Genomic DNA, 144,179 nt, shown 5'->3' with positions numbered 1-144,179 from the left:
ATAGGATAGGATAGGATAGGATAGGATAGGATAGGATAGGATAGGATAGGATAGGATAGGATAGGATAGGATAGGACTGGACTGGAATGGAATGGAAAAGGATAGGATAGGATAGGATAGGATAGGATAGGATAGGATAGGATAGGATAGGATAGGATAGGACAGGACAGGACAGGACTGGAATGGAATAGAATAGAATAGAACAGAATAGGAATAGGAATAGGAATAGGAATAGGAATAGGAATAGGAATAGGAATAGGAATAGGAATAGGATAGAGTAGGATGGGATGGGATGGGATGGGTTGGGATGCGATGGGATGGGTTGGGATGCGATGGGATGGGTTGGGATGGGATGGGATGGGATGGGATGGGATGGGATAGGATAGGATAGGATAGGATAGGATAGGATAGGATAGGATAGGATAGGATAGGACAGGACAGGACAGGACAGGACAGGACTGGACTGGACTGGATTAGAATGGAATGGAATGGAAAGGAAAGGAAAGGAATGGAATAGAACAGAATAGAAATAGAATAGGAATAGAATAGGAATTGGAATTGGAATTGGAATAGGAATAGAATAGAATAGAGTGTGATGGGGTGTGATGGGATGGGATGGGATGAGATAGGATAGGATAGGATAGGATAGGATAGGATAGGATAGGATAGGATAGGATAGGATAGGACAGGACAGGACAGGAATGGAATGGACTGGAATGGAAAAGGATAGGATAGGATAGGATAGGATAGGATAGGATAGGATAGGATAGGATAGGATAGGATAGGATAGGACAGGACAGGACAGGACAGGACTGGAAAGGATAGGATAGGATAGGATAGGATAGGATAGGATAGGATAGGATAGGACAGGACTGGACTGGACTGGAATGGAAAAGGATAGGATAGGATAGGATAGGATAGGATAGGATAGGATAGGATAGGATAGGATAGGATAGGATAGGATAGGACAGGACAGGACAGGACAGGAATGGAATGGACTGGAATGGAAAAGGATAGGATAGGATAGGATAGGATAGGATAGGATAGGATAGGACAGGACAGGACAGGACTGGAAAGGATAGGATAGGACAGGACAGGACTGGAAAGGATAGGATAGGATAGGATAGGATAGGACAGGACTGGACTGGAATGGAAAAGGATAGGATAGGATAGGATAGGATAGGATAGGATAGGATAGGATAGGATAGGACAGGACAGGACAGGACAGGACTGGAATGGAATGGAAAGGAAAGGAATGGAATAGAACTAGAATAGGAATAGAATAGGAATTGGAATTGGAATAGGATGGGACAGGATGGGATGGGATGGGATGGGATGGGATGGGATGGGATAGGACAGGACAGGACAGGACTGGACTGGACTTGAAAGGAATGGAATGGGATAGGATAGGATAGGATAGGATAGGATAGGATAGGATGGGAATAGGAATGGGATAGAATAGAATAGAAATGGGAATGGGAATGAAATGGGAATGGGGTGGAATAGAATAGAATAGAATTAGAATAGAATTAGGATGGGATGGGAAGGAAAGGAAAGGAAAGGAACAGAACAGAACAGAACAGAATAGAATAGACGGAAAATAAAAAATAGAATAGAATATTCTATTCTATTCTCTACTCTCTCTTCTCTTCTCCTATTCTAGTGTAGTCTATTTCTCTTCTATTCTCTACTCTCTCTTCTCCTATTCTAGTTGTCTATTTCTATTTCTATTCAATTTGATTCTATTCTCTACTCTCTTTTCTTCTCTTCTCCTATTCTATTCTATTTCTAATTCTCTTCTATTCTCTACTCTCTCTTTTCTTCTATTCTATTCTATTCTATTTCTATTCTATTCTCTATTCTCTATTCTCTTTTCTCTTCTCTTTTCCCATTCTAGTCTAGTCTAATCTATTTCTAGTCTAGTCTAGTCTATTTCTAATTCTATTCTATTCTCTCTCTTCTCCTATTCTAGTCTAGTCTATTTCTATTTCCTATTCTAGTCTAGTCTATTTCTATTCTATTCTTTACTCTCTCTTCTCTTCTACTCTAGTCTAGTCTATTTTTATTTCTAGTCAAGTCTAGTCTATTTATATTTATATTTATTTATATTCTAGTCTAGTCTAGTCTAGACTATTTCTATTTCTAAACTACATCTCTTTCCAAATAATCGCAATTATTTTTGAACTGCCCATTTCCAGTTCTCCCTTCCGGGACCTTTTCTGACCCACCTCTGGCCAGGCTCAAGAATCAAGCATCTTTTTGGGGAACAAAACATCTTTAGCCGCTCTTTGATGGCAACCGCAGTGCGCTAAAGTAACCTGACGATGGCGCTCAAGGATGCCCCTGTGCGAAAACCGAGGCCGCTCGCTCTCCAGCTGAGGTTGAGCTTCCCGTACAGCCATAAGCACAAGTCCATGCGGCTCATAAACTATGCAAATTGCCAGGCAGGAGGCCAACAGATCAAGGCTTGCGGGAGAGAAGGCAGGGGAGGTCACCGTGGATCTTGCAGCCTAACCTCAGGTCAGGAATGTCTTTGCAGGCTGCAGCTATCCTGCAGTGGAGGCTGGGGGTGGGGGGTGGGGGGGGGTTAAAAGGCAGCTTCCACGAAGCAGCAGAAGAGAGTCCACGTGCCTTCTGCAATCGTCCCAAAGGGGCTATTTTTTAAAGGCAACTGGTTTTTTAGAATATAATATGGAATGGAATAGAAAATGGAATAGAATAAGAATATGGAATGGAGTAGAAAATAGAATAGAATAGAATATGGAATAGAATAGAATAGAATAGAATAGAATATGGAATAGAATAGAATAGAATAGAATATGGAATAGAATAGAATAGAATATGGAATGGAATGGAATGGAATGGAATGGAATAGAATGGAATATGGAATGGAATGGAATGGAATAGAATAGAATAGAATATGGAATGGAGTAGAAAATAGAATAGAATAGAATATGGAATAGAATAGAATAGAATAGAATATGGAATGGAATGGAATAGAAAATAGAATAGAATATGGAATGGAATGGAATGGAATAGAATAGAATAGAATAGAATAGAATAGAATAGAAGAATATGGAATGGAAAATGGAATGGAAAATGGAATGGAAAATGGAATGGAATGGAATAGAATAGAATAGAATAGAATAGAATAGAATAGAATTATGGAATGGAATAGAAAATAGAATAGAATATGGAATGGAATAGAATAGAATGGAATAGAATAGAATAGAATATGGAATGGAAAATGGAATGGAATGGAAAATGGAATGGAATGGAATAGAATAGAATAGAATTATGGAATGGAATGGAATAGAATAGAATAGAATATGGAATGGAATGGAATGGAATGGAATGGAATGGAATAGAATAGAATGGAATAGAATAGAATATGGAATGGAAAATGGAATGGAAAATGGAATGGAAAATGGAATGGAATGGAATGGAAAATGGAATGGAATGGAATAGAATAGAATAGAATTATGGAATGGAATGGAATAGAAAATAGAATAGAATAGAATAGAATAGAATTATGGAATGGAATAGAAAATAGAATAGAATAGAATATGGAATGGAATAGAATGGAATGGAATAGAATGGAATATGGAATGGAATAGAAAAAGAATAAAGTAGAGTAGAGTAGAGTAGAATAGAATAGAATAGAATAGAATAGAATAGAATAGAATAGAGGAGTGGAATGGAAGGGAATAACAGAGTTGGAAGGGACCTTGTAGGTGGTCTAGTCCACCTGCTCAGGCAGGAAACCTATACCATTTCAAACAAATGGTTATCCAATCTCTTCTTAAAACTTCCAGTGTTGGGGCATTCACAACTTTTGGAGGCAAATTGTTCCACTGGTTAATTGTTCTAACTGTCAGGAAATTTCTTCTTCTAGGTTGCTTCTCTCCTTGATTAGTTTCCACCCGTTGCTTCTTGTCCTGCCCTCAGGTGCCTCGGAGAATAGTTTGAGACCCTCTTCTTTATGGCAACCCCTGAGAAATCCGAACACTGCTATCATGTCACCCCGAGTCCTTCTTTTCATTAAAACAGGCCTATCCACTTCCTTTGCTTTTCCTTGGAGACGTTTCCCCTCCCCTCCAAGAAGCTTCTTCCGTTCTGACTGAAGAAAGTTCTTGGAGGAGAAGCAAAACATCTTCAAGGAAAAACAAAGCAAGTCCAGGTGCCCTTTGAAAAAAGGACCCTGATGTGGGTGGCTGAGAACCGCCATAGACACCCATCTGTGATGTTCTCAACTTTTTATAAGGTAACACCCAAATTGTTGGGAGGCCCAGGGCCATATTCAGCCTTTCTGCACCTCATGCTAGTAAGAGAGACTACAAGCATAACACAGGGGCCAGAGTTCAAATATCTAGGAATGATGCTCTCTAAAGATGGAAAAGTGGACAGAGACATTAACGCACCATGCTGTAAGGCAAGCTAGCTTGCTGGAGGGGGAGGAAGAGGAGGAGGCCAGCTGATTTTCGGATCTCTGCAGTGCATACGGGAGATGTGCGCACATGCGCGGGGGTTGCACGCATGCACATAGGCGGGGGGGTCATATGCGGACATGGGGGGGCAGCACACCCCTCGTGTCCTGTTTTTTGTTTCAGGAGGCTTCAGGGAGACTTGCTAGGCCCAAAATGGGGCACAGGGATCACATACATGCATGGGGGCATGGGGGGGGTCACACAAATGCGCAGGGGTGGGGGAGCACAGGGGGTCATGCATGCCTGCGTGGGGAGTTGTGGTGCACTGCATTATGGGTGTGGGCATGCGCACGATTTCGGCACGCGAGGAGGAAAAAGTTATCCCTCCCTGAATTAGATTGATAGATCGTGATAGAAACGACTTATTCATATTATTATGGAAAAGCAAAAAAGTTGTGATTGGATGTGAATGCTTTATTCTACTGACAAGAGTGGGAAGTCAATGCTTCTTTTTCTTTTCTTTCCCCTCCCCTCCTCATTGCCCTTTTATTTACTTTTGTATTTTGCATTTTATAGTGCTTTATAACTTAATAAAAATGTTTGTTTGGTTTTTTTTTAAAAAAAAAGTCCAGGACTACCTGCGGATTCTTCTTTATCTCATGGAGCTTTGCATATTTTTGTATCGAATCATTTGCAGTACAGCAGGGATGGTGAATCTTTTTTCCCACAGGTGCCAACAGCGTGCGCACAAGTTCCAACACCCATAAGCCAGTGCCTCCACTCCTTGCAGGTTCCCCTGTGCTCCCATGTTCCCCCCCCCCACGTGTGCATGCACGACCCCCATTTTGGTGCTATCAGGCCTCCCTGAAACTTGGGGATGGGTTGGCACTGAGTTTTATAAATATGATAGTGTGGAATAATCATATCCAAGGGCCAGTGGTGGGTTTCAAAAAATTTTGGAACCTCTTCTGTAGGTGTGGCCTGCTTTCCGGGTCCACTAGTGGAACCTCTTCTAACCGGTTCGGTAGATTTGACGAACCGGTTCTACCGAATAGGTGCGAACTGGTAGGAACCCACCTCTGGTGTGGAGGCTCAGGAGGGCAAAAACTGGGCCTACCAGAAGTTTGGGAAGAGAGCCTCAGTAGCCTGGGGAGGCCATTTACACCTTACCGGAGGCCCAAAGAAAGCCTACGGGGCTCGGGGAGGGCAAAAACGCCCCCCCCCAATGGTGTAGGAGGCTGACTAGGCCATGCCCACCGTGACCATGCCCACTCAGCAACCAGGTAGAGAACCTCTTGCTAAAATTTTTGAAGCCCACCCCTGGTTCTCGAAAGAGTGCAGAGAAGAGCAAGAAAAACGATGAAGGTGTGTGTGGGTCTGGAGGTTAAATCGTATGATGAAAGGCAAAGTATATTTTGCCTGACAAAAGGATGGTTTAAGGGAGACCTGATAGCAATCTTCAAGGGCTGCCGCAGGGAAAGAGGGCATTGATTTATTCTCTAGAGTACCGGAGGGCAGGATAACAACTCAGAGGGGGATCAAACCTGGAACTAAGGAGGAATTTCCTGACAGTGAGAAGGACAAATGAGTGGGACAGCTTGGCTCTAGGAGATGTGGGTCAGAGGTGGGTTCCTACCAGTTCGCACCTATTCGGTAGAACCGGTTCGTCAAATCTACCGGACCGGTTAGAAGAGGTTCCACCGGTGGACCCGGAAAGCAGGCCACACCTACAGAAGAGGTTCCAAAAATTTTTGAAACCCACCACTGGTCCTTGGATATGATTATTCTACACTAGCATGCTCATATTTATAAAACTCAGTGCCTCTGTGAAAGGTAAGGATGACTACTGCGTTTGTGGGGCAATCAGAACATTGCGTGTGTTGAAGTTGTTTTAACGCAAACCAAAGATGCCTTTTAAAAAACAAGTTTACATCATATTCTTATGCATGCCAGTGCTGTGTGGGAGGTAATTTAAGGTGGTTCTGACAAGTGTTGTCGGCATCTTCATATCCGGTCACATGGGCGGCAAGCCACTCCCATCCGGTCACATGGGTGGCAAGCCACTCCCACAAAGGAGGCCACACCCACAGAGTAGGTTCGAACAATTTTTGAAACCCACCACTGCTCCACACGTGCCTACACTTATGTGTGCATCCAAAACGGGCTGCATGGGGACTCCTGGGAGGGGCTGGATGGGCGGCGCCAGCCAGGAGTGGGATTTGGAGGGTCTCCAAACTTCAGAGAATCTTAGCTAGAGGTTCTCCCAAACCCCTGCAGACCCCCAGCAGTCCACCCCTATCTTGAACCTCAACACCTCTATCGATCACCAATCATCCACTTTGGCCAACACTTTGTCCTCTGGTTGTAAGCTGCCTTGAAATGAAAAGGAGGACTAAAAATGAAAAGAGGGACTGGGGGTGGGGGAGGGGTCATGGTAGCAGTGTTCCAATATCGAAGGGGCTGTCACAGAGAAGAGGAGGACAACCTGTTCTCCAAAGACCCTCAGGGCTGGAGAGAACATAATGAGTAGAAGAATAGAATATGGAATGGAATGGAATGGAATAGGAATAGGAATAGGAATAGGAATAGGAATAGGAATAGGAATAGGAATAGGAATAGGAATAGGAATAGGAATAGGAATGGAATGGAAAGGAATAGAATAGAATAGAATAGAATAGAATAGAATAGAATAGAATAGAATAGAATAGAATAGAATAGAATAGAATAGAATATGGAATGTAGAAGATTATCAAAGAGTGTGCAGTGATTTGCAGTTTCTCTCAACGAGAGGAGGGATTTCCTGACAATGAGAACCATTAATCCATTAAACAGCTTGCCTCCTGAAGTTGTGGGTCTGCTCCAACACTGGAAGCTTTTAAGAGATTGGGCAACCATTTGTCTGAAATGGTGCAGCGTCTCCTGCCTGAGCATGGGGCTGGACTAGAAGACCTCCAAAGCCCCTTCCAAATTTCTGCTATTCTGGAATTGGATGGTGAAGCTATCTTTGAAATAAATGCATACCTAGTTTAATGGGAAATGGTATTCAAATGTGTATGTATGTGGATTGTAATGCAGACACACACACACATATGTATATGTATATGGTATATATAAAATTAAGTATATAATATATATATATGTGTGTTTGTGTGTGTGTATGTACGGTGTGTTTTTGCGTCCGTGTATGTATGTATATATGTACACACACTCACACACACACACATACATGTATACATGTACACATGTATGTATATATACACACACATATATATATACATATATACATATATACATATATATGTATACACACACACATATATATACATATATACATATATACGTATATACATATATACATATATACATATATACATATATACATCATATATACATGTATATATATATACACACACATATATATACATATATACATATATACGTATACGTATACTTATACATATACATATACATATACATATACATACATACATAAATACATACATATATATATATATATACTTAAAGTCACAACCCATAACCCACAATATATATATATACACACACACACACATACATATACGTTTTCTGAGGTTTTCGCGGGTGTTAGTATGTAGGTCTCTACATATACATATATATATCCAAGTAAATAAATAAATAGTATTACCCTTCACCATTTCCAACAGTAAGATGAGCTCATCTGCTAAAAATTAATACATCATTTGGCAGCTCATTTTTCTCCTAAAAAGCTTACTATATATGTGTGTGTATGTGTGCAAAACATTTCAGTTTCATTTGGAGAATGTTTATGTTGGATTATTTTTATCTACGGAGCAGGCATGATGAGGAAGATGATGGCAAGGATTCTGACTTCTTGTTTGTTATTGTAACCAGAACAGCTTATTGCCTAAACTGAACCGATCCAGGCTGATCCTCAAATGTTATTAACGGGCAGATTACTGACAGCAGCAGCCGTGTGACAACTCAAAACGCAAGAGTGCTGTCATTGGACAGCAGTGAGACCAAAAAGTTAGTTAAGTTGTAGACTAGGCCTGGGGTGTCAAACTCGATTTAATTCAGGGCCGAATCAGGGTTGTGTTTGACCTTGAGGGGCCGGGAGGTGATTGGCTGGGGTGGGCATGGCCAGCTTGATGTCACTCGTGTTGGGGGCACTTGTGGTGGGCCCAGTGCTCTGCCAGCAAAAACGGGCTCCCGAGCTCCGTTTTGGGCTTTCACAGCCTCCTGCAACCTTCTGCCAGTGAAAACAGGGCCCCTTTTCGCTGGCAGAAGCACCACGGGCCAGTCCTTCGCTCTTTCCAGGGCAGCCTCGCAGGCCAGATCTAAGTACCCTGCAGGCTGGATTCGGTCCCGGGGCCTTGTTTTTGACACCCCTAGACTAGGCGTTTAAAACATCAAGTACCTGCGTATGAAAAGTCTTCAGCCCTTTTACTTCCAAAGAGAAGAATGCAAAAAAGGAGTTGGTTGTAATGGAAAGATCATTCTAAATCAGTGTTTTTCAAACTTTGGCGACTTATTCAGGGGTGGGTTCCTGCCAGTTCTAAGCTCTTCTATAGAAGAGGTTCCACAAATCTACAGTGCCATTTAGAACCGGTTCCAGCTCCCTCCCCCCCACCCGTCCGCACATCATCAAGATGAAGAGCGAGAGGAGGAATTCTGGGAGTTGAAGTCCACAAGTCTTAAAGCTGTCAAGTTTGAACACCCCTGAGGGGCTTTTTTCTAAAGGGTTAGGGGTGCGAGGGTCTTTTAAGAATTGCACACTTCAATGCCAGAGCTTCTGAGCCAACATTTTGGTTGCTAAGCAAGAGCGTTGTTAAGTGAGTTTCACCACATTTTACAAGTTGGCCATGCCCACCCAGTCACATGGCTGGCAAGCCATTGCCACAAAGCAGGCCACACCTAAAGAGGTTCTAAAAAACTTTGAAACCCACCACTGGACTCATTGCATGCCAAAACAACTAGATTCAAAGACAGTTTCCCCTACTCACGTACCATCACTCTGCTGAACACTTAATTCCCACAGCACTGTCTTAGGCCTAGCAAAAAAAAAAATAATTCCATGTAATCAGGCTGTATTGCTATTATCATCTTCCTTGTCTTCTCATTTCTCGTATTTTCATCTTTCTTACTTCCTATTGGTATCTAATAGGTTATCACTTGTTGATTGTATTTTATGATTATTGCAAGTATGGTTTGTGATCTATGAGCTATCACTTTGTTGTTGTATGTGTGTATACCAAGAGCTTATGGACTAGAGACAATTATTTGTGTGCCCAATCACACTTGGCTAATAAAGAATTCTGTTCTGTTCCGTTCCACTCCTCTCCCCGTTTCATTTAATTCCACTCCGCTCCATCCACTACACACTCCACTACACTATACTCCATTCTATTCTATTCTATTCTATTCCAGATGTGTGGACTTCAACTCTCAAAATTCCCCAGCCACATCGTATTTCCAATCTCTGAATAATTGGCTGCTTGCTTGATTGATTGATAGCTCACCTTTCTTCCAAAGTCTGCAGATACTATGCATAATATTTCTTTCTTGCATTGTACAGTATTCCTAACAACCACAATCTGCTTTTTTTGGAGGGCAGATTGGACACAAAGGGGTCTGCAGAAGAAAGGGGTGTTGGAAAGAAACCATCCATGTCACCCACACCCTGCCTCTGTTTACATGAAGGGTGGCACGCATAAAATGGTACTAGGGCTGTAATGGAATGTTAGGCTCAATTGTGGCCCCTATGTTGTGGACTTAACTGCACCTGAATTTCTTAAGTCACCCTGGCATTTACCTGGTCTTAATTCCCGAGCAGATAGAAGCAAACAGGCACCAACAGGGGCTGAGATAACTCTGTTTGACTTCTGCGTCAGAAAGGAAAACAAAACAAAATCTGTGGTGCGAAAATTGCCGAGAAACAACTCCCTCTTTCGCCATACCGATAATCTCAGCTCAACGCAACACGGATTGCAGACAGGTGTGGCTCTCAGGTGGAAACTTCCATGGGAATGTGTGCCTATTTTTTTTTTTTTATGAAAAAAGAAATGTTGGTCAAAAGGCATATCTCCTGAACCATGCCTTTCAATGAGTAGCGATCCAGTTTGGTGTAGGTTTTAAGGCGCCAAGCTAGAAAGCAGGAGACTGGGAGTTCCAGTGCATGAAACCTGGATGGGTGATTTTAAGTCAATCACCAAGAGACTTTACATTCTAACCCTCTCTTAGACATAAAAGCTAGCTGGGTGTCTTTAGGACAATCACCGTGATTTCTAGCCTGGTGCCTTAACCACTACACCAAGCTGCCCCTGTTAAGCAGTCGGGGTTTATTTCAAATGGCATCGAATGCCACTCTAAACATTTGTTAAGATCAACTGGTGAGGTCTTCTGGCCATCAGGGAATCTGGCTCATAGTTCAATAACTCATAGTAATAATAAATAAAACTAATAAAGAGTTTTCACAGTGATGTCATCCTAATTTTGTTCTTAGAATTGTGTTCAAATTTTAAACCGGAAAGATAAAAAATAATATTTTAAAACTAATATGAAGGAGGGAGGGAGAGGGAGGGAAGGAAGGAAGGAAGGAAGAAGGAAGAAGGAAGGAAGGAAGGAAGGAAGGAAGGAAGGAAGGAAGGAAGGAGGGAGGGAGGGAGAGAACCTTCAGTTATATATTAATCTTTTAAATCTTTTGAATTAATGTACCGTATTTTTCGGAGTATAAGATGCACCGGAGTATAAGATCCACCAAGATTTTGAAGAGGCAATTTTTTTTAAAAAAGTTTTTGTACTCTGCAGACCTCCCAAAACAGCCCGTTTTTCCCAAAAATGAGCCCATTTTTTTTTTCAAAAAGGGCATGAATAGCATTTAGGAGCTTGTAGAGTGCTCCTGGGGGGTGGGAGGGCAAAACTGAGCAAAAAACAGCCTGGTTTTCACTCATTTCTGCCTTCCCCAGCACCCAGGAGCACTCTGAAAACCTCCTATAGGCATTGCATGGCCATTTTGGTGAAGGGGCGGGGTTTCAGAAGGCACAAAATTCTGTATTCAGTGTATGACATACCCAGATTTTCAGCCTTTTTGAGGGAAAAAGGTGTTTCTTATACTCTGAAAAATATGGTAATATATTTGAATCCAATGTTTTTTAGCTTTTTTTCCACATTTATCAAGCATGATAAAAACCTCTTTTTTAAAAAAGAAAACAAGGCAACCTCTTATGGCTTTCAATTCCAGCATAAATTCAAAGTACCCTTATACATCTGAAACAATTTTGCCAGGAACAAATACCAACAAGACATCAGTTTATAAAAATACTCTTTAGGATTATAACATAATGTAAATTTCAGAGCTTTGATCCACATTGTTCCAACTGTATATTTTAACTTAAACAAATAGCCAAATTTTAGTTCTTCTTACAAATTTCAAAAAAGTTGATAAATTTTAGGAAACATGGCATTTGTAGAATACTTAGAACAGCCTAATGAAAAGCCAGCTTCATTTTTTTTTAGATGTGGAGAAAGCATTTGATAACTGAAATTGGTATTTTTCCTTTAAAGTCTTGGAAGGTATGAATTTGGGGGAGAACTTTACAAAATGGGTAGTCAACTTGAACCTCACCTGAAGTGCAAATTAATGTGTTCTGACACCCTCATCCTACACCAAAGCACGCCAAGACAAAGATACTGCAAGGATTTATTGACAAACAGACAGGACCTTGGCAGCAATCCAGCACAGACAAGACGTTGCCAGCAATCCAGCACAGACAAAACGTTGCCAGCAATCCAGCAAAGACTAACCTTGGCAGCAATCCAGCCTGCCAAGCTGGCCACAAAAATTCTCCAACTTTAGTGAATACGTTGACTTCTGCAAAAGGGCATGTGCACAATCATTCCTTTTATAGTCTTGAGAGGAACCTAATTACCACCAGCTGAGTGCAATTATCTCCTGTAACTGCACAACTGTTCCTTACACTTATTAGCTCTTCAGTGCTGGGCATCCAGGAACAACTCCCTTGGCTCCTCCCCACTGCTCCAATGCATGACGTTGGGATCACACTCCCTTGTCTCCGCCCCACCGGTCCAAGGCTCAGGCGCCTCCTGGTGGCCAACCAGCCACTCTGCGCCCTGCTCAGAGTTGGAACCCTGTCCAGGGTCCTCCACATCCTCAGAGCTGACTCATAGGGCCCCTCGCTGTCGGAGTCTGGTGGCAGCTCCAACGGCTCCTGCTGGGCCACAACAGAGATGTAACAGAACCTTTTGAAATACAAAAAGCAGCAAGGCAATGTTGCTCACTGGCTCCCCTTCTGTTTATTATGTTTCTTTGAATAGAGACATAAGAACAATATGTGTAAAAATATTATATATGTAATAAAGAGCCTTACCAGTTGAGAACTTTTGCTGATGATTTGGTGCTGGTTTGGAAAGACTCATTAAAGGAGATTGAACTATTAATGAGAAAACTAAAAGAATTCAATATATTAGCTGGTTTTAAAATTAACAGACAGAAGACAAAGATATTAGCAAAAAAAATATGAAGATAAAAAAAATCAATCAGAACTGATGAACAAAATTGGGTTTGAGTTGGTGAAAAAGGTTAAAAATTTGGGTGTTGGTTGGACAACTATGAATTATATGTTATTTCAAAATAATTGTGTTAAGACATGAAGTGAAGTTTAAAAAGATACATTAAGATGCAAGAGAATAATATATTATTGGGGAGAATATTTGTGATTAAGTGGAAGGTTTTGCCTAGAATGTTTATTTTTTGTTCCAGCTAATGTTTTGACAACAGATGGACCAATTAAATTTAGATATAGCTAAAGGTTGTATGGGTGGTGAAACACAAGTCCAACATTGTTTTTCTTCTTGTTGTTAGTTGCAAAGTCATATCCGACCCATAGCAACTCCATAGACAACATTCCTCCAGGCCTTCCTGTCCTCTACCATCCTCTGAAGTTCATTTAAGCTCATGCTACTGCTTCAGTGACTCCATCAAGCCACCTCCTTCTCTGTCATCCTTCTTCTTTTGTCCTCAATCGTTCCCAGCATGAGGCTCTTCTCCAGGGAGTCCTTCCTTCTCGTTAGGTGGCCAAAGCATTTGAGTTTCCTCTTCAGGATCTGGCCTTCTAAAGAGCAGTTATGGTTGATCTCCTCTAGGACTGACCGGTTTGATCGCCTTGCAGTCCAAGGGACTCAATGCAGGAGTCTTCTCCAGCACCATAATTGTCACTCCAGTCGAACATAATTGTTCTAATTATTATTTCTCCTTGATGCTGGAGAAGTTAAATCTCCTTCCCCAACTTATTTAGAACAAAACAGCAGTAATGATGGCCGTGGGCATGGGCATTACAAAAAACTCTTGGTCTTAGAAACCAGGTAGATAAGTAACAATGCAGGGTTTGTTTTGGTTTATTTTTTTTTGAATAAAGCTTTGAGCCTTTATGCAAAGTTCCTCTTTATCACATACCAGCATTGCCATGCTCTGGGACAATTTAACGTTCTATGTACTTTTGTACTTCCATTTAATTGTTTCCTACATGAAGATAGAAGAACCACCAGTGGACTGCCTTCCGGCAGTCCTAAGATATGTTTTGTAGTCTTAGACAGGAATGTTTTTAGATACGAGAGGTGGGCAGCCATTCTGAAGACTGTTGAAATATTTAACAAGCAGGGAGAGCAAGAAAAAAGATAGAATAGAATAGAATTCTTTATGGCCAAGTGTGATTGGACACACAAGGAATTTGCCTTTGGGGCATATGCTCTCAGTGTACATAAAGAAAAATAAAATAGAATACATTTATCAAAAATCATGCCCTTGTGTCTAGTTGTTCTGATGTGCAATGCTGTATAGCCACGTTTTGAGAGCAGAAGTTGAAGCAATTTATCTCCAGAATGTGAGGGATCTGTAGATATTTTCACAGCCCTCTTTTTTTTTAATTGAGAATTTTGAAAAAAAAAAAAACTTTTACAAATATTTACTTCCCCCCCCCCAACCTTCTCCCCCCCCCCTCGATTTCCCAGAACCAATACAGGTTATAAATCTTTAACAAAAACATTCTAAAATAAACTTTAAAAAAAGTTAATATCATCTTTCATTTGAGCTTTAACTCCTCCTTGCTAGGCTAGCTCTAAACAGATTATATCATTCCTTGTTTCTTCAGTCATAAGCTATCTGGAATTTCTTAGTCCCATATTTATTTTGAGTATAGTCAATCCATCTTCTCCACTCCAGTTTATACCTCTCCTTTGAATGGTCCTTGAGATATGCTGATATTTTAGCCATCTCTGCTAGGTTTGTTACTTTCCATGTCCATTCTTGAATAGTAGGCAAAATCTTCCTTCTTCCAGTATTGCGCCACCAGCAGTCTAGCTGCGGTTATTAAATGCAAAATCAGGTTCATCTCTACAACTGTACAATCAGTAATTATACCTAACAAAAATAACTGAGGGGTAAACTTTATCCTTTTTTTAAGAACATTTTGCATAATCCATCATATTTTTATCCAAAATGCTTTAACCTTTTTACAAGTCCACCATATATGAAAGTAAGTAGCATCAGCACAATCACATCTCCAGCATTTAGGTTGTAAATTGGGATACATAGAGGCCAGTTTTTTAGGATCTAAATGTCCTCACAGCCCTCTTTTTGATGGAAGGCAGATTGGTAGCAATTGGTTTTTTTTTTCTGCAGTTCTAATTATCCCTTGAAGTCTGTGCCTGTCTTGTTGGGTAGCAGAGCCAAACCAGACAGTTATGGGGGTGCAGATGACAGACTCAATAATTCCTCTGTAGAACAGAACCAGCAGCTCTTTGGACAGTTTGAACTTAAAGCCATCTTGTTTTCAATGGACTTTTAGACTCCATGATGATGGTATGAAGGAACCCATCACTGTTGCTATTGCTTATTTATTTACTGATATCCTACTTTTATTATTTTCATAAATAACTCAAGGTGGCAAGCATACCTGGTACTCTTTCCTCCTCCTTTTTTTCCCCCCACAGCAACAATCCTGTGAGGTGGGTTGGACTGAGAGAGAGTGACGGGCCAAATTCACCCAACTGGCTTTGATGCTCAGCTTAAGGTGGTACTAGAAGACACCGTCTCCTGGTGATTGGCCCAAAGTCCTCTTGGTGGCTTTCATGCTTAAGGCAAAACTAGAACTCACTATCTCCTGGTGATTGATCCAAGGTTACCCTCATGGCTTTCGTGCCTAAGGTGAGACTAGAACACACAGTCGCCTAGTGATTGGCACAAAGTTACCCAGCCAATCGTGCTTATGATGTTAGCAATAGCAGTTAGACTTATATACCGCTTCATAGGGCTTTCAGCCCTCTCTAAGCGGTTTACAGAGTCAGCATATCGCCCCCACAGTCTGGGTCCTCATTTCACCCACCTCGGAAAGATGGAAGGCTGAGTCAACCTTGAGCCGGTGAGATTAGAACCACTGAACTGCAGATAACAGTCACCTGCTGGTGACTATGAGGATTTGATGTTAATAGAGGATTTTGCAAACAAATAAATGAAATGTCAGCATGTGGTTATGGACTAAATCTTTGGCATAGTTAAGGTTGAAGGATGTTTGAATAACTGTAGTTAACTAAAAGTGGAGGTATAATGATGGCAATATGGTAAACATTTGAGTCAAGATTTTTGAATTAATATGAATTAATGGAAGAGATGCACCAAAACATGTTGTAACCAGCTGATATACATTTTTTTATATAATATATACCTGTGTTGCTTTTTCTTTTTTTTTTCTTTTCTTGCTTTTTGTTTTTTGTTTTTTCTTCCCTGCCTTGTCCTTTGTTCTTTTTGTCTTTTTTGTCTTTTTTATTGGTTTCTCTTTTTTTTCCCCACTGGTCTGGGCATGTATTGTTTAAGAGTATTATTATTAATAATAATATTTTAAAATAATAATTACAGTCAAATGAAAATGGATATATGACGATGGTGATATGTATGAATATCTGAGTTAAAACACTTGAGTTAACATGAGTTATGTTTGTTGACTGTGGAGGAGATGGACGAAAGTTTATTTGTGATCGACTGATACACTTTCTATAGCATGTAAAGAAGGATGTTGTACTTGTTTTAAATTAAAAAATTTTAAAAATTAATAATAATAAACAGTCACCTGCAGTACTGCACCCTAACCACTGTGCCACCTCGGCTCATGTTAATTTACTTGTATTGAGCCATACCAAGTGGAATATCTCAAGCAAATAAAATAACTGTACTGGCCTTAATGGCTTGTGATAATTCCATTTTCTAGTTTACTCATGTAGGCGGCCCCAGGTCAGGTTGGGACAGCTTATAAATCTTGCAATTTCAATCAATTCAATCAATCAACGTTCAGCACTGCAATCAATCAGTTAATTCATACCCGGGTGTTACGTCCTGCACTGCCATTGTTCAATCAATTGGTCAATCAATCAATGAAAAACAAAATGGAAACGTCAGCCAGAAGGCTAGACTGGAATACTTCTCTCCAACATGCAAATTTATTCTAAAGGATTTCAGAGCAAGGTTTTTCAAACAATATTCCACAAATCTCTAGGATTGCATGAAACATGGTGGAGTTCCCTGAAAGAGAAGAGGGAGAACGAAATCACTCAGATGCACGCAGCCAATTTTCTGGCACTAAAGCTTCGTCTGTTGATTAGAGTTCTGGAAGTTTTTATTTTTTATTTTTAAATCAACAGATTGCTTGGCCTGAAAAAGATTGAAAAGTAATTTTCTCCTATACAAAATGTCTCACAAGCGGGGGGAAAAAAAACATATCGTGCAAAAAGAGCTGGGTCCTTTTTCCCATTTTACTGCTTTTTGTATTTGTGTGCAAGTGTGGTTTTTTTTAAAACAAAACCAGTCATATTTAGAATCCCCTCACACAGATTTCATTTTTATAAAAGGGCATTTGATTTTTACTACTCTAGCAAGGTAATGTGTAATGTTCTAATGCAGTGTTTCTCAACCTTGGCAACTTGAAGATGTCTGGACTTCAACTCCCAGAATTCCCCAGCCAGCATTTGAAGTTGAGTTGAAGTCCAGACATCGTCAAGTTGCCAAGGTTGAGAAACACTGTTCTAATGTACTGAAGTTATAGTTAAATGTGTGGCAGAAAGTGGACTCTGAGTGTGTTTTTCCAAATGCAGTGTTGAAAGAAATATCCTTCTGGGTTCGGCTCCAAGTGGGGGAAAAGACACTGGAGACATGGAGGCTGCTTGGAAAGATGGTTTAATGGTGGACAGGACTACATGGCTTGAGTCCTGAACACAAAAGGTGATCACATGCTTCAATGTTGGGTGCAGAAGAAGAGAAGGGGCGAGAAAGGGGCTTGCTAGGCTTTTTATAATCTGTTCAGCCCCACCTCTCTCCTTTCTAGAAATCAAGGTCATTCTTTGTCTCTGCACCTCTGCACCTGACCGGAAGTGGATGGGTGGAAATGCCAGTATGGCAGAGGAAGATTAGACCATGTGATGGGCTTGTGGATGTGGGGACAAGATCACGAACTTTCAACTGGGTGGGAACCCTGGGAAGCTTTCATATTCGGGTTCCCACAGATGTACCAACATGTCTCTTAATAAATTGGAAAGTTCTGCCTTGAACTCTGATTTAATTGTGGATGGTATTTGGAACGTTGACATAGCAAATTGGATTGCTTTAATCTAAGAGAAAAGAATATATCCAGCTTTTTTTTCCTACTTGCAAACTGCTTCTGGTAGCTTGAGACAGAAAAAAATGGACTCTTGGGTTGTGCTGATTAGAATAGAATAGAATAACAAAGTTGGAAGCCTTGGAGGTCTTCTAGTCCAACCCACTGCCTAGGCAGGAAACCCTATACCATTTCAGACAAATAGTTATCCAACATCTTCTTAAAAACTTCCAGTACTGGACCATTCACAACTTCTGGAGGCAAGTTGTTCCACTAATTAATTGTTGTTTCAACCCATTGTTTCTTGTTCTACCCTCGGGTGCTTTGGAGAATAGTTTGACTCCCTCTTCTTTGTGGCAGCCCCTGAGATATTGGAAGACTGCTATCATATCTCCCCTAGTCCTTCTTTTCATTAAACTAGCCATGCCCAGTTCCTGCAATTGTTCTTCATATGTTTTAGCCTCCAGCCCCCTAATCCTCTTTGTTGCTCTTATCTGCACTCTTTCTAGAGTCTCCACATCTTTTCTACATCCTGGCGACCAAAACTGAATGGAGTATTCCAAGTGTGGCCTTACCAAGGCATTATAAAGTGGCATTAACATAGATTAATATATCTTGCTGTTATAGGAATGGCCAGCATTTGTTAAATTGATAAAGAAAAAATAGAGATTATAATTTTATTTTGTACTGTATTGTTGGAGGGGGGAGAGAAGTTGATATATTTTTCCCCCTGTCTCCCTGTAGCCTACACTCTCTTCCCTCTTTCATCCCCCTCCTCCCTTTCTGGTCACCTTTTTTCCACCTGGAGTTTGTATTTTAATGACATTCTTTTTTTTTTTTAAGAAAGAAAAAGGTGACAGAGGTCACCCTTGGCTCCCCACTTTACATAATCCCTCCACACCCAGAGAAAGTATTCTTGTTAAAAAAAACTCATTGCCAAACCTTTCCTGGCTGAAAGTATTGATTGCCCTAACAAAGGCAAAACAAAACTGTCTGGAACTTTCAGAGATTCAGCCCCCCCCCCCCCCCCGTGCAATTATCCAATACAAAGTTAATCAGCATTAACGACTCTTTAGAATAGACTAGAGCTGGAAGGGACCTTGGTGGTCTTCTAGTCCAGCCCCCTGCTCAAACAGGAGAACCTAGGTGTTGAGATTCAAGAAAGCATGCAGAGAAGAGCAAGAAAAATGATGAGGGTGTGTGTGGGACTGGAGGTTAAATCATCTGATGAACGTATATTTTGCCTAACAAAAAGATGGTTTAAGGGAGACCTGATAGCAGCCTTCCAATACTTCAAGGACTGCCGCTTATTTTCCAAAGGCAAATTCCTTGTGTGTCCAATCACACTTGGCCAATAAAGAATTCTATTCTATTCTATCTGTTTTCTTGCTCTCCCTGCTTGGTAACTATTTCAACAAAGCCTGATCTCAAGTCTTCAGAATTGCTGCTCACCTCTCGTATCTAGAAACATTCCTGCCTAAGACTACAAAACATATCCCAGGATCCCCGGAAGGCAGCTTGCACTCGTTCTTAATATCTTCATGTAGGAAACAATCAAACGGAACTACAAAACATTAAATTGTCCCAGAGCATGGCAATGTTGGTACGTGATAAAAAGGAACTTTGCATAAAGGCTCAAAGCTGTCTTTAAAAAGAAATAACCGTGCATTGTTACTTATCTACCTGGTTTCTAAGGCCAAGATTTTTTTTTATAACACTCACAGCCATTATCACTGCTGTTTTGTTCTAAATAACCATGCTGCTTGTATCTTTAAATTTTCGGTTGTTTATTTTGTTTCCTAGTATAATTTGATTGCTTATTAGTAACCTATGACTTTCACTAAGTGTTGTATCTTATGATTCTTGATGAATGAATTCTATTTTAGTTTTCTTTATGAGAGCATATGCACCAAAAGACAAATTCCTTGTGTGTCCAATCACACTTGGCAAAATAAAGAATTCTATTCTGTATTTTATTCTATTCTATTTAAACACCTCCCTAAAAGGAGACAAGAGTAAGGAGTGATCACACATCTGGAGCAACATGTTCACAATTTCTCGGCTTCCATTCTGATGCTATCTGGTTGTTTATCCTTCGGGCTTTCTGATGTTTGATCACAAAATGCCCCAGAATTTCATCTCAGGCCTCCTATGCGCTCAGGATGTGCTCTGAGCTATATTGTATGGTGCTGTGCTGTGTGTTATGATGCCTCCTGAGCAACAAAACTCTTGGAATATAAAGGAAAGATGGGGTACATCCTTTTATTCATTATTGAAAGGGTATGGAATTTTCTGCATTATAATCCAGCCATCTCACAACCATCCCTTTTTCCTAGATCAGGAATAGTAAACCTATGACACATAAGATCCCATGCACAGTATATATGTGACTGCTGTGCACAGTATATATGTGACTGTATGAAAATGAAAAATGGAAAATAAAAACATTTTAAAGGAAAAAGATCCCATTTCAATCTTCATGGGCTATGTTCTTGCTGTTGTCAGTTGCAAAGTTGTGTCCGATCCATTGCGACCCCATGAACAACGTTCCTCCAGGCCTTCCTGTTCTCTACCACCCCCCGGGGTCCATTTAAGCTCAGACTTACTGCTTCAGTGACTCCATCCAGCCATCTCATTCTCTGACGTCCCCTTCTTCTTTTGCCCTCAATCTTTCCCAGCATGAGGCTCTTCTCCAGGGAGTCCTTCCTTCTCATTAGTTGGCCAAAGTATTTTGAGTTTCCTCTTCAGGATCTAAAGAGCAGTCAGGGTTGATCTCCTCTAGGACTGACCGGTTTGATCGCCTTGCAATCCAAGGAACTTGGAGGAGTCTTCTCCAGCACCAGAGTTCAAAGGGCCTCAATTCTTCTAGATCAAAGTTAACCTGGTTAATGACTTAACCCATTTGATGAGTTCTAATTATACCCTGGACTGATGAGTTCACACAACTAAGAGGCTGCCATGAAGAAGGGCAACCTATTCTCCAAAGCACCTGAAGGCAGGACGAAAAGTGATGGATGGAAACCATTCTAAGAGAAAATCAACCTAGAACTAAGGAGACATTTCCTGACAGTGAGAACAATTAATCCATTGGAACAACTTGCCTCCAGAAATTGTGAAGCTCCAACACTGGAGGGTTTTAAGAAGAATTAGGGTGGACAACCATTTGTCTGAAATGGTAGAGGGTTTCCTGCATATGTAGGGTTTGGACTAGAAGACCTCCGAGGTCCCTCCCAATCCTATTGTTCTGTTATACTGTAACTCACTTAGGCACAAGTATGTTTACCAAGGGTAAAACTAACCAAAATTAACACAAATGAATGTGAACTAGGTTATAGCACGGTGTCCAGGAATGCCGCAATAACAAACTGCTTTTCAAGAACACTTACCAACATCTGGAATCTCTTGTACCATCAGGAATCCTGAAAAACCTCTTAGATTGTGTAAGAGGTATTACACAACCAGTGTAATGGAATTACTAACTTCACCCGTGTTCTGAGTTGGTACAAAACATTGAACCAAAAACTAACCAAACAGTCTGGTTGCACAATGAGTCATCAAACAAAGAAAAGGCCATGCTTAACCAAGATTAGCTGAGTGCATGAATCAGCCGGGCATGTGAATCAACTCTCAACAGCAGAGCGGTGCAAATGCAATCTTATGTTCCTCCGTATGAATCTCATTTGTACGACGTGATGATTTGACTTGATGCTATTCTTGGAGAAAGAACTTACCTAATGAGGGACAAGAAAATTATTTTGGTGGGCATCCTAACCTCCTCTAGGGAAGCTGGCCACCTTTCCTTTTTTGACAGTTAAATAAAAACGTATCTATTTGGGATGTTTTCTTTTGCCAAGTCGAAGATGGAGATGGAGAATTATGAGTTTTTCCTCCAATTTCTTTTGAAATACCCACTACCCACCTTTCAGCAAACAGGAAACTCTACTGAATGAATGCTATGGTCATCTTCTCTGACCCTCCCTTGTATTTATCAAATCAAGATCAGAAGATGAGGAAAGAAGACTATTTTAATACCTATTAGCTGATAACTCAGCGCTGCCTGGGTATTTATTTATCCCAACCGGTCTTCCATGAAAATTACCGCAATTTCTAATATTGGATTTTCCCCCTTACCAGAGGGAGCCCCCTTGTGGAGTACTGTGAAGTAGAAGCCATTTTAAGGCAGTACGATAGAAGCCATTTTAAGGCACAAGAGGCTGTATCTTAACAGAACACACACCCCAAGGGGTGCTAGGGGTGTCTGACCCCCACAGTATTTGTTCCCAGAGGGTAGATAATCTGTGTACCAAGTTTGACGTTCCAGAATTATGCTGCAACGTACATACACACAGCCATTTATATATATATATACAGCTCTGCACACCTTAAGAGTATCTCCTTTTGGGGTGAGAATGAGATCATAGACTTATAGAGCAGAAGTGACCTTGGAGGTCTTGTAGTCCAACTCCCTGCCCAAGGAAGGAGACTTTATATCATCCTGGATAAATAGATGTCCATACTCTTCTTGTAAACCTCTTGCAAGTGAGAACCACAACTCCAGGAAGCAAGCTGCTCCACTGATTAACCGTTCTCACTGTCAGGAAATTCCTCCTTATTTCTAGGTTGGATCTCCCTCTGATGAGCTTCCATCCATTGCTTCTAAAATAATAGAATAGAATGGAATGGAATGGAATAGAAAATAGAATGGAATGGAATGGAATAGAATAGTTAGAAGGGACCTTGGAGGTCTTCTAGTCCAACCCACTGCACAGGCAGGAAACCTATACCATTTCAGACAAATGGGTATCCAATCTCTTCTTAAAAACTTCCAGTGTTGGGGCATTCACATCTTCTGGAGGCAAGTTGTTCCACTGGTTAATTGTTCTAACTGTCAGGAAATTTCTCCTTAATTCTACATTGCTTCTCTCCTTGATTAGTTTTCACCCATTGCTTCTTGTCCTGCCCTCAGGTGCTTTGGAGAATAGTTTGACTCCTTCTTTGTGGCAGCCCCTGAGATATTGGAACACTGCTATAATGTCTCTCCTAGTCCTTCTTTTCATTAAACTTTTCATCTTTTCTTGTCCTGCCCTCATAATGCTATGGAAATTAGAATGACACCTTCTTCCTTCTCACAGCCCTTCAACTATTGGAAGACTGCTATCATTCATGTGAATGGGAAAAATGAATTTGCAGATTTCTAGAACCCGGGGGCAAAAAGAGAAATCTGGTTACGACAAAAGGGTTGCGAAGGTGATCCCTTATCTCTGTATTTCTCAACCTTGGCAACCTTCAAATATATGGGCTTCAACTCCCAGAATTCCCCAGCCAGACTTCTCTCCTTCTCTCCAAGTTTTTTTTTTTTAAAAAAGAGAGATATCCAGGACATGTTGGCTTTATGCTTAGTTGAAATTTGCAAATTTCTCTGTAAGTTAATCCTAAAAGCACCCTGCCCACCTCTTTAAATGCTCTGAAACACTCCCTTGGTGTGGAATGATCTTTCACTTTTCTTCTTTAGAAAGAAAGAAAGAAAGAAAGAAAGAAAGAAGGAAGGAAGGAAGGAAGGAAGGAAGGAAGGAAAAAGAGAAAGAGAGAGAGAGAGAGAGAGAGAGAGAGAGAGAGAGAGAGAGAGAGAGAGAGAGAAAGAACTTTCCCCCCTCACATAAAAAAAAAATATTCAAAGCCAGATGTGTAAATATTACCCCTCCATCTGTTTAAAAAAAAAGTTTTAGATTACACGGGCAGGGAAGTACGGAAAGGGTGTTTTGAGAAATGTCTGATAAGCACAAACTCTTTTGTCAGTCTCTTGTACGGTTGTGAAGTGTGGTGGCAGCCAACAGGCTGCCTTGGAGATCAAAAATCACTCGCCAAGAACAGGGCAGCAAATAGCATGGTACTGCCAGTTACCAAGCCGGGTTGACTCATCCCCTTCCTGTCTGCAAAGCTGCAGAGGCTGTTGTGAATTACGGCAGTGTGAAACCGGGGAGGGTGAGATTGTACTAAGTCCTTGAAAGTGCTCCAAGAATGAAGTGGACGGACATCTGGATGATGTTGCTAGTCCCTGGCATCTCTCTCTCTCTCCTCTCAGCCCGATGGACAGAATAAATCTGGGAAGTAGCTTTATAATTCCACTCAAGCTAGGCTTCCTAACCTCCCCCTCAACCCTTAGTGTAAAGAAGGGGGAGAAAGAGAGAGACAGAGAGATTGTTCATGTGGAATCACTAAAGGATGAGAATAACAGAATGACAGAGTTGGAAGGGACCTTACAAGGTCTTCTAGTCCAACCCGCTGCTCGAGGAGATCCCATACTCAATTCAGTTTGAGATTCATTATCTCAAACTGTCTATCATAGCTCTGTCTACCATGGGCCTCACCCCATTCTTAAGAGATCCATAAAGGGTTCCACCACAAAACCACGGTAGACTAAAGCGCGCTCGACGAAAGCACGTACGTGACGTCATCACAGTGCGATGAAAACAGCACGCTGTGAGCGGTAAACTTAAAATTAACGCGTAAATCTAAACCTACCCCCCCCAAACCTAACCCTAAACCTAACCCTAAGCCTAACCCTTAACCTAACCCTAAACCTAACCCTAAACCTAACCCTTAACCTAACACTAAACCTTAACCTAACCCTAAACCTAACCCTTAACCTAACGCTAAACCTTAACCTAACCCTAAACCTAACCCTAACGCTTAACGTAACCCTAAACCTAACCCTAACCCTAACCCTTACCTTTATGTGAATCAGCTTGCTTTGAAAGCGCTTTTTAAAGCGCCCTTTTTCTTTCTTGTCGCACTGCTGATGACGTCACGTACGCGCTTTAATCGGGCACGCTTTAGTGGACTGCGGTTTTGACGTGCCACGCCATAAAGGGGGTGTGCATAAGCGCACCAGTGTTCCAACTGTCCCTGTCTTACTGTCCCCATTTATCTGTATTTACTTCTTTCATTCATGTTTATGTTCATACCTAAACTTGTTATCTTGTACATGGTTTACAAACCAACAAATAAATCAATACTAGTGGCTGACAAGTCCTTTCCTAAAAGCCTCCAGTGATGGGAGTACCCACAACCTCTGAAGGCAAGCTGTTCCACTGATTGATCAATGTTCCATGCACAGATCAGACTCCATGTCTTAAAGACTTCCAGTGTTGGGGCATTCACAACTTCTGGAGGCAATTTCTGTTCCATTGATTAATTGTTCTAACTGTCAGGAAATTTCTCCTCAGTTCTAAGTTGCTTCTCTCCTTGGTTAGTTTCCACCCATTGCTTCTTGTTCTACCCTCAGGTGCCTTGGAGAATAATTTGACTCCCTCTTATTTGTGGCAACCCCTGACATATTGGAACACTGCTATCATGTCTCCCCTAGTACTTCTTTTCATTAAACTCATACTTACCCAGTTCCTGCAACCGTTCTTCATATGTTTTAGTCTCCAGTCCCCTAAACATCTTTGTTGTCCTTCTCTGCACTCCTTCTAGAGTCTCCACATCTTTTCTACATCGTGGCGACCAAAACTGGATGCTGTATTCCAAGTGTGGCCTTACCAAGGCATTATAAAGTGGTATTAACACTTCACGTGATCTTGATTCTATCCCTCTGTTTATGCAGCCTAAAACTTTTTTGGCAGCTGCTGCACACGGATAGCTCATATTTAAATGGTTGTCCACTAGCAATAGCAATAGTTAGACTTATATACCGCTTCATAGGGCTTTCAGCCCTCTCTAAGTGGTTTACAGAGTCAGCATATTTCCCCCAACAATCCGGGTCCTCATTTTACCCACCTCGGAAGGATGAAAGGCTGAGTCAACCTTGAGCCTAGTGGGATTTGAACAGCCAAACTGCTGAACTGTAGTCAGCTGAAGTAGCCTGCAGTGCTGCATTTAACCACTGCGCCACCTCGGCTCGATGCACTAGGACTCCAAGATCCCTCTCACTACTATTGAGCAAGGTACCATCTATACTGTACCTGTGCATTTCATTTTTCTTGCCTAAATGTAGAACCTTACTCTTTTCACCATTGAATTTCATTTTGTTAGATAGTGTCCGATGTTCAGGTTTGTCAAGATCCTTCTGTATCTTAAGCCTGTCTTCTGGCGTGTTGGCTATTCATAAGGTCCTTCCTCTCCCATTCGGAAGTATTTTAGTAAGCATGTTCAATACCTGAATGCAAGATCAGCAAACAATAGAGGTCACAATTAACCATGCCTGCTCTCTGGAATAAAATTCCCCAGATATTGCTATTCTTTACACTTCGATATTCAGTTTTTCTCCAGTCTTTGACTTAGGGTGGGTATCAAGCAGTGGTGGGATTCCAAATATTTTCCTGTGACAGTGTGCTTCATGTGCACGCACAGCACTCTGAAGCACAGCACATCCGAAGACTACAGCTAGTCCAGAATGCGGCCGCGCGAGTGATCGTGGGCACACCACGGTTCGCCCACATAACACCGATCCTCCGTGAGCTGCACTGGCTACCTGTTGGTCTCCGGGTGCACTTCAAGGTCCTACTCACCACCTATAAAGCGCTCCATGGTAGTGGATCTGGCTATTTGAGAGACCGCCTTCTGCCAATTACCTCCCTGCGTCCCATCAGATCGCATAGAGTTGGCCTCCTCCGTATTCCATCCGCCAGTCAGTGCCGACTGGCGACTACTCGGAGGAGAGCCTTCTCTGTTGCGGCTCCGACACTATGGAACAATCTCCCCGTGGAGATTCGTACCCTCACCACCGTCCAGGCCTTCCGCACAGCCCTCAAGAACTGGCTAGCCCGTCAGGCCTGGGGATAATCTTATTTCGCCCCTCCCGAATGCTGAGTGAATGTTGAGTTTTATTGTCTAATTTACTTTGCGCACATTTCTTTTTTCGTATTGTCCTACACTCCCCTTCCTTTTTTATTGTAAGCCGCCCTGAGTCCCCTCAGGGAAAAGGGCGGCCTATAAATAAATAAAACAAACAAAACAACAAACAACTCTAAGGCTGCCCTCAGCGTCAGCGCTGATGCCACATGAATCAGCTTAGCCAAAAAAACAAGGGAATATAGGAAAAGGAATGACAGGGACGGGAGGGAAGGGGGTGGAGCCAGCCAGAAGTAGTATTTGCCGGTTCTCCAAAATTTCCGCTACCGGTTCACACAAACCTGTCTAAACCGGCTGAATACCACCTCTGATGTCAAGTCCTTAATTTGTCATGGATTGGTGATTTTTTTTCTACAATCTATATTCTTTTTTTTAATTGTTGCTTGCATTGAGAGTTGTAAGACACCCTGTGTTGTAAGTCGTGAGCCACCCTGCACAGATATCTGTGGAGATTTTCATTCATTCAACTCATGCTTGTTCCAAAGGTGCTTTTCCACCTTTTTTGGGGGGTGGGGGGGTTGTTTGTTTTATTGAAAATGTTTCATTTCACATCCAAGAACTGAAGAAGCTTCTTGGATGAAAAAGCAAAATGTTTTCAAGGAACAAAAGAACAAGAAAGTCCACTTGCCTTTCGGAAAAGTAGCTTTGGGGTAAGCCACCCACCTCTTCTCGACTTGAGCGGCCTCCAAATCATACAAGGAAATTAATATAAACCATTTAACAACATAGTCAGAGATGGTATTCAGACGGTTCATACTGGTTCGCCTGAACCGGTAGTGGAAATCGCAGGTGGGCCCGCTCACATTTGCGAACCGGTAGAGAAAGTAGGGACACGATGGCTCAGTGGCTTAGATGCTGAGCTTGTTGAGCAGAAAGGTCGGCAGTTCGGCGGTTCGAATCCCTAGTGTCGCGTAACAGAGTGAGCTCCCGTTACTTGTCCCAGCTTCTGCCAATCTAGCAGTTCGAAAGCACGTAAAAAATGCAAGTAGAAAAATAGGGACCACCTTTGGTGGAAAAGTAACAGTATTCCATAAGCCTTCGGTGTTTAGTCATGCCGGCCACATGACCACAGAGACGTCTTCGGACAGCGCTGGCTCTTTGGCTTCGAAATGGAGATGAGCACCGCTCCTTAGAGTCAGGAACGACTAGCACATATGTGCGAGGGAAACGTTTACCTTTTAGGGAAAGCAAGTGAATACCACCCCCGAATCTAGTCATCGATTTGAAACATGATCTAGGATTGATCTAAGTTTAAGTAATCCATAATTATCAAGACCTTAGGGGAATCAGGTTATAAAATAGAAACAAGTCTACATTTAAAGGATTGAAAAAGCACCAGGCATCCTTCTGTTCTGTCCGAGTGAAACTTGGTCAACATGTTCCAGAGCTGTGGGCTCCATCTCCTCTTGTCTAAATGAATAAAATGCTGGGATTAGTCTTATAACTGGCACTTCTTCCCCCTTCACCTCCCCACGTTCATCTGGCATTGATCCCAGGAATTCTCCAGCGCTAAAAATTAAGCCAGGGCTGAATTACAATGTAAGTATCTCTGTTGGCCTTGAAGTCCAAGCCAACCACTGGCTCCAGGTATTTGCTTGATGAATTAATCTTGGTTTAAGCCCAGTTGAGCCTCTGACATTTCACAGATGTGTAGAAAGGGTAACTTGACTTCAGATATGCACTTATACAAGACCGAAACAGTGAATCTTTAATTTTTTAAAAAAGATTATTGATATTTTTTTTTAAAAGATTTAGGAAGGGGAGTTCAATCCTTTCATCACTAAACAAGGAGAATGCTTTATGCATGTACTTTATTTTTTTAAAAAGTTCTATTAACAGCAAACCGATTCCCCAATTTCATATTATAAAATTTAATACCATAAGAACAAATCAACTGCAGCCACAAGGTTGCAGGAGCTCCTAAAATCAACTTTTTTGACTATTAGAGACAAACCTTCACAGAATAGCTTCACTCTTGAGTTCTCACCTGAAACACAAGCAAGCAGGCCCTGCATTATGTAAAGACTCTGTTCTCTTGAGAAGTCCCTTATTGATAGGAAAGGTAAAAGGAAAGAGAAGAATAAGACAACTAACAAAAGGGTGTTGGACCAAGATGAATGAGCTTAGTTACAGTGCTGATACATACACTGTTGGAACAGCTGAAGGATCAGCTTGCAGGCAGATCATCCTGGAGATCTACCTCTGTGATCACCAAGAATCAGAATAACAGAGTTGGAAGGGACCTTGGGGGTCTTCTAGTCCAGGCCCCAGTTCAAGCAGGATACCATACCATTTCAGTCCAGTCTCTTCATAAAAGCCTCCAGTGATGGAGCGAATTCAACACGAACATTAATCCATCCATCCATCCATATAGGTATACTTTTTCTCCTCCTGTCAATTAGTTTAATATCTTGAGAGTAATACATTTAAAAAGCAAGATTGCCGGAGGCAGCAGAAAGTGGGCATAGGTGTGAAACAAGACAAATAATGGCATATTTTGTTTGGCTAAGAGATGGTATCAGAATTAAAAAAAAAAACAAGGTGTGTGTGAGAGAATGAGTTGATTATGGTGAAAAACAAACCTCAGTAAGATTTCCCAAGCCCAGCCCAATCTGTCTCTGCCACTTGCAGTTTCAGCAACTAGGGAAGGGAAAGGACGGGAAGGGGGAAGGAGGGAGGGGAGGGAAGGGAGGAGAAGGGAGGGGAAGGGTGGGGAAAGGTGGGGAAGGGGATGGAAGGGAAGAGAAAGATGGGGGGGAGAGAGAGAGAAGAAAGAGAAAGGTGGGAGGGAAGGAAGGAAAATAAATATTCCTTGGGCATCAGCTGACCATAAAACCAGTGTTAAAGACCAGAGGTCCTTTTACCAACTGCCCCTACTTTTGGGGAACCTTATGCCCCACCATATGCCATGAAAAAGAAGCTGAGAACTCTTCTGAAGGTTAATATGGAAGCTGTGACCTCAGCCTCAAAAAAGAAAAAAGGAAGGAAGGGGGAGGGAGGGAGGGAGGAAAGAAGGAAGGAAGGAAAGAAGGAAAGAAGGAAAGAAAGAAAAGGAAGGAGGGAAAAAGAAAGAAAGAGGAAGGAAGGAAGGAAGGAAGGAAGGAAGGAAGGAAGGAAGGAAGGAAGGAAGGAAGGAAGGAAGGAAAAAGAAGAAAACAAGAAAGCAGGCAAGCAAGCAAGCAATAGCTAAGTGCTTATATATCTTATATACCACTTAGATACCACTTCATAGTGCTTTACAGCCATCTCTAATTGGTTTACAGAGTCAGCATATTGTCCCCAACAATCTAGGTCCTCATTTTACCCACTTCAGAAGGATGGCAAGCTGAGTCAACCTAGAAAGGGAGGGAGGGAGGGAGGGAGGGAGGGAGGGAAGGAAGGAAGGAAGGAAGGAAGGAAGGAAGGAAGGAAGGAAGGAAGGAAGGAAGGAAGGAAGGAAGGAAGGAAGGAAGGAAGGAAGGAAGACAGATTGTGAGTCCCACTGTAGGCATGAAAGCCAACTGGGTGACTTTAGTCCAGTTGCATTCCCTCAGCCCTACCAACCTCACAGGATTGTTGTTATGGGAGAAATAGAGGAAGACGTATTGGATACACTTACCCCCTTGGCTTCTTTGTAAAAAAAAAATCAATGTAAGCTACAAATAAATAAATAAGTGACTATGTGAGTGAATGAATGAATGAATGAATGAATGAAGATAGACAGATAGATAAATAGATGTATGAATGTAGATAGATAGATAGATAAATAGATAGATAGATGATAGATAGATAGATGATAGATAGATAGATAGATAGATAGATAGATAGATAGATAGATAGATAGATAGATAGATAGATAGATGATAGATAGATAAATAGATGTATGAATGTAGATAAATAGATAGATAGATAGGTAGGTAGGTAGGTAGGTAGGTAGGTAGATGATAGATAGATGATAGATAGATAGATAGATAGATAGATAGATAGATAGATAGATAGATAGATAGATGATAGATAAATAGATGTATGAATGTAGATAAATAAATAGATAGATACCGTATATACTCGAGTATAGGCCGACCCGAATATAAGCCGAGGCACCTAATTTTACCACAAAAAACTGGAAAAGTTATTGACTCGAGTATAAGCCTAGGGTGGGAAATGCAGCAGCTACCGGTAAATTTCAAAAATAAAAATAGATACCAATAATGTTTTTGAATATTTATTTCAAAGAAAAACAGTAAACTAGCGGTGTATTCAATGAAATACTTCACTCACCTCATGATGCTGATGTCCCGCTGTGATGATGATGTCCCGTGCAGCCGCGGGAGCGATGTCCCGCCTCCTATGACACACGGCACAGTGATTCCTATCATTGGATCACTGTACCAGAGGAGGTGGGACATCGCTATGTGGCTGCTTGCCATAACAAGGAGGAGGTGGGACATCGTTGCAGAGCGGCAGGAGGGGGAGGAAGGGGAATCGTAAGACAGCCCTGCATTACATTAGAACGTGAGGAGGGGGGATGGTGCGGTGCGCGCTGCGCGGCAAACTGACACAGAGGGAGGGGAAACTCACAGGGGCACTGGGCCATTCACGAGTGTCACCCAGCGGCATGGCCCCGCCCCTTTTTCTCCTCCATTTCGGGCAAATTTTTCACTGACTCGAGTATAAGCCGGGGCGGCTTTTTTCAGCCCAAAAAGTGGACTGAAAAACTAGGCTTATACTCGAGTATATACAGTAGGTAGGTAGGTAGGTAGGTAGGTAGGTAGGTAGGTAGGTAGGTAGGTAGGTAGGTAGGTAGGTAGGTAGGTAGGTAGATAGATAGATGATAGATAGATAGATAGATAGATAGATAGATAGATAGATAGATAGATAGATAGATAGATAGATAGATAGATAGATAGGAGACCCCATTTCGAAACCTTGCCCAATTCCCAAAGAACCAGCGTGGAATCGTACAGAAAGATCCTGTTAGGCCCCCACTGAAGGAAATGTTTAACCTGGAGATGTCAACCACCGATGGAAATGGGAGGTCCAAGAACTCTGGAAGCCTGTGGTGATTTTTTCATCTTGCACTGTGGGTCATGGCATCACTTAGAGGCTGCACTTAAGAGTCAAGAACCTGGAGTTCAAAGTGAACCATAAACTTCCATCTCTAAGATAAATTGTACAAATTACTTTACAGAAATAAATAGAACGGTTTCAGGAAAAGAGGTTATCTGGTTGCCTTGGGTTTACATCCCTCATGACAATAAAGTTCAAAAAAAAATGAAAAGAAAAATACAGTCGGTGGAGAATACCAACCTTTGCTTTTATTGTCTTGGAAGATGAATCTTTTATCATGCCGTGTTCAACCCGGTTTGGAGAACACGAGCATTTTTCTTCTTTCTCTTTCAAATGCTGGGAAATAAAACCGTTTTTTTTTTTTAAATATATTTTTATTTTCAAAACAAACATACAAATCCTCCTTCTTTACATACTGTAGAAAGTGTATCAGTTGGTTACAAAAGGCTTTCGTGCATCTCTTCCACCGTCATCAAATATAATTCATATTAATTCTAATATCTTGACTCGGATATTTATTATATTACCATCATCATACCTCCACTTTTATTTGACTATGATTATTTAAACGTCCTTCATCATAAAACATACCAAGATTTAATACATAACCACATCCTGGCATTTCATTTACTTATTTATAAAATCCTCCATGAGCATTAAATCCTCATATCCTATTCTAGCTAAACATCCATAATATTTAATACCAAAATTTTCCAATCCTCCTCTCCGAATCCCAGTTTACCATTTACATCCAATTCCCTCCTATTGTACTCACAGCATGTATATAATTTATTATCATTATCCTTTCTTTATTTGACTATATCCTGTATCATAACATTTTCCCCCTAATAATTAAAACTTAACTGTGTCTAATTTTGTTCTTTTTTAGAACAACAATAAAAAATAAAACCGGTTTTATGAAGGTTGGTTGGTGTCAGGGCATCTAGGGCAAAGCGGATTCTTCCAAAAAAAGAAAGAAAAGAAATAGGGAAAGAACTTTGAAATAGTTTACTTCTGTGACTCCTGGTCTTTGAAGGCAATTTGAATAGATAAGAAAAGAATCCGGAGAGGCCAGGCCTCTCGGTGGAACCTCCCTATGTAGGCATGGTATACCTTTGAGGTTGAAAATGGAAAGGAGAGGGGCCACTCCCTCTTTACTCATGTGCTACAGGTTGCACAGACAGCCCTCTCTGCAGGCATGTGAGGCGTCACCCCAGCCCATGCGCACATGCCTCCCGCCGGTCGGCTGATTTTGGGTCTCTGCCACACAAGCACGGGGGGCAGGACACATGCGGGAGACACGTACGCATGCACGGAGAGGTGAGGGGGTTGTGCATGCATGTGCAGAGGGCGGGGGGGAGAGCGGAGGGGTATGCTCCCCCAGCCTGTTTTTGGTCCCAGGAGGCTGCAGGGAGGCCTGGGCACTTTCAGCACGCGATGACAGAAAGTTTAGCCATCACTGCTCTATGCCCTTCATCTCAGCACCCAGAATGTTTAGTGTAATGGTTTAATTGCTGGCCTAGAAACCAGGAGACTGTGAGTTTTACTCTTGCTTCAAGCGTGAAAGCCAGCTAGGTACCCTTGGATCAATCACTAGGAAACTGGGAATTCTAGTCACCCCCTTAGGCCTAAAATCCAGTTGTGTCACCAGGAGATAGTGAGTTCTAATCTTGCTTTAGGCATGAAGGCTGGCTGGGTGACTTTGGGCCAATCACCAAGAGACTGTGAGTTCTAGTTCTGCCTTAGGCCTGAAAGCCAGCTGGGCAGTGGTGGGTTTCAAAAATTGTTTGAACCTACTCTGTGGGTGTGGCCTCCTTTGTGGGAGTGGCTTGCCGCCCATGTGACCGGATATGAAGATGCCGACGACACTTGTCAGAACCACCTTAAATTACCTCTCACACAGCACTGGCATGCATAAGAATATGATGTAAACTTGTTTTTTAAAAGGCATCTTTGGTTTGCGTTAAAACAACTTCAACACACGCAATGTTCTGATTGCACCACAAACGCAGTAGTCATCTTTACCTTCCACAGAGGCACTGAGTTTTATAAATATGAGCATGATAGTGTAGAATAATCACATCCAAGGACCAGTGGTGGGTTTCAAAAAATTTTGGGACCTCTTCTGTAGGTGTGGGCTGCTTTCCGGCTCCACTGGTGGAACCTCTTCTAACCGGTTCGGTAGATTTGACGAACCAGTTCTACTGAATACGTGCGAACTGGTAGGAACCCACCTCTAGAGCTGGGTGACTTTAGGCCAATCACCATGAAACTGGGATTTCCAGTCCAGTTTTAGGCATCAAAACCAGTTGAATCACCAGGAGATTGTGAGTTCTAATTTTGCTTTAAGCATGAAGGTTGGCTGGGTGACTTTGGGCCAATCACCAGGAGACTGGGAGTTCTAGTTCTGCCTTAGGCATCAAAACCAGTTGAATCACCAGGAGATTGTGAGTTCTAATTTTGCTTTAAGCATGAAGGTTGGCTGGGTAACTTTGGGCCAATCACCAGGAGACTGGGAGTTCTAATCCTGCTAACCTAAAACATGAAAGCCAGCTAGGTGACTTTGGCCCAATCCCCCTCTCTCAGCACAACCTACCTTACAAGGTTGTTGTTGTGGGGGGAAATATGACAAGGACAGAGTATTTTGTATGTTCACCATCTTGAGATACTTATAAAGTAATAAAGCTTGGATAAAAATCTAATAAATATTAATGTGGTACAGTATAAATGAGCTATGAGAGCGGAATGATTCTGCTTTTACTAGTGATCTACACGTTGTAGTCCTCGACTTACAACACTTTGCTTAGTGACTGAAGTTACAACAGCACTGAAAAAAGTGACTTATGACTATTTTTCATACATGACTGTTGCAGCATCCCCAGGGCTACATGATGAAAATTCAGACGCTTGGCAACCAACTCATACTTATGACTGGTGCAGTATCCCGGGGTCATGTCAATGGTGGGTTCCCACCAGCCCAGACAGGTTCGGCCAAACTGGTAGTGATTTGGCCTGCCATGCCCCTGAACCAATTCTCCAAGTGCGCCATAAGCGCCACCATCTTGTTTTTGGCTTCTACGCATGCGGAGAATAATTTTTATTGCACTGCACATGCGCACGCAGCACGCCCATGAGCAAACGGGCAGTAGTGACTTACGGAAACCCACTGTTGGGTCACGTGATCCCCTTTTGCAGCCTTCTGACAAGCAAAGTCAGTGGGGAAGCCTGATTCACTTAACAACCATTACTCATTTAAGAAGTGCATTGGTTCACTTAACAAATGTGGCATAGTCAATAATACAGAAGAAAACCTCAGGGAAATTTTAACACAGTACTTACCATATTTTTCAGAGTATAAGACGCATCTTTTTCCCTCAAAAAAGAGGCTGAAAATCTGGGTGCGTCTTATACACTAAATACAGCATTTTTGACCTCCCGAAACTCCGTCCCTTCACCAAAATGGCCGTGCAGAGCCTTTAGGAGGCTTTCAGGGTGCTCCTGGGGACTGGGGAGAGCAGAAATGAGTGGAAAACGGGCCGGTTTTTGCTCGTTCTTGGGGGGGGGTCCATCCCCCAGGAGCACTCTGTAATCCCCCAAAGGCTATTCATGCCTTTTGGGGGGGTGAAAATGGCCCATTTTTGCAAAAAATGGCCCATTTTGGGGAGGTTTGCAGAGTGCACAAACTTTTTTTTAATTTGCCTCTTCAAAACCTTGGTGCGTCTTATACTCCGGCGCATCTTATACTCCGAAAAATACTGTAGGTTTTTCACAGAACGCAGAATCAATTTCAAGTGGTGTTTTTCAAACTACAGGTAGTTGTCGACTTAGTTGTCGACTTAGAATGGTTTAGTGACCGTTCTAAGTTACAACGGCTCTGAAACAAGTGAGTTATGGCCATTTTTCACACTTAGAATGGTTGTAGCATCCCCATGGTCACATGATCCAAATTTAGATGCTTGGCAACTGGCTCGTATTTATGACCGTTGCAGTGTCCTGGGGACATGTGGGAAATGGAGACAAGAGTGAAGAGGATAAGAGATTAACAGAGTTGGAAGGGAACATGTAGGTCATCTAGTCCAACCCCCTGCTCAAGCAGGAGACCCTACACCATTCCTGACAAATGGCAGTCCAGTCTCTTCTTGAAAGTCTCAAGTGATGAAGCTCCCACAACTTCCGAAGGCAACTTCTATTCCATTGGTTGATTGCTCTCACTGACAGAAAGTTCCTCTTTATTTCTAGGTTGAATCTCTCCTTGGCCAGGAGGAGGAGGAGGAGGAGGAGGAGGAGGAGGAGGAGGAGGAGGAGGGGGGAGGGGGAGGGGGAGGGGGAGGAGGAAAGGCAGATGAGAAGGCAAACAGAGACAAAGAGTGAGGAGAAAGAGGAGGAAGGAGCAGGAGGAAGAGGAGGAGAAATAAAGGGAGAAAGAGAAATAAAGGGAAAAGGAGGAGTGTTTTGCCAAGTGTCAGGGCAGTGATCAGCTGTTTGGGAAATCGGTTCTTTGGGCTCAAAAGACAATGAATACTGCAGTAAATAAATACATCTTAAGCTTGATTATTAAATAAAAGCAGAACATAAAAAGCAGATCTGCCAAGCAAGAAGACACTCAACTATTTCCTAAGTTGCCAGCAACTCCTTAATAATGCCAGCAGAGATGCCCCATAGGAGGCCACTTTCCACACTACTCAATGCTAGGTTTCTGTGCAGAAGCTCCGCACACAAGTAACACAACTCCAAGGTTCTTATCAAAACCTGGCGCTATGACCAGCCCTGAGACTGTAAGACCTGACCTTGACTGGATGGCACATGTCTCTGGGATGGGAATCGAAAAAAGCTTGAGACTTTCACAGCTGTGGGACAATGTGAAGATTCCCCCACCCCCACCCCCAACTTCCCCTTCGCCCAGCAGGCAAGTGTAGAAAGCAAACAGGGCAGCTCAGAATAACCTCTAAACTTTCAGGCTTTTCCTATTTCTGAAAGGAGAATCAAAATTTGTCATTAACTCCTTGCAATATCAATGGTCCTCCTGCATTGCCACTATAGGGATAAGAAGGAGGGGGGAGAGGGAGAGGGAGAAGGAGGGACAAGGTGGAAAATGAAGGAGGAGGTGGAGAGGGAGAGGGAGAAGGAGAGAAAGGAGGAGAGACAAGATGGAAACAGAAGGAGGAGGGAGGAGGAGGAGAAAGAGGGGGGAGGGAGAGGAGGGGGAGGAGGGACAAGATGGAAACAGGAGGAGGAGAGGGAGAAGGAGGGGGAGGGGGAAGGAGAGGGAGAAAGAGGGAGGAGGGGGAGGAGGGACAAGATGGAAACAGAAGGAGAGTGAGAAGGAGGGGAGAAAGAGGGAGAGGGAGAAAGAGGGGGGAGGGAGAGGCAGGGGGAGGGACAAGATGGAAACAGGAGGAGGAGAGGGAGAAGGAGGGGGAGAAGGAGAGGGAGAAAGGGGGAGGAGGTAAAGGAGGGGGAGGAGGGGGAGGAACAAGATGGAAGCAGAAGGAGAGGAGAAGCAGAGGAGAGGAGGGGGAGAAGGAGGAGGGGGATGAGAAGGAGAAGGATGGGGAGAAGGAGATGGAGGAGGGGGAGGAGAGGGAGAAGGAAAAACAAGATGGAAACAGAGAAGGAGGAGGAGGAAAGGGAGAAGGAGAAGGAGGGGGAAAGAGAAGGAAGGAGTGGGGAACAGGAGGAGGAGGAAACAAGGGAAGGAAGGGAAGGAGGAAAAGAACGAGGAGGAAGGGAAGAATAGAAAGTGTTATCAAAGGAGTGATAAGTAGAGAAAGAGTGGAGAGCTCTAGCCTTGCCTTATTTACCTGTAAAATCAGTTTGGCATTACTCTACTCTATTTTACTCTATTCTTATTTCTATTTCTTCTTCTAATTCTATTTTATTCCGTTCTGTTGTACCCTATTCTATTCTACTCTACTCTATTCTATTCTTATTTCTATTTCTTATGTTTCTAATTCTATTTTATCCTGTCCCCTGTCCTATCCTATCCTTCCATTCCGTTCTCATAGACTTGAGATTACAAATCTTCGTTGCTTCAGCTTCTACTAACAGTACAGTATGCATGGATGCATGTTTTCTTTAGTGTACAAACACACGTAGGCATTCCTATGCAAACATACCTACCTAGACCTTGTGGGAAGCAAATCAGAGATACACACCATTCTTATTTTTGGGAGAAACGTCCTCTTTGCTAAACGGCACGAAAAGGAAAAGGCACCATTCCTATCCAATTCCAGAGCACAGGAAGATTCGCTTATAAAAGTGTTAAAGGAGCCGCTTGGCATGTCATCCCCACCCCCATCCCCACCCCCCACTTAAAAGGAAAACAAGGCAGAGCAAAGACAGGCACACTTATTCAACCCCGAGGTTTGGTTCAAAGTTACACCCAAGAACCGTTATCTGATCCCCGCTGTAATTTATCAAGCCGAAGGCATTATTAGCGTCAAGCTGTTTTATTACCCACTAACTTAACACTGTTTTGCCAAGAGTCAAGTCTGATGTCACTCACGTAAAAATAATTTACAGCTAATAGATTGCCGGTGGAATCCCTAAATTGTCTGCTGAATGTTTTGTATCTCCTTTACAGCAGCCATTTTTCTGGAAGATACACAGGCATACATAAAAAATAAAATAAAAGCAGAAGGAAGGGGACAAATAGGAGAATTGCAACTGTACAGGTAGTCCTCAATACAATACAATAGCAGAGTTGGAAGGGACCTTGGAGGTCTTCTAGTCCAACCCACTGCCTAGGCAGGAAACCCTATACCGTTTCAGACAAATGGCTATCCAACATCTTCTTAAAGACTTCCAGTGTTGGGGCATTCACAACTTCTGCAGGCAAGTTGTTCTACTGATTGATTGTTCTAACTGTCAGGAAATTTCTCCTCAGTTCTAAGTTGCTTCTCTCCTTGATTAGTTTCCACCCATTGCCTCTTGTTCTACCCTCAGGTGCCTTGGAGAATAGTTCGACTTCCTCTTCTTTGTGGCAGCCCCTGAGATATTGGAAGACTGCTATCATATCTCCCCTAGTCCTTCTTTCTATTAAACTAGACATACCCAGTTCCTGCAACCGTTCTTCATATGTTTTGGCCTCCAGGCCCCTAATCCTCTTTGTTGCTCTTCTCTGCACTCTTTCTAGAGTCTCCACATCTTTTCTACATCGTGGCGACCAAAACTGGATGCCGTATTCCAAGTGTGGCCTTACCAAGGCTTTATAAAGTGGTATTAATAGCAATAGCAGTAGACTTATATAGCAGTAGACTTCACGTGATCTTGATTCTATCCCTCTGTTGTTGCAGCCTAGAACTGTATTGGCTTTTTTGGCAGCTGCTGCACACAGCTGGCTCATATTTAAATGATTGTCCACTAGGACTCCAAGATCCCTCTCATAGTTACTACTGTTGAGCAAGGTACCACCTATACTGTCCTCAACTTACAACAGTTCATTTAATGACCATTTGAAGACACAATGGCACTGAAAAAAAGTGACTTAGGACCATTTTCCACACTTACGACCATTGCAGCAGCCCCATGGTGACGTGATTGAAATTTAGGCAGTGACTCATATTTATGACAGTCGCAGTGTCCTGGGGTGTTGTGATCCCCTTTTGCAACTATCTGACAAGCAAAGGCAATGGTGAAGCTGAATTCACTTAACAACCATGTGACTAACTTCACAATGATTGACAACATCAGAACGATTGAAAACTTCACAATGATTGGCTTAACAAATGCAGCAAGAAAGGTTATACAATGGGGCAAAACTCACAACAAATGTCTCACTTGTCAACATAAATTTGGGGTTCAACTGTGGTCATGAGTTGAGGACTACCTGTACGGATCTAATTTTATTTCTTCCTATTAATTACTGTACTACAGTGATATATTTTAGCACCATTCTTTTAGTGACGGTGCTAAAAAAAATGTGACTTACAACCAGTCCTTTCATTCACAAACAACACATCATCCCCACACTCGCGTGAACAAAAGTTCTTTGTTTGGCATCTGGCATGTATTCACAATGGTTGCAGCATCCTGGATCACGTGATTGCCATTTATGACCTACGAGCCACGGTGGCGCAGTGGTTAGAGCGCAGTACTGCAGGCTACTTCTGCCGACTGCCAAGAGTTTTAATCTCACCAGGCTCAAGGGTGACTCCGCTTTCCATCCTTCCGAGGTGGATAAAATGAGGACCCAGATTGTTGAGGGCAACAGGCTGACTCTGTAAACCGCTTAGAGAGGGCTGGAAAGCACTATGAAGCGGTATATAAGTCTAAGTGCTATTGCTATTCCCAACCAGCTTCTGGCAAGCAAAGTCAATTGAGAAAGCTGGGTTCGCTTAAAGACCACGTGATTTAAAGAACAACTGCAGTGATTCTCTTAATAATAGTAGTACAGAGCATGTCTTGCTTAGCAACAGAAATTCTACTCTCAGTTGTGGTCATAAGTTGAGACTACCTGTATCTCTTTGTGTGTGTGTGTGTTGTGTACGTGAAACACAAGACCGAACAGCCATGTGTTTGAAATGGTATGGGGTCTCCTACTATTTGATAACATAGAAAAATATGGGTTAGACAACACTGAGCCATGTGGTGCAGTGGTTAGAGTGCAGTACTGCAGGCTACTTCTGCTGACTGCCGGCTGCCTGCAATTTGGCAGATCAAATCTCATCAGGCTCAAGGCTGATTCAGCCCTCCATCTTTCCGAGGTCGGTAAAATGAGGATCCCAATTGTTCTTCATCAATGTTTTGGTGAGGGATAGATGAGGAATTCATCAAATTGCAGATGACACCAAGCTGGCAAGAATAGCCAGCACTCCAGAAAATGGGCTTAAGATCCAGATGAATCTTGACAGACTTGAACACTGGGCCCTAATCTAACAAAATGAAATTCAATGGTGAGAAAAGTAAAGTTCTACATTTAGGCGAGAAAAACCAAATGCACAGGTACCTGGCTCAAAAATAGTAATTGTAAGAGGGATCTTGGAGTCCTAGTGGACAACTGCTTAAATACGAGTCAGCAGAGTGCTGCAGCTGTGAAAAAAGCCAACACGGTTCTAGGCTGCATTAATAGAGAAGGAGAAGGAGAGAGAGGGAGAAGGAGGAGGAGGAGGAGAAAGGAGATAGAAACAGAGAAGGGAAAGGAGATGAGGGAGAGGGAGGAGAAGGAAGGAGATGAAAACAGATGAGAAGTTACAGAATAGCTATAGATATAGAACAGATGGTACCTAGCTCAGTAGTAATTGTGAGATGAATCTTGGTATCCTAGTGGACAACCATTTAAATATGAGCCAGCCATGTGCAGCAGCTGCCAAAAAAGCCAACACAGTTCTAGGCTGCATAAAGAGAGGGATAGAATCAAGATCACGTGAAGGGTTAATACCACTTTATAAGGCCTTGGTAAGGCCACACTTGGAATACTGCATCCAGTTTTGGTTGCCACGATGTAGAAAAGATGTGGAGACTCTAGAAAGTGTGCAGAGAAGAGCAACAAAGATGATTAGCGGCCTGGAGGCCAAAACACATGAAAAACAATTAAAAGAATTAGATATATAATGAAAAGAAGGACCAGAGGTGATGTGATAGCGGTGTTATATTTGAGGGGCTCCAACAAGGGGGGGGGCAATCTATTCTGCAAAGCACCTGAAGGTGGGACAAGAAGTAATTAATCAATGGAACAAGTTGCCGACAGAAGTTGTGAGTGCTCAAACACTGGAGGCTTTTAAGAAGAGATTGGACAACCAGTTTTCTGAAATGGGATCGGGTCTCCTGCTTGAGCAGGGGTTTGGACTAGGAGTCTTCCAAGGCCCCTTCCAACTCTGTTATTCTGTTATTTAACAGGTGCCAGTGTGCTGTTGTTATCCAATCCCATTTGATTAATTAATGGCTGTACTGCACAATTTAGAAAAGGAATCTACGGAGTGAGCAGGTTAAAAGTATGTTGAGTGAGTGAGGGCAGTTGAAGAAAACGTATTGCAATTCTCTGTCCTGATAGCATTTGCTCAGCATTTGGAATGTAAAAGGAAAAACCACTGCTTTGGAAAGTCAACCAGCTTATGATGAATGGAGATTCCTTTCATTGCACATTTAAGCATGCGTGCAAGCCTGCGCACACAGACATACACACCCCGCACATACTTTTTTTTTCTCCCTTGCTAGTTCTGCATCATGCCAGGGTCATCTCTAGTGCAACTAATGTTTGTTTGAGAATTTATTTCCCACTTTAAAATCTGTTACTCAAGCAACTGTGCAGGCCACTTCCTGATCTGCATCAGCCTTTCCCAATCTGATGCCCTTACATCCTATGGACATGCTCCTCATCAGCATGGCCTTCCATCCTTCCTTTCCTTTCCTTTCCTTTCCTTTCCTTTCCTTCCTTCCTTCCTTCCTTCCTTTTCATTTCAACCTTTCTTTCTTCCTTTCCTTTCCCCTTTCCTTCCCCTTCCCTTTTCCTTCCTTTTCCTTCTTCCTTTCCTTTCCTTCTCCCTTTCCTTCCTTCCTTTTCCTTCCTTTCTTTTTCATTTCTACCTTTCTTCCTTCTGTCCTTCCTTTCATCCATCCTTCTTTCCTTTTCTTTTCCCTTTCCTTTCCTTCTCCCTTTCCTTCCTTCCTTCCTTTCCTTTCCTTCCTTCCTTCCTTCTTTTCCTTCTTTCCTTTTCATTTCTCCCTTTCCTTCTCCCTTTCCTTCCTTCCTTTTTCTTCTTTCTCTTTTCTTTCTTCCTTTCCTTTCCTTCTCCCTTTCCTTCCTTCCTTTTCCTTCCTTCTTTCTTTTTCATTTCTACCTTTCTTCCTTCTGTCCTTCCTTTCATCCATCCTTCTTTCCTTTTCTTTTCCCTTTCCTTTCCTTCTCCCTTTCCTTCCTTCCTTCCTTTTCCTTTTCATTTCTACCTTTCTTTCTTCCTTTCCTTTCCCCTTCCCTTTCACGCTCCTTTCCTTCCTCCCTTCCTTTCTTTCCCCCTTTCCTTTCCTTCTCCACTCCCTGCCCCCACTCCTCTCCTATACTTCTTCTCCTCTCCTCTCCAAGTTGGCTGTTTTTAACTGCCTGAATTGACTCCTGCAGTTTTCTTGGCAAGAATGTTGGAAGTGGTTTACCCTCACCTTTTGCTCCCTAGGACTGATAGAACATGATGGGCCCAAAGTCATTCAGTTGGCTTCCTGCAGGACTAGAACTCATGGCCCTCTGGTTTCTATCTTGGTGGTTTTAGCAATGAATCTCTTATATTTAGAAAACTTTAATGCATCAACAACCAGACCAAATTTGCCTTCGCAAATGTCACAATAATGTATGTCTTATTTAAAAAAATGTATAACCAATAAAGATTATTTTTAAAAAATGTTACAACAACGCAGGACTTTTGAGTCCTTGGGCCTCATACTGACACCCAAACCACCTGGGTTCTGTGATGTAATGCCCTGAGCAGATGGCTGTGATGTAACATCCCGGGCTTTGATTTGGCTCTGGGTTGGCGGTCTGGCCATGTGTAACTCAGGGGGTTACAATGCAAAGGCTCAGGATGTTACAATGCAGCCAACTTCCCAGGATGTTGCAGCACAGGACTCAAGATATCACTACACTAGAGCTCAGGATGTCATCACGCAGCCCAATACCCAGGTTGTTACAACACAAAAGACTAATGGGCACACAGCTAGTACCTCAGCCACACAGGATGTTACAAAACAGCGGACTAATCTGCATACATCAACTCCATCAACTAATCAAGATGTAACAACACAGCCAACCAACCCGCTTACAGCAACAAAGCCATCACTTCACACACAAACCCCAATATTTATAGAAAGACGGCAGCTCTGATCACGCTTTGCTCGCACAAGCACGAAACCGAAGGCACCAGCCTGAAGATGGCGAGTGGGACCTCCTTGAAATGTCGCCAAGGTACTCTCAATCTTACATGGGAAAAGACCCGAATACGCCAAGACCTGCATACCTGTACCCATGAAAATCTACGAGTAGGGCGGGCGGGCGGGCGGGCGGGCGGGCGGGCAGGCAGGCAGACAGTCAGACAGACAGACAGAAATAGATAGAGAATAATTTACTGCTTTTTTCCCAGCACGCAGCCAAAATGCATCCTACATGTGAAATGTTCAATTTTTTTAAATAATATTTTATTTTATCAATTTCATATATACATTCACAATTATATGATCTCATAACTGTTATTAATAATATGTATTTATAACAATTTTTCCCTACAGTTGACAATATACTTGAAGATTGCTTTTTTAACATCCCATAGATCCATCTTATCTTACAACGGTCCTACTTCTTCTTCCCTCCCTCCCTCTTTCCTTCCCTCGTTTCTTCTCTCCTACTCCCCTTCCTTCCCTCCTTCCTTCCCTCCCTCCTTCCCCTTCCCTCCTTCTCTCCTTCCCTCCTTCCTTCCCTCCTTCCTTCCCTCCTTTCTTTTCTCCTTCTCTCCTTCCTTTCCCCCTTCCTTTCCTCCTTCCTTCCCCCCTTCCTTCTCTCCTACATTCCCTCCTTCCTTCCCTCCTTTTTTCTCTCATTCTCTCCTTCCTTCCCTCCTTCCTTCCCTCCTTTCTTCTCTCCTTCCTTCCCTCCTTCTTTCCCTCCCACCTTCCCTCCCTCCTTTCTACCCCCCTTTCTTCTCTTTCTTCTCTCCTTCCTTCCTTCTCTCCTTTCCCTTCTCTCCTTCCCCTTCCTCCCCTTTACCCTTCCCCTCTTCTTCCCATTCCTCCCCTCTTTCCTACTCTTACATGTTCAATTTATTTGAATCTTTTTTCCTCTTTTTTTAAAAAACCCTAACACTTTTTTTCTTTTTAGTTGTAACTCTCTTCTTCTGTTTCAATACTATTTCAGGTACGGCTAAGGGTGACTCCGTCAGTCTGTCCCGCTCATGGATGGAAGAAGGCAATGGGGACACGGCAGAAAGAAGAAGTCTCTGGGGAGTGTTTGGGCAGGCTGGGAGAGGCCCTCTCGGATGAAACTCTCCGCTGTCATTTGGGGGGAGCTGTTCCTGACCGCTTGCTTGCCCCCTTGGCCTCTGGACAGGTAAAGGGCTGAGGCAGGTTAGTCTGGATCCATGTTTGGCTAAGAGCTTCCTGAATGCCTGGCCAGCCTTGCTCACTTTGGAGACCCGGGCAATTTAAGGTCAGATGCCGCCGGAGCCGTCCACTGACATGCCGGCTGCCTTCCTGAGTTGAAGTTAAGGTCACCTTGACCCGGCCGGCAGTGTTCCTGGACTTGTTGACCAAGCAGAATTTGCCTACCAAGACAGATGTTGACAAGTCTCTTGTTGGATTTGAGAGGGGAGAATGTTGCAATGATTTACGGTGCAGGTGCTGTTGTAAAATAACAAGATTTTGACCAGAGATTCCAAGGGAAGTTAAAATTTAATCCTGAAGGTGCTGTTCTTGTGGCATCTTTTTGGGAGGGAGGCTGTTCTGAAGCCATAACCATAATTTGGGTCTGGAATCCAGCATGGAAGGGAAGGGAAGGGGAAGGGGAGCGAAGCAAAGCGAAGTGAAGAAAAAGGGGAAGGGAAGGGAAAAGGGAAGGGGGGGAGGGAAGGGGGAAGGGAAGGGAATCAAAGGGGAAGCAAAGGGAAGGGGAAGGGAGGGGAAGAAAAGGGAAGGGGGGAGGGAGGGGGAAGTAAAGTGAAAAGGGAAGGGGGAAGGGGGGAAGAAGGGAGGGGGAAGAAAAGGGAAGAGGGAAGGGAAGCAAAGGGAGGGGAAGAGAAGGAGGAAGAGGGAAGGAGTAAGAGGGAGGAAGAAGAGGGAAGGAGGAAGGAGAGGGGAAGGAAAGGGGGAGGAAAGGGAAAGGGGAAGGGAAGTGAAAAGGGAAGGGGGAGGGGAAGGGGAGGAGAGGGGAAGGGAAGGGAAAGAAAAGGGAAGGGGGAAGGGAAGCAAAGTGAAAAGGGAAAGGGGAGGGGAAGAGGGGAGGGGAGGAAGAAGAGGGATGGGGGGAGGGAAGGGAAGCAAAGGGAAGGGAAATGAAATGAAAAGGGAAGGGAAGCAAAGGGAAAAGAGAAACGAAGGGAAGGGGGAAGGGAAGGGGAAGAGGAGGGAATGGGGATGGAAATAGGAAGGGAAGAATGAAAAATAAGCCCAGTGAAGTATGACATTAGACATACCAGCACCCTATCCTAAACCTACCATGGGTTTTCAAACCCAAAATCCCTAAGAGAAACAAAAAATAAATAAATCCATGCCTGAACATTCAAAGGAATTTGTCTTTGGTGCAAACGCTCTCAGTGTACATAGAGAAAAATAAAATAGAATACATTCATCAAGATTCATAAGATACAAAATGTAGTGATAGACATAGGTTACTAATAAGCAATCAAATTATACTAGGAAACAAATAAAGCAATATAAATTTTAAAGATACAAGCAATATGATTATAGTCATAAGTGGAAAGTCATAAGTGGGAAGAGATAGGTACTAGGAAGAAAGAGACGAATAATAGTAATACAGTCTTAGTAGATAATTTGACAGTGTTGTGGATAATTTGACAGTGTTGTGGGGATTAGTTGTTAAGCAGAGAGATGGCATTCGGGAAAAATGCGATCCCTTGTGTCTAGTTGTTCTGGTGTGCTGTGCCCCAGACTTGTACACCAAAGATGAGGTGGGGAGGGACAAGGTTTAAAAAATCCATTACAGGTAGTCTCAATTTACAACAGTTTGTTTAGTGACTGTTCGAAGTTACAATAGCACTGAAAAAAAGCGATGGCCATTTTTCCTACTCAGACGACCATTGCAAATTCAGATGCTTGGCAACTGACTCATATTTATGACGGTTGCAGTGCCCCGGGGTTATGTGATCCCCTGTTGCGGCCTTCTGACAAGCAAAGTCAGTGGGGAAGCCAGATTCACTTAACAACCAGGTGACTAATTTAACAACCGCAGTGATTCACTTAACAGATAGCAATGGGGCAAAAGTCACGTAACAAATTTATCACTTAGCAACGTAAATTCTGGGCTCAATTGTGGACATAAGTCGAGGACTGCCTTTACTGACTGCAATAAAAAGTATACTGGAATTGCTACAGGCCTTTTTCTTTTCTTTTTTTTCCCTTCCTTTCTTCTTTCGTTCTTTCCTTTCTTCCTCCCATCTACTCCTACTCCTGCCTGCCTCTTCCTTCCTTCCTTCCTTCCTTCTTAGTTGCTCAACTCCAATGGACTCCTGCCTACTTCCCAGACCTGGTAAAGACAAATATATTCTGGAGGGGGTGGAGGTGGGGGAATGCTGCAGCATGGAACAGTTCTGTTGATAACATCAGCCAACCAGTCTTGCCCTCCTCAAATATGCTCCATACTACTTCAAGGATTAACACAAACTTCTCCTTACACACCAGGCTCTTCCCTTGGAAAAATAAACCTCCTCCAGAACAATTAGGTATTTCAAAGTTGTAAATGGCACCAACTGATTGAATTATTTTAAGCTTAATTGACTGGGGGGGGGGGGAGGCAGTAAGAAAAAAGAGGAAGCAGGAGAAAGAAAGGAGAGGGTTTTGATGGGAAAGAATGATGAGAAAAGAAAACCTTCCATTCTCCACAGGAGGAGGAGTGATGGTGGCCACCACAATGTGATTGAAGGCAGCCTTCAAAGGGAGAAGGCTTCAAGTCATGATGGAGGTACAAAAAAAAATAGCTTGAGTCACAAGAGCACAAAGTTGCTTCTCTTTAAACCAGCCGATATGATCTTCACACACCCTGCAGTTTTCACGGGAGAGTAGCATATAGATTTCTTGAATAAAATGCAGTTCCATACAACGCAGTCAATTCATTGAGCTGATAATGCAAATAAAATAATAAAATAAAATGTAACATAATAAAATAAAATGCAAAGTAAAACAAAATAAAAAATAATAAAATAAAAATAAAAATAAATGTAAAATACAAAATAAAATATAAAATAAAATGTAAAATTAAATATAAAAGATAAAATAAAATAATAAAATACAAAATAAAATAAAGTCAAAATAAAATAAAAAGAATGAAATAAAAAACAATGAAATAAAAATAAAATAATAAAAAAGTAAAATAAAATAAAATATTAAATGTTAAAAAATAAAAAATAAAGTAAACTATAATATAATAAAATAAAAATAAAGTAAAATATAATATAGTAAAATAAAATAATAAAAAGTAAAATAAAAAATAAAACAAAATATTAAATATTGAAAAATAATAAAATAAAAATATAGTAAAGTAAAATAAAAATAAAAGATAAAATAAAATAAAATGCCTGGATCTGGGAACTTCCTGAGGGAGGAATTATTCCCATAGGAGGAATTATTCCAGGGCCCACATGCTGTGAGGGGCCTTGTCTGAAATAACTTCTCTATTCCTTGAAATGATCCTTTTCATGCAAAGCAGTAAAACTGATCAATTAACAGATAACATCAAGAGTTGTTTGACTGTTGGGGATTCCTGGCATGGGTTTGTCTACTGGGACATTGACTTCAGGGCTTAAAACACCAGGGAAAAGGAAAAAAAAAGTCTTGCATCAAGATGTGAGAAAAAAGAGATGGGGGGGATCAAACAAACCTTGCAACTTTTGGCATTTTCTGAGTCTTCAAAAAAGCCAGGATGAGATTCAAACAGAGCAGAAGCAGATAAAACTCTCTCTCCTTTTGGCTTTGTCTGTCCTTTCAGCTCTAAACAGAAAGGTTTTCGGTGAGACCAAACAAAACTTGGGTTTGTGGCTTTTACACAGGTCTTGTTTAATGAAAAGAAGGATTAGGGGTAACATGACAGCAGTGGGCTGCCATAAAGAGGGAGTCAACTTATTCCCCAAAGCCCCTGAAGGCAGAACCAGAAGCAATGGATAGAAACTAATCAAGGAGAGAAGCAACCTAGAACTAAGGAGGAATTTCCTGACCCTGAGGACAATTGATCAGTCAGTGGAACAACTTGCCACCAGAAGTTGTGAATGCTCCAAAACTGAAAATTTTAAAGAAGAGATTGGACAACCATTTGTCTGAAATTATATAAGGCTTCTTGTCTGAGCAGTGTATCGGAGAAGAAGACCTCCAAAATTCCTTCCAAGCCTATTATTCTGTTATTCTGTAATTGTATTTCCTCCTAAAACCCTTTTGAAAAAAATTCCCTGGGTTTATACAATAGTCTAAATTCAAGTTAATGAAACCTAACTGTTTCTTCTCCTTAGAATCCCCTTCTCCTGGAATGGAAGTCACCAAACAAACCATTTTCTTGAGATGAAGATCTGGTCCATAGACAATGTTGGGCTTCCATAATACATTGACCATAAATTACCCAGCTTGTGTTAATGTGTTGGCAGACCCAGCAACTTGGTTTAAGATGAGCTGCTACCTTTTAGGAGGTGCAAAATGGCAGGTTGCTGTAAGACTTTGCAGTAGTTCCACACCAATAAAATCTCTCAAATTCAATGAGTCTTGATTTAAGAAGCAGAATGTTTAAAGGAAGATAACAGGGAAAACGTCTTGAGATATTATCTGGAATTCATTTCATCTTGTGGATTGCAAGCAAGGGGTAGGGTGATGGGCAGGATGAGTTTGGAGTGGGGCTGCCTGGCACTATCAACAGGATCAGTACGTTTGTCAACATTTTGACCACCAGTCTGGAAAGAAATGGTGACACATGGTCTTTAGAAAGGCTTCTGCATCCTCATTTTGTTGGATTTCACATTGTGCTCGTTTCCTTTTCTGGAAGGTTGAATGGAAGGTGTTGGCTATTCAGATGCAAAACATCCCAAAAGATTCAGATTGAGGGGCCCTTGGTGCTCTCTCTGAGCTTGTTTGTTTTCCTACAGAAGTTTCATCTCCTAATTAGGTAACACCATGAGTGCTAGAAGTGAGTGGGATTTGAGGAGGAGGAGAAATAAAGGAAGAGGAGAAGGAAGGAAGAGGGAAACAGAGAGGGAAAAGGAGGAGGAGGAGGAGGAGGAGGAGGAGGAGGAAGAAGGGAGATGGAGATGAAGAGCAAAGAGGAGGAGAAGGATTGGGGTCCTTGGTGCTCTCTGAACCTGATTGCTTTCTTGCAGGTGTTTCATGATTCAATTAGATCAGTGTTTTTCAACCTTAGCAACTTGAAGATGTCTGGACTTCAACTCCCAGAATTCCCCAGCCAGCCAGACATCTTCAAGTTGCCAAGGTTGAGAAACACTGAATTAGATAATATCATCAGTGCTAGAACAGAGAGAGGGAGGAGGAGGGAGGAGGAAAAGAAGAGGGAAAATAAGGAGGAGGAGAATTGCCATGATGTAAAAAAAGATGTTGAGACTCTAAAAAGAGTGCAGAGAAGAGCAACAAAGATGATTAGGAGACTGGAGGCTAAAACATATGAAGAACGGTTGCTGGAATTGAATGTCTACTTAATGAAAAGAAGGACTAGGGGAGACATGATAGCAGTCTTCCAATATCTCAGGGGCTGCCACAAAGAAGAGGGAGTCAAGCTATTCTCCAAAGCACCTGAAAGCAGGACAAGAAGCAATGAGTGGAAACTAGTCAAGGAGAGAAGCAACTTAGAAGAAATTCCCTGACAGTTAGAACAACTAATTAGTAGAAGAACTTGCCTCCAGAACAAAGATGTTTTTGAAGGCTTCTTCAGTTGCTTCTTGAATGAGAAGCAAAACGTTTTTAATGAAGAACCCTCCCCCACCCCACAAGAAAGTCGAGTTGTCTGTTGAAAAACACCTTTGGGACAACCGTGGATCTCCATAGACACTTAGTGAATCTCCATAGGCATTTAGTCTTGCTGGAAATGCATTTCCATCACTGTTACCAAGTGATGTTACCAAGTGGCTGCAACCACTATCTGACTTTTTTGACTACCTTGGACACCACTCCTTAGTGTTCAGGTCCATAGCCACCTGATATGGTGTCCCAAGGAATTGAGGACCTTGGTGCTCTCTGAGCTTGGTTGTTTTCTTACAGACATACCCTTACCAAACTAGGTACATCACTGATGAAGATACTTAGTGGGTAATGAGGCATCTTCAGGAAAACAACCAAGCAAAGGGAACATCAAGTGCCCTACAGTTTATCCCTGAGATATAAATATTCTTTTCCACTGTCTATGGAGATTCTCAAGTCATCCAGATCATGGTTGTCCCAAAGGTGCTTTTTCTTCAAGAGGCAACTGGACTTGCTGGTGTGTGTTTGTGTTTTTTCTTCTTTGAAGATGTTCTGCTTCTCATCCAAGGAGTTTCTTGAGCTGAAGAAGCTTCTTGGATGAGAAGCGAATTGTCTTCAAAGGAAAAAAACAACAACAACAAAGTCCAGTTGCCTTTTGAAAAAGCACCTTTTGGATTTTCTTCTATTAGGACCATTGAATGTCAATGCATACATTTTAACATTTAAATGAAGCCACTGGAAGTGATTTGTTAGTTTAGATCAGGTGTTTAGATCAGGAACATTGATGGCCCTCATTACATATATCTCTATACATCTCTATACATTTCTATACACCTCCACCTCAGGCCACGCCAGGATTATGTGCATCTATTATGAATACTAATGCTTACTAGCTTCATGAATATGCTTTAGAGAAGCAGCCTCTTTTCTAAACCAAAGGAAGATAACATTTTAATTAATGGCATAGTACTTATCATTTTAATTATTTATTTATTTTTTTAAAATATTTTTCTTGCTGTTCTTTTTTCTTTTTCTTTTTGCTGTTATAAATCACCAAGAGTTAATTCATTTGGTGGGGTGGTAAAAAAAAAATGGGGAAAAAAAATCACATTTCTTTCCATCTACTGAAAAAGTATTCAAATTACTCTTTGAAGGGGTATCTAACGGTCTCATTCTCATTTAGGGTGAGGGTAACTGCAAATGCTCCAAGATCAGCGCAGATGGGGACTGCAGCCCAGAAATCAAAAGACGCTTCCTCCTGGGGAGGAAAGCGATGGCAAATCTAGGCAGCAGACTAAAAAGCAGAGACCTCACCCTGCCAACAAAAGTGTGTATAGTCAAGGCTGTGGTTTTCCCACTTGCAATGGATGGCTATGAAAGTAGGACCATAAGGAAGGCTGAGCGCCAAAGAACTGAGGCCTTTGAATTATGGTGCTGGAGAAGACTCCTGTGAGTCCCTTGGACTGCAAGGCAATCCAACCGGTCAGTCCTAGAGGAGATCAATCCTAACTCCTCTTTAGAAGGCCAGATCCTGAAGAGGACACTCAAATACTTTGGCCACCTATTGAGAAGGAAGGACTCACTGGAGAAGAGCCTCATGCTGGGAAAGATTGAGGGCAAAAGAAGAAAGGGACAGCAGAGAATGAGATACTGGATGGAGGCACCAAAGCAGTGAGCTTAAATGGACTCTAGAGGATGGTAGAGGACAGAAAGGCCTGGAGGAATGTTGTCCATGGGGTCATGATGGGTTGGACATGACTTCGCAACTAACAGCTACTGAAAATGCAGGAATCCCTCAGAGAGGCTCCATGTTCCTTCCATTTCTGCTCAACCACTCCTGTCCCATTTATATGTACTTTTATTTGTGCCCTTTTTCATGTGTTTTTCATACTTGTTGCCTTGTATTTGTTGACAAAATAAATAAATAAATAAGTAAGTAAAATATGGTTGCTCTCTAGTAAATATAGCTGCCCATATTGTTCCCCTGCTTTACTTGGATTGTTGATTTTGCCTTTAAGCTTTTCCCTTTCATCTCTAATGGACTTCTCTTCATTTCAAAAAGATTTTTCCAGAGGGAACATGAGAGATCCCTTGGCATGGGAGCCCCTCAAGGAATTCCGTCCTTTTTAAAATCAATGAGACTGCTTAAGCCTTCTCTCCCCTCCTCCTTCTGAGAAGGACACAGAGAATGAGGTGGCTGGATGGAGTCACCAAAGCAGTGGCATGAGCTTAAATGTACTCCAAAGGATGGTAGAGGGCAGGAAGGCCTGGAAGAACATTGTCCATGGGGTCGCAATGGGTCGGACACGACTTTGCAACTAACAACAACTGCAAATGCAGGAAACTCTCAGAGAGGCTCCATGTTCTTTCCATTTCTGCTCAACCACTCCTCAGAACAGCCATTCCGTGAAGTCAATTGGGTTGAAATGAAGGACCTGGAGTTCAGCTGGATCTCCATACTTGCAACCTCATATCTTCACCACTACACCTTGTGAGCTCATCACTGATCAGCTAAGATTAAAATGGACCAGAGCTCACAGCAGCACAAATACACTCTCCAAATTTGTCCAGGCAACAGCACCCACTGGCCAGGAAGGCAAAACAAGAAACAATGGATGGAAACTGATCAAGAAAAGCCTAGAACCTAGAATTAAGAAGAAATTTCCTGACAGTTAGAACAATTAACCAGTCGAACAACTGGAAGTTTTTAAGAAGAGATTGGATAAACATTTGTCTGAAGTGTTGTAGGGTTTCCTGCCTGAGCAGGGGTTGAACTAGAAGACCTCTAAGGTCCCTTCCAACAGTTAGAACAATTAATCAGTGGACTGGCTTGCCTTCAAAAATCGTTGGGTGGCTTTGGTTGCAATCACTAGGAGACTGTGAGTTCTAGCCCCAACTGAAGCATGAAAGCCGACTATGTGTCTTTAATCTAATCACCATGAAACTGTGAGTATTAGTCACACCTTAAGCATGAAAGCCAGCTGGCTGACTTTGGGCCAGTCCCTTTCTCTCAGCCCAATCTATCTCATAGGATTATTGCTGTGGGGGAAATAGTGGAGGAAGGAATATATGTTGATCACTTTGTCTTTATTAATCAAAATAGCAAAAAGTGGGAAATAAATAAATCCAATAAACACCACCAACTGAACAGAAACAGGTAAATATTGGCATGACACCTCACATTTAGAATAGTAACTCAATAAAGCTGTCTTGAAAATGTTTTGCATCTGGCCTCAGGGGAAATGGGAGCAATAATGAACATATTAAGTGAAGACTTTGTAGTTTTCACCTGAGCGGCTTCTATCTACAGCAAAGCCCAATTAGTGAAGATGGCGGAAAGCTTTACTTTGTCAATCAAGGAGAGAACCAACATAGAAATAAGGAGGAATTTCCCGTTGATGAGAACAATCAATCAGCGGAATGGCTTGCCTTAAAAGTTGTGGGCGCTCAAAAGCTGAACATTTTGAAGAAGAGATTGGACAACCATTTGTCTGAAATGGGGCGGGGTCTCCTGCTTTTAGCAGGGGGTTGGACTAGAAGACCTCCAAGGTCCCTTCCAACTGTGTTATTCTGATGTTCATCTTCCTTGCAGAGAGGCTTGGAGGCAAGAGCTTTTTATTGCTTGGTTCCAGTTCCCATCTTTTATGTTTTTGACCTATATGCACAATAATAAACCTTCTGTTATAAGAGACCTTCTGTTCTTTTCCCCCTGTCACTAATAATCTTGTCCATGGCATCTGAGGGCAGGGCAAGAAACAATGGGTGGAAGCTCCTTAGAGGGAGATTCAACTTAGAAATAAAGAGGAATTTCCTAGCAGTGAGAAGGATTAATCAATGGAACATCTTGCCTCCTGGAGTGGTGAGTGCTCCATGGCTGGAGGTTTTCAAGAAAAGATTGGACAACCCATTTGGCCAGGAACTATGCTACAGGGTCTCCTGCCTTGGGTAGGGGGTTAGGCTAGAGGACCTCCAAGGTCCCTTCCAACCCTATGACCCCAAGGGTAGATTTGGCACCATGCTTCATAGCTGATTTCCCCACCATGATGCGCAGGGCTCCTGTTCTAGAACATAGTATATAACTTAGAACAGAACAGAGCCTGAAAGGGACCTTGGAGATCTTCTAGTCCAATCCACTACTCAAGCAGGAGACCCTGTACCATTTCAGACAAGTGACTGTCCAGTCTCTTGTTAAAAAACCCCAGTGATGAAGCACCCACAACTTCTGAAGGCAACGTCTGTTCCACTGGTAAATTGTCCTTGTTGTTAATTGTTCCACTGGTAAATTGTCCTCACTAGAACATAGAATAAGAGGTTGGAAAGGACTTTGGAGGTCTTCTAGTCCAACCCCCAGCCATGGTAGAAGATCCTATACCAGTGATGGCTAACCTTTTTTTCGTCGGGTGCCGAAAGCGTGCCCGTGTGCCCGTAGCCATAATGCAATGTGGATGCGACCGCCCCCGTGCATTCCCCCCATGCATGTGTGACCTTGCGCTCCCCCACACATGCACCCCCCTTGCCCATTTTTTTGCTTCCAGATTGGTGCAGGCAGCATTCCAGGCCATTTTGGGCCTGGAAGGCCTCCTACACCAACCTGGAAGCCCAAAGGGGGCACGGAGGCACCGTGTGAGGCTCCAAAATGCAATGCGAGTGCCCCCCACGCATGTGCCCAGCCCCCTGCACATGCACGGCAGAAAACCAAAGACTAGCCAGCCGGCGGGAGGTGCACGAGGGGGAGAGCTAGGTTTTGGGGATGGCTGGCATGCCCGCGGAGAGGGCTCTGCGTGCCACCCGTGGGACGCATGCCATAGATTCGCCATCGCGGTCCTATGCCATTCCAGACTTGGTTTTGGCTCGATGGGATGGACACATGTGATCATAGAAAAGGCAACCGGACTTTGATGTTCCCCCAGGAAGATTTAGAACTGAAGAAGCTTCTTGGATTATAAGCAAAACATCTTCCTCGTGGAAAAAAAAAAGTCCAGTTGCTTTTGAAAAAGCACTTTTGAGGCAACCATGACCTGGATGACTGAGGATCATCTCATGGCTGAGTGATGTGATCATAGAAAAAACACAGAGAATAATAGAGACTGTCTTCTGTCACATACCTCCCTCAGACCAATAAGATCGCACAGGATGGGCCTTCTCCGGGTGCCGTCAGCGGGACAATGACGACTGGCGACGCCTAGGAGTAGGGCCTTCTCTGTTGCCGCTCTGGCCCTGTGGAATGAGCTGCCCCCTGAGATCCGGGCCGTACCCATTCTCATGGCCTTTCGCAAAGCCATTAAAACCTGGCTTTTCTGACAGGCTTGGGCCTGTTGACCCCTTGATTGAGGTCCAGCCCCCTCCTGATTGGGTATTTGTTATATTTCCCTTTTTAACCTTGTTGTGCCCAATTGTTTTTAATAATTCTTTTTAATCTTTTTTCATTTCTGTAAGCCGCCCGGAGTCCTCCGTGTGCCATCTGTGGCACGTGTACCATAGGTTCACCATCACAGCCCTATACTATTTAGCAATAGCAATAGCAGTTAGACTTATATACCGCTTCATAGGGCTTTCAGCCCTCTCTAAGCGGTTTACAGAGTCAGCATATTGCCCCCAACAATCCAGGTCCTCATTTTACCCACCTCGGAAGGATGGAAGGCTGAGTCAACCCTGAGCCGGTGAGATTTGAACAGCCGAACTGCAGAACTGCAGTCAGCTGAAGTAGCCTGCAGTGCTGCATTTAACCACTGCACCACCCTGCAGTGGCTGTCCAATCTCTTCTTAAAAACCTCCAATGATGATGGACCCACAACATCTGAAGGCAAGCTCTTCCGCTGGTTAATAGTAGAACACAGAACACAGAAAAACAATAATAATTAAAAAGCTTTTACAAATATTTACCTCCCCTCCCCCACCCTCCCCATCCGAACCCATCTTCCCCTCCCCCCAGCCTCCCCCCCCCCGACTTCCCAAAGCAAATACAGGGTATAAATCTTTAACAATTATATTCTAAAGTAAACTAAAAAAAAAAACTTTAGCATCATCCTCACTTGTATTTTAACTCCCCTTTTGTTAGGCTAACCCTAAACAAATTATGTCATTCCTTGCTTCTTCAATCATAGGCTATCTGGAGTTTCTTAGTCCCATATTTATTTTGAATATAATCAATCCATCTTCTCCACTCCAGTTTATATTTCTCGTCTGAGTGGTCCTTATGCTGACACTTTAGCCATCTCTGCTAAGTTTGTTACTTTTAGTGTCCATTCTTGAATAGTAGGCAAATCTTCCTTCTGCCAGTATTGCACCACCAACAGTCTTGCTGCCGTTGTTAGGTTCAAAATCAATTTAGTCTCTATAACAGTACAATCAGTAGTTATACAGTCTCCTGCTTGAGCAGGGGGTTGGACTAGATGACCTACAAGATCCCTTCCAGCTCTGTGGTTCGTTTCTGTTCTGTTTTATTCTGTTCTGTAAGTGTATGTAATTTCAAATGTCTGTCCAGTCTCTTCTTAAAAACCTCCAGTGATGATGAACCCACAACATCTGAAGGCAAGGTCTTCCGCTGGTTAATAGTAGAACACAGAACACAGAAAAACAATAATAATTGTTTTAATAATAAGGGCTGGAAGGGACCTTGGAGGTTTTCTAGTCCAACACTTTCCTCAAGCAGGAAACCCTATACTATTACAGCCAAGTGGCTGTCCAGGGTCTTCTTAAAAACTTCCCTGTATGGGTTCTGGGAAGTCAGGGGAAGGGAAGGCTGGGGGGGGGGAGGCGGGGAGGGGGGGAGGGAGGGAGGGATGTATATTAGGCTTGACGAGGGGTGTTAGATTTTAAAGTAATATGATTGCACATGTATACTGTCTTCTCTTATTTTTTCTTTAAAACTAAGATACGTTAAGTATATTGATTATGGAAGCACAAATACCATCAACATAGAATGGAGTTTGCTCAGAAGCTGAAATACACCAAGTGAATGAGAGGAAGAGTGGGAAACAGAGGAGAGAAGAAAGATAGGAAGAGAGGGATAGGAGAGAGGGTAAAGGGGGGGGAAGATGAGGAGGATAAGGAGGAGTGGAATGAAGAGAGAGGAGAAGGAGAAAGGAAGGGGAAGTAGAGTAGAAAAGGATGATGGAGGGAAGAAAGGAGGTAGGAGAGAGGCAAAAGAAAGAGGTGTATGGAGAGCAGAAGAGCTAATAATGGGTTTTTATCTTTCCGGGCCTTGATGGCAAGAGGAACTGATGTAATTACTACTTAATACAATAGGATATTGGCTATGTAATAGTATACATGTGATTATATGTTATGAAAATGGAAAATAAAAAAAGTATATTTTTTAGCAGGAAACCCTATACTATTACAGCCAAGTGGCTGTCCAGGCTCTTCTTAAAAACCTCCAGTTATGACCCACCCACGTGTCTGAAAACAAGTCCTTCCGCTGGTTCATTGTCCTCACTGTTTCTCCTTAATTCTAAGTTGCTTCTCTCCTTGATTAGTTTCCATCCATTGTTTCTTCTCCTTCCCTCTGGTGCAGCCTTGGAAGACCAGATTGGGGCTATAGTTTAGTTTAGTTTTAGTTTAGTTTTATTATTATTTATAGGCCGCCCTTTTCCCTGAGGGGACTCAGGGCGGCTTACAAAATATAGGGAGGGGGGTACAAAACAGTAAACATAAAACAATACATAAGTAAAAATAGTACACAACATTCATTCATCATTCGGGTGGGGACAGATTACACTCTTTATCCCCAGGCCTGACGGGATAGCCAGGTCTTGAGGGCTGTGCGGAAGGTCTGGACGGTGGTGAGGGTACGAATCTCCACGGGGAGATCGTTCCAAAGGGTCGGAGCTACTACTGAAAAGGCTCTCCTCCGTGTGGTTGCCAGTCGACACTGACTGGCGGATGGCACTCGGAGGAGGCCTAATCTATGCGATCTAATAGGTCGCAAGGAGGTAATTGGCAGGAGGCGGACTCTCAAGTACGCAGATCCACTACCATGAAGGGCTTTATGGGTACTAAGTAGCACCTTGAAGCGCACCCGGAGATCGACAGGTAGCCAGCGCAGCTCACGGAGGATAGGTGTTATGTGGGCGAACCGAGGTGCACCCACGATCACTCGCGCGGCCGCATTCTGGACTAGCTGAAGTCGCCGGATGCTCTTCAAGGGCAGCCCCATGTAGAGCACGTTGCAGTATTCCAGCCTAGAGGTCACAAGGGCCCGAGTGACTGTTGTGAGAGGCCCTATAATCTTTTTGTTGCCGCGTGCCAAATGCAATGTGCGCACAACTCCCCTCCCCACCCCTCGCGCGACCCACGGCCCCCCTGCGCATGCTTCTCACACACACACACACACACACACACACACACACACACAAACACACACTATGTTTTGGGCCTAGCAGGCCTGCCTGCAGTGCATACTCCTGGGACCAAAAAAGGGCCGCGTGAGGAGGGGGGGGTGCACCGCACCCCTGCACCCCCTGTTTTGGGCCTAGCATCCTCAGCACCCCTTCAGGAGGTTACAAGACCCCTTCTTCTCCTGGCCTCTCTTCTCCCCCCCCCTCTATAAATTTGTCTCCGCAAACATTTTCCCAGGATTTGGCGTGAAGGCAGGAGGAGTGGGGAGTGAGTGAGGGGAGAGATAGAGGCCTGACAGTCTGAAATGAAACCCAGAGCCACCAAGGCCTTTCCAGTCAGACAGGAGCCGGGCTCTCCCCCCACACCCCCCATCCTTAAAGATTACTCAGACTCCTTCCATGGAGCCCCCTGCATTCTTCATTCCCCATTCTTCAGCAGCTCTCATGAATCACGAGCATTTAACCTTTCACCTGGCCACAAGAAGGTTGATGTGCTCCCCCCTCCCCACACACACACAAATAGGTGAGCAGGTCGGTTCGTTTAGTGACGGCTCACTAAACGGAACCGTTGGAGAAAAAGAGGCTGGAAAAAAAGTGGCGTAAGGCTGTTTTTTCATATATGACCCTGGCAGCATCACCCTGCTCAGCTTAGAATCAATACAATACAATAGCAGAGCTGGAAGGGACCTTGGAGGTCTTCTAGTCCAACCCCCTGCCTAGGCAGGAAATCCTATACTGTTTCAGACAAATGGTTATCCAACATCTTATCCCCGTCAGGCCTGGGGATAAGTTTCTAATTCACCCCGCCCGAGTGTTGAGTGTTGAATGAAAGTTGTGTTTTTACTGTTTATTTTATTCACAGATTGTTTATGTCTTTATATTGCACCCCCCCCCCCTTTCCCTATGAATGTAAGCCGCCCTGAGTCCCCTCAGGGAAAAGGGCGGCCTATAAATCCCAAATAAATGAAATGAAATGAAATTAAAGACTTCCAGTGTTGGGGCATTCATAACTTCCGGAGAAAAGTTGTTCCACTTGTTGTCAGGAAATTTCTCCTAAGTTCTAAGTTGCTTCTCTCCTTGATTAGTTTCCACCCATTGCTTCTTGTCCTGCCTTTAGGTGCTTTGGAGAATAGTTTGACTCCCTCTTCTTTGGGGCAGCCCCTGAGATGTTGGAAGACTGCTATCATGTCTCCCCTAGTCCTTCTTTTCATTAAACTAGACATACCCAATTCCTGCAACCTTTCCTGCATATGTTTTAGCCTCCTGTCCCCTAATCATCTTGGTTGCTCTTCTCGGCACTCTTTCTAGAGTCTCCACATCTTTTCTAAAATCAAAATCTGGATGCTGGACAACGGGCTCATAGAATATAGAATAACAGAGTTGGAAGGGACCTTTGGAGGCCTTCTAGTCCAACCCTCTGCTCAGGCAGGAAATCCCATACCAGAGGATTTCAATCTTGGCAATTTTAAGACTTGTGGACTTCAACTCCCAGAAGACCACAAGTCTTAAAGTTTCCAAGTTTGGGGATCCCTGCCCTATGCCATTTCAGAGAAATGGCTGGCCAATCTCTCCTTACAACTTGTAACTTCGAACAGTTGCTGAATGAATTGTTCCAAAAGCTCAAAGGACTGCCTGTATAATCCTACTGATATATTAGCCTTGGTGAAAGAGAATGTGGAGGAATTGGCTGTTATATGGCAAGACCAATTTATGCATAGAGATCTGGAACTCCAGCAGCCAAACCTGCCATCTATGTGTGCCAGCCAGCTGTTTTTTGCACATGAGAAACCAGAAGACCAGGTGGCCGGCACACATGCATGCGCCAGAAACCGCGCGCTCAGCTTCCCAGCATCCACATGCGCGCCGGGGAGCTGCTCTTCCGGTTTCCAGCATTCCCATGTGCGTGCTCCTGTTTCGGCACCCAGGGCCAAAATGGTTACCCATCACTGCTCTAGATTGTATTCAAAACCAATCCTTCCCCCCCACCCCCCATCCTGGTCTGAGGAAGAATTGTCTTACACAACACTGGTCCCTGATGCCAGAAAGGTTGATCTAAGCCGGATGTGAAACATTAGAATTTATTTTATTTTATTTGCCTGGGGAAACACTGTCCTGTCCTTTCTTTTTATGAACATTTTGAAGAGACACACTCTTTGCATAAAAAGAAACTGCCATGGAGTTTTCCAAATACAGAAGTGTATTTACATTGGAATGTAATTGTTTTTTTTAAGTATCAATACCTCAGCCGGTAATTGTTGTGGTTTGTGGCAGAACAGCTAAAGGGAAAAGTAGAAGAATATAGATTGTTAACTTTTCCAAGCCGATTTGAAACTTTGCATATCAAACACATACATTTTCTGGGACTCTGATTGAAATATATGGGAATTCTAACCTATTCCTAGACAGATTCTACCCATATATCAGCGGAAAATTAAATGTTTATCAGTGGCAAACTTAGGTAAAATTATCCTTAATGACCTGACTGAAATCATAAGTAGCTGAATTCCATAGTGTCCGGCCTTTCGAGAATTGGGATTTCATAGCATAATGCCAAGATGTCTGATTTATTAAATTGGAACTTTAAGGATCGTTTTGCTTTGGACTCTTTTAATTCTACATGAACACTGACACATAGTTTGTGTTATGCAACAGCATGAATTTCCATCATAAAAAGCCACAGGGAAGCAGTGTGTGGGTGTGCAAATATACATAAATGCAAAGCAGGTATTTGCACAAATGCTTTAAAATATGCATTTCTATGGAATAATGAGGGAGACACCTTTGCTGGGCCACAGATATATTCCTTTTCTTTTTTTTCACGATTCAAGGAATGCAGAAGTTGAAATTGCTAAATGCACATGGTCGAACCTGAATGTGTTTCTTCTTTTATTTTCCCAGGAACAGACTTAGAAGGGACCTTGGAGGTCTTCTAGTCCAACCCTCTGCTCAAGCAGGAAATCCTATACCTTTTCAGACAAATGGCTGTCCAGTCTCTTCTTAAAAAACCTCTACTGATGGAGCACCCACAATTTCTGGAGGCAAGCCGTTCCAATGATTGATTATTCTGTTAGGAAATGTCTCCTTAATTCTAAGTTGCTCCTCTCCTTGATTAGTTTCCATCTGTTGTTTCTTGTCCTGCCCTCTGTTGCAGCATTGGAAAACCAGATTGGGGCTATAGGCCCTATAATATGAAGGGTGGATTGTACACAGCTATGACTGTCCTTTTTTTTGAGCTATTTCCCTAGCACGAACATTAAAAACTCACCAGTACAATCTAGAGAGAAAGCATATGAGACCCACTTATACAACTCCAATAAATGTACTAAGTTACAGATAAACAGAGTTGGAAGGGACTTTGTAGGTCATCTAGTCCAACACCCCACACCCCACCTAAGCAGGAGACCCTACACCATCTATGACAAATGGCAGTCCAATTTCTTCTTGAAAGCTTCCAGGGATGAAGCTCCCACAACTTCTGAAGGTAACTTCTGTTCCATTGTTTGATTGCTCTCACTGTCAGAAAAATTTTATTTCCAGGTTGAATCTCTCCTTGATCAGTTTCCATCCATTGTTCCTTGTCTGGCCTTTGGGTGCCTTGGAAAACAGATTGTCCCCCTCCTCTCTGTGGCAGCCCCTCAAATATTGGAACACTGCTATCATGTCTCCGCTGGTCTTTCTTTCACTAGACTAGCCATGCCCAGTTCCTGCAACCATTCTTCATACGTTTTAATTTCCAGTCCCCTAATCATCCTGGTTGCTCTCCTCTGCACTTTTTCTAGAGTCTCAACATCTTTTTTTTTATAGTGTGATGTTGATATTTTAAATATCAGCATCACATAAAAGCTTGGATGCCAGAGAGATTAGGGGTCAGACTGAGAAGCCAGAGCTCCGTAAACGGATAATATATCTTGATATGGAGCAGATCATATTTAAGCAACCTTACATGAGGCCCTCAATCTCTACTTTTTGTATGTCCCATGATTATACACAATTGTATACAACTCATGACTCAATTCAGTTTCATCCCAAATGCCCATCCATGAAAACTCAATTGAATCATGCTCTTCAAGGATTTCCATCATAAAACCTTTCAAATAAAATAAAATGAAGATCTTTATCTTCAATGACACAGGTGAATTCTTTGGGATTAATGGAGTCTGGGTGCTTAAATGATTCCTGGCAGAAAGCCTTGAATAAGGAATGAGTTCATTAGAGTTAAGGGCGGGGGATGTTTCATTCACGTAAGGACTCTGTGTTTTGCATGATAATTAAGTGCTTAGCCATGGTTGTTGCAATCCCCATTGTTGTCCCAAGTCAAGGACATTAATAGTGAAGGATTTGGTAGAATGACTGGGAATGACTGTAATTTTTTCAGACAACAGCAAATGAAACAGGGAGTTGAACAACTATGGCTGCCTTTGATGAAGGAAGCTCTGGACACACAAAAGACTATGAAAGACATGGAAAGTCTAGTGAAGGGAAAGACCAGGGGAGACATAGCAGTGTTCCAATATTTGAGGGGCTGCCACAGAGAGGAAAGGGTCAAGCTATTTTCCAAGGCACCCAAAGGCCAGACAAGGAATAGTGGATGGAAACCGATCCAGGAGAGATTCAACCAAGAAATAAGGAGAAATTTCCTGACAGTGAAACCAATGAACCAATGGAACAGAAGTTGCATTAGGAAGTTGTGGGAGCTTCATCACTGGAGGCTTCAAAAAAGAGATAGGGCTGCCATTTGTCAGAAATGGTGTAGGGTCTCCTGTTTGGGGGGTGGGGTGGACTAGATTACCCACAAGGTCCCTTCCAACTCAATTAATCTTTTAAGGCTGCGATGTTCTTTGGCATCATCCTCATTTCCCCACCAGCCCTGCAACCTGACTTCACTGCCATGAGGCTTTAAATCCTGGCCTTAAAAATAGTAAGGACAAGATGATTAGGGGACTGGAGGTTAAAACATACAAAGAATGGTTGCAGGAACTGGGTACCTGTAGATTAATGATAAGAAAGACTAGGGGAGATATGATATTTGAGGGGCTGCCACAAAGAAGAGGGGGTCACCCTATTCTCCCAAGTACCAGAAGGTAGGACCAGAAGCAATGCTAAGGTATGGTCAACTGCGCCATCGTTCACCAAGTTTCCTGATTTGTCCAAGTTCATACGACCTGCTGAACCTTAAATTCATTCCTTTTGGGGGTTCACACAACACAGTAATTCTGTTCACGCAACCTACTTTACTAAATCAGATGGGGAAGCATTTAGATCTTGCTGATTTTGCTTTGTTTATGTTTCATATTTTCATCCAGGTCGTGATTGTCCTTTTTCGAAGGCCGTTGGACTTCCCTGTTTGTTTGTTTTTCCTTGAAAAAGTTTTCCTTCTTGGATGAGAAGAAAAATATTTTCAAGGACAATTGCCAAGTCAAATTGCCTTTTAAAAAGCCACCTTTGAGATGGTCTATTGGGTTGGCCAAACCCAGACCATTTTATGAGGTCAGGGTTCAGTTGATCTTATTAAGCATGACGATTATTAAAATACAATAAAAGTAGTTTAAGTCAATGGCCAGGTGAAGTACTAAGGTGAAAGCCACTGAGCGCCTAAGGAAATCATTATTTCTGAACCCAGCACTTCCTGTCCTTTCAGCCTCCAGGGCCAATCCCATCAAAGATAAGGGGATTTGCCATGTACTTGGGCTAAAAATATCATAAGGCTCAAAGAGTGCAATTAAATCATCCCCCAGAGAAAAGGGATTAGTTGGGTCCAATAGGCCTGCAGAATTGCCGAAAGGCAAGGAGTAGAAAAGGTGTGGGGCAGAAAAATAGGTCATTGGCTCCATTGTCTGGGGAGCACACTAGAGCAGTGTTTCTCAACCTTGGCGACTTTAAGTCCTGTGGACTTAAACTCCCAGAATTCCCCAGCCAGCTATGCTGGCTGGGGGATTCTGGGAGTTGAAGTCCACAGGACTTAAAGTCGCCAAGGTTGAGAAACACTGCACTAGAGGACATTGGCTTTAAACTGCAATAGGTTCCACACCCACTAAAACAATGTGGACCGGAGACAAACCCCTTCCCCCCCCCCCCAAAAAAAAGGCAATGGCATTGGGGTTAGGCAAGCAATTAATATACATTTTATCAGAGGGATTCTGAACTTTGGACTTGCCTAGGAAAAGTGAGAGTGGCTGGACCATGTCTCCAGCGCTTGCAAAAATACAGGTAATCCTCGACTTAACAACAGTTCATTTAGTGACCGTTCAAGTTTCAACGGCACTGGAAAAAGTGAGTTGCAACAGTTTTTCACACTTATGACCTTTGCAGCATCCCCATGATCATGTGATTAAAATTCAGATGCTTGGCAACTGGTTCACACTTACGAGCAGCATCTATTTACTATGATTGGAGCAATATCCTGGGATCACATGATTCGCCATTTGTGACCTTCCTAGCTGGCCTCCGGGCAAGCAAAGTCAGTGGGGGTGGGGAGAAGCCTGATTCATTTAATAGCTGCATGATTCGCTTAAGAACTGCAGTGATTCGTTGAACAAACATGGCCAAAAAAAAGGCCACATAATCGGATGCAATTCACTTCACAGGCACCTTGCTCAGCAACAGAAATTCTGCTCCCTACCTACTGTGATCGTAAGTTGAGGCCTACCAATAATGCTGTTAGTTGCAAAGTCGTGTCCGACCCATCGTGACCCCGTGGACAACGTTCCTCCAGGCCTTCCTGTCCTCTACCATCCTCTGGAGTCCATTTAAGCTCATGCCTACTGCTTCAGTGACTCCATCCAACCACCTCATTCTCTGTCTTCCCCTTCTTCTTTTGCCCTCAATCTTTCCCAGCATGAGGCTCTTTTCCAGTGAGTCCTTCCTTCTCATTAGGTGGTCAAAGTCTTTGAGTTTCCTCTTCAGGATCTGGCCTTCTAAAGAGCAGTCAGGGTTAATCTCCTCTAGGACTGACCAGTTTGATTGCCTTGCAGTCCAAGGGACTCACAGGAGTCTTCTCCAGCACCAGAGTTCAAAGGCCTCCATTCTTTGACTCTCAGCCTTCCTTATGGTCCTACTTTCACAGCCATGCATTGCAATTGGGAAAACCTATAATACCGAGGCTTATTAAACTGTGCTAAGAAGTGAGTTGCAAGTTGAGAGGTCAACTTATCACAGGAAGAATTACAGAATTGGAAAGGACCTTGGAGGTCTTCTAGTCCAACTCCCTGCTCAAGAAAATTGGAATCAGAATTTCTCTCTCTCTCTTTTCCTGCAAAAGATCTGGCATAATGCAGCCTGGCAGATTTTCTTCTCGCTGGGTTCAGGATGGTGGGTGGGTGGTCCTCTCCAAGACTTTTTTCAACACCTTCGACCATAATGTGGTCGGGTGAGGAGTCTGGAGGTGCATGCCTGGCTGCTTGGTGTAAAATCTGGATGGCTATATTGAGGCCAAATTGGACCCCCAAAAATGGGGTTTGGGGATTCTCACCATCCAATTCATCGGGCATTACTTTTTGCGGTGGGAAATTTCTGTGGGACGCGGGAGACAAAGCTGTGGGGGTCTGCTATAAAGAGAGGAGGGGGAATAAAGAAAGGAAACAACTTTCCTTTGTGGAACGAAAAGAAAGTTTTTGCTCTTCCTCTAGGAAAGTCTCTAAGATCTCTGGACTTCATCTCCCAGAATCCCCAGCCAGTGTTCTTGGAGTTGAAGTCAACACATTAGGATTGAGAAACTCTGCTCTAGGGCCCTTTAGGATGTCTGGACTTCAACTCCCAGAATTCCCCAGCCAGCATGCTGACTGGAGAATTCTGGGAGTTGAAGTCCACACATTAAGATTGAGAAACACTGCTGTAAGGCCCTTTAGGATGTCTACACTTCCACTCCCAGAATTCCCCAGCCAGCATGCAGATTGGGGAATTCTGGGAGTTGAAGTCCACACCCAGCTTGACAAACACCGCTCTAGGGCAGTGGCCCCAAACCTTTTTGGGCATCGGGGACCGATTCAATGGAGAAAGGTTTTTCCACAGACTGAACATGGTTTTGTATGCTGCCTGCATCCCACAGATGCGACTTCACTTGTTTGCACGGGCTGTTTTTCGCTCATTTGTGCCCTCCCCAGCCCCCAGGAGCGCTCTGTAAGCCTCCTAAAGGCTACGCACGGCCATTTTGGTGAAGGAGGTGGGGTTTTGGGAGGCCAAAAATGCTGTATTCAGTGTATAAGGCGCAGCCAGATTTTCACCCTCTTTTTGGGGGGGGGGGGTAAAGGTGCATCTTATACTCCAAAAAATAGAGTATGCCACTCACTATTTGCCCACCTGCAATGGCTGCCAACCTCACCCTTGCCTTCAAAGGAACCCCAGAGCCAGATCATGCTTTGCTAGAATTTAACCTAAGTTTATGAATTCCCTGCGGGGGTTCAGCATTCGAACCATCATTCCAACAGATTTATTCATCATCAGTGAAATGATGGCCTGTTTTGGGGGTTGTGCAACCAGGTGTGTGGTACAAAGCATTATGGGGCAGGAATTAAAACAGGGCGGGGATCTAACTCACCATCTTGATGAAAAACTTTATAGGCCTCAAAATTGGGAAGAGCAACCACACAAAAGACAGATCTGATTCAGACATTTGAGTAAGCAGGGGCTTGTTTAACTGTGGTTGATGGGCCCTGTCACTATCTATCTATCTATCTATCTATCTATCTATCTATCTATCTATCTATCTATCTATCTATCTATCTATCTATCTCTATCATCCATCTATCTATCTATCTATCTATCTATCTATCTATCTATCTATCTATCTATCTATCTATCTATCTATCTATCTACCTACCTACCTACCTACCTACCTACCTACCTACCTACCTACCTACCTACCTACCTACCTCCAAGCCAGGATCAAGGAAACTATAGTTCAGGTCCCTGTAGAAGCCAGGTTTATCCATCACAGCCTACCATCCAAGCTTTTGTGAAGTTAACAGAGTAGTATATTGTAAGCTATTAGGAGAAGGCACTAAAATGTAATAAATGCACTTTTCCCTACAGAGCACAATCAGGTTGTTGTTGCTGTTGTTGATCATGGCACAATCAGTCAGATGTTCAGACTGGGTTTGACATTTTGCCTACCTATCGAGTCCTTACCAAGGAGCTGGGATAAGCTGATCTGGATGTTTGATGGTGTTATAGATATTGTTGATGGATGATGATGGTGATTATTATTATTATTAGCATCAGCACCACTATTTTGCCTATTCGAAGGGTTTCACAGCCAGTCCTCGACTTAAGACCCCCCCACCGAGCCCAACATTTCCAGTCGTTAAGTGAGTTTTGCCCTATTTTATGACCTTGCAAATTTGGACACTTGGCAACTGGCCTGTATCTATGACTGCTGCGGTACCACAGGTCATTTGTGACCTCCCGGCCAGCAAAGTCCACTGAGAAGCCAGATTCACTGAACGACCCTATCGCGAACACCTGCAGTGATCCGCTTAGCAGCCGTGGCAAGTAAAGCTGTGCGAATGGGGGCACTGTGTCTTGCTCAGCGACGGGGCTCCGCTGGGGTCGTTAATCGAGGACTATCTGCCTCCAGGCTCCTTCGGCCTTCCTTCTCCTTCCAAACCCGGCCGGATCGTTGCTTCGTTTCCCGGGAAAACCCGCGATCTTCCCCGCCTCCCCCCCCCATCCCCACTACTTCCTCGGCCGCCCCCTCCGCAACGAAAGGCCAGGCACGGGGCTGCAAATCAAAGGGGAAGAGCGGGGAGGTCTGGATTATGCAGAGCGGGAGGGCGCCGCTCTGTCTGTCCCGGGGGCTGCAAGGAACGAAACTTTCCTACATTTCGCCTGCCTTCCCTCCGGACCGGTTCCTAGCCAAGTGCTCGGGGCGTCTCTCCGCGGGAGGAGAAGGGCGGAATGGCTCTTAAGCAACCGCGGTGCTTGGGTCGTTCTCTCTCTGCCTTGCCGTGGGGCTTTCTAGAATAGAGAATAACAAGAGTTGGAAGGGGCCTTAGAGGTCTTCTAATCCGACCCCTCAAGCGGGAGACCCTCTAGGCCGTTTCAGACAAATGGGTGGGAACTGATCCAGGAGAGATTCAACCTAGAAATAAGGAGTGTTTTTTTTTCTGACAGTGGGACAGAAGTTGCCTTCAGCTGGGGGGGGGGGGCTTGGAATACGAAAAAATTAGGGTAGGGGGACCTGGAAATCTATATATGTATGGTGGTATTAAAATGAATATGATGGTCAGAAATAATTGTACAACACTAGCAGGGTTTAAGTAGTATATACCTTATCTGTTTTCCCTTTGGTTTTTATGGCAAGTAAAATGCCAGGGACAATCGCACTGTGTTCAATATACTTCTATGCAAATAATAAAAAATATATTCAAAAGAAGGAGAAGTTTGCATTGGGGGGGGGGCTTCATCACTGGAAGCTTTCAAGAAAAGACTGGCCTGCCATCTGTCAGAAATGGTATATAGGGTCTGCTGCTTGAGCAGGGGGTTGGACTAGATGACCTACAAGGTCCCTTCCAGCTCTGTTGTTCTGTTTTGTTTTATTCGGTTCTGTAATTGTATGCAATTTCAACTGTCTGTCCAGTCTCTTCTTAAAAGCCTCCCATGATGAAGCAGCTACAATTTTTGAAGTCAAGCCAGTCCATTGATCAATGGTTCTAACTGGGATCTTGGAGATCTTCTAGTCCAGGAGTGTCCAAACTTGGGAACTTTAAGACTTGTGGGCTTCAACTGCCAGAATTCCATGCTGGCTGGGGAATTCTGGGAGTTGAAGTCCACAAGTCTTAAAAAGTTCCCAAGTTTGGACCCCCCTGTTCTAGTCCAACCACTCTTGCTGAAGCAGGAAACCCTATACCCAAATGATTGTTTGATCTCTTTTTTTTTAAACCCTCCAGTGATGGAGCACCCACAACCTCTGAAGGCAAGCCATCTCATTTAATTGCAACCATTTAATTGCTCTCACTGTTAGGAAATTTCGCCTTAATTCTAGGTTGCTTCTCTTCTTGATTAGTTTCCATCCGTTGCTTCTTGTCCTGCCTTCAGTTGCTTTGGAGAACTGTTGACCCCACCCCTATTCTTTGTGGCAGCGCCACAAATATTGGAGCACTGCTATCATGTCCTCCCCAGTCCTTCTTTTCATTAGACTAGACATATCCCCAATTCCAGCTTCCTATGTTCTTCATATGTTTTATCCTCCAGTCTCCTAGTCATCTTTATTGCTCTTCTCTGCATTCTTTCTAGAGTCTCCACATTTTCTTCATAGCGTGGAGATCAAAACTGGATGCAGTATTTCAAGTGTGGTCTTGCCAAGGCATTTTAAAGCAGAAGGCAGGGAAATGGAAGGAGCAAAGGGGAGGGTTATCCATTGGAGCTGGTGCTGGAGGGTCTCTGCTTTGAGCAGGCGGCCTCTGAGTGCCCAGCATGGCAGAGAAGGGGCACCGCATTGATGGCCTGTTTGCAAAAGTGGCCCCTTTCTTCCGGGATTTGCTGTACTTTCAATCAATTGTTGTTGTTAGTTGCAAAGTCATGTCCAGCCGATTGCAACCCCATGGACAACATTCCTCCAGGCCTTCCTGTCCTCTACCATCCTCTGAAGTCCATTTAAGCTCACTCCTACTGCTTCAGTGACTCCATCCAGCCACCTCATTCTCTGTCTTCCCCTTCTTCTTTTGCCCTCCATCTTTCCCAGCATGAGGCTTTTCTCCAGTGAGTCCTTCCTTCTCATTAGGTGGCCAAACTATTTGAGTTTCCTCTTCAGGATCTGGCCTTCTAAAGAGGAGTCAGGGTTGATCTCCTCTAGGACTGACAGGTTGATCACCTTGCAGTCCAAGGGACTCAATGCAGGAGTCTTCTCCAGCACCATAGTTCAAAGGCCTCCATTCTTTGACTCTCAGCCTTCCTTATGGTCCAACCTTCACAGCCATCCATTGCAACTGGGAAAACCACAGCCTTGACTAGACATACTTTTGTTGGCAGGTTTATGTCTCTGCTTTTTAGCATACTGTCTAGATTCGCCATAGCTTTCCTCCCCAGCAGCAAGCGTCTTTTTATTTCTTGGCTGTAGTCCCCATCTGTGGTGATCCTGGAGCCCAGGAAAATAAAATTGGTCACTACCTCCATTTCTTCCCCATGTAATTGAGAGGAATTGAGAGGGCTGGAAGCCATGATCTTAGTTTTCTTAATGTTGAGCTTCAAGCCAACTTGTGCACTCAATATTTCAATCAATATGCCCTCTTTATCCCTGATGTTGATGTTGGGTTGCTTAAACCACTAAGGCTAGTATCTTCTCTGAGCACAGTTTTGACCTTCTAAGGAAGAGACAAAAATCCTGGAGAATGAAATGGAATATTTGGGCACATGAAGGTCTAAAGAAAGTGACTTCTTTAGCTCATCTAATTGTATTCATGTATTAACTTCCTGTCTTGTCTTTCCTCAAGATATTGGGTCCCTCCTCCAATTTTTTTCCCTACAACAACCCCACTCTGAGGTTGCTGTTCCTGGACCTAGATCTCCTCACTTCCAGCCCAGACCTTCATCAGTAAGTCCCACTGAGTTCAGGGAGGTGAGTATAAAATTGCAAATTGCATTTGGACCCATTCATTACCTTAAAGCTTAACGTGTCCAGATTGTTTATGGCTTAACTGCAGTGTGTGAGTCCAACTATTATAACCTGGAAATCAGGGATGACAAGTTAGCATTTAATGTGGTCAATTAAATATGAGGCAACAGTGTGCAGCAGCAGCCAAAAAAAGGCCATGCAATCCTAAATTGCATTAACAGAGGGATACAATCAAGATCAAGTGAGGTACTAATACCACTCTATAAAGCCTTAGTAAGACCACACTTAGAATACTACATCCAGTTTTGGTCATCACACTATAAAAGAGGTTGAGACTCTAGAAAGTGTGCAGAGAAGAGCAACAAAGATGATTAGGGGACTGGAGACTAAAACATACGATGAAAGGTTGCAGGAACTGGGCATGGCTAGTTAGTGAAGAGAAGGACCAGGAGAGGCATTATAGCAGCCTTCCAATATTTGAGGGGCTGCCACAGAGAGGAGGGGGGTCAAGCTATTTTCCAAACCCCTGATGACCAAACAAGGAATAATGGATGGAAACTGATCAAGAAGAGATTCAACTAGAAATAAGGATAAATTTCCTAACAATGAGAGCAATCAACTCATGGCAAAGAAGTTGCCTTCAGAAGTTGTGGGAGCTTCATCACTGGAGGCTTTCAAGAAGAGACTGGACTGCCATCTGTCAGAAATGGTGTAGGGTCTCCTGCTTGCGTGGGTTGGACTAGATCAGTGGTCTCCAACCTTGGCAACTTTAAGACCTGTGGACTTCAACTCCCAGAGTTCCTCAGCCAGCAAAGCTAGATGACCTAGGATAAGCTAGATGACAAAGCTAGATAAGCTAGATGACAAAGCTAGGACTAGATGACCTACCAACTCTGCTCTTCTGTTCTGTTAAAGCTAGCCAGCCATATAGCACAGAATCTACCCTATGTGCTTAGTTTATGGTTGTGAGATCTTAGGAAACCTGAGTTGAATAAATCATGGTTAAGTTTACCCAAGTAAAGTGAGTTCTGCAAACATAATTGTTAAGTCTATCCCCGTTAGGAGACAGACGTTAGTAACGAATAAGCTACTGAATAGTCACTCACAGCCACCGAAGGTAAACAAATAATAGCTTTACTTGTGTAACAAAAATAGGATAAATAGTCTCCGAAACGGACTATAAGCAGTCTTGAAGTATATACACAGTCTATTTACAATATGTTGATGTTACAGTTGCTCAACTCACAATTCACCATGTAGACAGGTAACTACTATACAGACTAGCCACCAATATACGGTCTTGTCTCCAAATACTAAGCTCATACAGTAACAATCAGGAGAATCAGGAGCATCAGGAGAAACCGTAATAGTTCCTTCCTCCTTGTATGGCTGCTTAAAGGAATAGCATCCAATTACCTCTCTTACATTTAAAGTAACAGATACATTTGTTACAATCATGGCTTATGCTTATACATATACATTGCCAAGCCAAGACTAGGGTTACGTCCCTAACAATAATCCCATCATTTGTCTAAGGGGGTGGTGTCTTTGGCTACTCATCCTCTCCCAGCCCATCCTATGTTGCAGGGGGTTATGGGGAAATACGGAGCGCATTATGCATCTGCCTTGTGTTCCCAAATGAACGGTGACGTGGGAAGGCACAACAAACAAACAAATAAATACATTCCTGTGACGATAAAGAAGAACCCTGAACTTGGATGAACTCTTGACCACTCGAGACCCCATTCCAGCAAATAACCTGAGCAGCTTATCTTGTTTGGATAAAACATTCCAGAGACTTTCTTAAGAATGGATGGGTGAAAGTTGAAACACATTTTCTTCCTCGGTTGAGGTCAGTCCATCATTTTTCAATACGATGCCAATTGCAGTTAAGCCAGATCAACGCCCTACCCACTTAAATTGGTTTCATTTAATATCATTTCATTCGTTTCCTTTTATTATTCTTTCATTTCTTTAATTTTTTAAAAAGCAAAGCAGGAAGAAAATTGACTCCTTTGAGTGGTGGTGTCGGAGAAAGCTTCCTTGGGCAGCAAAGGTGATCCAAGGACTGGAGCACATAACACACAGAAGGTAAAATCGCAAAACTGCACCTTGTTTCTATTGGCCATGGCATGCGGGGAAAATTAACTGGAGAAAGCAATGATGCTTGGGAGAGTTAGCAATAAAAGGAAACCAGGATGCCACAGAACCTGGTGGCTGAACCCCATTAAAGCTGACCCCAACAGGAGCATAAAACAACTCAAAAGAACTACTGCAAGATCGGAAGATATGGAGAGACCTGGCCCATGGAATGGCCAAGAGTTGGATACAACTGGATGGCATTAGAATTAGAATAACAGAGTTGGAAGGGACCTTGGAGGTCTTCTAGTCCATCCCCATGCTCAGGCAGGAAAACCTACACCCTTTCAGACCAAAGGCTGTCCAATCTCTTCTTAAAAACTACCAGTGTTGGAGCATTCACAACTTCTGGAGGCATGTTGTTCCATTGATTACGTTCTAACTGCCAGGAAATTTTCCCTTAGTTCTAAGTTGCTTTTCTCCTTGATTAGTTTCCACCCATTGCTTCTTGTTCTGCCCTCAGGTGCTTTGGAGAATAGCTTGACTCCCTCTTCTCTGTGGCAGCCCCTGAGATATTGGAAGACTACCATCATGTCACCCATGAAGACCGGTTGCAGGAACTGGGTATGTCTAGTTTGATGAAAAGAAGGACTAGGGGAGATATGATAGCAGTCTTCCAATATCTCAGGGGCTGCCACAAAGAAGAGGGAGTCAAACTATTCTCCAAGGCACCTGAAGGTAAAACAAGCAATGAGTAGGAACTAATCAAGGAAAGAAACAACTTAGAACTGAGGATAACTTTCCTGACAGTTAGAACAATTTATCAGTGGAACAAGATCTTGCCTCCAGAAGTTGTGAATGCTCCAACACTGGAAGTTTTTAAGAAGATGTTGGATAACCATTTGTCTGAAGCGGTGTAGGGTTTCCTGCTTAGGCAGGGGATTGGACTAGAAAACCTCCAAGGTCCCTTCCAACACTTTTATTCTATTCTTTACTATTCTAGTCCTTCTTATCATCATCATCATCATCTTAATTTGGGAGTAGCAGCTAATGCTGCTCACTGCTTATTTGTAATTTGTGTCTTTCCCACCTGGAAATGATAGTGATCGGTTGATTTTGCATTTCCACTCGAGTCTTAGGAACGGAAGGTCATTATTCATCCTGTATAAAATGGTCAAGGTTACTTGTGTGAAAAGTTTCCTCCAAATTCCATTAAACCCATTTTGAAATCAATGAGTAGAAATGGTGGCTGGGTGTCTTACGTTCTAAGGGTATTTACCCACGGAGTATGGCTGTATTACTATTATCCTTCTCATCTGTTCTATTACCATCTCCTGTTGGTATCCTATGCTCATATTACTTTGTTGTTTGTATGTACATTTGGTGCTTCTGCACTGGAGACAAATTCATTGCGTGGCCAATCACACTTGGCTAATAAAATGTTCTGTTCTGTTGTCCTGTCCTATTGTTCTACTCTACTGCACTCTACCCTACTCTATTCTCCAGACTTTATCTCATTTACGTACCTATTTCTACCCTATGGCTATCATTAAGTGTTGTACCTTATGATTCTTGACAAATGTATCTTGTCTTTTTACATACACTGAGACCATGTGCACCAAAGGCAAATTCTTTGTGTGTCCAATCACACTTGGCTAATAAAGAATTCTATTTAATCAGGGTCAAATCCAGGTGTTAGACTTTGATTCTTGACTCTCAAAGATCTCCCAGCAAGCTAAGTTGGGATGTTTGAAGATGAAAATGCTGGGAATTTTAACTTAGCCACAAAATTGCAGGGCAAAAAAGTCCTTATTCCTAGCCTAAATACATCACCCAGCTGCAACATGTTCAATACACATTCTGATTTCAAAAATCAGAAGGACTCCGGCAACACCTTTTCCAACTAACACATGGCACATGTTTTCCCAGACGCTTTCTAAATTTGGCAACCAGATTCTAAAATAACTTTTCTTCCAGTATTTCTTAGGAAAAGAAATATCTATTAATCCAGCCATACGTTCATACTTGAGTATAGTTTTGTTCTCACCCAAGTACCTTATCTTTATTACTGCACTGTTTTTCAGATAGGAAATCCCATAACAGAATTTCCCTGCATGCTAAAACAAGCCAAAATTGAAAACCCCGTCTATTTGAGAAGGGTTTTTATTATTGGATTTGTCCCCAATTCTTTTTTTCTCAAAAAGGCAGGGAAAGTTTGGAGAAAGAGATTTCCTGGCACTGTGAGCCAAAGTGCCTTCATCCCAATATGGAAGGTTCATCTTGAAGAGAATAAGGTGAAACAATTCAGATGTGGGCCAAATATTGAATAACACAGTTGAATGGGACTTTGGAGGTCTTCTAGCCAACCCCCCTGCTCATGCATGACACCCTAAAAAAAAGCTTTCAAGGGACTCTTATACATGATGCAGACCTACATGTACATTATGGCCCTCTAAATATTTTGTGCAACCCCCAAACATTAAAATATGATCCATGTCTATATTAGCATTGACAAAAGAGAATGACAGGAATGGGCTGTTACATGGGAAAGACTTTATCAAAGAGATGTGGAACTCCAGCAACCAAATCTACCATCCAGAGCAGAAATCACAAAATAACAAGACTTGGAAAGGGACCTTGGAGGTCTTCTAGCCCAACCTCCTGCTCAAACAGGATACCCATTTCAGACAAGTGGTTAGCCAATCTCTTCTTGAAATCCTCCACTAATGGAGCCATTGCTGCGCAGCAGGAAAAAAACAATAGAAAGATGTGTATATTGTACAACTCTATAAATTAGGATTTTCAACTCTGTGGGGAAAAGGGTGGATCATAATGTTTTGAACCTAAACCTCAGCTGAAATGAACAAATAATTTCCCCGAGCCCAATCCAAAACAGCTTTTCTTGAATCTGCTAAAAGGGTAATCAACATCACCCAAAACTGTAAGGTATCTTTGACCATGAATATAGTATAGTATATATGGTATATAGTATACTATATATATATAGTATAGTATATATATAGTATACTATATATGGATTCTCATTATTGGGAAAGCAAGAAAGCACAAGAAATTGAAAGCTAAAACATTTATTTCAAATGCCTTTTCATCTCAGCAACAATTTGTAAATCAAATCACCCTTCACGTAGAGCCTAAAAAAAGAACACAACCCCCAAAAACCTTTCAATGGACTCATATACGTGATGTAGACCTACATATACATCACGGCCCTCCAAATATTTTGTGCAACCCCCAAATATTAAAATATGGCTCATAGCTCTATTTGCATTGACGAAAGAGAATTGTCTGTTACATGGAAAGACTTCATGCATAGAGATCCAGAACTCCAGCAGCCAAATCTGCCATCCCAGAGAAGAAATCACAACATAATAAGAGTTGGAAGGGACCTTGGAGGTCTTCTAGTCCAACCCCGTGCTCAAGCAGGAGCATACATCTCTACTCTTAAGAGCAATGCAATGGTACCAGATGTTTCCACAAGCTTTTTTCCAATGAAATCGTTAGGAAAACCAAGATTAAGAATATGGATATGGATATGCACCTGCAACATAGATGTTGTTCCTGAATTAAATCTCTCTCTTTCTCAGCACAGAATTATTTATCCAATATTTTCAGCTCTTGGCTGAATTTCATTTACTCTCCTCACTTCCCCTATGTGAATGTTTGTCCAATCTCTTCTTAAAAACCTCCAGTGATGGAGCACCCACAATTTCTGGAGGCAAGTTGCAATGGAATGTAGACATGTAGACTACCTTAAAAGATGATTCAAGGGGTGGGGGATTGCATTCCAAACAGCTAAGAATGGCGTTTACTGGCAAGCCACTCATTCATTTTGGCCCCCATCCTACCCCACCTGTTCACAACTGCAATTTTCCCACGTAGTCCCTTAGAAGACTACATTCAATACAGAAGGGAGGAGGGGAGAGAAGGCTTAAGCAGTCTCATTGATTTTAAAAAGGACGGAATTCCTTGAGGGGCTCCCATGCCAAGGGATCTCTCATGTTCCCTCTGGAAAAATCTTTTTGAAATGAAGAGAAGCCCATTAGAGATGAAAGGGAAAAGCTTAAAGGCAAAATCAACAATCCAAGTAAAGCAGGGGAACAATATGGGCAGCTATATTTACTAGAGAGCAACCGTATTTTACTTATTTATTTATTTTGTCAACAAATACAAGGCAACAAGTATGAGAAACACATGAAAAAGGGCGCAAATAAAAGTACATATAAATGGGACAGGAGTGGTTGAGCAGAAATGGAAGGAACATGGAGCCTCTCTGAGGGATTCCTGCATTTTCAGTAGCTGTTAGTTGCGAAGTCATGTCCAACCCATCGTGACCCCATGGACAACATTCCTCCAGGCCTTCCTGTCCTCTACCATCCTCTAGAGTCCATTTAAGCTCAATGCTTTGGTGCCTCCATCCAGCATCTCATTCTCTGCTGTCCCTTTCTTCTTTTGCCCTCAATCTTTCCCAGCATTAGGCTCTTCTCCAGGGAGTCCTTCCTTCTCATTAGGTGGCCAAAGTCTTTGAGTTTCCTCTTCAGGATCTGGCCTTCTAAAGAGCAGTCAGGGTTGATCTCCTCTAGGACTGACCAGTTTGATTGCCTTGCAGTCCAAGGGACTCAATGCAGGAGTCTTCTCCAGCACCAGAGTTCAAAGGCCTCCATTCTTTGGCGCTCAGCCTTTCTTATGGTCCAACTTTCACAGCCATCCATTGCAAGTGGGAAAACCAGAGCCTTGACTAGACACACTTTTGTTGGCAGGGTGATGTCTCTGCTTTTTAGTCTGCTGTCTAGATTTGCCATGGCTTTCCTCCCCAGGAGGAAGGTCTTTTGATTTCTTGGCTGCAATCCCCATTTGTGATGATCTTGGAGCCCAGGAAAATAATATCTGTCACTACCTCCATTTTTACTAGGATTATGGATATTCTCCAAGAGAAGCTTGAATTTAATTTTTCACCTGCCCTTTGGACAATCTGAGTCTCCTTCTCCTCTCCGACTCAACTTGCTTTCATTTCACCTCTGCTCAAACTTTGCTCCCAATCCCGAACTTAAATCAGATACCACAAAACAGCACTTTTCAAAAGGATTGTCCCGAAGGTGCTAAAGTCCAGTTCCCTTTAAGACAACCGTGACCTCGATGGCTGAGAATCTCCCATAGACTTTCACAAAGATTCTGTGTGCAAACTACTAAAACTTGTAGTAGTTTGACACCCGGCCATGTTTCCTCCAAAAGCAGCTGATCCCTCTCATTTAGATTTCAGAGGAGCAAAATGGGTTTCCCCGCTTTAATCCAGTTCCTACTTATTTGGAAATGTGAAGGATCGCTTTTGGCTTGCAAGTTAAGGGACCACTTCAAGCTGGTACATTTTTTTTAACCTTCTCCTCCCTTGCTGCAACTGAAATAATTAGGGTGTGTGTGTGTGTTATAGAACTCCCTGCTTAATTATGAATTTTGACAATGCATATCGAGACTCCCCTTCTTTGCAGGGAAGTGAAATCCCAACAGAATTCTCAGAAAATGTGGTTAGGACACAAAGAGAAAATTTAGAAATGGACGGTTTTTCCAAAAGCGGTGCTTGAAAATGACTGGAGGTGCCAGGTGGTTTCCATTTTCCAAGAAGGAAAAGTAATTTTTGCACGGTTTTTATTATTGTATTTTTGATACAACCCTATGACTATCATTGAGCGTTGTGCCTTATGATTCTTGACGAATGTATCTTGCCTTTTTATGTACCCTGAGAGCCTAGGCACCAAAGACAAATTCCTTGTCTCTCCAATCACACTTGGCCAATAAAGAATTCTGTTCTGTTCTGTTCTATTTTCAGAGGGTGAACTGAAAATTGTGGGAATCCGTTAATATACAACGATCTTCGCAGCTTATTCTCTCCCAGTGTGTAATAATAACACAAGGGAAAGCGCTTTCAAAGCTTGCAAACGTGGGTGAAGATTACAGCACTAACAAATGCGACTTTTGCTAAATTACACCTACCAGCAATAGACCAAAATCGTCGTTATTAATTGGCTTCGCGAGCTGGAAGCCGTTTCTCCCGCCGCTTCTTTGGGTGGGATTTTGCCCGCCTGTGCCTTCCTTAAAATAAAGTCTTCGGGGAGTCGCAGTTCGGTTTCAGAAGCGGGAGATGGGGACGGATTTGGGGTACTTTTAGCAGCTAGGAGAAAATGGAAATAGCGCGGTGGCCAATGCTTGCGCAATTGTTTTCTTTCTCACCAAGTTTCTTCCCAGTTTCTGAGAAGGAAAAAAAACACCCTGCTTTGCTTTTCTGTATTTTTTAAAAGCTTTTTTAATTTTTCCCTTTCAAATTCATTCAGAAATACGCATTCTTATAGATGCTATTAACATTTATCTGCTAACTATTAATGCTTATCGCTGTCTTCTTACAAATATATAGAATACAGTTTGGGTCACTTTCTTGCCACTCATCTTATTCTGCAACAACCTTGCTCCTTCCATCTTCTCAACCTCCCTATTCTGCCTTCTTCTTTCCTCCTCTCCTTTTCTTTTCCCCCTCTCTTTCCCCCACTCCTCCTCTCTTCTCTTCCATCTTCCCCTCTCTCCTCTTCTTATTTCCCCTCCCTTAGTTCAACTGCTTTACCTTTTCTTCCTTTCTCTCCCTTTCCTCCTCTCTTCTCCTCCTTCTTACCCTCTGTCCTCCTCTTACTTCCCCTCCTTTACTTTCTCTGCTTTACCCTTTCTTCCTTTCCCTCCTCGTCCTCCCTCCTTTCCCTTGTTGCCCTTGCTTATTTACTTTCTCTGATGGGTTCTCGGGGTGGCGTTTCAGCAACCCCAACTTTATATTTTCTGAATTTTAACTCCCCTGCCTGGGGTGTTGATGAATTTCGCCTCGGCTGTTTTCGAAACCGAGAGCGCTTTGGGGGAGGGGAGTCAATGTAACGTCTCGACTGAGAAATGGTGAGACGGCTGGTGGTGGTGGGCGGTTGCAACGAAGCCTGGGTCAAGGTTTTGAAGAAGCTGCTTCTGGATGACCTCAAGAGGTCCCATGCAAGAAACGCTCGAATATTCCCAAGGAGCCCCCAGTTGCGACGAGACCCAGTTGCGCTCCATATAATCCCAGTTATGAAATGATGAGGATCAGTAGCTGGGGTTTCTCGTAGGCTTCTATGTTACGGAGGTTACAGGGGGTTAGACTAGAAGACCTCCAGGGTCCCTCTTCCAACTCTATTATTGTGAGTGACTTTCAACCCTTGGCACTCTCCCACCTCCCACAGATAAAGGAAAAACACTGATATTGACTGAGAGGCGCTGTGTTTGTGTGTGTGAATAGCCCCTCCCCCAGCCATTGCGTCTCTGCTTGGGAAGTTAAGGCTCGAACAGATAACCTTGATGGGGAAAGGGCGCTTTTAGAAGCACTGCATCCACTTCCCCCTCGATTCCTCTCGAATGGATTTTATTTAGCGTCTGGGGCGCTTTTATTTTTCGGGCAGGCAGGAGCGAGAATAAACCAATTATTCCATTGACTCAATAATTGTCATATTTAATATTTAATTTATTAAAAAGCTGGGGGGGGGGAGGAGGAAGCGAAGGTGCGATTGGCTTGAAAAAGCAAAATAATGCTTGCCCCGGCGCCCAAGAAACCGCCCGCCAGCCCGCATTTAATTAAGGATGGAAATTCATTTTATTGTGATTTCATCCACGCTTAAGGCGGAGAGTGGGCGGGTGAGGAATCCTTTGGCCATTGTCGTCCTCTTTATTTTATAATTTATTGGCCGCCCAATCGAGACATCCCGGCTGCCTGGCAAACGACCTCGGGCAAACAAAGAACGCCTTTTGTTATTCTGAACTTTTAAAGCGAGTTCAAGGACGCGAGTCCCCGCCACCCGCCGCGGTTAATGAACCCCAATTAAAGTTGAAGGATCCAACGACTGGCGATTCCGCCCTTCCGCGCCTCTTTTGCAAAAGATCCTCGTTTGCATGTCTGAAGGATTAGCGGCAGGTAAACGCCGGGTTGGCCTTGGGTCAACTTTCGCAATGCAATCGCTGGCTAGCTGGCCGCTTACTATGTGTGTCACCCCCTTGAAGTCCAGTTCACCTCCGACGCGGGTTAACTGAGGCCGCCGGGTTTGCGGTCTTCACACGACCCATCTCGGTTAAGTGAATCTCTCAGGAACGAAGGCGAATATATACGTGTCTCGGGGACAATGCTGCAGGATCCAATCTGGCTCGATCAACAGGGATCACAGAGGTTTAAAGTCTTCCCGAGCTTTGGGACTCGCGTTGGAGAAGTTCTAGACTAGAGGATGGGCCTTTAGAGAGAAGTTCCCTGGGGATGGACCTCCAACTCAAATCCGAAAGCTCGGGAGACCCAAAACCTCTGGTTTTCCCGGTGAACGATCCAGGTTGGATGCTAGTTGAATCTCTTGTTTCGCCTCCAATCGGAGCGCATTTCTTTTAAAAAAAATAATTATTATTATGGAACAGCGCCCCCCCCCCCAGTTTTTTAACACAACATTTCCACATTGGTATACCTCCATCAAACCAGTTTTGTCCATACATTTGTGTGTGTGTGTGTGTGTGTATGTATGTATGTATGTATGTATGTATATATATATATATATATATATATATATATGTATATATATGTATATATATATATATATATATATATATATATATATATATATATATATATATATATATGTATATATATATGTATATATATATGTATATATATATGTATATATATATGTATATATATATATATATATATATATATATATATATATATATATATATATATATATATTGTTGTATTTGTGCAGATAAATAAATAAAGGGAGACTAGTATAGATCTATTTCAAGCTATTTAGCTCTCATCAGCTAGCCTGATGAGATATATATATATATATATATATGTGTGTATATATATATATATATATATATATATATATATATATATATATATATATATATATATATATATATATATATATATATATATATATATATATATATATATATATATATATATATATATATATATTTCTTTTATACATGGTTGGTCTATTAATATATTAATTTATCTACAATGCTGCTTATGCCATGCATATGTATTTATACTTCATATATATATGTGTGTGTCTGTGTGTGTGTGTGTGTGTGTGTGTCTACCACTGTACTAATTTATACACAATACATCTTATATCTATCTATGGGTACATATATTTCTTTTATGCATATTAATCCCTCAGTGTACTGCTTCTTATACAATGCATCTTATATTTTCTATCTTGTGCCTTTATGCGGTTTTGTAATGATTTTCTAATTTCTTAATCTTTCTTTCCTTAATGCTTTCTTATTCTTTGCGTCTTTCCTCTCCCATGTCCCCGACACTAAGCTGCATTGAAGCTAGTGCAGAATTTGGATAAATGGGCAGTTTTGCCCGTAGATTAGGGTTCTCCAATGTGGAACACCTCCCCCCCCCCAATATCCCAATCCAAAAATTGATGGACTTATCTAAGGGGTCAATGAGCTTCTATTAGTATTACTAGGATTTGGCTATATAGCCTATATATCTATATACAATGTACACTATATGTACACAAATAGTATATATAGGTGTTCCTTTATTTATTTATCAGCACAAATACAACAAATAGTATATAGTATACACACACCTGTATCTATATAGCTATATCTACATCTGTACCTATATATTTATATCTATGTTTATATCTGGAGATTGTCAATCATCCAAGTCACGGTTGTCCCCAAGTGGACAAATGTTTTGCTTCTCAACCAAGAAGCATCTTTAGTTCTAGCTGTCAGAAGCGAAACATTTTCCAAGGGGAAAAAAAAACCCAAATAGCTCTCGTATATAGTAATATAATTACGATATAGCAGCACTATTAGTTACAGTAGTATTTATGAAACTGTATACCCAATCCGTACAATGTCTGGCGGTCGATGAACAAGCTGAAGCGTTTGACCCGCTTTACCTCTAACGGAATACCAGAGTTGGAAGGGACCATGGGAGGTCATCCAGCCCAACCCCTTTCCCCCCCCCCCAGACCCCCGAGACCCAATGACGTTTCAGATAAATACCTTGTCCAATGTGTTCTCCTATGGTGGGGCACCCAAACTTCGCTGAGACTGCCCACCCACCCCCTTTAAACCGGGTTAAGACGATCGATCCGATTCGAAGCCGGAGCCCCTTCTTTTCGAAGTAGCCCCCGCCCCTACCATCTGCAAAGCAACAAAATCCGCCGAATTTAGCCGCCATCCAGCAGAGAGATAGGATTGCGCCTAGGACGAGTTCGTTAAGAGCAGCGGGAAAACTTCTTGGAAGATTTCTTCGGCCTGGATTTCAAGCTACGAAGGTTCTGAAGGAAGGTAACGTATGGCGCGTTCTTGTTTTAGCCTTGTTTAGTAGCCATCGCCATCAAGAACGGGGGTAAATTTGTTGAGGTCGCCGTCTGGGGAAGGAGAAAGGAAAAGAGAGTGGTTGGGGGCAACCTTTTGGCTATTCAACCATCCAGACCTTCCGCACAGCCCTTAAGATCTGGCTCTCCCAGCAGGCCTGGGGATAGGTTCCCAATTTACCCGCCCGAGTGTTGACTGTTGAATGCAAGTTGTGTTTTATTATTTTATTTTGTTCACTTACTGTTTGTCTTTTGGTATTGCACCCCCTTCCCTGTGATTGTAAGCCGCCCTGAGTCCCCTCAGGGAGAAGGGCGGCCTATAAATCTTAATAAAATGTCTAAAAAAAAATATGTCTAAAAATGTCAACCGCGACAATCCTGGGTTGTCTCCCGCATTTCCCCGGGGCACCTCCTAAGCACCTTCAAGGCCTTTGAGGCGCTCCCCTGTGTCGCAAAGCGAATTTAACGCTTTAATTTAATTTAACTCTCTTGGAACGCGAAACAGCCCTTCACACACACACACAAACACACAAAACCCGCCGCGAAGTTGCCCTCTGAACGCGAACTTGCGTCGTCGGCTTCGATTTTGGTCATTTCATTTCATTTCATTTTCACTTTATTTGTATGCCGCCCTTTTCCCTGGGGGGACTCAGGGCGGCTCACAATTCAAAAGGGGGGGGGGAGGACAAACAATTTACAACATGGAGACACGACATCATTTAAGAACACAACAGTCATACAATTCGAGTGGTCGATCCTGATCTGTTTGGTTGCCTAGAAGAGGCCTGCCTTTAATTAAAGTACCTGGGGTGGGGTGAGATTTCTGGAAATTGACCCGTTGGGTTGAGCTTGGTTATTTTTCAAGAGATGAACGTCCACTTTCTGAAAGTAAGCAAGTCGGAGATATGTAGAAAGGCCCGAAATTTCTCGCTGCTCACGTCCCAGCTGAATCTCGCCTTACCTTTCTCCTTACCTTTCGCGAAGACGCTTAAAGCAAAATCCATTTAGTGACATTTTATTCGGAGTTACCCAAATGATTAACCCATATTTTTTTTCGGGAGGCTGGGTGGGTTTCACAACGCATCGCCCTTCAAACGAACCCAAAACGGGCTGGGTTGTATGTTTGTGTGAATGCGGCGGCTGACAAACGACCAGGTGGGACGGTGTTGTCGGAACACAATCGACGAGAAGATGTAAGTCTTAAGTACACTGTATTGAGAAAAAGGCTTGGTTTTGCACTACCCTAAGTATACTTGTGAATATCCGCTAAGAAACTGGTGGGCATTCCTTCCTTCCTTCCTTCCTTCCTTCCTTCCTTCCTTCCTTCCTTCCTTCCTTCCTTCCTTCACTCACTCACTCACTCACTCACTCACTCACTCACTCACTCACTGACAAAACTATCCTCCTTAAATCAAAATACACAAAACACTTTCGGTCTCTTTGGTTGGAAGGGGGCAATTTGGAAATGTTTCTTCCGGATTTCATCTTCCACGACATTTGAACTCTCCGGGTTCAACTTCTAGAATTAACTCCAGTCTAGCTCAGAAAAGTTGGTTTCCCCAAGACAAAAACGTTTATAATATTGTAGACCAATTGAAGGGCCCCAAACGGAATTCCGGACTGATTATTGTTATTATTAGGCGTCTGAGTATTTTGGGAGGAAGGTTGTTATCCGTTCAAAAATAAAATAAAAATCCCGCCAGTGGATTCAGCTAATCGGCTTCAATCTATTTTTTTATTTTAACGCACAAGAAAAAAAATGGTGAGAGATTTGATGCACAGGGGCTGGAAAGAAACAAAAAGGAATAAAGAGCGTAATTATTTTATCCTCTTCTTCTTATCCTTTTTTTTCTTGCCGTGGTTTATAGTTGTTTCCAGGTCTTTATTCAATGTTTTATTCCTATGGAATAAAGAAAGGGAAACAACCACGCCAAGAAGAAGAAGAAGGGGAAACTATGAAAACATCCGAACAAGAGAAGGTGCTGGGAGAAAAAGGGGAAAGAAGGAAAAACAAACAGGAAGGATGTTAGCCGGGAAGAACAGTATCCCTCTTTTACTTCGTCGAAAACGACGACTTACTTCCGAGTAGACGTGTAAAAAGCCGCCATGATAAAACGTTCGAACAGCGCTTAACAAGGTTTCTCAGACAGACCCACCAACCCGATCGCAAATCGTTTACCCGGAGGGAGGGAGGGAAAAGTCGCCGGGAGTTCCATCGGCCACGTTCCAAATAAAATAAAATAAAATACCTCTCGCAGAGGATGGCCACTCCGGGCTCCTGCGCCCCCAGCCCCTTCGTTTGAAAACCCCAGGCAGGAAAGAAAAGCCGAGAGAGGGGGGAGGGAGAGGGAGAAAGAGAGAGAGAGCCAGAGGAAGGCTGAAGTTTCGGACGCAAACTTTACTTTGGAAAATCTCTGGAAATGCTCTCATGGGGAGGGGGCGTGCTGATTGGCAACCAGTCCTAATGAGTAACCGAGGAACTTTTTACTCACCTATTCCTGACTCTTGGGGGGGGGAGGCAGGGAGGAGAGAGAGAGAGAGAGGGAGGGAGGGAGGGAGAGAGAGGGAGGGAGAGATTGCCATATATATATATATATATATATATATATATATATTACACCTTTTTTCATTCCTACAAAAGAAAAAAAGTGTAATATATGTGTGTGTGTGTGTGTGTGTGTGTGTGTGTGTAGGAATATGTGTGTGTGTAGGAATATGTGTGTGTGTATTTCCTACCAATGGAAAAAAAATAGTGTAATTCCCACCCTTCCTCGCCAGGTATCGCCCCCTCCCTTCCCTCCCCACCCAACTCCCCTGGACGGGTCTGGCTCACCGGGGGAGGGGGGGGGAAAGGGTCACGTGACGCTGCCCCACCGCCAGGCCGTAAAGGGGCCGAGCCGCCGATGAAGGCATCACTCGAAGGCCGAGATTAGGAGCGAGCGGAGCTTGGAGGCGCGTTCGCTTGGGCGCAGTTTGAGATAAGACGCCCCCGACGGCCGCCTCTCCGCCGATCCCGTCAAAAAGCCTTGTCGGGCAGAGAGAGAGAGAGAGAGGGAGGGAGAGAGAGCGAGAGAGAGAGGGAGGGGAAAACGTCGGCTGCCCCTGCTCGGTTTTCATCTCCTCCCCCTCCTCTCTTCCATTTTTTTTAAAATATTCCTTTTAACTTTTTGCACCTTTCGGATTGCGTTCTTCTTTCATGGGTGGCAACTAGGATTACTTTTTTTTTTTTTTGCCTTGACCTCCTTTTCCACGGCATGCGAGTTTTTCCTCCGGATCTGTAACAACGTGAGTACTCCACTCTACCCCCCACACCCCTTATTTAAACCTTCCTTCCCTCTGTAGCCGACTTATCTCGTCTTCGGCTGGGCTTATCTTGGCAGATAGCGTCGCACTTGGGAGAAGCTAGAAAGGAGTCAGGGGGGCAACGAGAGAGAGAGAGAGAGAGAGGGAGAGAGAGAGCTCAGCTTTGCAATTATTGATAAGCGAGCGGGTGATTTACGGCTCTGCTGATTAAATCCCCCCCTTCCCCCCTTTCCTTTTAAAGGCCCAGTCTTCTTAAACTAGTGTTTCCTTGGACGAGTTGGGGAACTCTTTCATTTATTTATTTATTCGTCTTTTCTTCCTTCCCTCCTCTGACTTTTATCCGGTTTTAGAGATTCCTCCCCACGCCTCTTGCTTCTCCAAAGGATCTTGCACAGACAGACAGACAGACAGACAGACAGACAGACACAAAGTGACTTTTTCCAGTCTTTTTACACTCCTGTGTCTTGCACCCGAGCAAGAAAACGAGTCTTCTTCCATTGGCGCTCCACGTTGCCTTGACTTTATTTTTTTTTAACTCCCGAGGCAAGCGCTTAAGCCTCAAAAATTTAGCGGCTGCTTTTCAGAAACCCCACGTCGCGTTCAAACGTCTGCGGAGACCTCAAGAACGGACGGGGCCTTCTTTTCTGTTGTTGTTGTTGTTATTATTGCCCCCACTCTCATCCCCCCCCCAAATTAAAAATCCCTATCGACCCATCGAGTCCAATGTCCGCTGGCCTAAATGAAACCAACTCTTTATAAATTGGTTCGGCTGGAAATGTACTGGGGATATTTGTATTTATTGTTTTAATTTTTATTTCGTTACATTGCCCAGGAATCACAACTGAGCCAAGCTGCCGTGAATTGATTTTAAAAAAAAACACAACACAACACACACACACACACACACAAAGTAGTTCCGCTGGACATCAAGCAGGAAATTGTACTTCCTGCTAATCCGGCTGGCTTTGAGCTGTATTTTTATTTTTTATTTTATTTTTAATTTGGGAAGAAAATCCCGAGCCTTCGGGTTTAACTAGTAGCTGATTGAGGCCTGGGCTTCTTGCGGGGGTGGGGATAAAGAGTTTGGTGGATGATTTAATTCAACCGGCTGTGGTTTGTTTTATTTTATTCCCTTCCAAGAAGGGAGTAAAATAGGGAGAATTCTGCTTCGCTTCATTCGTTCGTTTCTTCTACTGCGATCAGCTCCACACGCGCGCGCACTAAAAAAAAAAGGGGGGGGGGAGTCGCATCCCTGAAATCCCCTTCGATTTACTCGTTTTTTTTTCCATTTCTTTCCACCCCCATCAACCCCGACAGATCCGATCCGGGCATTTTTAAAATCGCTGTTTTAAAATATGGCTCGACTTCTATATACTCCCTTCTTTTTCTCTCGGAACAGTATTCCGAGATAAAGCTCTTGGGGAAAAAAGTGCGCTTCGGTGGGCTGCCCGCGATGGGGGGGGGGGTTGCCCCCTTTCCCAAGGAAAGAAAACATTTTATATTTTTAATACCTAACCTCGTTTGAGGGAAAGAAATAAAAAGAGAGAGAGAGAGACCCGCGTCCCGATTTCCCTCCATGATAGGGTAATTATTATTATGAGAAGAAGGGTTCATTATGAAATAGATTTGTTTCAAAAAGAGCTTGAATTTACCTTTGGATTTTCATTTTTCCTCCTCCTGCGGAAGTAGCTTTGGATTTAATTTATTTATTTTGCGAGGCGCATTTTGCGCCCGAAGAACTTAACGTTGTATGTTATACGGCAAGGCCCGTTTTACAAGCCGACATTTTCTCAAAACAAGCTCAAGGGGCCCCATCTTTTGGGGGGTCTGTTCTCAGCAAAGATTGAAACCCGAATTAAAGGGGTCGTATTTTTATTTTATTTTTTTGTCTCCGGTATTTCAGGAACCCCCAGGGATTCGCTGCTTCCTCATTATGGTGGCGGTGGGGTCCTTTGATTTTTCCCCACAGGTTGGCTGCGGGGGAGGGAGTGGGCAAGAGACTTCACCTTGAAAACAATTGAAACAAGCCATGATTAGATTGAAACACGGGTTAACCTTGTCGCTGGAGCACTGCTTCTCTGTGTTTCTTGCAGAAACACGCTTTTTAAATTATATTCTCTACCAAAGGCCGAATTTGGACACGAAGCATTTTTTTTCTCTCCTCCCCCTAGGATTTTAATAGTGGGCGATTAAAGATGGATTGAGATTTGGGGGGTCAATTTTAAGAGATTGGGTTTTTGTGTCCCTCCCCCATCTATTCTGAGATTTTAGTTGAGATCCAGTCAGGAATCGCATGCATTTTGCACCAATGCGGAACTGTCCATCGGTGAAAACTTTTTGCCTGCACAAAAAATAATTTGAGCGGTGTTGGAAGGGCAGAAGTAAACAATATTAAGAATTTCAAGGGTGTTTTCTAAGGCAAAGCTGGATCTAGAAATCGGTCAACTTCAAGTTTCGATTTAAAGGAGGTCTTTTTTTTTTTATCCTTTGCAGCCAGGAACCACTTCAGGGCGGCATTTCAGATACAAAGTCAATCTTTCTGAGGACTTGCTCCTACGGGTAAGTAAGAGTTAATTATCTTAGGGTGGCTTGTTACCCATTTTAAATCGTAGGTTTATCTGCACTAGATAGATACACGCTGATCTGCCCTAGTTGAAATGGCCAATATTAGTGCAATACAGACTTAATCTATTCTCAAGAAGGGCCACTTCTCCCTTAAATAGTAATTCTGATTGCATTTTCACAATATCCATGCAGGAGATCGGCTTCTCTTGAAGATGCTAAACTTAATGGATCTGTTTTGTACTGAGATGAGGAACCACAATAAATCGGACAGAGAGAGAGAGACAGCCACACACACACACACACACACACACACACACACACACAGACAGACAGACAGACAGACAGAGAAACACACACACATACACAGAGAGAGAGAGAGAGAGAGACAGACAGACAGACAGACAGACAGACAGACAGACAGACAGAGAAACACCACACAATCACAGAGAGGAAGAGAGGAAGACAGACAGACAGACAGAGAAACACACAGACAGAGAAACACACAGACACACACAATCAGAGAGAGAAAGAGAGAGAACTTTTAGGCTGGACTAGAAACTTGAAAAGGCCAGGACAAACTGCTTCCAATACGCAGCCAAGAAAAAAAAACCCCAATCATCTCATTTCCATCTCACCTCAATCATCCAGGTCATGGTTGTCCTAAAGGTGATTTTTTTCCAAAAGTCAATTGGACTTTTCTTTGTTTTTCCTTTCCTTCCTTCCTCTTTTCATCCAAGAAACTTGAATGAAGCTTCTTGAGTGAAATGTTTTCAAAGGGAAAAAAAGAGACCCAGTTGTTTGGGGAGAAAAAAAGCACCTTTGGGTCTCACCTGAGTGGTTTTCTTTGGCTGCCTTGTGGAAAGAGATCGTCTTGGCCTTTTTGCCTCCCCCCCCCACTTTTGCGCAGTTGAGGTTAGCTATATTGCAAAGCCTTCAGCAAAGGGTTCCGTGTTCAACAAGGCCTGAAGAATTGAACCATACTAGGGTTGAATGAGAAGGACAAACCCCAGATGTTGACTTAAGAAGGTTGCTTGGTCTTGGCAAAGCTTTGCGTTCCTGATTGGAATTGGAAAGGGGCGTTGAAGGTCTTTTCAAATTAAGGAAGCTTTTTCCCTCTCCTAAAACCGGTGGGTCCCTAAGGCAAAAATCCACCTTTTGGGAAGGACAGGTAGTGAAGGTGAGGCTCAAATATTTTGGCCACCAAAGGAGAAGAGAGGACTCTAATGTTGGGGAAGTTGGAAGGCAAAAGGAGAAGGGGAGGGTGGAGGAGATGGTTAGATAGGGTCACCCACACCATTGGCAGGCATTTGGGCAGACTCCAAGAAGCGATGGAGGGAGGGGAGGGGGCTGACATGGTATGGTCCATGGAGTCACACGGTTCCTCTCATTTAACTCTTAGCAACCTGCAACACCGCCTAAAACTTTGTGTATTTGAGCTGTTTATCTTCACAGCTGCAGATCCTTTATTCTGTAATGGCACCTCATCCACTACCTACCCCCCCCCTCTTTCCCTTTCCCTTTCTCCCTTTTCCTTTCCTTTTTCCCTTTCTTCCTTTCTTCCTTTCTTCCTTTCTTCCTTTCTTCCTTTCTTCCTTTCTTCCTTTCTTCCTTTCTTCCTTTCTTCCTTTCTTCCTTTCTTTCTTCTTTCTTTTCTTCCTTCTTCCCCTCCTTTCCTTCCTTCCTTTCCTCCTTTCCCTAACCCCTTCCTTCCTTTTCTCCTTTCTTTCCTTTTTTCCTCCTTTCTTTCCTTCCTTTTTTCCCTTCCTGCTGTCCTTCTTTCTTTTTTGAGGCTGAGATGGCACCTTCCATATTAACTTTCAGACGAGTTCTTGGCTTCTTTTTCATGGCACACGAGGAAGCATATCAAAAATAAGGGGCGGTTGGAACCAAGGAACTTCTGGTCTAACACTGGTTTTATGGTCAACTGACACCCCAGGAATGTTTATTGCCATTCCCTGGAGAGCTGGGCTTCATTGTTTTTAGGACAGGAGGAGCCATCTCAAGGTTTGGGGTGAAGGCTACATATAAACACAGGTTAATAAACAAACACCGAAATAATATCTAGCACTCTGGTTCAGGGCAGATAAAATTGCTGGGCTGGATCAGAAGAGAGACCTGGGTGATAGGATGCACTGTTTAGTTCAGGGGCTGCGAATGTGCTGTCCTTGTTGGAATCACAGAATGGGGTGGGCACCTCAGAGATCATCTAGCCCCGTGATGGGTAACCTATGGCACGTGTGCCAGAAGAGTCATGCAGAGCCATCTCCAGGAACCTGAGCCATCGCCCATTGTTCTTCAGGCTTCCGTCGTGCTGGTCAGCTGGTCTTCATGCACTCAGGAGCACCAGAAACCGGAAGAGCAGTGCACATGCATGCACCGGGCGGCTGCTCTTCCAGTTTCTGGCACATGCACCGGCCACCTGGTCTTCCATTTTTTTGGTGCACATAAGTGCACAAAGACCAGATGGCTGGAGCTCATGCACACAACGGAAACCTGAACAGCATCTTCCCAGTGTGTGCATGCGCACCGGGCGATTGCTCTTCCAGTTTCCGGCACATGCACTCCCATTTTGGCACCGAGTGCCAAAAAGGTTTGCCAACACTGACCTAGACCAACCTTCTCCCCAATGCTCAAATACGGTGGCCAGATGTCTATAGAGTTCAAAATCCTAGGAAAGAGCAGGACTTGGCAGTAGTAGATGAGGGACCGATCTAGGCATCTCCCAGAAGACGTAGACCTGTTCTTTATTGTCCCCTAAGGCAGGACCAGAAGCAGTAGGTTAAAATTCAGAAGTTCAGGCTAGACGTCAGGAAGGTAATTCTTCGCTGTACAAACTATGGAACAGGCTGCCACATGAAGCGGCGAGTTCTCCTTTGCTAGAAGTCTTCAAATGGGACAGTGGACGGTCATGGTTCCACCACAAAACCGCGTTCGACTAAAGCGCGCTCGACGAAACCACGTAGCTGACGTCATCACAGGGCGACAATAGCGCGGAGACAGAAGCACGCTGTAAACGCTAAACCTAAAATTAACCCCTAAACCTAAACCTAACCCCCCCTAAACCTAATCCTAAACCTAACCCTAACCTTAACCCTAAACCTAACCCTAAACCTAACCCTAACCCTAACCCTTAACCTAACCCTAAAGCTAACCCTAACCCTAACCCTTACCTTAAGTTGAATCTGCTTGCTTTCAAAGCGCTATTTAAAGCGCCCTTCTTTCTCCGCGCTCACTGTTGTCGCCCTGTTGATGACGTCAGCGCCGCAGTTTAATCGGGCGCGCTTTAGTCGAGCACGGTTTTGTCGTGCCATGGACGGTCATTGGTCAGAAGCCTGTGGTACAGACTTTCTCAACCTTGAGCCCCTTTAAGTTGTGTGGACTTCAACTCCCAGAATTCCCCCAGTCACCACAGCATAGCACAGCTGGTTTGGGGAATTCTGGGAGTTGAAATCCACACAACTTTAAAAAAGTGCCCAAGGTTGAGAAACGCTCTACTACCAGTAGTAGACCTATCATTAAACAAGAGAATGGAGATGGTGACTTCTTTGGTAACTTCCAAAGCCCACTTTAGTTTTGAAGGCCAATGGAAGGATTTCAAAGGGTGTCAACTAAGAGGGCTTAGGATTCCCCCCCCTCCCCCAGTTGACACATCTGTCTAAAACTGTTTGACACTGGTTGGCATGCAAGAAATGGAAGACAAATTTCATTGCAAGCACAAAGATCTATTTTGATCTGATCTCCTGCAAGAGAATCAGTGAATTGGATTTAACACAGTATATAGAAGAATAGAATAGAATAGAAATCTTCATTGACTAATAAAGTTGTGATTGGACACACAAGGAATTTGTAAACTCTTTGTAAAGTAAAGGCAAAGGTTCCCCTCACACATACATGCTAGTCACATGGAATGCTGTTACCTTCCTACCAAAGGTGGTTCCTATTTTTCTACTTGCATTTTTACAATGCTAGGTTGGCAGAAGCTGGGACAAGTAATGGGAGCTCACTCTGTTACGCAGCGCTAGGGATTCAAGCCGGATTCGAACTGCCAAACTGCCAACCTTTCTGATAGACAAGCTCAGCACCTTAGCCACTGAGCCACCTTGTAGGCTCTCCTTAATCCTTATGTATGAGCTTCTTGTATTTCCCATATAGTACACTTGTCAATTGAATCAAAATGCAGTTCTCTACCATATTTAGACATACATCTGATTCTATCCAACCTTAAGGCAAATAGGGGGTTGGACTACAAGACCTTTTAAGGTCCCTTTCAACTCTATTGTTCCATGTTAAGGCAATCTTCCTCCAGGGGGGGCATTCTCTGTATTATGTCACTCCTAACCAGGATTAACCAGGTTAAGACTGACATAATCACCCTTATAACAAAAACAATCCTAACCAGGATTGTTTTTGTCAGGAGGGAACATGTCACTCTTAACTAGGATTGGTTGTGAGAGAATGATGGCTTCTTTGCTGGGGATATTTATCGTAGCCATGGACGCATTAATCTTGGAAAAGCCTGAACCTGATTTTGAAGGAAGATGGTCATTAGACTGGACGGCCCTCTGCCTGAATGTTTTAATGCAGGTTTCTACTGAGCAGGGGGTTGGTCTGGATGGCCTCAAGGGCACCCTTCCAACATTTTGCTACTAAGAGCCTCCCTCTTTCCCTCCACTGGTGCTCCTAACTGCAACTCCCAGAGCTGCTATTTCTAGTTGTAAAATGCAAGGCGTATGATTATACCCATGTGTTTAATGCAACTTTTTCCAATTAGCATCCAGAATCATATGTTGACCTTTGACTTCAGTGTGCTGGCTGGGAATTTGTAATTGCAGCATATCCAGAAGGCAGGGGAAGGGGGCTTTAAGCTACTACAGGGTCTTTGATTTACAACAGTTCATTTAGTGACCATTTGAACTTACAACAGTATTGAAAAAGGTGACTTTTGGACTGTTTTTCACACTTTCTACCTTTTGCAGCGTCCACATAGTCACGTGATCAAAACTCAGGCCCTTGGGGACTGACTTATTATATTTATGACTGGTTGCAGTGTCCCAGGGTCACACGATCCCCTTTTGTGACCTTCTGACAAGCAAAGTCAACTGGGAAGTCAGTTTCGCTTAACAACCTTTTTACTAATTTAACAGCTGCAGTGCTTCACTTAACCACCTGGGGCCAGAAAAGTTGTAAAATGGGTCAAAATTCACTTAACAAATGCCTCACTTAGCAACAGAAATGGTGGACTCAATTGCGGTTGTAAATCAAGGACTCCCTGTGGCGCAGTGGTTAAATGCAGCACTGCAGGCTACTTCAGCTGACTGCAGTTCAGCAGTTCGGCAGTTCAAATCTCACCGGCTCAGGGTTGACTCAGCCTTCCATCCTTCCGAGGTGGGTAAAATGAGGACCCGGATTGTTGTTGGGGGCAATATGCTGACTCTGTAAACTGTTTAGAGAGGGCTGAAAGCCCTATGAAGCGGTATATAAGTCTAACTGCTATTTCTATTGCTATTTTAAGATTAAGATTAATAATGATTATTGAACATTTAAGATGATCTATGGTATGATATGGTATGGTATGGTATGGTATGGTATGGAATGGTATGGTATGGTATGGTATGGTATGGTATGGTATGGTATGGTATGGTATGGTATGGTATGGTATGGTATGGTATGGAATGGAATGGTATGGTATGATGTATGGTATGGTATGGTATGGTATGGTATAGCCTTTATTGTCATTGTACATCATGTATGCAACAAAATTGGTTTTAGCCCCACTGGTGCAATCCATGATAAAAAAATACAAAACAACATAAATAGCATAAAGAATAATCCTTGAAATGCCATTGTTAAATCTTCAAGAGGGGAAATGGGCTTATCACAATCATCATAGCACGCAGTTGTAAGCATCTTAAAGAATACTGAAACCCCACAAACACAACCGGTTTTCTAGAAGTTGCCCTTTTTAAGATTCTATCCACATAGGGAAGTAGTAACACAATGACTACAGAAATGTATATACACAATCAGTTTATCCAATTGACCTCAATGCCTTTTTAGATTGCATAGTAGCCCAGGTCCACAGTCCTGGCGTGATTTTGCTTTCTTGAAAGCAATTCCTCTTGACTCTTAGGCTACTCACTTTCAGGTGAGGAATTCATTTTCAAGTTCTGTTTTAGCAGGGACAACATCTCTTTGAAGTGCCTTTGTCTTCACAAGGCGACCCATCTTACTGTCCTAAGGTACTTTACTTACACAAAAGCTACTGATTAGCAAAGAAGGGAGGATGTAGATCAGATGTCTTCAAACTTGGGAACTTTAAAACTTGTGGATGTCAACTTCCAGGTGGCTGACGAATTCTGGGAGTTGACATCCAGAGGTCTTGTTGCCAAGTTGCCAAGTTTGAAGACCTCTGTTTTAGATGGTTAAAAGTGGGAAAATGCCCTTTCAACCTTCTGAAGAGTTCCAATGTTAGCTCAGGTTGCCATTTTAAGCAAATGGTTGAAAATATAGGCCTGATACAATCTCAGGTTTGGGGAGAAGATTTTTAAAGGCCTGGTTTTTATTTTCTCAGCTGCCCAACCTGAATTCCCCCGCCCCAAAGCCTCCACAAGTTGTGAATGCTCCAACACTGGGGATTTTTTAAGAAGAGATTGGGCAACCATTTTAAAAGATAGAATATAAGAGAGTTGGAAGGTACCTTGGAGGCCATCTAGACTAACCCCTGCGTGAGCAGGAGACCCCATATCATTTCAATAAAATGGCTGCCCCATTTCTTGAAAAGCTCTAATGATGATTCATCCACAATTTCTGGAGGCAAGCTGTTCCATTGGTTCATTGTACTCACCATTAGGGAAATTCCTTCTTAGTTCTACGTTGTTTCTCTCTCCTTGATTAATTTCCATCCATTGCGTGTTTTTGCTTTCTGGTGCTTTGGAAAATAGGTTGACACCCCCTCTTCTTTATGACAGCCTCTCAAATATTGGAATCAATGCTATCGTGTCTCCCCTAGTCCTTTTCATTAGACTAGCAACACACACAATTCCTGCAACTGTTCTTCATATGTTTTAGTCTCCAGCCTCTAATTATTTGTCTGAAATGGTGTAGGGTTTCCTGCCTGAGCAGCAGTTGGACTAGAAGATCTCCAAGGTCCCTTCCAACTCTCTTATTGTGTTAAAGCCAGTAAGTTAGACGAGTCAAAAAGAGGGCTGTGAAAATAACTACAGATCCCTCACCTTCTGGACATAAATTGTTTCAACTTCTATCCTCAAAACGACGCTATAGAGCATTGCACACCAGAACAACTAGACACGAGGACAGTTTTGCCCTGAATGCCATCACTCTGCTTAACAACTAATTCCCACAACATTGTCATATTACCTACTAAGACTATTATTCTTCTCTTCCTTCCTAGTACCTATCTCTTCCCACTTATGACTATAACCATGTTGCTTGTATCTTTACGATTTATATTGTTTTATTTGTTTCCTAGTATAATTTGATTGCTTATTAGTAACCTATGACTATCACTAAGTGTTGTTTCTTATGATTCTTGATGAATATATTCTATTTTATTTTTCTTTATGTACACTGAGAGTATATGCACCAAAGACATTCCTCTTGAATCCAATCACACTTGGCCAATAAAGAATTCTATTCCATTCTATTCCATTCTATTCCATTCCTTTCCATCCCATTCTAATTCTATTCTTTCTATTCTATTCCTTTCCATTCCTTTCCATTCCTTTCCATTCCATTCCATCCCATTCTAATTCTATTCTAATTCTATTCTATTCCTTTCCATTCCATCCCATTCTAATTCTATTCTAATTCTATTCTATTCCTTTCCATTCCATCCCATTCTTATTCTTATTCTTATTCTTATTCTTATTCTTATTCTATTCTATTCTATTCTATTCCATTCCATTACTCTATTCTATTCCATTCCTTTCCATTCCTTTCCATTTCTTTCCATTCCTTTCCATCCCATTCTAATTCTATTCTTTCTATTCTATTCCTTTCCATTCCTTTCCATTCCTTTCCATTCCTTTCCATTCCATTCCATTCCATCCCATTCTAATTCTATTCTAATTCTATTCTAATTCTATTCTATTCTATTCTATTCTATTCTATTCCTTTCCATTCCATTCCATTCCATCCCATTCTAATTCTATTCTATTCTATTCCATCCCATTCTTATTCTATTCTATTCTATTCCATTCCATTCCATTCATATATATGGAAGAGCGAACTTTCAGAAACTCCATGTTGTAGGCTAGGCTGGGAAGTTTTTGCAAAAAAGGAATTGTATGCTATTTTCATGTTGGAACTGTGGAATTGAAATGACCAGGAACTGACATAAAGAAGATTGACCTTTTAAGCAAGTAACTTTCAGCCAGACGTCCATCCTTTTATTGCCCTGGTCTCTATTCAAGAAAGGATGAGATGCAGATGTGAGGAGCTTATCACGAGGAATTTATCCCGTAGAGAAACTTTGCCAGCCAACCAATTCCTTTTAGGTTTCTGAAAGCTGATACTTCTAAACTTAAGATCTCACGAGCTCCTTTCTAACCCACCTTCCAGATCTACGTAAAACAAGGATTTCCAGGAAACCAAGTGGGTTGAGGTGTGTGGAACTGCAGTCTTGATTTTGTTTTTCTTTCTTTCTTTTTCCCTTTTCAGGTGCTTGAAAACTTCTTTTGTAACAGCCCAGAAGTTGTAAGCCAAACATTTTGAGTTCCTTTCCATCCAAGTTGTTGGCTTGTGTTGACAGAAGTCCCGATCATCATCACCACCACCACCGCTGCTTCTTTTTTGACTGAGTGAACTGTGGTTTGAAGGATATAAAATGTATCAGAGTTTGGCCCTTGCTCCAAATCCTGGCCAGTCAGCCTACTCCCATGATTCCAGCAATTTCCTGCACACCCCAACAAGCCCGGCCGTTTACGTCCCCACCAGCCGAGTTTCCTCTATGCTCCAGGGCCTGCCCTACCACCTGCAAAGCTGCGATCCCACCCACCAAGGGCATCCTCTGGGCGGCCACCCCGGGTGGGGCCAACCCACCACTGCTGAGGCTACCCACTTCAACGCCGGCAGCCCTCACCCGCCTTCCAGTTTTGCTTACACCCACAGCCCTCCTGGGGGCAGCACGGCCGGTCGAGACGGGGGCTACCAAAGTCCACTGTTGCTGGGCGCCGGAGGAGGCCGTGACCAGTATGGGAACACTCTGATGCGTACGGTCAATGGATCCTACTCCAGCCCGTATCCCGGGGCTTATGTGAACCCAGCGGAGATGACGCCATCTTGGCCTGCTAACCATTTTGAGAGCAGTGTCTTCCATGGTCTCCAGGCGCGACAAGGAGCCCTACCGGGCCGGAGATCATATGGTATGTGGCATTTATTGATTTAACTAACGTTTATCATTTTTACCAAGAGCTCAAAGCACCTCCTATTTTCCCCACAACAAGAAGCTTGTGAAGGTGGGCTGGGCTAAGACCAAAGTCACCCAGCTGTCTTTCATTCCTAAGATGAGACTAGAATTCACAGTCACCTGGTGATTGGCCTAAAGTTACCCAGCTGCTTTTATGCCTAAAATGAGATTAGAATTCACGGACACCTGGTGGTTCACCCAAAATCACCCAACTGCTTTCATGCCTAAGATGAGACTAGATTTCACAGTTACCTGGTGATTGGCCCAAAGTCACCCAGCTGCTTTCATGCCTAAGGTGACACTAAAATTCACAGTCACCTGGTGATTGGCCCAAAATCACCCAGCTCCTTTCATGCCCACGGTGCGAAGGCATGAATTCAGTCTCCTGGTGCTTGGCCCAAATCCTCCAATTGGCTTTTGTGGTTAAGATGGGACTTGAACTCATGATCTCCTGCTTTCTAGCCTGGTGGTGTGTTAACCGCTAGGCCAAACTGGCTCGCCTATCCCCAATTGCAGCAATTCCAGTCTCCTTGTAATGATTTCCTATCAATGATTTGGGTCTAAAGACTGGTGTGGCGGTAAATGTTTCATTGTTTATATGCCCTTGGTTCTGGTAGCCTCTATTGTAAAATTGCAGAGTTTGGGAGCAGTCACAAAAACAGAAGGCAGAGAAATTTGAATCATGCCATAGTCAGCATTCACAAGGGGCAGTGAGGAGGGTAAATGAAATTCAGCCAAGAGCTGAAAATACTGGATAAATAATTCTGTGCTGAGAACGGGAAAGCTTTAATTCAGGAACAACATCTGTGTTGCATGTGCAAATCCATATCCATATTCTTATCATGGTTTTCCTAACGATTTCATTGGAAAAAAGCTTGTGGAAATATCTGGTTCCATTGCATTGCTCTTAGAGTAGAGATGTATGCTCCTGCTTGAGCACGGGGTTGGACTAGAAGACCTCCAAGATCCCTTCCAGCTCTTATTCACATTATTACACAGTCAAGGGTTTATCAATTACTGGCTGGAAGCATTTTGATGAGAGGCTTTTGACATTTGGTTTATATTAGGAAATCTTCTCAGGCACTTAATTTAACAAATGTGTTTCCCACTTTTGTGCTTTATTCAGTAATGGTTTTAGATCTGTTGTGTGAACCAGTGGCATTACAAGAGGATGAGTTACAGCAGTGGTTCCCAAACTTGGCAACTTTAAGACTTGTGGACTTCAACTCCCAGAGCTGGCTGGAGAATTCTGGGAGTTGAAGTCCACAAGTCTTAAAAGTTGCCAAGTTTGGGAACCACTGAGTTACAGAATGTTAGAAGATGGGAAGGGGGGGGGCATTAAAAACTAGTTACTCTGTGATAAAATGGGCTGCCAATAAACGTAATAAATAATAATTGCCAGAGCCTTATTATTTTTAGGATCTTTGCCAAATGCTGCTTGAAGAATAAAGTAATTTCTATAACAATGAGCATTAGAAACTGTAAATAACAGTTCTGGCTGGTTTGTTCTATATATGATTGTATAGCGAGATACAGATCTAGCAGTTACATTCTGTTATTCTTAATGTGAAAGTCACTATACAATAATGACTGGATGGCCTTTAATGTTAACAAAACATTTGGTTAAAATAAGAGTTTAGATGGAAAAGATACTTGCAAGAACCTTAGATTGTGCTAAGCAGGGAGATGTTTAGCAGACAAGAATGACTGAGTTCACACACAACAAACACACAATATTATTAATTTGACAAATGTGGGGATCTGGTTGTCAGTTTATCCCCGAGTATTTCTCACTTAAGTATAGATCAATTACGTTTGATTCTATCATGTCTGTTAGGGGGTTTTTTTCTGATTTTTTTTTTCTAAGTCACTTGGTGTCCCAGAGGTGCTTTTCCCCCAAAAGATAACTGGACTTGTATTTTTTTTTTCCTTTGAAAACATTTTGCTTCTCCTCCAAGAAGCTTCTCCAGTTGAGGGTGACCCGTCTCAAATCCAGCAAGAACCTCCTTAAATATCTCTGGAGATTCCCTTTTTTATTAGTATTATTAAAAAGTTTTTTTTTAATTAAACACACATTAAAGCATTGGACACAGTGTTACCATCCGGGCAATGTCTTTGCCAAACATACTAGAACATAAAGTTAAATATTATAGCCACCATGCTTATTTACAATTAGTCTATTCCAGTGTTTCTCAACCTTGGCAACTTGAAGATGTTGGCTGGGGAATTCTGGGAGTTGAAGTCCGGACATCTTCAAGTTGCCAAGGTTGAGAAACACTGGTCTATTCAGTATTTACAAATATGAGGATATTGCATTTCCCTCCATGTGGCTTTGTTCTTGTCTAATACATTTTCACTGTTATGATTCTCAACCATAATTGTCCCAAAGGTGCTTTTTGAAAAGACAACTGGACTTTCTTGGTTATTATTTTTTCTTTGAAAGTGTTTCACTTTTCATCCAAGAAGCTTCTTGGATGAGAAGCCAAACATTTTTAAAGGAAAAAAAAAACCAAGAAAGTTCAGTTGCCTTTTTGCAAAAATAAATAAATAAATAAATTTAAAAAAGCAACTTTGGGACCTGGATGATTGAGAATCTCCATAAACACTTTCATGTTAGTATATTTCTCTGCATCAGAGGTATGGGAGTATGTGCCTAGGTTAAGTATCCTTTCCGTGACCCATCAAAACCGCGTTCCACAAAAGCGCGGTCGACGAAATCGCGTATGTGACGTCATCACAACGCGACGAAAAAGATGAAAAATTGAAATAAAAATTAAATTACAGCAAGCCGATTCACATAAAGGTAAGGGTTAGGTTAAGGGTTAGGGTTAGGTTAAGGGTTAGGGTTAGGTTTAGAGCGTTAGCGTTACGTTTAGCGTTAGGTTAAGGGTTAGCGTTAGGTTTTTCGTTAGGTTAAGGGTTAGGTTTAGGGTTAGGTTAAGGGTTAGGTTTAGGGTTAGGTTTGGGGGGGTTAGGGTAAGGTTTTCGCTTTATTTTTACATTTTTCGATCTTTTTCGTCGCGCTGTGATGACGTCACATACGCGCTTTCGTCGACCGCGATTTTGTCGTCTGCGGTTTTGTGGTGGAACCATCCTTTCAAGGGCCATGATTTTACAAAGTAATACGCCCCAACTTAGAATAGAATAACAGAGTTGGAAGGGACCTTGGAGGTCTTCTAGTCCAACCCCCTGCTTAGGCAGGAAACCTTACATCACTTCAGACAAATGGTTATCCAACTTCTTCTTGAAAACTTCCAGTGTTGGAGCATTTACAACTTCTGGAAGCAACTTAAGAGAAGTCGCATACTAGGATAGTAGGGCCAAAGATACCCACAAAAAGCTGAAAGATTTAAGTGTGGGGTGGAAACTTCTTCCACAGAGACAGACCCATTACAGGAAATTATTTTTGAAGAGCTCTTAATGATGAATTCCAAAGGAAGACCAAGTACCCATTAATTAGTTTCTATAGGAAGTGCCCTTGGCAAAGCGAAGAAATGTAGAATAGTGAGTTCTTGTAGAATAGTGAGTTCTGTTTCCAGGGTTCAGTCCTCTTAAAGAAGGATCTAAGTTTTCGTCTCATTAGTTCACGAGCATGTTGGACAGAATGCTGAAAAATAATGTGCCACCCAACTAGAATTGAACCTAACATGCATTGACTTGAACATGCCTGGTCTGTTGCCAAGTGTTCTTTGGAGTTTGTGACTTTGAGATTTGACCTGGGCATGGTGTGTGCACATATCAGCACGCATACCTCATCAGCATAAAATGCCTTTGGATCTCCCCCCCCACCCTCCCCTTGCAGAGCCTGTCAAAAAAAGCCAGCCGAAGTGGGAAATAACTTATTTAGATAACATTCAGACCAGGCAAATGTAGGCCCTGGGGAAAGGTTTCACTCCTGAGAAGTTAATAACAGAGTTGGAAGGGACCTTGGAGGTCTTCTAGTCCAACCCCCAGCTCAGGCAGGAAACCCTGTACCATTTCAGACAAATGGTTATCCAACATCATCTTTAAAACTTCTAGTAATAAAGCACCCACACCGCTGTTCCACTGATTAATTGTTCTCACTGTCAGAAATTTCTCTAGTCCTCTCCTTGATTAGTTTCCATCCATTGCTTCTTGTCCTTCCTTCAGGTGCTTTGGAGAATAGCTTGACTCCCTCTTCTTTGTTACAGCCCCTGAGATACTGGAAGACTGCTATCTGCTGTCACCCCAGTCCTCTTTATTAAACTAGATATACCCAAATGGAAGTAATTCCCTTCCCACCCCTCCAGCCTTCTTTCTTTCTTTCATTGCCATCAAAGGGACTAGCACCTTACTGTAAGGCAGTGTTTTGTCAACCTTGTAGACTTCAACTCCCAGAATTTTCCAGCCAGTCTGGAAATGGGGAATGCAGTGCTGGCTGGGGAATTCTGAGAGTTGGAAGTCCAGACAAGGCGCCAGGGTTGAAGAAATGCAGCTCTAAAGCGTGTACATCTTCCCACCAAGTGTTAACATTTTCCTCCTCTGGTTCTAAGACAAAGGTGACTGTTCAACTCCAATCCTTTGGAAAAGTGGAAATAATTTCAACCCCTAGGAAAATTCATGGGAGAGAGAGAGAGTTGGTTGAACAGATGGAGACCAGTTGTAATGGAAGATTAGGGCCTTAACTCCTATTCTGATGCCAGTGTTGGAGCACTAATTTTTTTAAGCTTGTACATTGAAAATGCTTCTTCCAAGGGTTTGGATATTTTGATTGCTCCCAATTTGAAGCTGAATTTTTTTTAAAAAAGGAAAATCTAAAAGCTTGCATAGTTGGGGAAGACTATGGCATGTTGAGAGGACTGTGCATTTAAAGAAGTTTTTTTTTTTTTGAGCAGAATTAAAATGGGTACAAGGAAAAAAAATAACTTTATAAGGGCTTCCTCCTTCTGCCAGCCTATTCTTAGCCCTATATTTATTCCAGATAAAATTCCCTGGACTTTTTCCATTGAAAGGAGCAGGGAAAGTGGTGGCAATACTGCCGGGCCCCGATTCCTACACCGAATCTGAGTTCCCACGGGGTTTTAAGCCGCTTCGGCATTCCTTCTCCCCGGTTTTTAAACTTGCAAAAAAGTTTTAAAGCAGCGCGCGGCGGCTGGAAAAAAGGGGCTATTTTTCAGGAGAAAGAGATGCGAGAAAATTCGGGGGTCTGGTTTTTTTGTCTTAAAATCCCGCGGGGTTAAAATGTAAGCAGTAAACTTCCAACCCTTTTAACTTCGCCCGATTATCCGGTTTTTATGCTGACTTCAGGAGTGACACGGGTTGGCGTTTCCACGAAGGGAGCAGATTTATAGCCGCTCCGATGTTGCTGGGTGTTTTTTTTTTTTTTTTTAAAGTAATTTATGGAGGGAGAAAATGACTTTTCCAAGCCAACAAGAGTTCGTAAATCACTAAAGGGAAATCTTGTGGATTTATCTCCCCACCTCCACCCCACCCGCGACAAGCTTTGCCCTCCGTGACATCCATCAGCTCGAGATCCTGAAAAATCCACGCGGGGAAACCGCTTAGCTTTCGGTTCATACGACGGAGAAAGCACGCAGGGAGTTTTCTCCGGCGACGAACCTCCGAAACGGGCATTGGGGCGAATAATAAAAGGAGGGTTGAGTTAATTTGGGTGGGTGGGTGTGAAGCCCACCCTTTTGATGCGGTTTATCGGGGTTTGTTGATTTGTTGTTGTTGTTTCGTTTTGCAAGCCCTCTTTGGAAGAGTCCCGAGGTCGCTTTGTCGGGTTTTGTCGGCGTCTCGGCGCGTCGGATTTTCCGCATTATTCCTGCCTCCTTCCCTGCCTTGTTTCTCTCTATCCAAAACGCGCCGTCGAATTCAATACGGTTTCCTCCCAATTTTGCCATTTGCCCGTTTGAAGGAGCGGGAGAAAAAAGTCTCGATTTCTTTTACATTTAGGAGACTTTTTTTCCGTGCTGGAAGTCGGGGAGTTTTCAAAACCAGGGGATTCCGTGTGTCTATTTTCAAATCTTAGTCGTTTTTTGTTTTTATTTAAATGATTTATTTTTCCCGGTTGGTTTTTATTTTTTTTCCTCCCGATTTTTTTTTAAAGCTTCCAAACAAGAAAAAAATTTCGCCTTTCTGTTATGCACCCTCCCTTGTTTTGGGGTTTTTGTTTTGTTTGAAAAACTTTCTCCCTGTCTGCGGGATTGGTTCGGAATCCGGATTTGGGATGCTTTGTTTCGTTAAAGCGAACGAAATAAAAATGCATCCACGTTTCGTCTTAATCACTCGTGCGTCTTAATACGCTTGTGTAGAACAGTGCAATTGGCAAATAATTTACAGCCTGATGCCCAGGGAATTGGGAAGTTCGGTGCCTAAAATCTCAAATTCCCTTAAATGGAAATTTAATTCTATGAAAAACGTATCAGGTTATTCTTCCCATCTCCCTCTTAATTCATCTATATACTCTTTTTTGGGGGGGGGGTAGTTTTATTAGCCCCACCTGGATGTTCCTTTAATGGATTTTTGTGGCATGCTACCAGAGTTGCATCTTTACAGGATAAAAATAGTATTTATTTTCTTGTCCTTTACTTTATTTCATTAAAATGTGCAAAAACAGTTTATACTGTCACTAATTCCCCATTTCAAATATAATTTTCCAATTTTCAACCAGAATTGAATATTGTGTATTTGGAAGTGTTGTATTACAGTAGGATAAAAACTACACAATTGCTTCCATCAGGGTTTTAATGTGTGCCTTAAAGTGAAAATCCAAAATGAAAAATGACATTGAATTTAACAAGTCTCTTTTTAAAAATAATAATAATAATAGCAATAGCAATTAGAGTTATATACCGCTTCATAGGGCTTTCAGCCCTCTCTAAGCGGTTTACAGAGTCAGCATATTGCCCCCAACAACAATCCGGGTCCTCATAATAATTGATAATAAGATAAAGATCATAAGTTTTATCTAAAATCACATCCCTTGAATTGGGTGATTTAAATCACTTTAATTATGAATTGTATCACTTAGTACATTAAAAGATGCACAATAATTATCTTAGAAGCCTACACAATAATTATCTTAGAAGCCTGAGTATTCTTTTTTCTGATGAATGCGTATTTGATTTCTTTCATGTGTATTCTTTTGCTATTTTTCCCCCCAAATCTTCCAACATTAGCTGAATTCAGGGCATTTAAATGAGAAAAAGCAGTTTTAAAATTTTAGGGTTGGCGCAGATTTAGATGCAAACAGGCAACAGAGTTGGGCTAGGAAGAAATACTTTCATTAAAAAGAAAAACATCCAAATAAACAGCTGGTGAACTAATAGGCGTGTCTGGATTACACTAGACACAATATAATAATGAATTGTGTGAATAGTGAACTAATTCTTCTTCCCCTTCCTCATTCAAAGTTCACCTCTGAGCAAATATTAGCTTCTCTCTGTAGAAGCTAAGCAGGATCAGCCCTGGTTAGTACTTGGATGGGTGACAACACGGAAAGACTGCAAATTAGGCTGTGAAATTGGGGGTGGGGAATCTCAGAGGACAATGACAAACTTATTTTTATCCCTTGGTTAAGAAAATGAATTGTATCCGTGTAAACTTGATGGGAGGCTCTTCTTACTTCTAGTTAGATTGCGAGGAGGTCAAGATTTAGTTTGGGTTGGTTCGGTTTTTTCCACCCCTAGACATTTTTTAATGTATTTTGTCTTCTGTGCTACCCTCTTCAGCAGACATTCTTAACCATAAACATAAAAAAACAAACATTTGGGATTACCTTGCAAAGTGTTTAATCAAAGGCATGATTACCAAGCCCTGAAAGGAAACGGTTTTATGTGTAGGCTGATGTTAAATAAACTTCTATTTATAGAGTTAAATGTTTCTATTTGTGGTTTGAAACAGGCTGAAAAAAAAGAAGAATAAATCTTGGTGCATTCTCAGGGCTTTTGGCAGAATTAATATATCCAGGTAGCCTTTGAGTTATGACCACAATTGAGCTCAAAATTTCTGTTGCTGAGATAGTTGAGTTTTTCCCCATTTTATGACCTTTCTTGCCACTGTTGTTAAGTGAATCACTGCAGTTCTTAGTAACATGGTTGCTAAGTGAATCAAGCTTTCTCGTTGACTTTGCTTGTCAGAATGTCACAAAAGTAGACGCCGGGACACTGCAACCATCATAAATATGAATCTGTTGCCAAGCATCCGAATTTTGATCACGTGAAATGGTCGTAAATGTGAAAAACAGTGAAAAGTCACTTTTTCCAGTGCCGTGGTAGCTTCAAATAGTCACTAAACAAACTGTTGTAATTCAAGGACTATCAATACCGAGGTCACTGCCTTTACTGCTCAAGATCTGTCAATTTTTCTTTCAATGTTTTCTTTCCTTTAAAGCACACTGTCCAGAATAACAATAGCAAAAAAAATATTTGGGCCCAAAGGGGAAAAAATATCAATGAAACAACTTTCCAGATTTGCTCTGCTCAGGATCTGATTGAATGGCAAATCAACACAATTTTTTCCCCCCCAACGTCTTGGCGTCTTATCTTTAAATCTGAAATTCTTTTTTTCAGCATCAGCTGGAAGTGAATCGCAATTATTCACTTTCTCAGTTTAAGCAGAATCAAGGGTCACATGAAAATGAACCATTTTAATTAAAATTAATCTAACCTCTCCCTGGGTTAAATTGACTCAATAACCTTTGGGTCATATGAGGGATGTTGTTTTAACCAGAAAAAAAAAAGTTGATGCTAGCTGATAAGTTCTGACAGTAGAGAAGCCATTGGTGAAGATGCTGTCTCTGAGTTTCACATCCAGTTTCTATTTTATCTAGAATATAATCTGGATGTGAAACTCAGAATGGAAGGAATCCTATTGAGGAAACATCTTCTGTATCCATAGAGGTAGTCCTCAACTTACGACCGCACGTTAGCCCAAATTTTGTCTCTTGCTAAGCGAGGCAGTTGTTAAAGTAAATTTTGTCCCGTTTTATGACCGTTCTTGCGTCCGTTGTTAAGTGAATCACGGTTGTTAAGTGAATCCGACTTCCCCATTGCCTTTGCTTGTCAGAAGGTTGCAAAAAGGGAGCACGTGACCCTAGGACACTGCAATTGTCGTAAATATGTGCCAGTTACACAGCATCTGGATTTTGATCATGTGACATCGGGATCCTGTAATGGTCGTCACTTTTTCTTACTGCCATTGTAACTTTGAACCGTCATTAAATGAAAGGTTGTATGTTGAGAGCTATATATATTTACATGCATTTTACTCACACTATACATAACAGAATGGGGAAATATAGCTTGATGAATAGCAGGGACATTTATTTCCACAGAATGATCAATCTAGAATTAAGAAGAAATTTCCTGACAGTCAGAACAATTAATCAGTGACACAGAAATTGCCTCCACAAGTTGTGAATGCTCCAACACTGGAAGTTCTTAAGAAGGGATTGAACAACCATTTGTCTTAAATGGTGTAGACTTTCCTGCCTGAGCAGGGGGATGGACTAGAAGACCTCCAAGGTCCCTACCTACTCTGTTGTTCTGTTCTGTTCTAGTCCTTGTTTTGTTCTATATTCTATTCTATTCTATGCAATGCTTTGCTATGCCTTGTTCTCTTTTCTGTTCTTTTCTGTTCCTTGTTCTGTTCTATATTCTCTATTCTATTCTATTCTATTCTATTCTATTCTTTCTATTCTCCTCTATTTTATTCCTTGTTCTGTTCTCTTCTGTTCTTTTCTGTTCCTTGATCTGTTCTATATTCTCTTCTCTTCTCTTCTATTTCTTGTTCTGTTCTCTTCTGTTCTTTTCTGTTCCTTGGTCTGTTCCATATTCTCTTATCCTCTCTTCTCTTCTTTCTCTTCTCTTCTCTTCTATTCCTTGTTCTGTTCTCTTCTGTTCTTTTCTGTTCCCTGCTCTATTGTATTCTTATTCTACTCTGTATTCTCCATTCCACTCCACTCTATTCTACTCTCTCTCTATGCCCTTTTATTCTAGCACTTATGCTTGTTCATAACAAGGCTAAGAATACAATCCCAGTTAGTATCATGTTGGCTGCAGCGGTTTGGTTGATGGTTCACTAGGAGAGATATTTATTTCTTTGTTGCATTTTATATCTTTTCTCTGGAAGTTGAAGGCAGCCTCCATAGGTCCTTCCCTCGTTTTATCCCTAAGACAACATTCCTGTGGCTACTGGTTGTACTGGGAGCGATGAGCTGAAACTTCTCCCTCCATGGACACTTCCCACTGAGTGGGAAATTGGACAGACGCCTTGATTCAATTCTATAAGCAGTCCTCGACTTATGGCCACAATTGAGCCCAATACTCCACTAAGTTGCTAAGTGAGTGCTTGCGCCATTTTACAACCTTTCTTGCCACTGTTGCTAAGTGAATCGCCGCAGTTGGTTAAAATAGTAGAATGGATGTTAAGTGAATTACTGCTGTTGTTAAATTAGTAATACGGTTGTTAAGTGAGTCTGGCTTTCCCCATTGACTTTGCTTGTCCGAAGGTCGCAAAAAGTGATCGCACGACTCCGGGATCACTGCAAAATGTTATGAATATAAGCCAATTGCTAAACATCTGAATTTTGATCACGTGACCATGGGGAGGCTGCAATGTGAAGTGTGAAAATATGGTTCTGTCACTTTTTTCAATACCATTGTAATTTCAAATGGTCACTAAATGAATGGTTGTAAATCAAGGACTATCTGTACTATCATTGTATTGTGCTGACCCTCAGTGTAGATACATATGATGCTGGGATGATGGAACTGCTGCTCTCTTTTCCTTTCCTTCCTTCTTTCCTTTCCTTTCATCCTTCCTTCCTTCCTTTCCTTCCTCCTTTTTTCTTTTCTTTTCCTTCTTCCTTCCTTCTTTCCTTCCTTCTTTCTTTCTTTCTTTCTTTCCTTCCTTCCTTCCTCCCTTTTTTCTTTCTTTTCTTTTCCACCTTCCTTCTTTCTTTCCTTCTTTCTTTCCTTCTTTCTTTTCTTTTCTTTCTTTCCTTCCTTCCTCCTTTCCTTCCTTCCTTCCTCCCTTTTTTCTTTCTTTTCTTTTCCCCTTCCTTCTTTCTTTCCTTCTTTCTTTCCTTCTTTCTTTTCTTTTCTTTCTTTTCTTCCTTCCTTCCTCCTCCTCTCTTTCTTTCCTTTCCTTCCTTCCTTCTTCCTTCCTTCCTTCCTTCTTTCTGTCTTTTCTTTCTTTCCTTCCTTCCCTCTTTCCTTCCTTCTTTTCTTCTTTCTTTCTTTCTCTCTCTCTCTCTCTCTTTTCTTTCTCTTATTATTTTTCACATAACATAAGGCTGTGAACAGATCTAATACTCCTTCCGCCTCCTATTTCCCTCACAACAGCCACTCTGTGGGGGTCTTGGGCTGAGAGAGAGGGACTGGCCCAAAGTCTCCCAGTCCACTTTTATGCTGAAAACAGGATTAGAACTCAAGTCTCCCTGGTGATTAGTCCACAACCCCCCAGCTGGCTTTCACGCCTAAGGCAGGACTACAACTCATCGTCTCCTGCCTTCTACCCCGGTGTCTTAAAACGCTAGAACAAACGGGCACTCCTTACCATCGGTCAGTAATTGAAATTGACCAGAATGCCTTGGATTTTCTGCGGAAACCCCCCCCCCCCCCACTCTGCAATCTACAACATTACGGGGCAAGCCGGGGTCAAATGGAGTATTCAGGGCCAGCACTTAACCCCTTCCGACAGAAATCATCCTTCAGTAAGCTCTAAAAATGGCACAAGGCTTGTGTTTTCCTTGGCACAAAGCTGTTTTGCAAAAAACATGTTGCTGCTGTCGCAGGACCAGTGATGGATTGCTTTTCCAAAGTTCCTGCTTCTCTTCCATCTGCTCTCCTTTCTTTTTTCTTTTTTCTTTTTGGTTGCCACCACCTCCCTGGTGTTGCTGTCGGGCGTGTCCTTGGTATAACCTTGGATTTATTTGGCCGGACACGTAGAAGGAGGTTGCCTTCTGTGTCCCACAAACAACAGCCACAAAGCTGCATGTGTGACAACGCCAGCAGCTTCCCGACTGAAGAGCAGGATTCAACCCTGAACAGAATTACGCCCCCTCCCCTTATACCATTTCTCACCATTCAGAATAACAAGAGTTATTCTTGGAGGTCTTCCAGTCCAAGCTCAAACAGGGAACCCTACACCAGTGTTGGCAAACCTAGACACCGAGTGCTGAACCTGCACACATGCGCATGCCCAAACTGAAAGGTGTGCACGTTTCCATGAACATGTGCATGTGCAAATACATGCAAACATGCACGCGAACATGCATGCAAATGTGTAAGCGTGCATAAATATGTGTGAGCATGCACAGAGACCCAAAGACCAGCATCCCAACACCGGCAGCGCAGCAAGAGGTAAGATCGTTTTCTTTCGTGAGCTTCTGTTTCGTCGTTTGCAGGGAAACAGAAGCTCACGGAAAAAATGGCACAGAGACCTCCCCAGGGGCGATAGCACACGTGCCAGCAGAGAGGGCTCTGCGTGCCACAGGTTCGCCAGCATGGCCCTATACCAGGAGTCAGTAAACTGCGGCTCCGGAGCCGCATGTGGCTCTTTCCTCCCTCTGCTGCGGCTCTGTCACTGGTCGGCGCCACAATTTTGAGAGGAGCTTCCGGTGGGGGCGGGGGTGGGGAAGAGAAGCACAGTGCGCCAGGAGAAGACTCTATGGCAAGGGGAGGGTTTTCCAGTTGTCTCCACAATTGATAGGGCTTTCGGTTATGACAGGTAGAGGAAAAAGTACGCCGCGCTAGGAGGAGACTCTATGGTGGGGGAACTGAACTTCCGGTCAGCTCCAGAATTGAACAGGGGGCTTCCGGTTAGGACCTTTGTGGCTCCCGGTGTTTTCTTTTCTGTGGGAAACGGGTCCAAATGGGCTCCTTGAGTGTTTAAGTTTGCCGACCCCTGGCCTATACCCTTTCAGACAAATCTCTTCTTAAAATCCTCCAGTGATGGAGCAGCCATAACTTCTCCAGGCAAGCCGTTCTCACTTAGGCAGGAAACCCTACACCACTTCAGACAAATGGTTGTCCAATCTCTTCTTAAAAACATCCAGTGTTGGAGCATCCACAATTTCTGGTGGCAGGTTGTTCCGATTGTTCTAACTGTCAGGAAATTTCTCCTTAATTCCAGGTTGCTTCTCTCCTTGATTAGTTTCCACCTATTGCTTCTTGTTCTGCCTTTCAGGTGCTTTGGAGAATAGCTTGACTCCCTCTTCTTTGTGGCAGCCCCTGAGATATTGGAAGACTGCTATCATAATTCCTTTGCCCTTGCTGCGCCACATCGACACACAAAACTCTAGTGTCACACACACTACAGTCAATTGTGGTGGCTTTCTAAGCCAGATGCATGTTGTCGCCCCATATCTGGATTTTCTGGGAGATTTGAAATGTTGTTTCAGAAAATCAATACAGGTAACCCTTGACTTACCACCACAATTGAGCACCAATTTTCTGTTGTTAAGCGAGACACATTTGCCGTTGCAACTTCACTAAATGGTGACTAAACGATCTGTCGTAAGTCAAGAATTACCTGCACATGTTTGGGATGGATGGGAGGGAGGTGCTCTGGTGCGTGTGAATAATCCCACCGAATCAAAATAAAGCTTTTGAAACTATTTTGGAAAACTGGCTGGGATAGCTGAATTGGCAGCTTGGTCAAATTACTCTGGAATTAAATATTTGAATGACTTACGTAGGCCCACCCATACGTTCATGGAAGGTAATTTTCTCAGCATCCCCCTTGATCAGAACTGAGCTACAGGGACTTCTCTGTTCTGTCTTCGTTCCCATCAGGGCTGTGAAGAGTTGGGCTATATATCCCACAGCTTTGATGACAAATTGACAGCCTTCACTTTGCTGTCAGCCCTTATTTAGGGAAGGTTTCTTGGAAAAATAACATTTAGGATGTCTCTCAGGCCACCTGGGAGCATGGGGTGGTTCACCCCTGCTTTATATACCTGCCCAACCGATTGTTGACTAACCAGGTGCCTTGTTTGTTGACCCAACTGCTCTGTTGATCCTGGGACATCCATCCCTTTGGATGAAAAGCAAAGCAAAAAAGACCATTTTTCTTCTCTCAATTCCAAATGAGCTTTCTGGATGAAGCAATGTAACATTGATGGCCCCACCAAGGACAGTAGGTTGGCTGTGTCCCCAAACCATTGCCCTAGGGCTTATAGAGAATAAGGATGAGCTGGAAGGGACCTTGGAGGTCTTCTAGTCCAACCCTCTGCTCAAGCAGGAGACCCCTATACCATTTCAGTCAAGTAGCTGTCAGGTCCTCTCCTTAAAAACCTCCAGTGATGAAGCACCCATACCTTCTGAAGGCAACTTCTGCTCCACTGGCTAATTGTCTTCACTGTCAGGAAATTCCTCCTTAATTCCAAGCTGCTTCTGTCCTTGATTAGTTCCCATCCATTGTTTCTTATCCTGCCTTCAGGTGCTTTGGAAATTAAGTTGGCCCCCACTGTCCCAAAGGTGCTTTTTCAAGAGGCAGCTGGACTTTCTGGGTTTTTCTTTTTCTTTGAGAAGACCTTTTGCTTCCCATCCAATAAGCTTCTTGGATGAGAAGCGAAAGAGCTTCAAAGAAAAAACCCATACAGTCAGTCCAGTTGCCTCTTGAAAAGGCCTGTTTGGGACAACCAAGACCGGGATGACTGAGAATCTCCATAGAGAAGTTGAGCCTCTCTTCTTTGAGTTGCCTTTAAGTCAGGATTTGGTAGAGGTAAAAGCTGTAAAACTGATGGGGGAAACTTCTCACCCTTCTCCACTACACAGAGGGGGGGGAATGAGAGAGAGAGAGAGAATAAGAGAGAGAAAGAGAGAGAATAGGAGAGAATGAGAGAGAGGGGGAATGAGAGAGAGAGAGAATGAGAGAGAGAATAAGAGAGAGAGAATAAGAGAGAATGAGAGAGAGAGAGGGAGAATAAGAGAAAGAGAGAGAATGAGAAAGAGAGAGGGACTGAGAGAGAAGGACTGAGAGAAGGAATGAGAGAGGGAATAAGAGAGAAAGAGAGAGGGAATAAGAGAGAGAAAGAAAGAGAATGAGAAAGAATAAGAGAAAATAAGCAAAAGAGAAGAGAGGTAGTGAGAGAATGAGTGAGAATGAGAAAGAGAGAATGAGAGAGAATAAAAGAGAATGAGAAAAAATAAGAGAAAAGAAGTGAAAGAGAATGAGAAAAAGAATAAGAGAGAATAAGAGAATGAGAGTGAAAGAATGAGAGAGAATGAGAGAATGACAGAAATAATGAGAAAAAATAAGCGAGAGAATGAGAGAGAGAATGAGAGAGAATGAGAGAGGGGGGAATGAGAGAGAGAGATAATAAGACAGAGAGAATGAGAGAGAGAATAAGCGAGAGAGAGAGAGACTAAGAGAGAGAGACTTCTGCAGAGAGTCTGTCATTTGTCAGGTCTAAGCTGTCGGAGTGATTGATACGCAGAGTTCAGTCTATGCGGACTTTCTCCGTCAGCCAAGACATTCCAGCAGGCCTAGTCCAGCCTGCTTGTCGCCAGCAGTCAACAAGCAACACGGTTTGATTGAAATCAGGGAAGTCTCCTCATCCTCCCTCTCCTCCTCCCCTTTTATCATCTTACAATAACATCATCTCGATCATTTATTTTTACAACCAAGCCGGGCTGCGTGTCACCCGGCCCTTGCGAATGGCATTTGAAAAAGAGGAGGGGGTGTTGTTTGGAGGGCCTGTGTGTGTGTGTGTGTGTTTGTGTGTGTGTATTAAGTTTTAGTAAGGCACCCTCCGCGCCTCCACAGACAAGTCAATGGCCATTCGTTTCTGCTTCTGCGTAATTATTGCGGAATTTAGAAGAAAAGAAAGAGGAGTTAAACAAACAAGGGGAAATAAAGAAATAGGTTTATGTGCTGAAATCCGAAAGGAGGGGAAAAAAACCAGGCTAATGTACCTCTTAAAAGTGGAAAGTAACAGAATAAGAGTGAATGTTTATTTGGAGGCATCTATGGTGCTCTCTGAGCTTGGTTATTTTCTTGCAGACGTTTCGTTAACCAAACTAGGTAACGTCATCCATATTTGGGTAATGAGACCTCTGAAAAAAAACAACCGAGCTCAGAGAGTACCAAAAACACCTTGTTTCAACCCACAGCTACAAATATTCTCCTTTATTGATCCTTATTTATTTTCATTGGCCATATAGCAATAGCAATAGCAGTAGACTTATATACCGCTTCATAGGCCTTTCAGGCCTCTCTAAGCGGTTTACAGAGAGTCAGCATATTGCCCCCAACAATCTGGGTCCTCATTTTACCCACCTCGGAAGGATGGAAGGCTGAGTCAACCCTGAGCCGGTGAGATTTGAACCGCTGAACTGCTGATCTAGCAGTAGCCTGCAGTGCTGCATTTAACCACTGCTGCTCAACTCACACAGAGGTCACTCCACGTAGCTTGCAACATTAAAAACCCCAAAACAATCCTTTATTTTCTATGCCCTGATCTTAAAACTCTTGAGGTAGATGCAATTTCATCTTGTGGAAATCATGGAGGAAGAGTATGTGCAACAGCTGAAGCTTTGTTTGTTTTTAGAGCCTTGCGGTTGTGTAAAAGAAGCTTGTCTTCTCTCGCCACCGCCTGTCTGACAAATAGGTATTTATGATTTTATGGGACCTGGATAATGGCTTGTTTGAAATCCTGATTGTTCTGGAAATGTAGAGCCCGGAGACAATGATTATTTCTAGAAACTGACCCAAACGGAAAAAGGAATTTTCTTCTTTCTGTTCCCAATACGACCTCGGTTGGGGAATTCTTTTAAGTCAAAGGCAACAATTTGTGACCATAAACTACAGTCCGAACGACAGGTCAAATTGTGCTGGACGGACAGTCGTAAATTCTGTCATTTGTTCAGTGGGGCATCGAGTGCTCATGTCCAATTTCACAACCTGCTTTGCAGGGATTGTTAACCCACTGTGGCAGGGATACAGCGACCACAGCAGTCATTAAGTGAATCCATTGTGTGTCATGGATGTTTTCTGCTTTAAATTGGACATTTTCTGCATTTAAGGTTGTAAACTGTGATCATGTGACAGACAGGTTCTGGGTTTGTTTATTTTGTTGTTGTTAGCTGCGAAGTTGTGTCCGACCCATCGCGACCCCATGGACAACATTGCTCCAGGCCTTCCTGTCCTCTACCAACCTCTGGAGTCCATTTAAGCTCATACCTACTGCTTCAGTGACTCCATCCAGCCACCTCGTTCTCTGCCATCCCCTTCTTCTTTTGCCCTCAGTCGTTCCCAGCATGAGGCTCTTCTCCAGTGAGTCCTTCCTTCTCATTAGGTGGCCAAAGCATTTGAGTTTCCTCTTCAGGATCTGGCCTTCTAAAGAGCAGTTAGGGTTGATCTCCTCTAGGATCTGATCAGTTTGATCGCTTTGCAGTCCAAAGGACTCGCAGGAGTCTTCTCCAGCACCAGAGTTCAAAGGCCTCAGTTCTTTGGCGCTCAGCCTTTCTTATGGTCCAACTTTCACAGCCATCCATTGCAACTGGGAAAAACACAGCCTTGACTATACTTTTGTTGGCAGGTTTTATTTATTTATTGACTGCCAATAAATAAATGTGATCTCATGACCAGAGGGAGCAGGCTGTTCATCATAACTTTTCTGCTTGCCATTCCCATGCAGCATCTAGAACCGTGATGGTGAATCTATGGCGTGGGTACCAGAGGTTTGAACGCAGAGCCCTCTCTGCTGGCATGTGCGCTGTCGCCCCAGCTCAACTCTCCGTGGCGTTTCTTCCGTGAGCTTCTTTTCCCCCTGCAAACGGCGAAACAGAAGCTCACGAAAGAAAAAGATCTCTTGCTGCGCTGCCCGTGTTGGGATGCTGCAATGGTCGTAAGTGCTAGAACAGATTGTAAGTTGCTTTTTTCAGTGCCATTGCGACTTCAAACGGTCACTAAATGAATAGTCATGAGTTAAAGGCTGCCTGTATCTGCCTCTAGTTTGGGGATCAGGTCTTTTGAAATGCTATGTGGATCCCATAGACCCGTTAGATCGCACAGGGTCGGCCTCCTCCGGGTTCCGTCTACCAGCCAATGCCATCTGGCTACCACCCGGGGGAGGGCCTTCTCTGTGGCAGCTCCGGCCCTTTGGAACGAACTCCCCGCGGAGATTCAGACCCTCACCTCTCTCCAGGCCTTCCGGAAAGCTGTCAAAACCTGGCTGTGCCGGCAGGCCTGGGGTTGATGAGTTCCCCTCCCCTCTGGACCTGTGTGGCTGTATGATTCTTGTTTATTTTAATCATGTGTATTGTGTTCTATGTTCCCCTTTCCCCCTTTGAGTTCGCCGCCCTGAGTCCCTCCCAGAGAAGGGCGGCATACAAATAAACTAAATCTGAAATCTGAAATCTGCTGGTGAAATAATGTGAATATTCCTATGTTGCTACTGGGTGCTGAAGCACTTTGAGGAATATTTTCAGTTTGTCTCTCCTTGTTGGGTCAATGTGACCCAAATTTCAGGCTAATGAGTGGCAAGTAATTTGATCCCTGGCGGTGTTTTTTTTCTCGGATCGCACTGTTCCAGATCAGGATGTTCTAGGACAGGAGTCAGCAAACTGTGGCTCTGGAGCCGCATGTGGCTCTTTCCTCCCTCTGCTGCAGCTCCGTCACCGGTTGGCACCACAATTTTGAGAGGAGCTTCTGGTGGGGGCGGGGGTGGGGAAGAGAAGCACAGTGCGCCAGGAGAAGACTCTATGGCAAGGGGAGGGTTTTCCAGTTGTCTCCACAATTGATAGGGCTTTCGGTTATGACAGGTAGAGGAAAAAGTATGCCGCGCTAGAAGGAGACTATGGTGGGGGAACTGAACTTCCGGTCAGCTCCAGAATTGAACAGGGGGCTTCCGGTTAGGACCTTTGTGGCTCCCGGTGTTTTCTTTTCTGTGGGAAACGGGTCCAAATGGCTCTTTGAGTGTTTAAGTTTGCCGACCTTTGTTCTAGGATCAAGATTGAAACTGATTTGTTTCTTCCATCCACATTTTTAGATAGGGCATTTACTTTCGGTATGGCAATGATGGCTAACCTTTTTGTCATTGTGTGCATGCCAAAAGCACCCATTCTGCGTGCCCCCCCCGCACATGCGCCCCACCCCCCTCGCCCATTTTTGGCTTCCAGGTTGCTGCAGGAGGCCTTCCTAGCCCAAAACTGAACCAGGGGAGAGGCCGTCCCCTGAATGCACCCCGCCCCCTGCGCACGCACAGCAGAGACCTGAAGACTAGCTGGCCGGCGGGAGGCACACGCAGGGGAGCTGGGCTGGGGTGACGGCTGGTGTGCCCACAGAGAGGGCTCTGCGTGCCACCTGTGGCACACACACCATAGGTTCACCATCACAGAGGTATGGTGTAGATCATTAGCCCACAACCTTTTGGGTACCAGTGACCGGTTCCGTAGAGAAAGGTTTTTTCCACAGACCAGAGAGTTGAGTGCATCCTGCGGATGGGACTTTGCTTGTTTGCACAGACCAGTTTCTGGCATCCCATGGACAGGTGCCCATCTACGGACCGGGGGGTTAGGGACCCCTGGTGAAGATGTTGTGATTTTATAGCTGGTCATTCAACAGAGCAATTTTTTCAAGATCTAGTATGTTTTCTTTTGAATGTATTTAAAAGGTTAAGACGGCCCATGTTCAAATATGTGACGTACAGGTAGCCCTTGAGTTACGACCACTATTGAGCCCGAAAGTGAAACATTTGTTAAGTGAGTAGCACAATATTCAAGAGGAATTGCCTTCAAGAAAGCAAAATCGATGCCAGGACAGTGGACCTGAGTTGCTATGCCACTTAAAAGATATTGAGGTCAATTGGATAAACTGATTACATACATGATGACTAGAACAGTGTTTCCCAACCTTGGTGACTTTAAGTCCTGTGGACTTCAACTCTCAGAATCCCCCAGCCAGCTATGCTGGCTGGGGGATTCTGGGAGTTGAAGTCCACAGGACTTAAAGTCACCAAGGTTGGGAAACACTGTTCTAGTCATCATGTTACCACTTTCTTACAGGGGTAGAATCTTTTAAAAAGTGCAACTTCTAGAAAATAGGTTGTGTTTGTGGGTTACAGTATTCTTTAAGAATATTCCCCATCGAAGATTAATAATGGGATCTTAAATAATCATTATTAATCTTAAATTAATACAGGTAGTCTTCGACTTACGACCGGAATTGAGTACAAAATTTCTGTTGTTAAGTGAATGTGTGCGTTTTGACCCACATTACGACTTTTCTTGCCGCAGTTGTTAAGTGAATCACTGCAGTAGTTAAATTAGTAACACGGTTGTTAAGTGAATCTGGTTCCCCCAGTGGATTTCATTCTCAGAAGGTCACAAAAGGGGATCGCATAACCCCGGGACACGGTAACCATCGTAAATGTGAGTCAGTACAAGCATCCGGATGTAAATCACGTGGCCATGGGGATGCTACAATCGTCGCAAATGTGAAAAATGCTCATAAGTCACTTTTTTCAGTGCTGTTGTAAGTTCAGTCACTAAGTGAATTGTCGTAAGTTATATAAATAATTTTTCTCACAGGGGCTTTTTCAGTGGTGACAGTAGCGTAGCATTTCCAGAGAAGAAATTGGGATGTTTCCTCCTCCTCCTCCCTCCTCCTCCTCCTCCTCCTCCTCCTCCTCCTCCTCCTCCTCCTCCTCCTCCTCCTCCTTTTCCTCCTCCTCCTCCTCCTCTGCTTGGAGAAATCATTCCCACTTTTTTGCTGCCCTCAAATCGGATGGCAATTTTTTTTTAAAGTCCACATATAACCCAATTCACTACAAAACCACGCGCACAGACTTCTTGGAAGGAAACAATTCCGGCTTGTCCTTTTGTCCTCTATAACTGTGAACCTTTCCTTCTGCACCCTTGTGGGTGTGTGTGCCAAGTGTACATGTAACACTCAGTTTTCGGCCCTGCGAGGACTGAATTTGCAAAGGAGGCTTCATAATCATTAACTTTTGCTTTGTATCTCCATGTTCCAAAGCGAGAGCCTAACTCTTGCGGGCAACAGAGGAAAACATGTCAGTCCCTCCCTATTTGTTTCTTTCCTTGCCAGTGGCCGAAATCCTTCCTCCTTCAGATGTAAACAAGTTTTTCTTTCTTTCTTTCTTTCTTTCTTTCTTTCTTTCTTTCTTTCTTTCTTTCTTTCTTCCTTCCTTCCTTCCTTCCTTCCTTCCTTCCTTCCTTCCTTCCTTCCTTCTTTCTTTCTTTCTTTCTTTCTTTCTTTCTTTCTTTCTTTCTTTCTTTCTTTCTTTCTTCCTTTCTTTCTTCCTTTCTTTCTTTCTACCGGATTCTTCTCTGCCAAAATCTTCCAGTTTAGCAGCACCTTTTTTTTAAAAAAAAGGTTTGACAACTAATCAAATACTATGTCTCTCCTCAGATCCATAATGACCATTTGGATGCTGTGGATCGATAATGATTTTCATTTGAATCAGTGATAGGTTTCACTTATTTTTACCACCACTTCATCGCACATGTGCAAACCTTCCGTACATGCACCGGCCTGTGGTGGGTTCCGGATCCCGTTGCAAATGGTACAGTTGCAACGGGGCCCAGCATCCACTACATGAACGCATGCAGTGTGCGCATGCATCCTTACCTCTTGCGACGCTTCCCGCGAGCCTCTGCGATGCTCCAGCTGCTCAGTGGAGCGTTGTGTAGGCGCCGTGCACTCCGTGTGCAGAAGTACCGAAGAGCTCAAATACAGGTGAGGAGCTCGGTCGGGCGGATGGGCCCTCCGGAGCACCGTACTGGAACGGTATCCGGTGCTCCGGCAGGCACCGGTACGCCTGTACTGGGTCATACCGCCTGCAACCCACCACTGGCACTGGCCTTTCGCACATGCACCCAGCCTCAAAAACATGACAAAACAGGATAGTACAGCGCCAGGATGGGAAGGGAGGGGCAGGGATAGACCCACCCATGATCTCCAATACCTGTTCGCCTGAACTGGCCCGAACCAGTCCAAACTGGCTTAAGAAGACCTCTGATTTGGATGCTTGACAACTGACTCACATTTATGACGGTTGCAGTGTCCTGGAGTCATGTGACCCACTTCTGGAACCTTCCTGACAAAGCAAAATCCATGGGGTGAAGCCCGATTTACTGAACAACCGTGTTACTAATTAATGGACCGTGTTGATTCACCTTAACAAAATGCGTCGAGAAAAGATGTAAAATGGAGCAAAACTCACTTGAACAAGTTTCTCGCTTAACAAACATAAATTTTGGGCTCAATTGTGGTCGTACGTTGAGGACTACATGTATAGGCTGAGCAAAAGAGAAAGGAGTAGATTTCAGACTGTTGACATCAATTGATTTTTAGTCATAAGAAAAGAAAATACAGGTCGTTCTCGACTTACAACCGGTCACTCAGCGAGTGATTGAAGTTATGATAGACTCCTGAAAAGCTACTTACAATTTAAACGTTCCGATGGCTGTCTACATAGCTTCAATTTTCCAAGATTGGGAAATACCGGTCCATTTAAATCCAGATTGTCATCGACATGATCAACATTCCTGTTGCAAGTTGGGGGTTAAGTGAGTTTTGCCCCGTTTTACGAACCTTCTTGCCAGAGTTGTTAAGTGAATCGCTGCACTTGTTACGTTCATAACATGGATATTAAACTTTATCTGGCTTCCCCATTGACTTCCCTTCTCAGAAGGTTAAGATCACATCGCTTTTTTTTTTCAGCCGTAACTTTGAACAATCACTAAATTGAACGGTTGTAAGTCGAAGACTATCTTATTATCAATGTAGTTTCCTGGCCTTTTTTTTTAACCCTATAGTAGGTATGGCAAACTTTTCAAGTGCCGAAAAGGGAGTGTGGGTGTATGCACACACACGTCGGGGCCGCAACCTGAAAGAGGAGCTGCCCAGGGGCCCTGCGTGCGTCAGAAAATGACCTTCTGGTTTCCAGCATGAGCATGCATGTCGGCCAGCTAGTCTTCCGGTTTATGGCGCGCATGCACATGTGACGATCAGCTGGCTAGAGCGCATGCTCACGCTGGAAAATAGCAATAGCAATAGCAGTTAGACTTATATACCGCTTCATAGGGCTTTCAGCCCTCTCTAAGCGGTTTACAGAGTCAGCATATCGCTCCCACAGTCTGGGTCCTCATTTCACCCACCTCGGAAGGTTGGAAGGCTGAGTCAACCCTGAGCCGGTGAGATTTGAACAGCCGAACTGCAGAACTGCAGTCAGCTGAAGTAGCCTGCAGTGCTGTATTTAGCAATAGCAATAGCAGTTAGACTTATATACCACTTCATAGGGCTTTCAGCCCTCTCTAAACGGTTTACAGAGTCAGCATATTGCCCCCAACAACAATCCGGGTCCTCATTTTACCCACCTCGGAAGGATGGAAGGCTGAGTCAACCCTGAGCCGGTGGGATTAGAACCACTGAACTGCAGATAACAGTCAGCTGAAGTGGCCTGCAGTACTGCACCTAACCACTGCGCCACCTCGGCTCTGAAAGTCTAGCTCTTCCAGTTTCCGGTATTGCCGCACGCACGAAAGCCAGCTGATCGTCGTGCGTGCATGCGTGCCAGAAACCCAGAAGAGGAACGGAAGACGCCGTTCGTGCCCAGCAACATGGCTCCGTGTGCCACTTTGGGCACGCGTTCCATAGGTCCGTCATCACTGCCCTATAGAAATATTTTTTTAAAAAACTGTTGTCTTCCGAATATGGTATGGAAGTCCAGCTTTGATGTAAACAATGGCTGCTGGCAGTTGCAATAAGAGCCGAGGTGGGGCAGTGGTTAAATGCAGCACTGCAGGCTACTTCAGCTGACTGCAGTTCAGCAGTTCAGCAGTTCAAATCTCACCGGCTCAGGGTTGATTCAGCCTTCCATCCTTCCGAGGTGGGTAAAATGAGGACCTGGATTGTTGGGGGCAATATGCTGACTCTGTAAACCGCTTAGAGAGGGCTGAAAGCCCTATGAAGCGGTATATAAGTCTAATTGCTATAATTGCTATAAAGCAGATTTCATGGCATCCGGTGGGGAAAATCTTGCTTAGGGGAGCTCAGCTGGGCTGGTAATATGTTAATCATCTCACGGGCTGTATACGCACAATTAACCTGGATATCAAATTAAACTAGTCTACTGCTATCTAGATTTATACAACTCATTGATTCAACAAGTTCCAGAGTCCAATCAAATTGGTCCGTCCAATTTGATTAAAAAATAAATAAATGTGGCGTAAGCAAACAAATGATAACTCCCAGGGAGCCTACATTAACTTAGTTAAATGTGCAGTGCATAGGTATCCAATGGACATTGTAGTCTTGTCCCATTTATGATAATAATAAAAAAAAATATTGAGGAATCTGGTAGCATCTTCAGCAAGTTTTATTAAAAGGCAGATGCCTTTGTGAGCCGAGACTTACTTACTTACTTACTTACTTACTTACTTATTTACTTACTTACTTACTTATTTATACATACATACATACATACATACATACATACATACATACATACATACATACGATTTATAGGCCGCCCAATCCCGAAGGACTCCGAGACTCATTTCAACAGGTGCATAGAGTGGTTAGTTGAGTCTTTGTCAACCTTGGCAACTTGAAGATGAGTGGACCTGGCTGGCTAGGGAATTCTAGGTGTTGTAGTCCATCCATTTTCAAGTTGGCAAAGTTGAGAAACGCTGGGCCACACGGATGTAGGATTTAAGTTCGGATCCAGGAAGGGAAATCAGATTGGAAAATGTGCAGATGCGGGACATATTTGTCAGTACCATATCCGTTAACAATGGTAAGGTGTTAAAGATCTATTTTGGAGGCCGCCTTAGAGGTCTTGAAACCTTTTCCCATAGGTGACTTCAACCGTCTCTCATTTAATGTCTCAAATTTTCCTAGAGGAACAATTTGAGATCTACCACAGAATATCCTCTGAGGTTGAAATGCTGAAATCACTTTGTCCTTCTTGAAGTCCATCAGATGGACACATATGTTGGGATCCATGGATGGATAGGATCAGTAGAGCACTGGTGCAGCTGTGAGATTACAGCTGTTAGATTGTGTATCTTGATGTGTAATGGGTGGAAGGAATAATCTTGAGGAACAGAAAGAAGAATTGTAACCAAAGCAATTGTCAGATAACAGAAAACTGATTCCTGGACAGAATAGTAACCTGTGGAAACATCTTGCACAAATCCCCTCCCTTTTTCTCACAAAGATAAAAAAAAACATCCAGACTTGCAAAATACAGTTATTGTAACCTTATAATGAAAATAGTAGAGATACTTCTCAGCCTATGACCACAATTGAGCCCCAAATTTTTCTGTTGTTAAATGAGACATTTGCTAAGCAAATGTTGACCCCATTTTACAATCTCTCTTGCCACAGCTGTTAGGCGGATCACTGTAATTGTTAAGTTAGTGGCACGTTAAGTGAGTGACATGGTTGTTAAGTGAATCTTGTTTCCCCATGGACTTTGCTTATTAGAAGATAGCAAAAAAATGGGATAGCAATAGCAATAACAGTAGACTTATATACCGCTTCATAGGGCTTTCAGCCCTCTCTAAGCGGTTTACAGAGTCAGCATATTGCCCCCAACAACAATCCGGGTCCTCATTTTACCCACCTCGGAAGGATGGAAGGCTGAGTCAACCCTGAGCCAGTGAGATTTGAACCGCTGAACTGCTGATCTAGCAGTCAGCCTGCAGTGCTGCATTTAACTACTGCGCCACCTTGGCTCTTGGGATCACGTGATCCTGGAACACTGCAACCGTCGTAAAGATGAACCAGTGGCCAAGTGTCAGAATTTTGATCTCATGACCATGGGGATGCTGTAACGGTTGTAAGTGTGGAAAAACAGTCATAAGTCATTTGTTTCTCAAGGACTGTATTAGCATTAACAGAAGACCAGAATAACAGAGCCGGAAGGGACCTTGGAGATCTTCTAGTCCAACCCCCTGTTCAAGCAGGAAACCCTATGCCATTTTAGACAAATGGTAGCCCCGATGTCTTCTTAAAAACAGCAGAGTGATGGCATAAAGGGAAAAAACCATTTCTGTGTCCGGTTGTTCTGGCATGCAATCCTATAGCAGCATCCTGAGGGAAGAAGTTGAAGCAGTTTATCTCCAGGATGTGAGGAGTTTGTAGATATTTTCTCAGCCCTCTTGCTGACCTGTGCAATATTGAGGTAGAGCAGAGCAGAGTCGGAAGGGACCTTGGAGGTCTTCTAGTCCAACCCCCTGCTCAGGTACGAAACCCTACACCATTTCACTCTCTTCTTAAAAGCTTCCAATGTTGGAGCATTCACAACTTCTGGAGGCAAGTCGTTCCACTGATCAATTGTTCTCACTCTCAGCATTCTTACTGCATTCATAATCTTGGCTTCCTAGTTGGGTCTTCCCTGAAGGGCTGATATGATGCTGCCCAAAACTTCAGTTCTCACCATTCTTTTTTTCCCCTTGCCTCATTTCAGAGTTCGTGGAGGAATTCCCCGGGGACGGCCGCGAGTGTGTGAACTGCGGGGCCATGTCCACCCCCTTATGGAGGAAAGATGGCACAGGGCATTATCTCTGCAATGCCTGTGGCCTCTATCACAAAATGAACGGGATCAACAGACCTCTCATCAAGCCACAGAAACGACTGGTAAGGCTGGCTCATGTGTTGCAACGTTGCTTTCCCAGTCATGTTTACAGGACCCTCCGCACTGATTGACAGGATCTCTAACAGGTCTGTGGAGATTCTCAGTTGTCCAGGTCACAGTCTCTCCCTCTCTGTGTGTCTCTCTCTCTGTCTCTCCCTCTCTCTCTATGTGTGTATGTCTCTCTCTGTCTCTATCTCTCTGTGTGTCTCTCTGTCTCTCCCTCTCTCTCTCTCCTCTCTCTGTCGCTCTCTTTGTCTCTCCTCTCTGTATGTCTCTCTCTGTCTCCCTCTCTCTCTCTGTCTCTCTGTCTCTCTCTCCTCTCTGTCTCCCTCTCTCTCTCTCTGTCTCTCTCTCCTCTCTGTCTCTCTCTGTCTCCCTCTCTCTCTGTCTCTCTGTCTCTCTGTCTCTCTCTCCTCTGTCTCCCTCTCTCTCTCTGTCTCTCTCTCCTCTCTGTCTCTCTCTGTCTCCCTCTCTCTCTGTCTCTCTGTCTCTCTGTCTCTTTCTCCTCTCTGTCTCCCTCTCTCCCTGTCTCTCTGTCTCTCTGTCTCTCTGTCTCTCTGTCTCTTTCTCCTCTGTCTCTCTCTGTCTCCCTCTCTCTCTGTCTCTCTGTCTCTCTATCTCTCTCTCCTCTCTGTCTCTCTCTGTCTCCCTCTCTCTGTCTCTCTGTCTCTCTGTCTCTTTCTCCTCTCTGTCTCCCTCTCTCTGTGTCTCTCTCTCCTCTCTCTCTCTCCCCCCTCTCTGTATGTCTCTCTCTCTCTCTCTGTCTCTCTCTCCTCTCTGTCTCCCTCTCTCTCTGTCTCTGTCTCTCTCTCCTCTCTGTCTCCCTCTCTCTGTGTCTCTCTCTCCTCTCTCTCTCTCTCCCCCCCTCTCTGTATGTCTCTCTCTGTCTCTATCTCTCTGTCTCTCTGTTCTCTGTGTCTCTGTCTCTCTCTCCTCTCTCTGTCTCTGTCTCTCTCTGTCTGTGTGTGTACGTCCTCCAAGGTTAATTCACCAACATTCAAGATCGTAGCCTTTCTTCCCCACCCCACCCCCACCCCCCTTTTCAGTTGTTTAGAGACTAGATCCTACCACACGGGCTTCCAAAATATTCCCTCGTCCTTGAGACTCCATACTTGAAATTTAAAAACACTGAACTTTCCAGAGTCTTGATAATGTCCTCTTTGGCCTTTGAAGTGCGTAGAACTGAAAGCAACTGGATGGGGGGGCGGGGAGGAAGTATGTTTTGTAGTAAGAAGTAAGGAGGAGGAATTGCACAGACCTACAGGATAAAAGGCCAATCTGTGCCTCCCCGCAGCTGGGCTTTAGTAGATAAACGGTGAGCAGATAAAACCATTTTTTTTTTTAAAAAAAGGAGAAATCTCACTGTTTCCATTGCAGGCGTCAGAGCTATGCAAGCGATGATTTTATTTAATCAAGGAAAACCTTAACAACACGAGCTGCGTTTCTCTTCGTATTTGGGGTTAGGATGTTATTGTTTTGAATCCGTTTCTTGGATCTCTGTTCTCTGGTTTTATTTTGCTTTCTTCTTTTCTTGCAATAAACCACAAAGGGGGAAAACTAACAGCTACAACAACAAGAACTCTGAAGCAAGGCTTCAACAGAAAGGTCCAAAAGGCTTTTTAGTAAAGAGCGGGTGAAACTTCTGGGCGTGTTTTGGATAAATACAGTTGGAAACTCACAATGCAGAGAGAGTTTATCAGCTGCTTTAGGTGGTTGGCAATTAGCTTCCTGCTGAAGGACTCAAGTCTGGTTTTGTATAAACAAACCGGGTTGGCCCAGCATTGAAAATCAGCGATTTTCAAGCAAGGTCAACCTTTTTTGCAAAAGCGGTTGGAGTAAGAAGGAAGAGAAATTCACTCTCTGTTCTGAGAAAGTGTTGGGATTTAATTTCATTTCATTTCATTTTACTTTATTTGTATGCCGCCCTTTTCCCTGAAAGGGACTCAGGGCGGCTCACAACTCAAGGGAGGGGAAAAACAGACAAAGTTACAAAACATAAAGACCATACACAGTTAAAAAAAGCACAACAATCATACCATTCGAAGTGGGGCTGCAAGTCTTTAGCCCCAGGCCTGTCGGAACAGCCAGGTTTTAAGGGCTATGCGGAAGGCCTGGAGGGTGGTGAGGGTTCGAATCTCTGCGGGGAGTTCATTCCAGAGGGTCGGAGCAGCCACAGAGAAGGCCCTCCTCCGGGTAGTTGCCAGTCGACACTGGCCGGCGGATGGAATTCGGAGGAGGCCCGTAGGACTCTGGGCGGCTCTGGGATGATTTGGTTAGCCAAACAGATCTTTCCCCCCCTTTTTTTTCAATTCACTGGTGCTGCCAAATGTCAAAACAAAGGAACGTGTTACTCAAGGCTGCTTTATAAGAAGAGCGGTCTTCTTTCCTTGAAGGGCTGTGTAACACGCAGGTAATCCTTCGCGTACGGCCACAAGGGACTCCCAACATGTCTACTGCCAAACGAGACGGTTCTTAAGTGAATTCTGCCCTGTTTTTAGGATTGTACTGTTGGAAGAAATGTTCATCTGGGTTCAGTTCCAAGTGGGGGAAAAGACACTGGATTCATGGAAGTTGCTCGGAAAGATGGTTTTAATGATGGACAGGATCACGTAGTTTGAGGTCCTGGGTAAAAAAAAGGGAAGAGAAGCTGAGAGTGCCCTGGGTTTTATGCCCTCTCTGGGCTTTTGAATTTGAGCTTGGATTCTGATTGGTTGTCAGACTCCCATGGGGCCATGCAGGGGAAACTTTGTAGGTTCTCCTGAGTCCCAGGCTTGGTTGAGCCTTGCTGGGTGATGATGTAATGAAGGGGCTTTGGGATTCCTATTATGGCCCATTCTTTTGCTCATTTTTACCCTCCCCAGCCCCCAGGAACACCCTGGAAACCTCCTAAAGGCTATGCATAGCCTTTTTTGCAAAGGGGGTGGGGTTTCAGGAGGCAAATAAAATGCTGAATTCAGTGTATAAGACGCACCCAGATTTTCACCCTCTTTTTTGAGGGAAAAGGGTGCATCTTATACTCCGAAAAATACGATATTTGAAACCAACAAAAGGCCATTGGGGAATACTCTGCTCCTTTTTAAAAGGTCAGATGCCTCTTTGTTGTTCTTGGAAGTCGGGGTAAAACGGGGGTGTCAAACTCGATTTCATTGAGTTTGGTCAATGAAACCCTCATCCGGGTTGTGTTTGACTGTGGGGGGGGGCATGGTGGGCATAGCCAGCTTGACATCACCTGCGTTGGGGGGGGGAGCCTGTGGTGGCCTGAGTGCTTGGCCAGCAAAAACAGGCTCCCAAGCTCCCTTTTCGGTTATGATGGCCTCCTGCCACCCTCTGCCAACGAAAACGGAGCTCGGGGGAGCCACACGCAACACTCCCGAGCTCTGTTTTCACTCACAGAGACACTGCGGGCCGGTCCTTCACTATTTCCAGGGTGGCCCCGCGGGCCAGGTCTAAGCACACCATGGGCTGGATCCAGCCCCTGGGCCTTGAGTTTCACACCCCTGGGGTAGAAGGAGCAGCTGACCACAATTCTATTGGAATGCCAAGAAAGAGACTCCAAAGTTAGCTCCCAGTATGACTGCACTTTTCTACTTTAAGAACTGTTTTTGCAAAAGCTAAATGTTGAAACGTCTTCTCTGCCTTGTCACGCCATCCATTTTATACTAATGCTGATCAGCGCTATGAAGTTTGCCGAGCTGGGCATTTGAGTTCCTGCTTCTTTCACTTAATCCATCATCCGCGGTCCCAAGTTTTTAATAGTAAAGTAAACAGATATGAAATTCTCCGGCGCGTACATAATTTCCAAAGCAGCTGGAATTATGATCCTCACAGGCCAGAAACTTTCTCTCGCAAAGGTTGCGAGGTATTCTTGAAGCACCTGAAGTGAGAACTGAAGCGAGGCCGGGGTCAGCCTGTGGTCTAGTTTTGTGAGCAGCCCCTTGGAGAAGTTTCTGTGTTCTGGAGATCCTCCCCCACCACCCAAACATTGTCCCTCGACAGTTAGCAGCATGTCAAGAAGAGGTCAGGCTAGCAAAGAATGGGGAAATGGGAGCCTTCCAATGGTTGCTGAACTACAATTCCCAGAATCCTCTTGTTGGGGTCGGAATGGGACACCTCGCTGTGGCCAACTCATTCCGGCCAACTTGCTGTGCAACAAGTCACCATGTGACAATTTAACAATTCAACTGAATTATTTAAAATAAATTTTAAAATATTTCCACTTTCATCATACAGATTTCATTCTGTCCTTCCTTTGGCATCTTTTCTTAATCATTCTGTTCTGCCATTTCTTTGATATTAGTGTAACTCTCGTCTTGCAATCAGTTGGTCCATGGTGGGTTGGCCATGGCACGTTGGCTGCAGCGAATTGTCATAGAATAGATCCTGTTGAGGTGACCAAGGGTGATGGGTGATGGGTGTTGCATTCACATTGTAGATAGATAGATAGATTGATAGATAGATAGATAGATAGATAGATAGATAGATAGATAGATACATACATAGATAGATAGATAGATGATAATGATAGATACAGATAGATGATAATGATAGATGGATGGATGGATGGATGGATGGATGGATGGATGGATAGATACTGTAGATAGATAGATAGATGGATGGATAGATACTGTAGATAGATAGATAGATAGATAGATAGATAGATAGATAGATAGATAGATAGATAGATAGATAGATAGATACTGTAGATAGATACTGTAGATAGATAGATAGATACAGATAGATGATAATGATAGATGGATGGATGGATGGATGGATGGATGGATGGATGGATGGATGGATAGATACTGTAGATAGATAGATAGATGGATGGATAGATACTGTAGATAGATAGATAGATAGATAGATAGATAGATAGATAGATAGATACTGTAGATAGATACTGTAGATAGATAGATAGATAGATAGATAGATAGATAGATAGATAGATAGATAGATAGATACTGTAGATAGATAGATAGATAGATAGATAGATACTGTAGATAGATAGATAGATAGATAGATAGATAGATAGATAGATAGATAGATAGATACTGTAGATAGATAGATAGATAGATAGATAGATAGATAGATAGATAGATAGATAGATAGATAGATAGATAGATAGATAGATACTGTAGATAGATAGATAGATAGATAGATAGATAGATAGATAGATAGATAGATACTGTAGATAGATACTGTAGATAGATAGATAGATAGATACTGTAGATAGATACTGTAGATAGATAGATAGATAGATAGATAGATAGATAGATAGATAGATAGATATAGATGATAATGATAGATAGATAGATAGATAGATAGATAGATAGATAGATAGATACTGTAGATAGATACTGTAGATAGATACTGTAGATAGATGATAGATAGATAGATAGATAGATAGATAGATAGATAGATAGATACAGATAGATGATAATGATAGATAGATAGATAGATAGATAGATAGATAGATAGATAGATAATGATAGATACAGATAGATGATAATGATGGATGGATGGATGGATAGATACTGTAGATAGATACTGTAGATAGATGGATAGATAGATAGATAGATAGATACAGATAGATGATAATGATAGATAGATAGATTGATTGATAGATAGATAGATTGATAGATAGATAGATAGATAGATACTGTAGATAGATACTGTAGATAGATAGATAGATAGATAGATAGATAGATAGATAGATAGATACAGATAGATGATAATGATAGATAGATAGATAGATAGATAGATAGATATAGATGATAATGATAGATAGATAGATAGATAGATATAGATGATAATGATAGATAGATAGATAGATAGATAGATAGATAGATAGATAGATAGATAGATAGATAGATGGATGATAATGATAGATACAGATAGATGATAATGATAGATGGATGGATGGATAGATACTGTAGATAGATAGATAGATAGATAGATAGATAGATAGATAGATAGATAGATAGATAGATAGATAGATAGATGGAGGAGTAATGGACTGTAAGAAATGGCTCTCATATAGAAATATAGAATTATAAAGCGAGAGGGAAAAAGAGAAAGAGAAAGAAATTACACAGTGCTAAATTTTTGGCTCAGCTTCTCCTCTGGTGCTTTGTGAACGATTTCCCCCTGGCAAAAGTCCATTTAAATTCGGGGAAGAGGATTTAAAGGGATATTACCAGAGTACGTTACAACCCTTTAAAAAAAACAAAAAAAAAACCACCACCATGTACTCTGCAAAAAGACATGATCTCAGCAGACTGTTATTGCTTCCAATAAATTGTGTTGTCTTTAATGTGGAATGAGGCTTTTCATGTTTCGGGAAATGGTTTTAATTTTGATTGCCTCCAAACTGAGGCTTCATAATACTTTTTTTTTCCTTAGCTCTCCCGCCTTCCAAAAACTCTGCATCTGTTCTTAAGACGATTTCTCCTCTTTTTACTTGGCAGTCTTCAACCCGTCGAGCTGGTCTTTGCTGCACTAACTGTCACACAACCAACACAACCCTTTGGAGACGGAACGCAGAAGGCGAGCCGGTGTGCAACGCATGTGGCTTATACATGAAACTCCACGGGGTAAGAGGAGAGCCTAGCTTGGTGTATTTCTTACACTTTAATACTTTGATGCATCGATTGTTGTTAGCAATGATCATTCAGAAACAGTGGCTCGGATTTTGTTGTTGTTCAGTTGTAAGCCCCATTTGACTCTTTGCAACCCCATTGTTGTGGCCCACCAGCGGCCAGCAGAGCTGGTGGCAGACTCAGACAGTGAGGAGGTTGGGGAGGAACATGGGCCAGTCCTGGAGTCTGGGAAAGGCTCTGACGAGGGGGCTCTGTGTCGGAGGCAGAGAGGGGGCCAGGACTGTTTCACAGTTATCAGCTGCCTTCAGAGTTGGAGTTCAGTGGGGCAGAAGAACAGTTGGAGCCTGTTCTCAGTGTCCACATGCACAGAGCTGCCAGGAAAAATGAATAGCTAAGGAACAAGGGTCAACTTGGGAGTAAAGTCACAAGTGGACGGTGAATGGCCCCTCCCATAGGGGATATAAGAGGAGCAAAAGTGGAGGAGTGTTTGCAGGAGACAATTAGTTCATTCCTACATTCTTGCCAAGTATTGCGGCGTCTGAAAGATATTGGCCTGGCCACTCTCCAAGCCTGATAAAGGTTGGTAACTGTGAACTCTCTTGAAATCAAAACTGTGGGAGAGGAATTCATTGTAGATTAAATACATGGGGTTTAACGGGACGAGGACTCAGCTTTGTGCTCCTGGGGAAACCTAGGTCAGAACACCCATGGACCCCAGTGGGTCAGTCTCCTATGTCCTCCACTATCTCCAGAGTCGGCCCAAATTCATGTTTATGGCATTGATGACACTATCTAACCATCTCATCTTCTGCTGTCGTTCTGCCTTTCATCTTCCATCTTTTCCACGGAGTCCTCTCTTAACCAAAATATTTGAGCTTCAGCTTCCAATCTCTGCCCTTCCAAAGGACAGTCAAGGTTGATGTCCTTTAGGATCGACCGATTGGATCTCCTAGCATTCCAAGGGGCTCTCCAGAGTCTTCTCCTATAGCACAATTTGAAAGCATCAATTCTTTGGCGCTCAGCCAGCCTTATGGTCCATCTCTCCATTACTTCTGGGGAAATAATAGCTCTAACTGTATAGAACTGTATAGTCGGCCAGGTGATGTCTCAGCTTCTTAAGGTTTTCCATAACTTTTCTACCAAGGAGCGAGCATCCTTTAAACTCATAAGCGTAGTCACCATCATCATCTTCTTTTAATGAGCCCATAATCCCTTTGCGGGTTGAAGTTTGGGCAACTGAATGGAGCCGAGTGATTACTGGCCAGATACCCTCCCTGTCACCAATGCGGAGTTATATTCAGCAGATAGAGTATATTCTCATTGTGCCCAGAGAGAGAAATATCTACCTTTCCCTAGGATCGAACTCAAAGCCTCCTGATTGTGATGCAAGAGCTCTGAGTGTAGTCATCCTCTTCCCCCCCCCCAAAAGCTAATGCAGTCCTAGGCTGCAACAACAGAGGAATAATAATATCAAGATTGCGTGCAGCATTAGTACTACGCTGCAGGAGTCTGTCCCAGCCAAAAACGGAGCCCACAAGGACTTCACCTGGCCCCTCCAAGCTTCATTTTCACTGGCAGAGAGTTGCAGGAGGCCATCCCAGCTGAAAACGGAGCTCAGAAGCCAGTTTCTGCGGCAGAGCGTTTGGACCACCACAGGCTCCCCCCCCCCCAACATGAGTGACATCATGCTGGTCATGCCCGCCGTGATCACACACTCCCAAGTCAAACACAACCTTGATGCGGCCCTCAATGAAATCAAGTTTGACACCCCTGTTGTAGAGGGTGAAGCTTGGTGGGGTTACAGGAGGCCGTCCCAGCTGAAAACGGATCTCTGGAGACAGTTTCCACGGAGAGTATTTGGACCACCACAGGCTCTCCCCCCAACATGAGTGACATCATGCTGGCCATGCCCGCTCTGATCACCCCCCGCCCCAAGTCAAACACAACCTTGATGCGGCCTCAAATGAAATCAAGTTTGACACCCCTTTGTATAGGGTGAAGCTTGGTAAGGTTACAGGAGGCCATCCCAGCTGAAAACGAAGCTCGGGAGCCAGTTTCTGATAATACACCCACTCAGAAAGTCTTCCAAATATTGTGCCTCGCTCATTTACTAGCCAAGGACGGCCATTGAGGGAAAGAGTTTGCAGTGAAGGACAAGGACGTCATACATATTTGTGTGCAAGTACCAGGAGAATGCAGAAAAGAATGTGTGGAAGTCATCCAGAGCAGAAATGCAAACCAGTATTGATGGTTTGTGCTCTCTTTTTTTTAAATATCAAGGTGCCAAGACCTCTGGCAATGAAAAAGGAAAGCATCCAGACCAGAAAACGGAAACCTAAAAATGTCAATAAAAGCAAATCCTCAGCAAACAGTAAGTATTTCGTTATTATTCTGTTTTGTTAGTGCATCAGTAAATATCCCCAACTCCTTTTTTGGGGGAAAAAAACCTCTCATCACAGAACCAGTCCTTGGTGCTCAAAAGGTTGGGGGCCACTACAGTAGAAGACATATTGAAGTCCCAAAAGGTTTGTAGTTTGTAGGAACCCAGTGGTGGGTTCCTATTGGTTCTGACCAGTTGGGCTGAACCAGTATTGGTTTGCCACGCCCCTGAACCGGTTCTCCATGTGCCATCTTATTTTTTTTGCTTTTGCACATGCACAGAACAATTTTTATTGTACCGAGCATGTACGGTGCCACGCCCGTGAGCAAATCGGCAGCTGTGACTGCCGGAACCTATCCCTGTAGGAGCCGTGACGGCAGAGTGCTTAGAACGCAGCATTGCGAGCTAATTCTGCCAACTGCCAGCCGTTCGATCCTGACAGGCTTCTCCAGGTTGACTCAGCCGTCCATCCTTCCAAGGTTGGCAAAATGAGTAAGCAGATTGTTGGGGGCAAAAGTCTGATTCTGTAAACCACTTAGAGAGGGCTGTAAAGCACTGTGAAGCGGTATATAAAATCTAAGTTCTATCGCTATTCAATTCTCCGGAAAAAGAGCAGAAAGGAAGAAGACGAGTTATTGTTTGGCTGAATTCAAACAGGGTTCTAACAGATAATGTTGTTTGGTTGATTATTTTTGTAGCTTAGCGTAGCCATCTCTAGCTTAGATGCACCAAGACAGGTTGGAATACTATAACAATATATGCCGTCCCAATCCCTAGAGCAAGAGTCCCATTGGGAGAAATGCAGGCTTGGTGTATTGTGTGAATGCATCCATTCTGGCTGGCAGATCTTAGTTTGCATCCTGGTTTTTATCGATGTGCCCAGCTAGTTGTTACTTCAACAAACTTACGAGTATGCAAGGGATAATTCGTGAACTACATTTTTTTTTTGCAGCTCTGGAGAACTGGGAGTTGTATTTTATTTTCACTCTTGCCCTATCCAAATTCTCGGCCTGAAGCGTTACAATTCAAGACGGATAGCCCCCCGTGATTTTGCCCACTCTAACAAAAAAATGATGGTTAAAGATTGATTGTAGTCATTATGAACTTGTAAGCCTTCTTGAGTGCTTTGGCAGCAAATAAATAAATGTAGAAGTAAATCCAAACAAACTGTTACAGGGCAGACAATTTTCGGGAGATCTCTACTACCTCTTCCTGTATTTTCAGTTCAACTCCCACCAATTTTGAAATGTTTTCCTATCCAGCAATTCGTAAACATTCCTGGTATTTCATGGCCACTGAGTGCACTAACTCACATTAAGTTATTCAAGATTTATTTAAGTTATTTGGGAAAACTTTGGGCTTCCCCCTACAATGCTAACAGTGCCTTCTCGGTGTCAAAAGAGTGATTTAAAACTCTGTTTTTTAACCGTATTGTTGTTCACTGACAGGATCTTGAGATAATTTCCCTCTTACGATAGGATTTCTGGTTTTAATGCTTATTTTCTTGACCCTGCGGAGAGCTCCCTTGGTAATCGGGAGAGCTAATAAATTGATTGTAAAAAACAGAAATGGGACAGGAACTGCATTAGAATCAACTGATGGAAAGTTACGTTAGAATCCTAACCTGCAGATAACCAGATGGGATGGCACTGGGCCTTCAGCATCATACACAACTCGACTTACGACCACAACTGGGCCCAAAATTTCTGTTGCTAAATGAGACATCTGTTAAATGAATTTTGCCCCATTTTAACGACCATTCTTGCCACTGTTGTTAAGTGAATCAGTGCAGTGGGTAAATTAATAACAAAGTAGTTCAGTGAATATGGCTTCCCCGTTGACTTTGCTTGTCAGAAGGTCGCAAAAGGAGATCCCGGGACATTGCAAACCGTCATAAATATGAATCAGTTACTAAGCATCTAAATTTTGATCATGTGAACACAGGGATGCTGCAAGGTAGGTAGGTAGGTAGGTAGGTAGGTAGGTAGGTAGGTAGAGAGAGAGAGAGAGAGAGAGAGAGAGAGAGAGAGAGAGAGAGAGAGAGAGATGATAGATGATAGATAGATAGAGAGAGAGAGAGAGAGATAATAGATATAGAGTTATAGAGACAGATAGATAGAGATAGAGAGATAGAGAGATGATAGATGATAGAGAGAGAGATGATAGATGATAGAGAGAGAGAGATGATAGAGATAGATAGATGATAGAGAGATGATTGATGGATTGATAGATTGATAGATGATGCAGATAGATATACAGACAGATATAGATAGATAGATAGATAGATAGATAGATAGATAGATAGATAGATAGATAGATAGATGATAGATAGATAGATAGATAGATGATTATTTCATGGATTGAGATAGATAGATAAATAGATAGATAATTGAGAGATTGATGGATTGATGATGATAGTAGATGATAGATGGATTCTAATAGATATTTTTCTATCATTCTCAGGTTCCACAACTTCCACCACCAACTCTCCTTCCTCACTTACAAACTCAGAGAGCACCGTCACTTTAAAAACCGAACCAGCCATCACACCACAATATCCGGGACAAGCAATAGTGTCAACTTCCCAGGTCAGTAGAATCAGCAGGGCCCTCACATCGACATAATCTGTCCTCAACTTACAATCACGTTTAGGGCTAGAACGTCCATAGTTAAGCGAGGCAGTTGTTAAGGGAGTCATGCCCATAAATCCTTCTATTCCCAACCATCCAGTCAGAGCTGAAGAAGCTTCTTGGATGAGAAGTGAAACTTTTTCAAAGAAAAACAAGAAAGTCCAGTTGCCTCCTGAAAAAAAAGCATCTTTGGATAAATGAATGGTTGTAAGTTGAGGTGGATTCCTATCAAACGTTTATGTCATTTTTTTTCAATAGACACATTGCAAAAACATCTAGATAAATATACTTTTTTTTCAAAAGCAGTTTGCTACAAAATTGAGATGCCTAAGCAAGTAACCAGGGGGGGGGACTGGGTCCTGTTCAATTCTACAACTTTTTTTTTGCCACAATTGTTAAGAGAATCACTGCAATTGTTAAGTGAATGAGACAGTCGTTAAGTGAATCTGGCTTCCTCCGTTGACTAGGAAAGTCACACATGGGCGGGGGTCGGCAACCTTAAACACTCAAAGAGCCACCGGAAGCCCCCCGTTCAATTCCAGAGCCGACCGGAAGTCCGGTTTCCCCACCATAGAGTCTCCTCCTAGCATGGCATCCTTTTTCCTCTACCTGCCCTAACCAAAAGCCCTATCAATTGTGGAGCCGACCAGCGACAGGGAGCCGCAGCAGAAGGATGAAAGAGCCACATGCGGCTCCAGAGCCACAGGTTGCTAAATCCTGCACATGGAGATCCCTGGACCCCGAGCGTGCTGCAACCATTGTAAATATATACCACCTGCAAGCGCCCTTATTTTGATCGTGTAACTTGTGGTCACATCACGATTATAACTGCAAGGACGGGTTGTAAGTCCCATTTTTTCCCCAGTGCCGTTGTAACTTCGAATGGGCATTAAACAAAGGACGGTAAGTTGAGGACTCCCTGTAACAATAGCCAGAACGAGTGACCATCTTAAGAATGGTCCTATTTATGGTGATGAACTGATTGTTTTATTTCTGACCCCTGCAGAGCCCGGGACATTCTGAAAACGGGCTGGATGAGCCTCATCCCCAGTTCAAGTATGAGCCAGAAGACTATACCTTCCCATCTGCTATGTCTCAACCATCAGGTCTAAGCGTTGGCCCCCGTCAAGACTCATGGTACCCCTTGGCCCTAGCCTAAGCAGCCAGCCTTCCGTTCCAAAAACAAGAAGGAATCCATCCTATCAGGATATGACTGGACCAGCAGACAAGATTTCCGGACTGTAATCCTTTGGATCTGCCAGGTTTCTATTCCTTGGGAGATACCTACCTTCCTTCCTTCCTTCTCTACGAAGGCCACCCCCCTGCCGTCTTTTGCCGCTGACTCCTTTTTTTTTTTTTGTGGCCCTTTGAATCTCTTGAAAAGTTGATATTCTTTCACCAATCAAAAATAAAACAGAAAAGGGATTTGGGAGTTCAGGCACAAGTCTCTCTTTCTTTCTCCCGAGATCCATCCGAAAGCGATAACAATCGGTGTTGTCTTCACGGTGATTCTTCTCTTTCCTTCCCCTCTTCTTCTTCTTCTTCTTTTTTTAAATGACTCCCTTGTGTGCAATTTTATTCTTAATAAAGAGGATGGAAACATCTGACCTCAAGTAATTTCATTTATTAAAAAGCCAAATGGAACTGCTGTGGCCGCCCGCACGTGCGCCATGGATTAAAAGGGTGGGGAAAGTTCCTGAAAAGTTCAATTGAGCCCCCAAAAATTCTGTTGCTAAGTTGTTGAGTTTTGCCTCCTTTTATGAACTTTCTCGCCACACTTGTTATGCCAATCACTGCAGTCGTGTTAAGTTAGTAATATAGTTGTAAAGTGAATCTGGCTTCCCCAGATTCGCTCAGTCGCAAAAGGGGATCAGGTGACCCCGGGACACTGCAACCCGTCATAACTATGAGACAGTTGCCAAGTGGCGTCTGAATTTAGATCGGGTGACCATGGGGATGCTGTAAGGGTCACAGGTGTGAAAAACGGTCGTAAGTCACTTTTGTAAGGGCTGTTGTAACTTTGAATGGTCACTAAATGGATGGTTGTAAATCAAGTGCCACTTATAGAAGTTCAAAGATCTCCCACATGTTGCCATGGTAAAAAAAAAAAAGACCACGTTATCCAATGCTTAGGAGTAGAAGAAAATGGAACTGCATCTACATGGAGGGAAGTATGCAGTGGAGTACCCCACGGCTCCATTTTAGGCCCCGTACTCTTCAACATCTTCATCAATGATTTGGATGAGGGAATAAATGGGGAACTCATCAAATTTGCAGATGACACCAAGCTGGCAGGAATAGCCAACACTCCAGAAGACAGGCTTAAGATACAGAAGGATCTTGACAAACTTGAATATTGGGCACTATCTAATAAAAAGAAATTCAATGGTGAAAAGAGGAAGGTTCTACATTTAGGCAAGAAAAACGAAATGCACAGGCACAGTATAGGTTGTACCTTGCTCAATAGGAGTAACTGTGAAAGGGATCTTGGAGTCCTAGTGAACAACCATTTAAATATGAGCCAGCCGTGGGCAGCAGCTGCCAAAAAAGCCAACACAGTTCTAGGCTACATAAACAGAGGGATAGAATCAAGATCATGTGAAGTGTTAATAACACTTTATAATGCCTTGGTAAGGCCACACTTGGAATACGGCATCCAGTTTTGGTCACCACGATGTAAAAAAGATGTTGAGACTCTAGAAAGAGTGCAGAGAAGAGCAACAAAGAGGATTAGGGGACTGGAGGCTAAAACATATGAAGAACGGTTGCAGGAACTGGGTATGTCTAGTTTAATAAAAAGAAGGACTAGGGGAGACATGATAGCAGTGTTCCAATATCTTAGGGGTTGCCACAAAGAAGAGGGAGTCAAGCTATTCTACAAGGCACCTGAGGGCAGGACAAGAAGCAATGGGTGGCAACTAATCAAGGAGAGAAGCAACTTAGAACTGAGGAGAAAATTCCTGACAGTTAGAACAATTAATCAGTGGAACAGAAATTACCTCCAGAAGTTGTGAATGCTCCAGCACTGGAAGTCTTTAAGAAGATGTTGGATAGCCATTTGTCTGAAATGGTATAGAGTTTTCTGCCTGGGCTAGAAGACCTCCAAGGTGCCTTCCAATTCTGCTATTGTATTGCATTAAAATACTGTGGGGTTCCCCCCCCCCCAATTCTTCTCTTAATACTGTTCAAGCATCTTCTTTTGAATAGGCAATTTGCTCCTTTAAGTAAACCTGGCTGCAGTGATGAAATTCATTTTTTTTACTACTGGTTCTGTGGGCGTGGCTTGGGGGGGCATGGCAGGGGAAGGATACTGCAAAATCCCCATTCCCACCCCACTCTTGGGGCAAAGCCAGAGGTGGTATTTGCCAGTTCCCCAAACCACTCAAAATTTCCCGCTACCGGTTCTCCAGAACTTGTCAGAACCTGCTGAATTTCACCCCTGCCTGGGTGCCAGAATTTAAATAAGCATTAGGTTTTGCCAAGTTTCTCAGAATGTAGGTGAGACATTGTTAAAAGCATGTGCCAGCTTCTCCAAACATTTTGGGGGATTGAATGGAGGAGAGGAGAGGTAGGGTAAGAATAGTTGGAAGGGACCCTTGGAGGTCTTCTAGTCCAATCCCCTGCTTAAGCATGAAACCTTATACCATTTCAGATAAATGGTGGTCCAATTCGTCCTAAAAACTTCCAGTGTTGGAGCATCAACAGCTTCCAGAGGCAAGCTGTTCCACTGATTGTTCTAACTCTCAGGAAATTTCTCCTTAGTTCTAAGTTGCTTCTCCCCTTGATTAGTTTCCACCCATTGCTTCTTGTCCTGCCCTCAGGTGCTTTGGAGAATAGCTTGACTCCCTCTTTTTTGTGGCAGCCTCTGAGATATTGCAAACACTGCTATCATGTCTCCCCTAGTTGTTCCTTTCATTAAAGTAGAGATACCCAAATGGAACATAATTCCCTTCCCATCCCTTCAGTCTCCTTTTTTTCATTGCCATCAAAGGGACTAGCACCTTACTGTCAGGCAGTGTTTTCTCAACCTTGAAGATGTGTGGACTTCAACTTTCTTCTTTGGCAGCCCCTGTGATTTTGGAACGCTGCTATCATGTCACTCCTGGTCCTTCAGAGCCAAGGTGGTGCAGGCTACTGCTAGATCAGCAGGTCAGCGGTTCAAATCTCACCGGCTCAGGGTTGACTCAGCCTTCCATCCTTCCGAGGTGGGTAAACTGAGGACCCAGATTGTTGGGGGCAATATGCTGACTCTCTGTAAACCGCTTAGAGAGGCCTGAAAGGCCTATGAAGCGGTATATAAGTCTACTGCTATTGCTATTGCTATTATTTTCATTAAACTAGACATACCCAAATCCAGCAACCGTTCATTATCAGTTTTAGCCTCCAGTCCTCTAATCATCTTTGCTGCTCTTCTCTGCATTCTGGAATGAATTGATGCTACTTACCTAAACTGAAGAGTGGTTTTAAAAAAATGTACCAAAGGGCCTTCATTGTTACCCTCTCCAATTGCTGAAGCCCCATCAGAAGTTTAAAAAACAGAGAAGACAATGGTGTCATGTCATGAGTTCATCATCTCAGCCAACTGTGGAGCAACTATCCTGTTTCAATGCAGTCAAAGGTTATTTATACAATCAGGAAGCTTGGCCAAAGGTAGTTCATTATATGGAAACAAACTGGTACTACAACTTCCTGCTTTGGTCATTTCCCCTGTCAAGGAGAGATATGTGGCTTGTTTGTCTAATGTTAGATGCACACAATGTCCTACGCCACCCTGAGAGGGGAGGGGTTCGTGCGGTTTGTAAATTATGAAGCAACAGCGAATTGCAAGGTTTGGGACTTCCGTCTGGCATCCAAGGGAAGGATAAGGTAAAAAGGTAAAGGTTCCCCTCGGACATATGTGCTAGTCCTTGTTCCCGACTCTAGAGGGCAGTGCTTATCTCCGTTTCAAAGCCCAAGAGCCAGCGCTGTCCGAAGAGGTCTCCATGTGGCCAGCACAAAAGCCGTTTTTGGACTATATCCTTTGGAAGGGAGGGTGTAAAAAACAGCCAGGCTTTTAATCGTAGCTTTGCGACCATCGATATGACATCTTTTAAACTCTTCCTCAAGTTCCTCCTGCGTCCCCATCCAATCCACGTGTACAGTACAGGAAGTCCTCGCCTTACGACCACAATGGGGGCCAGAACTTCCATTGCTAAGCAAGGGAGTTGTTAAGCGACTTGAACCCGATTTTACATGTCTCTTTTGCCATGGATCTTAAGTGAATCCTGCAGTGGTTAAGACAGTTTGGCCTTCTCCCCTTTGACACTCTCTGCATGTGGGAAGCCAGCAGAGAAGGCCGTCAATGACCTTCACACGAACCTGGGACATTGCAATCATCGTGACTACAGGTAATCCTCGACTTACGACCACCAGTGAGACATTTGTCAAGTGAGTTTTTGGCCCACGTTACGACCTTTCTTGCCACCGTTGTTAAGCGAATCACTGCAGTTGATAAGTTAGTCTCCCTATTGCAGTGATGCCTAACCATTTTTGGCATTGCATAACGAAAGCACGCGCACCCATAATGCAATGCGCACAAGTCCCCCCCCCGCATGCGCCCCGCCCCCATGCATGTGTGCATGACCCCCCTGTGCTCCCACATGCCCTAACCCTGCACGCATGACCCCCAGATGCGCCCCACCACCCACGCATGCACACGCAACCCCGTACCTGCACAGCCACCCCCACGCATTCATGGCAGAGACCTGAAAACCAGCTGGCTGGTGGGAGGCGCGCGCGCATGTGTGGTAGACCTGACCTGGAGCGACGGCTCGCATGCCCACAGAGAGGGCTCTGCATGCCACTTGTGGCATGGGTGCCACCTGTGGCATGCGTGCCATACATTCGCCATCACAGCCCTATTGTTTAGTGAATCTGACTTCCCCATTGACTTTGCTTGTCAGGAGGTCGCAAAAGGGACCCGGCAACGGCCATAAGTGTGAACCAGTTGCCAAGCATCCCAATTTTTGATTACATGAATATAAGGATGCTACAAAGGTTGTAGCTGTAAAAACAATGATCACAAGTCCCTTTTCCCCACAGTTCTGTTGCAACTTTCAATGGCCACTAAATGAACTGTCGTAAGTCAAGGACTGTACATGCCAGTGGTTGATTTCTGGGCATGGGGATGCTACAACAGTCGCAAATGTGAGGTCCAGTCACATTCCCCCTCCCCCCCAGTGGTGTTGTAACTTCAAACCATCATTGAACAAATAGCTGTCAGAGGACGGCTACTGGTATATATACCTAGAACAAGGAAGGGCCTCATCCTGGCCTTTTCCTCGGGCAGAAATCCATGCCTGGAAAGACGAGGTGTGACACGGGAGAGGCCCATCCCATAATAGCAGAAGAGCTATTTTAAATCCAGCAATCAAGTCCACGCTGGTGCAATGCTTTGTCCGAAGACAATTGTCCTGTCCCCAGGAATGGTGTCACCTGACCCTGCTGGCATGAGTCATTTTCTAAAGGAGCCACGGGAACTCTGAACTCCGCCAAAAGCCGACACCGATGGCTCCAGGGGGTTTATTTATGGACTGACGCTAAACACAACCCACCAGCTCATTCCACGACAAAGCCTGGAAGCGTGTGAAGAAAAGAAACAGTTGCTTCCAGTTCGGCTCTCCCGCCATGGAGGCAGCCAGGCGGTTTCTGATACGATTCCATGCAAGGAGCCCCCTTGATACACAACCAACAATTGAGG

At 43.2% G+C, this 144,179-nt stretch overlaps 1 protein-coding gene and 1 long non-coding RNA gene across 3 annotated transcripts; one reads left to right on the top strand and one right to left on the bottom strand.

The window, feature by feature from the left end:
- Positions 1–44,794: 44,794 nt before the first annotated feature.
- Positions 44,795–86,311, bottom strand: LOC148044751 (uncharacterized). Its single transcript, XR_015697411.1, has 3 exons — positions 86,205–86,311; positions 83,639–84,009; positions 44,795–45,425 (listed from the first exon to the last, which is right to left on the bottom strand). It is a non-coding gene; the product is annotated as an uncharacterized LOC148044751 (long non-coding RNA).
- A 710-nt stretch (positions 86,312–87,021) lies between these two features.
- On the top strand, positions 87,022–139,047 carry GATA5 (GATA binding protein 5). Of its 2 annotated transcripts, XM_087720567.1 has the most exons (8): positions 87,022–87,240; positions 89,752–89,817; positions 98,503–99,206; positions 125,667–125,836; positions 132,299–132,424; positions 134,711–134,801; positions 137,274–137,398; positions 138,447–139,047. In XM_087720567.1, the coding sequence occupies exons 3-8, from the start codon at positions 98,669–98,671 to the stop codon at positions 138,597–138,599; spliced, it is 1,203 nt and encodes a 400-aa protein (XP_087576693.1). In that variant the 5' UTR covers positions 87,022–87,240; positions 89,752–89,817; positions 98,503–98,668; the 3' UTR covers positions 138,600–139,047. The 2 variants fall into 2 exon arrangements, with proteins under 2 accessions (XP_087576693.1, XP_087576694.1); XM_087720568.1 differs by lacking the exons at positions 137,274–137,398; positions 138,447–139,047 and adding an exon at positions 135,092–135,680.
- The last annotated feature ends 5,132 nt before the right edge of the window (positions 139,048–144,179 follow it).

Source organism: Thamnophis sirtalis, unplaced genomic scaffold, assembly GCF_051295495.1.
Source record: "Thamnophis sirtalis isolate CommonGarterSnake01/CBP01778 unplaced genomic scaffold, rThaSir2_p1.2 scaffold_7, whole genome shotgun sequence".
Lineage (NCBI taxonomy): Eukaryota > Metazoa > Chordata > Lepidosauria > Squamata > Natricidae > Thamnophis > Thamnophis sirtalis.
The sequence above is the reverse complement of the archived record's forward strand: the minus strand, read 5'-3'. Positions and strand labels throughout refer to the sequence as shown.

Coding starts and splice junctions, on each gene's coding strand:
- GATA5 (XM_087720567.1), top strand. CDS start 98,669: ATGTATCAGAGTTTGGCCCTTGCTCCAAATCCTGGCCAGTCAGCCTAC. Junction 99,207..125,666: donor ACCGGGCCGGAGATCATATG/GTATGTGGCATT, acceptor GCCTCATTTCAG/AGTTCGTGGAGGAATTCCCC. Junction 125,837..132,298: donor TCAAGCCACAGAAACGACTG/GTAAGGCTGGCT, acceptor TTTACTTGGCAG/TCTTCAACCCGTCGAGCTGG.